This window comes from Rattus norvegicus, chromosome 11 (assembly GCF_021556685.1).
Source record: "Rattus norvegicus strain SHRSP/BbbUtx chromosome 11, alternate assembly SHRSP_T2T, whole genome shotgun sequence".
Lineage (NCBI taxonomy): Eukaryota > Metazoa > Chordata > Mammalia > Rodentia > Muridae > Rattus > Rattus norvegicus.
This window is the reverse complement of record NC_141544.1, coordinates 92517835-92662013: the sequence shown is the minus strand read 5'-3', so window position 1 is coordinate 92662013 and position 144179 is coordinate 92517835. Positions and strand designations below refer to the sequence as shown.

Below are 144179 nucleotides of genomic sequence, written 5' to 3'. Positions count from 1 at the left end.
CCCTCAATTTCAGGGAAGATTTTAGGTGGCCAAGAAAATGCAGCCATTCTTACATAGTAGTATCATTGCCCTGTCTGAACCTAACAAGTATAATCCAGTGTCTGCATTTCTCCTCAGTCTGGTCTTGCCAGCACCTGTCAATCTCTCCTACTGCAGCATTGTAGAGTGTCTCTTTGACCTAAATCTGCATTTTTTTTCATATTCTTCCTCAGACTAGTTCCAACATTGCAAGAGCCACAGAGAGGTTGGTCACAGCAGCAAGCCCACTTTTCTAGCATTTGATTTTCATGTTAGTTTCCTTCCACTGCTGCTAAAATGCCTGACACAAATGCTGTAAGGGAGGAAGGGTTTATTTTAGCTCACAGTTTTAGAGAAGTCAGTCTGTCATGCTGAGAAAAGCATTAGAATGACACGCTTTGTTTATGGCAGTTCAGGAAGCAGAGACAGGGCAGTGTCAGGATTCCCAAGGCCAGTTTTGTTTAGAGATTAATAAATCCTAATTTTAAAATTAAAAAAAAAGTTTGAAACAGTTTCATTTAGCCCAGGGTAGACTCAAGCTCATTATGTAGCCTTGAACTACTTACTGGTCTTCCTGCCTCCACTTCCCTGGGTTCTGGGATTACAGATGTGCTCCACTATTAACAGGTTAATAAATGTTACTTGTGGAACTAGCATGAACCACGTGTAACAGCAGAACTCTGTAAATCTGTAATGGTATCCTCCGCAGGTATTCAAAAGGAAAAGCTGACACAGAGAAGGTGGTGGGACTCCGATTTGAAAAGGACGGTGTAAGTAGGAGCCCTGTAAATGTTAGGTTCGCCTTGTCACCTTTTCACCGGACTGACATTCGATGCCACAGGAAACAAGGAAGTGGCCCCAACTGTCCTAGAACTAGCTCTGTAGACCAGGCTGGCCTCAAACTCATGACCTCTCCCTCCCAAGTACTGAGACTAAAGGTGTGTGCCACCACTACCCAGTCTACTTAGTGTAAGTATTAGAATCAGAGTTTCAGTGTCTCTGTAGGGCATGTTCAGGTTTTTAATGTTATTTTGTTAAACATTTAATATCTGGCAGAAATCCAGTCCATCTCCACCCCCATGGTCTTACTATGCAGCCTTACTATATAGACCAGACTGGCCTCAAACTTGTAGAGATCCACCTGCCTCTGCCTCCTGCTTGATTGATTTAATTAATTTATTAATTGACCTTCTGCTGGGATTATAGGTGTACACTGCCACACCCCATGCAGAAATATATTCCTTAATTAAATGCAACTGAAACTTTTGTTACTTATATTTTTATTTATATAGAATTATAAAAATGGTCGTAAAACATTCCCTTATTTAATTAATGTTCTCTGTTTCCAGCGATTCCAGATGGACTGCTTTATGTTTAATTGTCATTTATCTTCCTTTTAGTCAAAACAGAATGCTCATAATCTTAGCAGTCAGGGAGAACCAAATCTAGACAGTTAAGCCAGTCTAAACAACAAAGTGAGAGCTAGTCTTTTTATAAAACAAGGAAAGAGTGGATGGGAACTACCAGGCAGTCAGAAAGAATGAAGAAAGCTCACTGGTGTCTTGAGACTCCATAGCTCCACTCCAAAGTTCTGTTTTAAGTACATTTCCTAACAAACTCGTAAGGTGTTGACTTCGTGTGTACAGGCAAGCTCCACTGAGCTCCATTCTGTTCCCATCTCCAGTCCTCGTAGAGGCTTTCACTGAGAATGCACGGTTTAATCAGCGGCCATGGGAGATAACCTCCTGTTCAGCACATCGTCTACTACAGTGCTAGCATGAGATAGAGGGTAGATACAGCTCAGAGGGAGTGTCTGCCTAGCATGTTAAAGGCCTCAGATTCCAACCCTACACAGAAAAAGGAATACATAAGTAAAGCAGCTTTAACTAACACAGGATGACTTTAAATAAGAAATAGGTTCTTCGGGACTGGAGAGATGGCTCAGCAGCTAAGAGCACTGGCTGCTCTTCCAGAGATCCTGATTTCAATTCCCAGCAGCTACATGGTAGCTCACAACCATCTGTAATGGGATCCGATGCCCTCTTCTGAAGACAATGACAGTGTATTCACATACATGAAATAAATAAATAAATAAATAAATAAATAAATCTTAAAAAAAACAAGTAGATTCTTGTGAGCGATGTTCTTTAGGCCACACCTTGTACCTTTCTAAACTTCATAAACATGTTTTAATTACATTTTAAAATGGGATAGGAACTGAAAATGTTTTCCTTCCTAGTTACAGAGGAATGGTGTTTCTGTTTGTAACTGATATGCCCTGTGGACCTGTGTTTAACTCTGTCTTGTGTTCACCTTAACCAAGGCAGGCAGGAGGCAGGCAGGCAGGAGGCAGGCAGGCGGGAGGCAGGCAGGCAGGCGGGCGGGAGGCAGGCAGGAGGCAGGCAGCAGGCAGGAGGCAGGTGGGAGGCAGCAGGCAGGCAGGCAGGCAGGAGGCAGGCAGGCAGGCAGGCAGGCGGGAGGCAGGTGGGAGGCAGGCAGGAGGCAGGCAGGCAGGCAGGCAGGCTGAGTTTGTTTCACCCTCAGGACAGCTGCTAAATCTCATATTCATTTGTCTCCAAGTTAATGCCAGACTTTTGCTTTTCCTTTTAAATTTTATAAACCTTATAAAAAATCACACACCAAAACTGACTGGATCCCAAGTCTGCCTGTCAGTGGGCTGTGCATTAGGGAAGCTGCTTGGGAGGGAAGCCATGGGGTGTCACGTGGGGTCTTCCCTTTCACTGCCCAGTATGTCTTTCTGCACATCGTCACTACCCAATGTAGAATTCCATGGTGGAGTTAAAACTAGAAAACCGTTAACTTCTTCCATAACTTGTGCAGTGTTTAGTATTCTATGCACTGTTGTATTATATGTACAAAATTAAGCATTGTCAGTGTTGAAACTTTTTTGGTCAGACAAGAGGACACCAGTTGGAGCCTGATCTGTCAGAAGAAGTGTCTGCCCGGCTTCGCCTGGGAAGTGGAAGCAATGGCCTACTCAGAAGGAAAATATCAGTGCTTGAGGCAAAGGAAAAGAACTTCCCAAGCAAAGAGAAGGACAGAAGAACAGAAGATCTCTTTGAACTTACAGAGGTAGAGTTCTTTGTGTGGGTCAGAGTTAGATGACTTTCAGACGAGCCACAGCTCCTCTAAACTGAAGTGCATGCTTTGTTTTGAGAAATGTCTCCAGATAAGTAATAAATATATGAAGTTTAAAAAACACAAAACAAAACAAAACCTCCAGGTCTGCTTATGTTGTCTGTATTGATCATTCCTGGTCTGTGAGGGTGGCCTGGTGAATCAGGTATAACTGGTTTGGGTGGGTTTTTTGGTTGTTGGTTATTTCGGTTATTGGTTGATTTTGCTTTTTTAGGTTTTTTCTGTTTCTGAAACTAGGTCTACGTGGTTACTTAGTCGAGGTTGTTCCGGCATTCATGGCAGTCCTCTTGCTGTGAGCCTCATAGTAGTTAAAATTCTTACTTTAAAAGGGATTCTTCATACTGAATCAAGAACCCGTTGTCCTGGTGTGTGTGGAGGGGTCTCCCTTAGTGTAGATGTCTCTAACGCGTACAGCGCAGAGCACATGAAGTTCCTGTAGCTTCATCTCTCCTGCCTGCCAGGATAATATGCAGAGTCCTGGGGAAAGAGCTTGCAACTGCAGCTCACATGCGCAGGTGTGAGGTCATCTGTCCAGCTGGGCACGGCACACCCACTCGTGGACGCGTGACCTCTTACTTCCTCATACTCAGGCTCTGCTGGCTCAACTAAGACAAACGCCACAGCTGTACCCATAGGGCAACAGATGCAGATAGGCCCTAGCTGTAATTCTTTTCTCTCGTGATTCTAGATCCTGTCAAGATGAACATAAAAGCTTACCATGTTAGAGGTAGAGAGATCAAACCATACAATAACAAAATTGGGTGAAAATGAGAACAACCATTTTGATTGGGTTCGTAAGCTAAATATACATTTAGCTGCATAAATTATTAAAATAATTCAAGGAGATAGCCATTGTTAAGACTGGTTTGGTTTGGTTTGGTTTTCAATTTTGTTCTCATTTTAGTTTTTTAAGACAGGATTTCTTATATAGCCCTGGCTGTTCTGAAACTCATTCTATAGACCAGGCTGGCCTTGAACTCAAGATCTGCCTGCCGCTGGCTCCCAAGTGCTGGGATTAAAGGCTTGCACTACCACCATCCAACTTCCTAAGACTGTTCTTCAGTTGTAAATTTGAATGTTTTTACACTGCAGTTTCATAGATGTTGAATCGTTATTTTCCTCAAAGATTGTCAGGTGTTGCTGAGATGAAAGGCTTTTTTCAGTCTGAGTCTTTCCATACCTGATAGTGGTTCTGTGCTAATGTAGCATCGTCTAATTCAGGACATGGAAAAGGAAATCAGTAATGCCCTGGGCCATGGTCCTCCAGATGAGATTTTGAGCAGCGCTTTCAAGTTACGAATCACCCGTGGAGATATCCAGACCTTAAAGAACTATCACTGGCTCAATGATGAGGTCAGTCTTCCTCCTTTCCTGTACTGCCTGTCACTCTGCATAGTGTCTGCTGTCTGTAATCAAAGTTACTTCAGCCTCGTTGGAAGGGGTTGGGAAAGCAACATTAATTTCTGTTCTGCTGTGTTTTCTTTTAGTGCTAGGGATTGAACCAAGGCCTCCCACACTCAACAAGCAAGTGCTCTCCTACTCCAAGCTATGTCCTCACTCTTTTTTTTTTTTTTTTTTTTTGAAAGCTTTTTATTTTGAGACAAATTTCCACTAACTTGTCCAGGCTGGCCTATCTTACCTAGCTCAGATGGGCCCTGAACCCTCTTGTGATCCTCCTGAGTAACAGGTCATAGGCTTCCCCACCATCCCAGACGTTGTTTGTTTTGGTGTCCTCCATACTAGAAAGGGAACCAAAGACCTTGTGCAAGCCCTGTCCCGTCGGTGGTGCATCCCTGACTAGTAAGTTTTGAAACAAAAGTATATCATTAAAAATTTATTGTGGTAGGCATGGTGACACATGCTTTAAAAATAGCAAGAGAACTGACGGGGTGGAGGCAGGCAGACCTCTCTTCATAGATACTGAATTCCAGGTCAGCCAGGGCTACAGACTAAGACCCCCCCCCACACCACTGCCAATCCCCAAAAGGCATTACCTGCAGTTGTGATGAGTACAGAGCCCAATATCAGTGCCGTAGCTTCCCTGTCCCCTCACACGGGAAAGGACAGGGACCACTTCCTGCAGCTTCTCCTAGTGCTAGCCTCATGCATGGGGGCGGGGTGCTCCTGAGGGTCATTGCCTGCTGCTGTCACAGTGAGCAGTGGGTCCTTCATAAGGATCCGATGGCAAGGACAAAAGGCAGTGCTGCAGTTAAGAGCACTCGCTCTTCACGATCCTTGCTTGCTTCCCACTGGGGCTCCAGCTCCAGAGGGTCTTACGCCTCCACGCAAACTGTACTCATGAGCATATACCATATATATATGTAATTAGAAATAAATCTGGTGTTGATTGATTGTGTGATTGATGTGTGTTTGAGCTATAGAAAGTGGTAACTATAAACACTCACTCCGTTTGTTACCTGCATCATACATGTTCTGCAAAAGCTGGCTCATTCTACCACTTTCTCATTGGCTCTTTAACCAACTGCTCTGTCCTTGAATTTCCTCCCATTTGCTCTGTCTCCCTATGTCACAAGCTTTGTTACATGGAAATACTGTCATTTGTAAATGTAAATATTATTATAAAGCTTTCAAAAAACACTTTATTTGAAATTTTTTGAAGAAATTATTGCTCAAAAGTTTCATAAATAGTTTGACATTTCTCCTTCTGGGACGTATGTCCAAACTGAGGTATGCTTTGGATGTAGTCCTATAGCGAACAGTCCGTCTTTCTGTATTGCACTTGCATATGCCCTTTCCTTATCGCATAGAAATGTTATTCATGTGCTTCAAACCTTTAGTCACATGACTTGCTGGGTTTTATTTAGGGAGGTGGTCCGGTACCGGGATTGAATCCAGGGCCTTGCATGTACTGGGCACGCACACTGCCGTGGAGCTCAGTTCTTGGCCCTTCGTTCCGCACCTGGCTCATTTGTTCTGAACAGTTGTTCCTGACTTCTTGCATGGACTGCTCCTTCCCTAAGCATCTTGCTTTCTGGCTCATATAGGAATTTAATTTTTTATGTTTTTGTCATGTGCCACATTATAATCTTTGGCTATTTTACAGGTCATTAATTTTTATATGAATCTTTTAGTGGAGAGGAGTAAAAAGCAAGGCTACCCAGCACTTCATGCACTCAGTACATTCTTCTATCCTAAATTAAAGTCTGGAGGTTACCAAGCAGTGAAAAGATGGACCAAAGGGGTGAATCTCTTCGATCAAGAACTTGTTCTGGTTCCTATTCATCGGAAGGTACATTGGAGCCTGGTGGTGAGTTGAGATGATTCATCGTTGGAGTTTGGATGTAGACTCCTCCTCTTCCTTTCTCCTTCCTCCTTCTCTCCCCCCTTTTCCTCTGTCCCCAACTCTTTCCTTTCTCTCTTTCCTTATCTTGGGGGCCAATCCCTGTCCTTTTTTCTACATGCTCAGAAGGGATTCTACTGCTAACTCTACTCTGGTGTAGATGGTTCGCCTCCACAGCCAAGGCCCCTCTCATTGCAGCCAGTGAGAGACAAGCTCTATAGAGTCCTTTCTCGAAGTGTTGCTGTCCTCAGCTTGGAAAGCTACAAGGCATGCTTTGAGGAGGAACTTTCATTTGTATCTGGAAAAATGCAGGGGGGAGGTGGACCCAATACTAGAAGGATTACTGATACTTGGTGAGAAATTTCTAGGCCTTTGTATAGAAATTAGAATGTGTTCTATTAATCTCACTCCATCTGTGATATTTTATCACAGATAAAGTTTCTAAGTATTTCATGTATTGCTACATGTTTTAAACATTTAAAGATGCTTTTATTTTTAGAAATAAAATCTTGGTTGGGGATTTAGCTCAGTGGTAGAGCACTTGCCTAGCAAGCTCAAGGCCCTGGGTTCGGTCCCCAGCTCCGGAAAAAAAAAAAAAAAAAAAAAAAAGAAAAAGAAATAAAATCTTGCTGCTATTACTGTTCACAGTGTATCTGGGATGGGATGGTAGTATACACCTCTGATCCCAGGACTTAGGAGGTAGAGAGGAAGATCTAGAATTCAAGGCCAGGCTGGGTTACATAGTGAGACCTTGTCTCAGTAAAATCAAACAGCAAAAATAGATATCTGTCTAAGGATTTTGCCTTTCCCCATTATAGGTGATGGACCTAAGAAAAAAGTGTCTTAAATATCTGGATTCTATGGGACAAAAAGGCCACAGGATCTGTGAGATTCTTCTGTAAGTAAAGTGTGAAAATCTTACTCTGTCTGCATTCCTCTATTGAGTAATCTCTTGTGTTTATGGAATTGTGTTTATGGATCACGGAAAGCAAGTCTGCAGGGGTTTCAGGATAAGGCACATCCTGTAGAGTCCTGGTTGAATTTAGATTTCCTTAGTATTGGTGTTCTGGGTGTCCTGAAGAATGAATTATTAACCAAGGAGTCTTGGCCTGTAATCCTGGTGCCGACTCGCACCTATGTTTTCTGATAGTGGGGCTCATTTCATAGAACTCAGGGACATTTTGTAAAGTGTGTGGTTTGTGCAGGCAAATATTCCAAATACAGTAGTCCCCACTGTTGCGAAGTGTACATTCTAGGTTAATGTCTACACTACAGGCATTGTAGCACCGACCTGTGTGTACTGTGCTTGATCCCAAAATCTGAAGGCAGTCTGCTTTCTTACATGTTCCCAGACTCCTCCCCTTTGCGTTATTACTTTTGCCTTTGGGGCCATTTTTTTTTTTCTTTTTTCTTTTTTTTCGGGCTGGGGAATCCTTTGGGGCCATTATTAGGAAGATAATTGTTATCTGGACATAGTGTTCTGCCGTCATGGTAGCAGGTCTGATGCTCAGGAGGGCACGAAGTATAGAAGGATGGTGGAGAGCAGGGCTTCTTCCCTTCTTCTCTGGAAAACTTCTGTGTGTCCCTGTGTACCTAGTCACATAAAACAGTGTACAAACATTTTCTAATGACAGGCGGGTCCTGGGGATTGAAGGTAAGCAGTCAGGGTGGGCAGCGGCACCTTCACCAGCTTAGCTTATCTTGCTGACCCCAAAGAGCAGTTTTGTTGTTGTTTTGGTTTTTGGTTTTTGAGACGGTGTTTCTTTGTGTAACAGAGCCCAAGCCTTGGCTGTCCTGGACTTGCTGTGTAGATAGGCTGGCCTCAAACCCACAGAGATCTACCTGCCTCTGCCCTCCTAGTACTGGGATCAAAGATGTGCACCACCACACCCAGCTCTAAACAGCGGTTACTAGAATGGGACATTTTAACAGAATGCAAGTTAGAGACAGAGAATCTAGTGACACATTCTAGACATGGATTCATGTGATACTTTTACGCTAAGGAGTGATGGTAAGAAATAGTAAAAATGTGTTTTCTCTAATTAGACAAATTTGTTTCTATGGAACAGAAAACTGTGTACAGCAAAAACACTGGTTCATAGATAGTCCCCAGTCTGAGGCGAGGTCAGCGCTCGTGGATGGTGGTGGGTGGGAGAACCAAGGCTACCGTGAAGCAGCCACTGCTGCCCAGACACCTCATTCATTCACCTGTCATGACACGTTTGCTTCTGGCTATACAACATTAAAACCTGCTGTTGCCATAGCTCTGTGGCTGTCATATTTAGTCCCATGGCCTCATGTCATGTCACTCACACTTTTTGGAGCTCATGGGCATATATTGGGGATGTTCTAGATAAAGCAGGAAGTATTAGATTTTTCCTCATGCTTCTTAGAAGAGTGTGCAGTGTAAAAAATATGAAATGCTTATTCATAATTACTTTCCATTTCGTATTTTGGACTGAGGTAATTAAAACCACTTACAGTAAACCTTAGAGAAAGGGGACTCAAATTGCTAGAAACCTTCCTTTAAAGCATAGCCATTTCTTCACTGTGCTGATTGGATGTATACTTAAAGCACATGAGTGAGGTCAGTATGCGGGATAGTTTTATGTCAACTTGACACAAGCTAAAGTCATCTGAGAGGAAGGAACTGTAATTAAGGAAATGCCTCCATAAGTTCAGGCTGTAGGCAAGACTATCGGTCATTTTGTTATTGAGCGATCAGTGGGTGAGGGCCAGCTCATTGTGAGTGGTTCCATCCCTGGTGGTGTGGTCCTGTGGTCTGTAAGGAAGCAGGCTAAACAAGCCATGGGAAGGGAGCTGCTAATTAGTACCCTTCATTGCCTCTGCCTCAGCTCCTGCATTGGTTTCCTATCCTGACTTCTTTCAGCGATGGGTGGAGATGGACGTTTAAGCCAGATAACAACCTCCTTAGGTTGTTTTTGGTCGTGGTGTCTCATCACATCAATGATAACCTTAAGACACTCTTTTAAAACTTTAACAGCTGCCACAGGGCGGCTTCTGCTTTTAACTTCAGTAAGGATGGGGAGATGTGCTTCATTCCTCTTCTGGAGAGCCGTTACTGAAAAATCAGTTTTCTTAGAGGTGTAGCTCCCTCTCCCCAGCCGGACCACTTTCCAGAAGGTCACATAGCCAAAAGTTTATTGGCAGCAAAATGGACATGCTGGTTTTGTTTATTTTAACAAAGGAGGATAGAAAGTTGGAGAGTAGGGAGAAGGGGAGGAGTTGGGGACAGACATGATTATGATCAAAATTTAGGTACAAAATTCTCAACTAATAAAATAAGAAGCTAACAGTTCACTTTTCTTTTTCCTCAGTATTTTAGCGTAGTTCTTTTATGGTTATCTCAGACAAAAAGTATAAGCAAAGAAATATTTAATAGTCAGAAGATAAATTCTTTACTAAGAATTTACTTGTTCTTAAAATGGAGAATTAAATTTTTCTCAAAAAAGAAGCAAACACTTTTTTCCCCTAATCCAAGCTTCTTTTAAACCTTAACATGAAGGAGTGTTGTGTTTCGTCAGTGTTTATTCTGTATCTACATCTGTAAAGATTTCTGTCCTTGAGTCTAGCCATGTAATTTAGAACGTTGAAATACACATACTGAACCTTTCCTGCATCTTGGATCAAGTGGCACTGACAACTTATAACTGCGAATGGTCTCTGGTGTGTTCTTGACTTCAATTTGCAAGTGTTTTGTCTTGTGTTTAAATTTATCAGGAAGGTAGTTAATCTTCCCCATCCCCACCCTGTGTCTGTGTCTTTATCTGCTTTTCTTTGGAGTAGCTTAAAAAGCCTGGCTTTAGTGCTGAATTCTTTAATTGTATGTATAGAGATGGTATAGAAAACTAGAAACTTCCACTGCTGTAAGGGTTTTGCCTTTTTTTTCTAAAGTAAGTATATCTTTTAACATGTGTATCTTTCATTAGCAGGAAAGGAAAACCTAAAAAATAAAAGTTATATTTTTATAAAAACAAATCCAGATTTGAGAATGACATCCCTGCTAAATATCACAAAGTCCTTTTTAATCGCAGTGGATGGTCCCTGGGCCTTCACTGATACATTCATTCTTTGTCCTTGTTTCCTGTAGTCAGTATTTACAGGACGAAAGCAAGACCAAAAGAAATACAGATCTCAATCTCTTAGAGTGGACCCACTACAGCATGAAGCCACATGTAAGTTACACGTGTCTGCCTCACACGCTCAGGCCTGCACATCCTCCTGAGGTGTGCTGTGGGCATGTGAGACCCCAGCATATGTGTGTGTGGTGGGCTTGCTCCCTTTCCTTTCCCAGTTGTAGCTGCATTTGGGAGTCAAAGGGAAGCTGTTGTCACCCAGTATGAGACTCAGCGATGGAGTAAGCCTTCCCTCCCGCATTCTTGTTCTGCTATACCCCTTATGTGAACAGCCAAGACTGGGGTGCTGTCCTGAGCACACCACTTACGCCATATGGGTTTCCCTTGTGATGTTCTGAGAGCTGCCTGTTCCCAATTGTGTTTCTGCCTCAGGGACAGAACTCATCTCACTTGAAACTGTAGGGGTCCTTGGCAGCGGGCATTTGTCCTGGTGGTTAAGAGTATGTGACCTCTGCAGTAGTGACGTAGATTCTTGTACTTCATAGCTACCTAATTGACCCTTTCTTAGCCCCCTTTTAAAGTTGATAATACTTTTGAAATGTCCATGGTGTTTTTTAATGAATTAGTTATTTTACATCAGACGGTAGTTTCCCCTCCCTTCTCTCTCCTCCAGTCCTTCCCTCCTACCTCCCCCGATACTCCATCCACCCTTTCTCCCTTCTCTTTAGAAAAAGGGGTGCCTCCCATGGATATCAACGAGCCTTGGCATATCAGGTTGCAGTGAGACTATCTCCTCCTCCTAAGGCTAGACAAGGCAGCCCAGTAGTGGGAATGGGTCCAAAGGCAGGGAACAGAGTCAGAGATAGCCTTGCACCCACTGTTAAAGTCACACACAGTCACTAGTATTCTCTCTCTTTTTTGAAAAGATTTGTTTTATGTAAGTACACTGTACACAGTCATTATTGTCTTCAGACACACCAGCAGAGGGTGTCAGATCCCATTACAGATGGTTGTCAGCCATGTGGTTGCTGGGAATTGAACTCAGGACCTCTGGAAGAGCAGTCAGTGCTCTTAACCGCTGAGCCATCTCTGATAAACAAAATGTGGGTCTTCTTTTCTCAGCCCTCACCATGTGGGGTGGGTTTTGTTTTGCTTTTCAGTACATCTCTCCCTTCTTTCTTCTATGAAGTGTTTCTGTGGGGTCTCATACACTGCACCGTGGCCAGTGTTTTACACCACAAAGAATAAGAGGGGTTATGCTTGTGTGTTCATCCGTGTTTGTGCAACAGCAGACTTATTGACCTTTATTGTGCTGCTTCCCACTGTCTGTTTACAAAGAGACTAAAGAACATCTGAAATGATAGTTTACCTCCTCTTCTTTTCTGTTTATTTGGTTTTAGGAGATTCCTCAACAGTTGAATGGGAGTGATTGTGGAATGTTTACTTGTAAATACGCAGATTATATTTCTAGGGACAAACCTATCACATTCACTCAGGTGAGTCTGGGCTGCTTCTTGTGTTCTGCTTTGGCAGTGCCTGGCACACTTGAGGCTCTTCAAATGAACGGTACAATTGCTAAGAGCCTTGGGTGAGGCCCACTCTTCTCAGAAGCAGCGTCCTGTGTGCTCTGTTGTAGCATGTATTCTCAGGCTTGTCCTGCTCTCTAATGACCAGTGGGATAACTTGCTTGTCCTTGAATTCCATTTTTGATTGGTTCATGTGTGTAACTGTTACTTTAGCTGGAGAGAGGCGTGTGAGAATAGCTGACAGCAGGGGAGCTGGGCCTGTGAGGCTCGCCCCAGAGTCTAAGGTGGAAGCAGGAGTGAGTGGTCTTTCCTTCCTGCAAGGTGGTGTGCTTGGGAGGACACAGGTACATCAGAGACCTTACATTTCTGTGTGATAGTGGACCCAGTCTCCCTTTGTATAGCCAGAGTTAACGCCAATTAAAATTATTTCTCATTCCTAGATCTTTATTTGATAGCTCCTGGCTGCCAAACAAAGTAGTTATTGAATAGTAGAACTAAATGCTTTTGGGGACATGAAGTAAACTGGACTCCCCTGCTGAATCCTATCTTCCCAGTCTCAAAGAAAGCACTCACTACTGGTTAACCTCAGCTGTTTTACTGGGCATGGTGGTGCATGCCTCTAATCCCAGCACTAGGGAGGCAAAAAAGAACTCTGTGATTTTTATTTCAATTAAGACTTTTGCTATACACACCTCCATAGACTCGGCAGTTTATAATGTGGAGCTCGATAGACCCGCCTACTTATAGCAGTGCCTCAGGACCCAGGCAGACGGGAACTGCAGTTTTGATTTTTTTTTTGAGACAAGGTTTCTCTGCATAGCCAAGGCTGTCCTCAGACTAAGAGATCTGCCTGCCTCTGCCTTCCCAGTGCTGGGGTGAAGGGTGCGGACCCCTACCGCCCAGCTGGAACTCAAATTTTCCCAAGCATGGGGTTGGGTGTCTGAGTCACAGGTGGTTTTGGGAGCTTCATGTTTCATTGCTCTGAGAACCTGCCATCGATTCTCCCTGAGAGCACAGAGACTCTCCCCTCCCAACCCTAGTCTCTGGTTTTATTTATTGATACAGGGACACTGTGGAGCAAGACTAGCCTCAGACTCATGATCTTCATATCTTAACTGCTTTCTAAAGTGTTGGGATTATAGGTGTGACTAATATAAGTAGCAAGGCGTTGGTTTTTCTGTATGTGACATGAGATTTCATGGGGATAAGCAGCTTTTGGAACATAATTGATTGTGGTAGAACAGAAATAAAATTGTAGATGTTTGTTTTTCACCTTTTAAATAAAAGTCATTTAAATTGAAAACAGGACCTCATAAATACTTTGGCAAGACCTCTACCACTGAACCATACCTTCCTGCTCTAAGGTTACTTTTTTTAATATAAAAACAAATTGATTTTTTAAATGATGTTCATTTAGAATGTAGAAAAGTTTTCTGTTGTGCCACTGTGTGGACATTTCTAGTTTGGTGCCTGTTTTTACTCTTGTCCTGTGGTATATGATTCTGCATCTGCTTTGGTTTTCTTAGCATGTGAGTGCACATGCACATGTAGGGTAATTAATGCCCTAATGTATGCGCATAGACTAGGTATGTGGCACTCGTCATCCCAGCACTGTGGAGGCTGGGGAACTAGAAGCTTGTGAGCACAGACAGCTTAAGCTGTTAGCAAGACCCTCCCTCCTCAAACAACAAAACAAACAAAAACAAAACCTTTGTCAAACGTGGTGACACATGCCTGTAATCCCAGCCCTGGAGAGGATGGTCAAGAAGTAGGAATTCAGGAAGGCCTCCTTGACTAGAAATCAACCCCACTGTGCTTTAGACACGTGTACGTGATTCAGATGGGGAGGCTCATGGAGAGGACATGTGCATCACTCTGTTTGACACCTAAGGCTGCCATGCTGTACACTGAAGTGTCTAACACCGCTGTGGTTCTTTTCAGCACCAGATGCCTCTCTTCCGGAAGAAGATGGTGTGGGAAATCCTTCACCAGCAGTTGCTGTGACAATGCCCCGCCTGGTCTTCTAGTTGCTGGTGGTTCTTTCATGGATGTTTCCATATACCTCATGCATTGTGGGTTGAAAAGTCCCCATCATTTCTCTTCTCTCACAGGTACTGAGCTCTCCAGAGTGCATGGAGGCCTCTCCACAGTGGCCCTGACGAGAGGTGTGGAGGGGCTGCTTGCAGCCCTGTTTGTAAGGCTGTGCCTGCTCAGAGCCCTGGACTGTTCGCCCCATACAAGGACACATACTAATTAATGTTTTGTTTTAAGGCGTTATTTCCATATGAATGTGGGAAATGCAGGATTTGTTATATGAATTGTTCTCTGTGTGTTCACACATATTCACTCACTCATTTGCAAACACTGGGCAGTGCCCTTTCCCACTGCTCTTTTATAATTAGCTATAAATAATTTGTTTGGACTATTTATTTCTGAAAAGAATGTTAATCAAACTGCCACTCCCTGCTGCAGAGATGTCCGCAGGGGGAGGAGGGAGGTGTTCGCCAGCTTCTCTAGTGCCGGGAACTGAACGCACAGTTAAGGTTCTCGTTTAAGGCTTGGAAATGCCAGAAGAAATGATGATGCTCTGTTGCAGGGGTCTGGCTGCCTTTAGAGAGCCTGATGCTATGACACGGGCACAGTTCATGGAAAGTGGCCAAGGAACGTGGTCCGTGAGTCCTCACAGCAGGGCACACTCATCTTCAAGACTTTCTTCTCTAGAACTGAAGTAGCTTGGCTTCCTCATGAAACTGGATTCAAAGTAACTGTGACCATAAATGTCAAACCCGAGGTTGGTGAGCCTGCGCTCACAGTGGTAAGGGCTGGCCTGAGCTGTATTTCAGGAGATGCTCCTCAATTTAAGCCTATTTTTCCTCAGAGTTTTTTTAAATATATATGAAGCTGAATTAAGTCTGGCTCAGCAGCATGCTCTACTCCAGCCCCACTGAGCCTTCGCAGAGATTCGTGCTCGGCTCTGAGGTTGCCGGGTTTACAGTCATCTATTTTGCATATGAAAGTTTGTATTTAACTCTTTTGTTCATTAAAAATCTTACAGATGTGGTTATGCATTTTTAATTTCAGAAAGTTGGTCAGAGCATATTTTGCAAGATCTAGTGCCTAGTGTTGCTTTTATGATGTAATAAAAGACTGTCTGGCAGAACCTAGCAGTATGTTGATAATTTTTCCTCTTTTCTCTGCTTCAACCTTCCAAACTTGTTCTGGTTAAAAAAATAAAAATTAGAAAAGCTGCTCACATGTTAGATACAAATGGACACATCTGCTCTCTCTCGGAAAGTCCGGGCAGCTGATCAGAGGTGGTAGCTGTTGAAACCTGTTTTAACCTGTTTTCCGTGAGACTTGAAGTGGCCTTGGTCATGGTAGCTGGGCTGTGATATTGACCGAAGTGGCTGAGCCTACCACCCAGACCAGGTTAGCCAGACATTCAGAGGAAACCATGCTGTCTCCTCCAAGCAGACTACACGGGGACCCCTTCCTTTAGCCTAGACCCCCTAGGAACTGTGCCACTGATGCTGCCCAGATCAGGCAGCTGGTCTAGCCAGAGAGCCCAGAAGTTGACCATGTCTACACTACTGAAAACTGGGAGCTAGAATTCTGCCTGAGAATTTCTGACCCAGGCCTATGGAAAGCAGTGTGACCTGAGTGTGACTCCCTAGTACCACACTGGAAGGTGAAAACGACTCCCTACACTGTCCTCAGACTCCGTACTTGCACACACCAACAGATGGACCAAAGAGTAATAAGCAAGTGCACTTTAAAGGAATTTTAAGGGCTTAGATAGGTTTGTTTCTGTTGGCTCAGTCCTGCTTAGATGGCCCAGGTGAGATTCTGTAGCTAATGTGGCGGCTGATGGATATCCTCAAGCTTGCCCTGTGTGTGCTCTTGACAGGTGTTCTTAAGCTTCAGAAAGGAAGATGGAGAGATGGTTCAGTGGTGAGGCCAGAATTGACTTTTAGTCTCAGGCCAGCACATCCATAGCAAACAAGCTGGGCTCCTGCTCACAACGATAGTCCCAGTTCCCAGCGAAGAGAGGCAGGGTGATTAGACCCTTCCTCAGGATCAGGAGGAATGACAGGACAACCTCGCCTCCCTCGGCCTCGCTCATCCGCTTCAGGTGCATACGCCGCGAGACTTTTACAGAACACGGTAAAACACGCACGTAGAGAACGTTAAACTACGACGCACTGCTTTACCTCAGTTTGTGACTCCAAGCTCAGATGCCGGAAGCCATGGCTCTCAAGGCACTGATGTCTCTCTCTGTACAAACAAGTGTGTGGGTAACAGAATTGTTACATTCAGCTTGTGAGAAGAGTAAATAAGTGATAAACAGCCCTTGGTGTAACTAGTGAGTCAGCAAAATTAAAGCAAGTAACGTTTTTTGTGGAATTTCAACTTTGGAACCTGAAAGAAATGTTGCATTGTTCTGTTTAGCCCATAGTCTCTCTAAAAATGAGTAAAAATTTAAGAAACACACTTTCTGCTGCCGAGTGCTTTATACTTCTACTTTACCCTATGTTGGAGCCGATACGGAGAAAGCCATCTGACGGCATCCCTGATTACAGATTCTACCTGAGCCAAATAAGGCTGTTAAGAACCCCTGCTCCTTCTCTGAAGTCCTGGACACAACTTGGGGACTGCTGGGGTTTGCTGAGTGTTCCCTTTCACTTACAGGATGACCACCATGCTGTGACCTTGTGTGAGTGTGGGGAGTCTTCCCAGGAACCCCAAAAACAGACACAATTTAAAGTACCGTAGTCAACCCACATTATTTAAATGACTCGGTGAACTAACTTTGAGAAAAAGTCCATGTCAAATAAGTTTTCAGAACTTATTACGTTGGCTTGCTGTGACACGGACACATGGTGGCTGAGCCTACCACTGAGACCAGGTTAGCCAGACCTGAGGGCGTGTGGCCTAACATTCAGGGGAAGCCATGAATTTACAGTTTTTAATTATTTAATATACACAAATGCTTTGGGGTGTGTTGGAATACTAGTTTTATCTACTTTCCAACAAATTAATCTCAAGTGGTTTTTAGATTTTTTTTTATTGAAACTCATTAATAAATGTTATCCAATGTCCATTACACAACACAGATATATTACTTGCTTTTAACCCCAAGGGATGCAATGCTCTCTGCTCTGGCCTCCTTGGACACCTGCACTCACATGTGCAAAACCACATACATATATAATTAAAAACAAGTTGAGACCAGGCCCTGCCTGTTTTATGATAGGTAAATGAGACTGGTCTTGAATCAATAGAGGTCTGTCCAGCTCTAAATTTTCTGTTTCATTTCTTAGTGTGGAGGTTCTAATCCAGGGACTTTGGTATTCTGGGCAAGTGCCATCACTGAACTATAAACTATAAACTCTAAACCCTTAGCCAATAGTTGAAAACACTGGTTTTCAACTAATGACTTGAAAACAACATGAAAAGGTTTTTGTTTTTAGACAGGGAAGGAGGGAGAAAGAGAGAGGCACAATGAGTTTAAAGATGATCCATCTAACCAAACAGGCCAGAAGTTTCCAGATCCTTGATGGAAATCTGTGGGCTAATTACTCTGGTTTGTACAGCGGCCTTTCCTAAATGTGTTCAGTAGAAGTCCTGTTACTTATCTATATAAGTGACAAGACAGGAAATCTGAGATTGACACGATGGCTCAACAGGAAACTGAGTTCACTCTCCAGAATTTGGGGGGGGAGGGGCGGGGGAGGAGAACACCAACTTCTAGATCCTTTTTTTTTTTTTTTTTTCTTTCGAGCTGGGGACCGAACCCAGGGCCTTGCGCTTGCTAGGCAAGCGCTCTACCACTGAGCTAAATCCCCAACCCCGAACACCAACTTCTAAATGTTCTCTGACCTCTATATGTACACCAACACACACATGCACGCGCACACACACGCACACACACACATGCACACAAAAACAGACACATTCCGATTTAGAAAGCAATCTGGCTCATGACTATGGAGAATCTTTTCTGCCTGGAGATGCGTAGCCAACATGAGAGTTTTATGTTAATTATGTCTTTTGCTTTTATTTTGTATTGAGAAAGGTTTCTATAATCAAGGCTGGCCTGGAACGCACTGCCTCAACATACTGTTCTCAAGCCTGCAACAATCCCCCTGCCCCAGCTTCCTGAGTGCTGGGCTCACAGGCATGTACAACTATGCCTAGCTAAATGCCTTAGCCTAGCATTTTTCAGTGTAGATATCGAGTCTGTATCCCTAGAGACTTCCTGTCTCCAGGAAGCTGCCAGAACAACGTAGAATTTTAGGGAGCATGTGCTTCAAGTGTATCAAGAAAAGCTCTACCATCCCAAGCACACACTATGTATATGTCACATATCAAACACATGGCAGTTATACAGTGTGATTTCCAAGTAACTGATGCCTTTTACAGCATCCTTTAATATCAATATGTACCTACGATAGGAAAATAAGGTGTTGATAGAAGATAAAAAGATAAAAATTCTGGGGACCTCCACGCCCAGACCTCCCACATCTTTCAGGGTCTCACCTGGTGAGTACACCCTAGCACCCCAAATTGTTTTGTTTTTGTTTTGCAACTTGCCAGATCTAGTCAAGGTCCTACCTCTTTACCTCTCCTGAAGTCAACCTCTAGACTTCCACCAAAACCTGCACTACCTACATCCATCCACAAGACCCTTTCTCTGCCTGTACCACCCCACTCTATACCCCAACTTCCCACATCAGCCCAGTCTTACTAGCCAATTTCAATAGCCTACTCTCATCAATAGGTCATCTGAACAAAAAATAAACATACTAGTTAATTGGCATCAAGTGGACTTAACAGATACTAGAGAATATTCTATCTAGGGCTGGAGAGATGGCTCAGCGACCAAGAACACTGACTGCTCTTCCAGAGGTCCTGAGTTCAATTCCCAGCAATCACATGGTGGCTCACAACCATCTGTAATGAGATCTGATGCCCTCTTCTGGTGTGACCGAAGACAGCAACAGTGTGCTCATATAAATGTTTTTAAAAAAGAAAAAAAATTATTCTCTCCAAACACCAAAGAATACTCATTCTACTCAACAGCTTGTGGACACTTCTAAAATAGGCCACATCCTGAGACAAATCAAATAAAAAAATATTGATATAACTCCTTGTATCCTATTTGACCACATGCAATAAAACTTAAAATTGATAGCATTTAAATCTCAAACACACAAACTTGTTGACAAACTCATAAAAAAATTAGGAAGTTGAAACAGTAATAAAAAAGCTTTTGGAAAAAGGAGGAGGAGGAGGAAGAGGAGGAGGAGGAAAAAGAGGAGGAAGAAGAGGGGAAGAAGAGAAGAGAAGAAGAAGGCCAGAACCAGATAGATTCACAGCAGAATTCTAGACATTCAGAGAAGATCCTTTTTAAACCATTCAAAGGGGGTGGGGTTGGGGAGGGGAGTGCCCCACAAAGCCAGTATCACTCTGATTAGTAAACCAGGTAAAGGCAAAACAAACAAACAAACAAACAAACAAAAAAACTATGGGCCAATATAACTCATGAACATGGACTCAAAAACAATGCTTGCAAGCATAATAATAAAAAAGATTATCCACCAAGTTGGAATTATCCCCCAAAAGCAGGGATGGATCAACCTATACAAGTTGATAAATGCAGTAAATCACATAAACAAACTTGAAGACAAAAATCACATGATCATCTCAATAGAAACAGAAAAAATACTTTGATGAAATCCAAGTTTATCATAAAAGGTACTAGAGAATATAAAGCTAGAGAGAACACACCTCGATATAATACAAGCCACATACAAGTAACCCACGGCCAACTTCGTCATACATGGAGAAAACCTTGAAGCAATCCCACCAGAGTCAGAATGAGACGGCATATCCACTATCCCCACTCCTTTTCAACACTGCTGGCAGCGCTAGCGGGAGCAGTAAGTCACGGAAATCGAAGGAATAGAAACAGGGAAAGAGGTCAAACTATCTCTATTTGCAGATGATAGGATACTATTCATTAGAGATTCCAAAAATCCCACCAGAAAACTTCTGGGAAGAAATGCAGCTCTGTGAGGACACAGAGTCAACCTACACAAATCAATAGTTTTTCCTTTGGTATTTTCTATTCCAACGTCAAGCACTGACAATAGCCTGAAAGAAAATGCAGAATCTAGGAATAAACCTAGCCAAGGGTGACTGTTTGAACGGACATGCCCCCTCCCCCCCAGACTCATGCATGCATTTGAATGTTTGGCCTGTAGTAGTGGTACTGTTAGGAAGAATGGCCTTGTTGGAGTAGGTGTGGCCAGTCTTAAGGAAATGTGTCATTGCACATGCTTGGAGGTCTCATATATGCTCCAGCCACTCCAAGTGACACAAATCTCCTTGCTGCCTGCAGCTCAAGGTATAGAACTCTTAGCTGCTCCAGGATCACATCTGCCTACATGTGCTGTGCTCCCCACCGTGAGATAATGGACTGACCCTCTGAATCTGTAAGCCAGCGCCAATTTAATGTCCTTATAGGAGCTGCCCTGGTCATGGTGTGTGTTCATACCAATGGAAACCCTAACCAAGACACCATTGGAAGGGAAAGATCTCTACATAAAAACTCTAAGAAATGCCCCAATGCCATACAGGAGAAGCCCTCTTTTGAGTTGTTGTCCAGGGCTAAGGGACTCCTGACCTGTCACCCAGCCTATCGCTGTTACCCTTGGTTTCTCCCCAGGGCTGGAAGGCACTATGCACTTCAGAATCGGGGCCCAGAGATCCATGGGCTTAAACAGACCTGAAAAGTCCTCTTCCTGAGGACTGACTAGCTTTCATGGTATCAGAAGGTTCTATGTACGCTTCCACCGAGGGAGGTGACCAACAGTCCTTCCCAGCCATAACACCCATGAACCACAGAAGTGACCAGCAGGGCACTGGTGTGTCTGAAGGGAATGACAGTGTACTCACATACATAAAATAAAAAAAAAAAAAATCTTAAAAAAAACCTTCCTTTTTGAGTAGGGGTTGAGTAAAGTTTAAGTTCCCAAAACCTCCCTGGGAACTGATATCCTACTTGGCAAAACCAGACATGAGGGAAGATAACTGACATTCTGGATAAGACATGAATGTTAGACAAGGCAAGTCCCCTGCCTGACACAGTTGAATACCCCAGCCAGTGGGAGCAGGATAAGTGTACAACAAAGACATGTTCCTGAGGAAATCCCCTATCCCTAAATCCTGATTGGTGGAGTAACTTGGCACAGATGTTTGTGGATTTTAGGCTTAAAAGCTCTGTAATCTTAACTCAGTGTCTCAGTCAGCTCTCAAGTCTGACCTACAACCCTGATCAATCTTGGGACATATGCTCAATAAATTATCCCTGATTGAGATCGGAGTTCACATGGTTTGTGGGGCAGCTCCTGGACCCCAACAAAGTTATCTTACTGATCCTTTTCTATATTTTGTGTTGAGATTTTGCCTTTTATTGTCTATTAAAATGCTAAGTATTGGGGAGGGGGCCCTCAAGACCTGGAGTCTGCACATAGATCCTGTGACCCTGCCCTAAATTATTTCTGATTGGTGAATAAAGATGCTAATAGTCAATAGCTGGGCAGAAGAGACATGGGTGGGGTTTAGGGTTCCCTCACTTAGGGACGGAGAAGGTGGTGCAGTAGAGAAGGAAAAACCGCCACGGATTAGGTGAGTCATAAAATTGTAGCCCTGTGGGCTGTCCAACTGGAGTTAAGAGCAGCCCAGATGAAACATAGTAATAATTCAGGGTTATCAATATGAAGGCAGATTCTGATAGCATGGAGGGTAGGCTTTTGCACTGATTAAGGAATACTGTAAATATGAAAGGATGAGTGTGGTTTTGATCCAGGAACTCAATGATCAAGGCAGGGTAGAAGCCTTGGGTCAGGAATTAAAATAATTTCTACAATTTGAGACAAGAGTCTCACCGTGCAGCCCAGCTTGGCTTTGACCGTGGCCCTCCACCCTCGGCCTCCTGAAAGCTGGGACTGCAGGGTGAGCCACTATTCGTGACCTGAGAATACTCTTGGTTGAATCCTTACAAAGGAAAACCTTTCTAAAGCTTTCACACATGAAAAAGTTTGGGTATAAAAGGCTTCAGTGACATCTTACCTCCTTGGGCCTGTGCATGAGTCTTGACCAGCTGACACTATAAAGCATGGACTCCCTCAAATCCAACATGGAGTCCTTGGTTGTCCCCGGCAGGTTGGTTTTGATCCTTCAACTGGGTGAGACCGTTGGTGTCTTTTCTTGCTGAGCTGCCTGCATCACATCTTATAACACTTTGAAAATTAGCCGACAAGGAGAACACTTCCAGCTTCCTTTCCATACTGCAACCAAGATGTGGTGTTTTCCACAGAGGCTTTATCCTCTAGCGCTGGTGAGCAACCAGGATGACTGACAAGAGCCAGTATTGCTTTAGAGCTCTCTGAGCCCTCCCTGACTAGATCCTGTGGTGGTTAAAGCTGTGTTTTAAGTTTGGATTACTGTGTTTAAGAGATGCATAAAACAAAAATGGCTCTAACCTGTAAGCTCCACTTCCCACGAACAGATCTACCCTGAACGCCAGGAAGATTGCGGAGTTCCTAGGCAGCACATCCAGTACCACATCAGCCAGGGCTGCACACCAGGACCTTATCTTATAAAACAAACAGCAAAAACCAAGCAAAGCAAATCCCACTTTCTTCTAATCTGTGTTCCTGCTGGCTATGCCAGTTCCACCACAGTACCCAGCTCCATATTCACATCGCTTCTGATGTGGCTGGGGCAATTGGTGAGCCCCTCCTGGAGATGGCAACTAGTCATCTTCCAACAGTCGTCTTAGCAGGCAAACAGCCGGGCACCAGGAGCTCCTCACTTCTTGCCACTCCTTTGCTCTGTGTACTGACAGCACCTACCACTGAGCTACACGCCCACAGAGCTTGGAACATGAAAAGTTGTTAAGTTTGTATATTTTAAAGCTTTTGTTTCCATTGCTTTAAAGAAGGACAATTAGAAGGGATGTGGCTAACTCAATCTGTGGGTGGTCAAACCCCTTCATGACTCAGAGGTTGCCTAAGGAGACTACAAGACACATTTACACTACAATTCAGTAACAGTAGCAAAACTAGTTACGAGGTAGCCACAAAATAATCTTAGGAGGAACTGTACTAAAGGGTCACAGCATTAGGAAGGTTGACAGCCACAGAGGCTGCGGCCCAGCTTGCAATGCAGTTTGCCCTCTAGTTCTATGATCAGCACCTCAATCACCCAGGGGGCTTAAACACTGCCATTCCAAAGGACCCAGGGGTGAGGGTTCCCCCCCTCAATACCTCAGGGAAGGCTGCAAGGGCTGCCTGCACAGCGGCTTGCTGAACCCTGTAGCCAAGGAGCTGTCCAGCTCTGACTGTCTACCTGCTATTCCCCCAGGCCTTCAGTCGATATTCTGGGAGACCCAACACTCAGAAAATGAGACACCAAGACACCAGCATCTTGTTAGCTTGGATATATTTTTTTTTCCTTTTTTTTTTTTTTTTGTCACAGAACACTGTTTGCAGTAGAGGAAACCGGCATCACAGGCTGGTAGTTGTCATGGTTTCTTCACAATAACCAGGACGTGGTCATCCTTCAGCGCAAAAGCCCTCACGGCACGTACCCTATTGAAATTCAGGACGGCTCCAATATTCTCTGTTTTTCTTTCACCATTTTTTTTAAAAATAAACATTTTTTTAGGTTTGTCCACAAGAAGGCCACGTAGGCTCTTGGCTAGCGGAAGACAGAAGAGCTGCACACCTGGGCTGCCGCCCGCGCTGGGCTGGCAGTTTCGTCTTTTTTTTTTTTCAACTCATTTTTATTAAAAAAATAAAAAATGCTCCAACTATCAGTTTTACAAAATCTCTAAGGGAAACACAAGAGCAAGGTGCTGAGGTAAAAAACACCTGAGGTAGCTTTATTTGTGTGTGTTTTTTTTTTTTCTCATTTAAAAAAAAAAATCTGTAAATTTAACGCCCTGGGCCAACGACCTCGTATAAATTGCTATTCTCCTGCGCTTTAAATTTTTAAAGAAAGAAATAATTTCACTAAACGTTGATGGCTTATAGACCAAGATGTAAAAAAGAGAGTACATTCTTTCTTTGTGGGGTTTTTCTTTGTCTGGTTGGCTGGTTTGTTTGGTGGGTTCCTGCTTTCCTCTTCCAAATGCTAGGACAAGTTACCTCCGGCTCTTGTTAGCTTGCGTAACCAAGTGTAAGCTGAGGCTGGTCTGTGCGGTTTGCATCTGATCCGTGTGTGTGGTGTGGTACTCAGAACACTGCTTTGCCTGGGGTGGGGGCAGGGGTGCACAGATATGGGGGAACAGAGAAAGGATGAAGGAACTCAAAAGAATTTCGGGTAAAGAGGACGGAGGAAGGCAGGGGAGGGAGCTAAAGAGAGAGAGACAGAGAAATATATAGCGGTATGCAAAAAAATAAAAATAAAAAAATAAAATAAAAACCAGTCTAAAACCTGTGAAGCTGAGAAGTGGGTGTAGGGGACAGACAGGTGACGAGGGCCTAGGGCCCCTCCTCAGGGACGGTATCCCTTCTGTTGACAGACACAGGTGACCCACAACTGCCAGTAAGTGTCCTTGACAAGATTTCCCTCCAAGTGACTTTCGTGGGGGTGGCTCAAAGTTCCTTTCTGTACCAATGGACCTCACCCGAGACTTTATTCTTTGAAGTCTAGAAAAGCCTGCTTTCTCTTCAAAAAGAAAACAAAATTAATCACTGAGTAAAAAAATTGGAGTTAGTTGAGTTATTTGATATATTATTTCTAAAATATATTAACGCTGCAGGCGCCCTGTGTAACCCACAGGCCACATTTCCTAACATCCTTCCCCTTCCGATATGTACAGACATGCGCAGAGACAGCTTTCTCACAACAAAGAAACCGCTAGGACTCTCACTTTGCTTTGAGCATGTCACCTATGTTAGTTCAACTGAAAGGGATAGCGTCCTGGGAGCTGAGGAGAAATCTGAGTGGATGGGCAGTGGATGGCTGGTAAGCCTGCAGAAGCCAGGGGAAGCTGGGGACAGGCCGAGCGATGTTTCTGGAGATCCTGGCCTTCCCTGTGCCCTCCTGGATCCCAGGATGTGCAGGGGTCTGCAGGCCCTGGCTTCTCTGCAGACTTCTCACTCCTCGGGATGGTCTTTGGTTTGCTCCCGGTCTGCTGGCTGTTTGGTCTCATCTGTCAGGTGTTGGGAGGGCTACATTCATCTGTTGTTTGCTGGTGCCTGTGGGAGCCTCACTTGCTGCGCTGTGGGGCGACTCCCTGAGGGTATTTCTGCGCCTGCTGCTTCACCTGCTGTACAATTTCCCTGATCTTGCGTTGTGCAGTCTGCAGTAGAGAGAACGGAACAATGCCAGTCCTGAGGCTCCATAGGAAACAGAGGGTCTGGGGCTTGAGAAAGGAAACGTTGGATGCTTGAGCCAACTTCGCCTCCCCCCAGGCCTGGCAGTCAAGGGCAGAATTTCTCTCCACCTCACCCCAAGCCTGCCGGGTACAAGGTAGGGGTCGGGGAGCTCACAGGAGTGGGAGGGGGAGGAACCAGCAGCCTAGAGTTCACAGTAATCGGACTGGCCACGAAGCAGCAGTAGGGGGTCAGTGACTGGGGAAGAGGCCGAGGGCCCTGCCACTCACAGCTGAGTTCTGCTATGACCCACTTGCCTTTCCAAAGCACTAAAAACACCAGGAAAGGAGGGAGAGACTAGAACCCGGGCATAGCCTGAACATCTCGAGCTCGACTGTGAGCCCCAGCTCCCCACAGGATGAACTCTGAGACTGACCCAGGCAGCAACTGCTGGGGTCAGGTCAGAGAGCATCTGGGCAAGTCACCGACAAGTATGAGAAGAGCTCTTGGAGGTTCACGGTTGCTCTCTTCCAAAACCCACTCAGCAAATCGCAAAGCCATCAAGACAGCAAGGCCATGTCACCTGCAGTGCTTTTCTCCAAGCACTGGGGAGGCAGGGAAGAGAGCCACGGAAACTAGGGGCTTCCTGAGTATTCCTGAATCTTCCAGTGAAACCTGCCATCTGGCTGCTGTGGTGGCTTGCCCAACAGACATGCGGCTCCTGAGGAAGCCTGGGAGGGCTAGGGATGCTACACTCCCAACTTAAGCATGCCAAAGGGCCTTGCACCAACAGTTTCCCATCCCTGAGGGCAGGGGGCCTGGGAGGGGTTCCACAGTGTGTGTGGCAGCGGGGAGGAGCTCAAGCAGGTGGCCTGGAGACACAAATACAAAATCTGAACTAGTGGGAACAGCTGGGCAGGAGGCAGGGTTCTCACAGAATAGTTAGTAGTACCTGGCTAGCAAAAAAATGCCCGATAATTCTGACGATCACTTCCTCGTTCTCATCTGGCGTTTGGTCACGAGGCACTATAACTTCTGCACTTGTCAAGTTCTGCAGCTCATTTACCTGGGAAGGCCAAGAAGGCAGTGATCAGTGATCGAGGCGAGTCCCCACCCCCACCCCAAAGCCAACACTCTGGCTGTGGAGGGAGGGGCTAGGGAGAGAGGGGGAGTGGCTAGGGAGGCAGGGGGAGGGGCTTAGCAAACAGGAGTAAAGGAGGCAATGGGGCTCAATCCTCTTTGCTTTTGTTCTGCCTAAGCCAGGTGTGGGCTTGGGCTCCAAATAGCTGATTGACAGAAAAATGAAGGGTAGTCCTGACTCCATGGAGCCACCTCTAAGCCAAACGTTCTAATTCCGCAGATACTCGTGGGGACCCCAGTGACAGCCCACATTTGAAGCCTGCTTCTGAACCTGCTTCTTGGCTGCTAGTCATGATTTATGTGGTCTGTTGTCTGGCACAGCATAAACCACCAACTTCCTTTTCCCTCCCTCCCTCCCCTTTCTTCTGAGACAAGGCTGGCCTTGAACTTGGTACTCAGGGGAGGATGACTATCTACTTCTGATCCTCCGTGCTCCATTTCCAGAGGGCTGGGATTACAAACGCAGAGAGGTCCTGTCTGTCCCTAATCCTTGGCATGATGGGGAGAGCCAAGCACAGTTGGGGACTCAGAGAACTCAGTGACTGGTTCTAACAGGTTCAGGCTTCAACTCCACAGGGCGCTCGGTTGTGTGTAATCTGCAGTCTTTTTGTGTGTATTCTTTTGCACACACATGACTCACCACATCTCTAATCTGAGCTCCCCGGGGCACTGCAGTTCCAACAAAGTCACACCCAGTTCTACAGGGGCTGGTCCAGTCGCCCACTTGGCTAGTGAGGAAGTCAACTTCCAGAACACACTCATACCCAACATACACCCTATTCAGGTCTGGGATTAATATATGTTTCTCTGAGAGTCTGATCATTGAACCCAGGGTCCCATACTTGATAAGTGCACATTCTATCACCGAAAACATAAATTACAAATACATTTTTCTCACCTTTTGCTGAGTCAACTCCCCTAGAGCAGACATCAGACTTGTCAAGGAACCAAAGGACAGGATTTTAGGGAGGGAGGGAGGGAGGGAGGGAGGGAGGGAGGGGTCCTTGAGACGGCCATCTGGAGAAAGCATAGGTCAGGGCTGTAGCCTCTGAACTTGGAAACCAGGTAGAGTGCTGGTGTGTGTGTGTGTGTGTGTGTGTGTGTGTGTGTGTGTGTGTGTAGTGTATGTGTTAGAGTGAGGATGTAGATGAGTGTGTATATGAGAGTGTATGTGATTGTGTGTGAATGTGTGTGGTAGCGTGAGTATGTATGTGAGTGTATATGTACGAGTGTGCATATGATTGTGTGTGTGCTTGTATGTATGTATGTATGTATGTATGTATGTATGTATGTATGTATGTCAGAAGGCCTTCTTGTCTTTGGTGTCTGAAACAAGGCTAGGAGGTACAGAGTGGTTCCTGTTCTGGGCCCTCAGTGTCAGAGCAGTGCTAATGATCTTCATGCCTCACCCACGAGCATGTGTCAGGAGAACCCAAGTCTGTCGGCCCAAGGCCCTTGCATATGCTGCGAGTGAGCAGAAGAGGCAGTGAGGATCTGAGGGAAATCAGGCCTGGCCAGGGCAGGGGAGGCATCTAGGGGAGGGAGTCAGGAGCCAACTTACGGTTTTACCGCCTTTGCCAATCACCCGGCCAGCTGTCGAGGAGGGAACTCGGATGTGGGCCTCCAGCTTCACCTCTTCTTTGGGATTAAAGAAGTTTTCTTCTTTCAGTTTCCCAAAGATCCGTCCCTGAGCCTGAGAACAAGATCCATCCCTGAGAAGAAGCAGGTGACTGGGCCAGCAGCTGGCCACGCTACTCTGCCAGTGCGAGGAGGGAGCTAGGAGCCTCAGGGATGAGTGCGGTTCTCCGTCCAAGCACAGCTGTCTCAGGGCCAGGGGTGCCTGTGCATTGCCTCACTCTGCAATCTGAGCTTCATGGCTTGTGACTGCCTCCTCTAGAAAACATGCGTGTCCATGTTGGGCCAACTGGTCCACCGCAACTCCATTCTTATTTCCACATCCCCAGTGCCTATAAGGGTTTGTTTGGTTGCACTGGTCTAAGCCTTCCATAACTGCCCCTCCACTGCATGCTCAGCTCTCTTGTTACTGAAGGCTGTGAGGGCGGTGGTGACAGGATGTGGCAAGTCTGAACCTGCTGCTACTGCTGCTTTAGTTCCCGTCTGTGGTGCTGGGAACTAAACTCATGGCCCCACATGTGCTAGTAAAGTCATCGTCTCAGCACGCACGTCAGTGGCAGGCCGTGCTGTGGGACCATCGCCAGTATCTGTGATACTCTGGTTCTATCCCTTTACCCATTAGTGGCACCAGCCCATAATCTCAGTTTCTCAGGAGGCTGAAGACAAAAATTACGAGGTCAAAAAATAAATTTGTAAGGTCAAGGCCAACCTGAGCGACCTAGTGAGACCCTGTATTAAACTTGAAAAAAAACAAAATAAAAAAACTTGGAAGGGGGCAAGGAGTATGGCTCAGTGGCCAAGAGCTTGCTACCCGCTATGTATGAGGCCCTGGGACTGGCCCTGCTGCCCCAACCACCACCACCACCAGGGCAGTCAGCAGTTGGTCCCACCCCTTCCTACTCCCATTCTCCAACAACCTCCAGTTCCCCTTCTTTCTCCACAGGTTGCTATGCAACACTTCCTGTCTGGGAAGCCATGCCTACATGCTCTCATGTGCATAGGCTCATCCCTGGGCATACATGGATACTTCATTCTTTCATGACAAAATAATAGTCTTTCACGTGATATATTTTATTTTGTTTGTCCATTACAAATTAATACACATTTCTGACTTCTCGATATTCAAGTTTTTAATTTTCCCAGAGGAAGGGCATCAGAAACAAGGGGATGCTCCTCACAGAAGAAGAACTCTCCCCAGCGTTACCAGAATTCCCTCATGGCTGTCAGAACTCCCACTACATCAGGCTTCTCTTCTGCACCCACACTAATGCCCACAGCTGGAGGCTGAAGGCCAACAGATTGGACACTAACTGACAGCCTATCTTTCTGAGGAGAGAAGGCAGAGCACAGAGGAGAAGTGAGGGATCAGGCTGAAGTCTGACGCCCACAAGCAGCAGGAGAAACGGACACTAGGGTCCCCCCAGAACTTCAGTATCTCTGAGCGGTCTGCCCTGGACCCAGAGCCTGCAGGGCTAACGTGGTCCTTAGCACTGACCTTGAACTGGGCTTCAGGAGGCCCGGTGATGATGACCATCCTCTCACTGACATCTGGACCTTCCGCTGGAGCGATCTGCGGTTCAAGGAAAGAGGAATGGTTGATGCCAGGACCCTCTGCTGACACTGGTTGATGAGAAGTTTCTGCCTTCAGATCCCAGGCACTGTCTGACATGATGCTGCCTCAGCCCCGGGTCTTAGGAAGTCACGACCTTAATTCTCAGTACTAAATCTGGGCCATTGGCTGGTTAGAGCAGGTCAGTAGTTACCACTGCTCCCTGCAGTGAGAACTGTCTAGCTACTTGCCTCTCCCCCAGCCAATTCCTACAAAACACAGGCTCTGCCAACCGCCAGGGCCTAGAGGGAGTCAGCAGCACTGTCCAATCCTATGTAGCTGCAGGAAAGATCAGCCTGGCTCCAACTCACAATACCCATGAGCCAGCTGTAAAGGACAAGGGGGACAGTGCAGCCATGTCCGTCAGTAAATGATGAGGCTGCCTTGGTTCCACTCACAGCTCTGCAAACCCTTTCCTTGTGCACTTCCTCCCTCATTCGGGAAGACCGAGCCGGCAAGCTTTTTAATCCAGGGAGAATACAGAGACCACACCAACAGTTTGACTAGAGGTGTCTGGTGGTTTGAATGAGAATGGCCCCCATAGGTTCATGTACTTGATTGCTTAGGGAGTGGCATTAGTTTGGAAGGATTAGGAGGTGTGGCTTTGTTGGAGGAAAGGGTTTAGGAGCCTAGGTCAGGCCCATTCTCTCTCTCTTCCTACTACCTGTGGTACTAGATGTAAAACTCCAGAACACCGTGTCTGGCCGTGTGACTGTGTTTCTTGTCACGATGGGAATGGACTAAATCTCCGAGCTTGTAAGCCAGTCCCAAATGAATGCTTTATGAGTTGCCAGGCTCATGACATCTCTTCACAGCACTACAACACAGACTAAGACGTGGAGTGAGTGTGGCCGGGACAGGCCTGACAACCCTGTTTGGTGGACTTTGGATGAGGAAAGCAGCTGAATGGTTTAAGCAGGGCTCACGGAGCATGAAGACAATGCCGAGAGCGATTTGAACCGTGGAGGCCCAAGTGACGACATTTCATAGGGAAGAATATTAGTACATGACCTGGAGACCATTCTTGGGATATTTTAGGGGGAAAGTGGTGGCTTTATACACTTATCCAAAAAAAACAAAAAACAAAAAACAAAAAACCTGTCTGAGGCTAAATTAGAGAGTTTTGGATTAATGTCAGCCTAGGACTGACTCTGTCACGTGGTTATCAGTGGCCACTCTCATAAGCCGACCAGGGAAAAATATAAAAAAACGTACAGTCTGAGGAGAAAAGGAGCGCCCGTATGTGTAATAGAACTAAGTCTTGTGCTCGAAGATAAAAAGTTTAAAGAAAAGCGGATGCTAAATGGAGTAAAGAATACTGTGACCTCGGGGCAAGGCTGTATCCAGCTAAGCCTCCAACTTGTGGAAAGGGATTAAACAAAGGCTTAAGCAGTGAAGAAAACCACCAAAACCAGAAAGTGGATGAAAGTGAACTTGATGGGCCGAGTTCCAGTTCCAGTAAGCATGAGAACTTGGCAGCTTCAGCCACGGGGTTCTGGCTTTAGAGTCAAGGACAGGGCTGTATCCCTCTGCAGCTACGGAAAGCCACAAGGGCCAAGCCTGTGTCAGGTTCTTATTACATTTTCCTCCCAGCACATTCTGATTAAAAAAAAAAAATCTTTACAGGAGGAGGAAGAGACGCTGACAACAGACTTGAGCTGGATCTGGTAGTTCCAGGCAGCAGTTCTACCTACCGAGGAGGCCAAGATGGGAGAAGCATTTGAGACTAGGGTTAGAGGTCAGCTCAACAGGACCTTATGGGTGATCCAGGAGTGACACGTGCGCACACAGTGCATCGTGCAAGGACCTACGCAATTCTCAACTCTCAGCTTCTTTAGGGCATTTATTTGCACAGAGGAGCATAGACAGTACCAACCACACTCGGGGTTGGAAGCACAGAATCAAGAGTTCAAGGTCATCACAGGATACACGGTTTACAGTTAGCGTAGGCTTTTTAAAGCCATGTCCCAGGCAGGCAGGCAGGCAGGCAGGCAGGCAGGCAGGCAATCCATTAAAGAGTCACTCAGAAAGGAAGCCCAGGCTCTGGGAGGTGGCACTCCCATCACATTGTGAGTATGCAGTCTCTAGATCACCTCATCTATGCTCTAAGACCAGGTCTACTCTGGGACTTCAGGGTCTAGGGCTGCCCCAGTTTTCTTGTGAACACTCGTCCTCAGCATATGGTCACCTGCACTGGTCTAGGAGGAGGCTAGACCTCTGAGGAATTCTCTGGCCTTGATTACTTATACTCTGTGGTATGAGGATGAATGGGAGCTTCCAGGACCATCTAGGCAAACCTTGGTTGTCACACACTAGTTCTGTGGCCTTGGATAGATCAGTCAGATCTCCTGGGCCCCACTTCTCAAAGCATCAGCAAATGGGGAAGGTGTTGTGGTCACCCGAGCAAACCCTCAGAATCCCAGTGGTCAATGGAATCTCTGAGATTGAGGCTGACCACTTAGGTGTCCCAGTGAGCCCTATTCTCTGTGTGTCTTGCTTTTTTCCTGTAAAGTGAGGTTTGGGTAAAGGAAGCCCTTTGGTCCAAACTGTCTAACAAAGGTCTCCTGGGCGCTCCAGGCTGCGGTCACCCTTGCTTTCTGTATTATCTAGGCCAGGGCATTACCTGTGCCAAGCCATCGGGCATAGAGCACCTCATGCCCTCATCACACCCACAGCCCACTGGGCTAGCTAACCGCCAGTATGAGTGTGAGCCTCTAACTGCAATCACAGAAGGATGTAGCCTTAGAGTGCAGCAAGACGCCATCTTTCCCAGGGGCACCACTGTCCTCATAATGTGCAACTCTGATTATTCTGGTCTTGGTTTTGTCACACTTGCTGTGGGAAAACTCCAGATCTTAGGGAGAGAGAGTAGGCTCGTGCTCTCGCGCTCTCTCTCTCTCTCTCTCTCTCTCTCTCTCTACTCTCTCTCTCTCTCTCTCTCTCTCTCTCTCTCTCTCTCTCTCTAAGTCATGAGGCTTGGCATAATTCTGGGTTGTCTCATGGCAGCAAATTCTCTCCCGTAACAACGGAAAGCGTCTCCGGAAGCATTTCACGGGGCTTTCGGAGCCACAGTCGCGTGCTGGGCCAGAGCAACAGCTGGGCTGGAGGCAGGTCTGTGGCAAACAATCCCTGATGACTGGGGGCCAGGGGTGGGGCAAAACGGGGGCTAATTACAGCCACATCTGCACACACCAGTGTTACACACCAAGGGGACTTCCCTCTTCCAGCCTTCAGCTCAGACCTGGCCTCTGTCTGTCTACGACTTTATCACCACTTCCCAGAAAGTTTTTTAATTTGCTTTCTCATAGTCTGCAAGTCCTTGAAGCCTGGGCTAAAAGAAGCATCAACGTGCTGAGCGCTAGGCACGGATGCTCGTTCTGCTCAAGCGCATCCCTTAGCTTGGGACGAACTTTGACCTTTTTTTCCTTTATCTCCAATCCTTGGGGGACCAGGCTTGGTCATTACTAGTGTCTTTAACTTCACTGTTTGGCCAAACAGGAAAGGGCTAAGATGATGAATGGAGCAGACAGGAGTGGTCGTGGGAATACATCATGCAGATCCCGTCTTTGGGTGCTCTGAGAATTCCCTCACACTGACAAGGACACCGTGGGGACGGGCAGCCAACAATCTTACCTTGATGGAGGCACCGGCAAATCGAGCCAGCTGTTTGATGTGTGCCCCCTTTTTCCCGATGATAGCACCCACAGCCTGCGTTGGGATGAAGAGACTCACCGTCTCTTGCTCTGGGTACTAGGAGAGAACAGGCACACGGCTGTCACTGACCTGTCACCCCACAGCCCAGCCAAGTACCCAAGAGTCCCAACATAGAAGGGAGATGCCAAAATGGCTTGTCAGTGTGTGGCCTGGTGCCCTATCTACAGATGAACCTGAGGAATGAAGTTGAGCCCAAGCGAGGTTGCATGAGCCTGCAAGGACCTCTGGGTACCTGTGTTTGCAGGGCACACACAGCTGTCTGTCCCTGACAGACAGATTTGATCTATATGCTTCCTGGGTCTTCCTCCAAGAACCAAAATGGGTTCACTTGTAATGGCCCAGCGGATTTTTTTTTTTTTTAAATGCTTGTCATGCAAGCTTGACGACACAAGTTCAATCCCGGGGGAGGGAGAAAATTCCTGAAAGTTGCCCTGACCCCCACAGGGTGCTGTGGTGGGTGTGAGGCTGCATACACAATACTACATAAAACTGAAAAAAGTCACTGAACACTCCTGGCTTAAGGACAGAGGGAAAGCTGTGCAGCCCGTCCTAGAACTAGGGACTCACCCTGCTGTGACCAGGCCCCACCACTCCTGGTAACCCCTGGAGAAAGTCAGAAGCTCTTAGGCCAGGCTGCCAGTGGTTGATGCTCTAGGGGTCTGTGGGAACGATGTGTCTTTGGTGGCTAGAATTTGATTAAAGATCACCGGCACAAAAATGTGTGGTGTGTCGGGACACCTGTGTACATGTTCATATGTGTGCATGCATGTTACAGGCCAGAGGCTGATGCTGGTATCTCCCTGAATGACCCTCTCTGCTCTGCCTTAGGGTTGATGTGAAGTGTCCTGTGGAACCTGGAGCTCACTGACCTAGACTCAGGGATCCCCTATGACAGCCTCTCAGAGCACCTGGCATACGTGGCTTTTATGTGGATGCCCAGAATCTGAACCGAGGCCCACACTTGTACGGCAAGCCCTTTACCAACTGAGCCACACACCCTGCCCACTGGCAGCTTTTCCTTAGTTTATTAACATTCTAACTGGTTTGTCCTTTGTGTTTTTAGTATGTCTTAAAAAGTAAGTAAGTAAGTAAGTGTGTGTGTGTGTGTGTGTGTGTGTGTGTGTGTGTGTGTGTACACATGAGTGCAGATAGATGCCGGCAAAAACTGGAGCCCATAGACCTGGAGTTACAAGTGACTGGGCCAGCTGATGTGGGTGCTGGGGACTCCAGTCTTCCTGAACAGTAGCATGCACTCTTAATGACGGAGCCCTAGTCTTTTTGTTCTTTAAGGAAGGATTTTACTCTGTATGCAGCTTGGGCTGGCTTGAAGCTCACTGCATAGCCCAGGCTCAGCTTGAACTGCTAGCACCACCTAAGAGGCCACAGAGGTCAGGGGGCGCCCAGGGTGGCTTGGTGCTTACACTCTGAGCTGGATTACTCCTGGGGCAGCCTGGGGACATGGCAGAGAACATTCATAGGCCCAGTAAGCAGGGATTTGTGTAGCTGTCCATGGAGCAGGAAGAACTGGGCAGGAAGTGGCTGGGGCAGAAATGAGGGGCACTTACCGAGTGGTGATGCGGGAATGGGCCGAAATGGTGATGAGGGTACAGACTGGAGAAGTATCCGGAGTGGGTCTGCATGTTAACAAGACATTCAGTGAGTCTATGAGCCAATACCACCATCACATCTACAAACATACACCTTTGTGGTCCTATTCTCTGCTCAACTCCCTTTACCATGAGACCACTAAACCCGGGGCAAGGTGCCGGCTGGCTGCAAGGCCCAGACCACTGCACTTCTAAGACGCCCTTTTTCCCTAGGAACTCAGCACACGCACACACTCACTGCCCTGACCTGCTTTGCTGGAGACAGGGCCGGTGGCTCCCATATTACAGGGGAATTACGAGTTGAGTTGTGCATTACAAGCAACAGAGAATACTGGAATAAAATCCAAGAGTTACTCAGAACAAGCAAATGTGATCCTAGGAAGACAGACCACTTAGCTGCATCAGAGGTTTCCAGAAGGAACAGAAAGTCAGTGGAAAAACTGAAAGCAACAGTAAGGGAAAGGAAGCAGACAGATAAAGGTATTGTGTGTAGATGTGGGGAGGGGAGGAGGAGGGCAGATGTGGGGAGGGGAGGAGGAGGGCAGATGTGGGGAGGGCAGATGTGGGGAGGGGAGGGGGCAGATGAGGGGAGGAAGAGGGCAGATGTGGGGAGGGGAGGAGGAGGATGGATGTGGAGAGGGGAGGAGGAGGACAGATGTAGGGAAAGGAGGGGGCAGATGTGGGGAGGGAAGGGGGATTGATGTGGGGAAGGGAGGAGGGCAAATGTGGGGAGGGGAGGAGGGCAGATGTTGGGAAGGGAGGGGGCAGATGTGGGGATGGCAGATATGAGGGCAGATGTGGGGAGGGAGAAATGGAGCAGGAAGGCAGATGTAGACTCATGAAGTGGAGCTAGCTATTAAGAAAATCAAAGTTCAAACAGTTGTTATTTTTAACTGAATACCTACAATACAGCAAAGACCGATACAATTATTTATAAATTCTTTACCGTCATAGTGGTCCCAGGAGACATATCTGAGTCCATGTTCTTATGGGCCGGGCCCTTACTGAAGTCACCCAAACTCTGTTAATTACGCTTTACATAAGAGTAAACTCTTCTCTCATTGTCACGGCCAGGAAGGCAGTGACAGGTGCAAGGCACCAAGGTACACAGCCCTGCCGGACACATGTGGCTAAGGCTTGGGAGTCTGAGGAGAGCTGAGGGCTCTGAAGACATTTCAGAGTAACGGGCACGTCTTCCAGCTAGACCCAGTCCAGATCAAGCTACACCCACGACCCCTTAGTAACAAAACTAAGTAACTTAGTAACTGCTCTTCTGAGTTCAGAGAGAAAAGAGAGTTCTGAGCACCTGCGTGCTTCTCAGGTTCCAGGGAGGGGCCCCTCACCTGTGGCATCCCCGCTCATGCTTGGGTTGGACTGAGAGACTGAAGAGATATCTCAGTCCACAGGAGAGTGTTACCCGACCAGTGGCCTCAGGGAAACCTCAGATTTTGAAGGAATGTGAGCCAAAAGGCTCTCTACCTGCCTCAGGCCCAAAGCAACTCAGCTCTCACAGCAAAAGTGGTCACTGAACTGCGAGTCTAACAGCCACGCACGGCCAAGAACAGACCCACCCCACAGATGGTATTCTGGGGTCTCAAGGGACCCAACAGGAACACTGCCAGTCCCACCGTGGGGCAGAGATTTCTAATCTTCAGCTTGTAGAACAAGAATGAGGCCAGACTCCCTTCATCCCTAAGTCAGAGCTGAAGGGTGGCTAGAAGGAGGTCACTTCCGGCCGAGGCCCAGGCTGCAGCTGGGTCTGAATCTCTACAAACAGGACCACTTTCCTGGGTCTGCCCAGACTCAGATGCCTATTTCTGGTTGTGTTTGTTCCATTCACTTAAGAGCTACTGAGTCCACCATGTGGAAGGCATGGGACACATAGGGACTTAAGGTCTACTCGGGAGACAAAGGTTAACTTCGGAGAGGTCTTAAACCAGGGTGACCAAGGTGGAAGAGTGAGCAGCCCAGGGCCTTGTGGACCTGGGACAGTCGTGGCTTGACCTCAAGAACATCCAGGAAACAAAAAAAGTATGGGTTGTTTTCAGGAGAGTAAATTGTAAAGCCCAACCGACTCCCTTTTTGAAGAAACTCCATTTTGTAGGAGACCAGGGGCTAAACTCCAGTTCCAGGAAGAAAACCACGAGTCCACTTGAGCAAACATCCCAGTGGCAGGTCAAGGTACACAGAGACACCTAAGACATCCCGCAGAGAATAGATAACTCGGCCATCCTGTTTGTCGGGTGGGTTTGCCCCTGTGTCCGGTCCCTGCAGATCACATCGGAAATGCAGTTTTTAAAATATTAACTTGCTGACCCAAATAGAAATTCCCCAAGTTTGCTGTACAATAAATACCCTACAGCCCTAGACTTGGGGCTCTCACCCTGACTCACTGCAACGGGGAACGGAGAGAATCCTTGCTCACAAGCTCCCAATAAAAAAAAAAAAAACCAATAAAAGAGTTTGCATCGGAATTGGCTCCTTGGTGGTCTTTGGGGTCCCTATGACTTGGGCATAACATGAATGGGTATTTATTTACAATGATGTAGGGTTCTAACCAGTGTCCTTTCTGTTTCCCATCTCCCCGTGCTAAGACAGAGTTGACAGCATCTAATGGGAAGGGATTTTCAAACTAATGTTTCCTCTGGTGATCAGAAAGCAATCTATCAATGACCTAAGGAAGGCAGGATGCAATCACCTGCCAAAAAGGCCAAGGCCTGACTTATATGTTTGTAAACATGTACACACACGCACGCACACACGCACACACCACGCGCACACACACATATACACACACACACCCCACACACGCATGCACACACGCACACACACGCACACACACACACACCATGCACACACGACGCACACACACATACACACACACACCACACACGCACGCACACACGCACACACCACGCACACACACACACACCATGCACACACACCCCACACACACATACACACACACACCACACACGCACGCACACACGCACACACGCACGCACACACACCACGCGCACACACACACATACACACACACCACACACGCACGCACACACGCACACACCACGCGCACACACACACATATACACACACACCCCACACACGCATGCACACACGCACACACCACGCGCACACACACACATACACACACACACCCCACACACGCATGCACACACGCACACACCACGCGCACACACACACACACAAGCATGCACACACGCACACACCACGCACACACACACACACATACCATGCACACACACCCCACACACACATACACACACACACGCACACACGCACGCACACACACACACCACGCGCACACACATACACACACACACCACACATGCATGCACACACACACACCATGCACACACGCACACACCACGCGCACGCACACACACACACACACACCCCACACACGCATGCACACAGGCACACACACCATACATACCAGTGTATGCGTATGGGGGTAATGGTTTTATGCAGGTGACAGCTAGGTGTGCCCCATGACTGACAAGGGAGAGAGGAGGAGGAGGTCTTTTTCATACACTGGTCATTAAAACCTCCCCTGTCATGCTGATGTGGGCAGATATACGGCAGACACACAGGAGTGAACATTCACCAGCTTCCTTACTTTCCTGGAAGAACTGCAGAGCGCAAAGTAGAGGCAAAAGATGGGCTGACACCTGAGTTAGGAAGAATCTTCAAGCAGGAGAAACCACAGACCAGAGGTATGAACAGTGAGAAAGGAGTATAGGAGGCCTGGGCCCGGCTTCCGCATTATACTCAAATGTCTCAACGTAGTGACAGACTCATCCCTGGCTGAGAAGAGAGTAGGTGTTCCCTCGGGGAACCGGGAAAAGCAAGGACTCGGGCGGTTTTACAAGGTTAGAAAGGTTGACTGGTCTATCCCAGACTGTCAAAATGTCGATGTCCACTTATCCCAGCTTATCCACTCTGGGTTCTCTTAGGACAAGTGGGGAGAGCATGAGAGGGCTGGACACCGAGAAGCAAGAACCACAAGAAGGTGTGAACCTGGATCTATACCTGACCCTGCAGCCTGAGGTCTTAACCCTGCTGGCTTCCTTGATCTGCACACGCCTAGAGTAGTCTCAGTGAGGTGAGGGGGCCTAGGAGAAGGCTATCAGTAAACTCCTCTGGGGACTCGATAACATATCCTCTCCCGTTAAATTTTTTCCAAACAAAAGTTGCCAGGCCAAGGTGTTTTACAAATAGGACTGATCATATCTAAAATCAGTGAAAAAAATATTATAGTTTCTTCAATTTGTCAAATAGCAAAAGCTGCCATTTTTCCAATTCACTCTTTGAGGAAAGCCACATCATCAAAAGCAAGCTTTCTTTTTTTTTTTTTTTTTTTTGGAGCTGGGGACCGAACCCAGGGCCTTGCGCTTCCTAGGCAAGCGAAAAGCAAGCTTTCTTGTTGAAGCTGCCATTAACTATGAATCTGCAGTGACTTCCGTGGAGACACGGTTGACCAGACTAAGGAAGAAGCCCAGACACAGGCTGTGAGACGGGGAACTGGGCACGGTGCTGCACTCATCCTCGGGGAGGCGGAGGCAGGAGCTCAGCAGCTCAGAGCCATCCTCAGCCACAGAGAGAGCGGGAGACCAGCCTGGGCTACAAGAGACCCTGGCTCTAAGAATCGAAGCTAAAACAAAGGGCAGAGTCTGATTTCAAGCTGATTGATAAAACAGCAGATTTCTCAATAACACACTTTGGAAAACTGGCTATATACTTGGAAAAAATAATAAGGTTAGGTCAAGATAATTTCCCCGTTAACTACAGTATAAATACCCCTAGCAAAATCAACAATTGAAAATCAGTATAAGGAAAACATTTTTATAATCTTGGATGAAGAAGGGGCTTTTTCCTTAGCATTACTTTAAAGGCCGAAACCCCCAGAGAAACTATCACATCTTTAGACCTTATTTATCTATTTCATTTTTTGAGACAGGGTCTAACCATGTCACACCCAGGGTGGCACAAAACTTTTGGAATCTTCCCCGTTCAGACTCCCGGTGCTGTGAGCCACCCGTGATATTTAAACTGCACACATCATTTTCAACTGTAATTCCCGTTATGGAGGACTCTAACTTTCAGCCAGGTTCTACAGGGCTCCCTCTGCAGCGTCTGTCCCAGGAAGTAACACATCCTTCCCTGTCTAAGGTGGTTACTACATCTCACAGCGAAGGAAAAGGATGTGACCTCCACACCATGGCTTTTGCCATGACCCCTCCCCCCATCACAGATGCACATACAGACCAGTGGCAGCGCTATCCTTCAGTTTAAGGGTGTTAAGTACAGTATGCTGCACTCTCGAACACCCCACAAGAGCTTCTGGGAGCAAGGCAGGATGGGTTGTGTCTGGGATGTGGTGACAACTCATGTCTGTTTTGAGGGTGAGCACAGGGCGCCCCACAGAGCCACCAGCAATGTCTACAGCAAACAGCACCAATCGGCAAAGAGCTCACTCACTCACTCGCTCACTCCCCTATCTACCCACAAAATAAGTCCTCGTGTTTAGAGAGGAATACATTGGGGGGAAGGTAGCTGTCACGTGGTCAGTGTCTTCAGCCTCCGTTTGGTAATGTATTAATCTTGAATGATGTTTGTGAGTAAGACTGAAAACATACCACCCGCATTCTGCTGAGAAGACTCGAACATCAGGGAGGGTACTGCTCGGACACAGACACTGTGGTGTCCTGTTTCTAAAATCTTCCTTTCAATAAAGTGTATTTGAGTATCTACTCAGGACTAATTTGCATTAAATGACCAAGGCTCATCGGAGTTGCTTGAACTAACAACTCTTGTTTTCATGCAATGTGCCCCAAGTTAAAGAATCAGTGAAGCAGGTCCTTCCTCTGTGGCTGACACCACGTTTGAGAGCCCACGTTCGGAGCTCGGTTCCATGTTTTTCCTGCAGGAAAAGCTCCTATCCAAGTCATAATCGCTCATTAGGACAGGCTGCAAACAAAAGCGTTGCCTTCCTCATCACAGGGGAGTAGCTGTGCTGCCTGAGGGGTGCCAGCACAGTGGCTCTCGGGACACCGGGTTACTTACAGCAAACGGGTGATAGGGGGGACTCGGGGGAGCTCCACGGGGCCCTGCTGGTGGAGGAAGCACAGACAGTCCTGTCGAAAAGATGCCGAGTGCACTGAGGTTCAGCCCTGGGATCAGATTGGCTTGTTGCTGGGAACAGAAGAGAAGAAAAAAAAAGATGGGGGAGAGAAGCCACAGCGAGCCTCCATCTCCTGTCTGCAGTCGGCTCCAGCCAGGTACATGGACTTCCTCGCCCCGTACTGAGAGCGGAAAACGAATCTCAACCTGGCTGCTGCATCTCTTCAAAGTTTCCTTGCCAACAACACTGGGTATAGCTACATCTTACCGTGGCTAACAACGTCGTCACCAGCCCTGGTAAGCCCTGACCCCCACCCCACTAATCCTCCCTGAATACCCTGTGCCCTCTCAACTCCGAACTCTTGTGCCCCGCCGCTGCTCCTCCTTCCCCTATCTCCGCCGGTCCTACACGCCCAACACACACACATTCTAACCCTCCCGTGTCCTCAAAGGTACAAGGTGGGGTCACAAGGCTCAGAGCCTCACCCCCGCCTCACTCCCTTGAGATGGATGGCTGTTTAGAGTTGTATTCAGTGTCTGCTCAATAAATATTTGTTGAATGAAAGAGAACACCAGTCTTTTCTAATTACCCAAGGATGAGTCAGAGTCTGAGCTAGCACTGGCTCACAAGGCAAGCCTCATCGTGACTGGAGGGTGGCTCCTTTGGCATTTAGCTTCAGCTGCAAGAACATGTTACTTCACATCTCAACCTAGGATGCTCACCAGGGCTGGAGGCAGGGAAATGTTCCTATGCTGGCCCGGGCCCAGCCTGCCCCAATCCTTGGCTTCATGAAATGAAGCAATTGTCTAAGATTTTTCTGCCTTGTTTCTCTGTGGGTAAAGTCACCCTGGAAAGTGCCCCTTTATGTAAGCATGCGGAATGGCCAACTTGGATCCTTCCCCTTGTGCTGTATGTTAGGACCTGGCGACTTTGTGATTTCCCTCACGGAGCATGGATTTGGCATGGATATCTAGTGCCACGTTCGGATACGGTGATGTGAAGCACTCACACCTCTTCTGAACATCCAGATTCCACGGAAAGAGATGTTCAGCAAAGTCCACAGGAATGAGACGGCTAGAGGGTATCCGCACAGAAGGACCTCCTCTCTCTCCCTCCTCCCACTTCCTGTCCTACAATTACTGAGCGGTATGGGGTGATCAGGTGGGGCTGTACTAGGTCTCTCCATTAATATTCACTTCTCTGAAGTGTGGGGACGAAGAGTCAAGCAAGGGGCAATGAGTTGGTATTGGCTGACCCTTTCCATTCTCAGAAGGTTATAGTGAAAAAAGAACGATTTTCACTCTTCCAAGCTGAGCTTGGCTGGTGGGTAAATATCTTAGACAATTATAAATAAAGTGAGAATAATGGGAAGAATGTCGTCTTATACCAGTGACGCAGAACATTCAAGTAGGTGACGGCATTTACTAAGGGAGCTAAGAGTGCCAACCAGCGAGCAAGAGATGCCAGTCAGAAGCGAGCGCCTTCTTTTCTCCCACAGGCCAGCCTGAAATGCTTGCTCCACACAGCCCTCAGCTCTACCCCACAAGCAGCCCAGGCTAGACAAGGCCTCTGTGCCCTGGGTGGCATGTTTTTGACTCTATATAGTGAACTCTAGGCCTTATGCAGGCTGCATACATAGTACCTCAGGAGAGTACCTCCAGAGCTCAGTAGATATAAACAAACAAACAGAATAGAAACAGGGTCTCACTATGTTGCCCCGGTCTGGACCTGCTTCTGTCCTTCAAGTTCTGAGATTAAAGCTATGTGCCACTAGGCCTGGCTAAACTACATACTTGAGCTTTTAAAGAGAGAGAAGACACGACAACATTATTCAAGTTTAGAGACTAGGGGAATCCCACTTTCCTGGCCCTGTTATTTTTATTCTCATATCCAGCACCCAGTCCTGTTTGCCTACACGCTTGGCACACATATGTGTAGCCCAGCTCTGACAGCTTCCTTTTCTAATACAGTGGTCATGGGCATCACTCCACGTCATGGTCTGGATGGTAGGATTTCATTGGCTCACACGGGCTTGTGTCTACCACAGTTTTACTGACTGTTTTCTTGTTTTGATGCCTTTATCCTAAGAGGCCAGAAGCTCTTCACTTCTCCCAAGGTGCTTCCCCATCATCGAGGACAGCTCTCCTTCCAGAGCTTGTGACTGTCTCAGCTGCAGGAAAACTAGCAGAGACAGAAGCACCAGGCACTTACATTAACGGCCAGCATGTCGTTTTCAAAGGCCTCGCGTAGCTTCTTCATAATCTCCATCTCAGCACTGGCACAGGCTTCAATGGTACCTTTCACCGTGATGGTTCTCTCGGGGTTATATATGCTCAAATCCTGCAAGCTAGCCGACGGGGAAGAGATGAGAAAACTAAAATTCCAGACCACAGACACATCCTGGTCAAGATAGAGACTGGATTTCTCCTAACAGCACAGGATCTCAGCTATCTAATCGGAAGTCCTACTAGTGACATCGACGGCATACATGTAATATATGGGAGGGAAGGGGGTTCTGTGGCTTGAACCTAGGGACTCACTAGGAAAAGCCTTCTGCCTCTGAGCTGTATCCCCAGCCCCAGGTCTTACTTTGTATTTTGAGAGAAGTCTCACTAAGTCTCTCTTTTAGTTCACTGTGTTAATTAACTTCAGCTTTTGGTTCAGCTGTCTCTTCCCTCGAGAGCCTAGATTACAGAGCTGACTAATTTTCATTTCAAAGATTCCATGGTGCTGGGGATGGAGCCTGGGGCCTCCCTTGTGCTGGTGAGTGCTTTGGTGGCTATGTGGTCACATGTGTCTGCTTCCCATGATGCTCAGGGTGATCATGGCATGGCTGAGTGTATTCCCCTCTGAAGAAAGGCAGGAGATAGGAAACCTAGGACCTCTCTCTCCTGCACACAATCAGTCTGAAGGGAAGCTTACGATGAGATAGTTATCTTGGTCCCTGTCTCGTGTTCAATTTTCTTCAGGTTTCTGCCTTCTTTGCCAATCAGTCTTCCGACGAAGCCGTTGTGGGCCAAGATTTTCAAAGGAACCTCTTCTGCCCTGAAAAAAAAAAAAAAACAGAGAGGACCCAGCACTTAGGACAGCTGCTGTCTGAGCTCCCAACGATCATCACACTCGCTTTTTATGAATGGAAACCTATTTTTTTTGGAGTTCTTTCCCAACCTCAGCTTATGAGTTCTGGCTAAAATGAGCTACATGGTGGTAGTAACTGGGCTTCCATTCTGTAGTCACTAAATGGCAGGGGGGGTCCATGTGTCAAGCCGGCCAGAAGTAAATGAAAAAACAATCCCATATAATCTAGCAATCCCTACTTCTGGGTATATATATCAAAAAATAAAAATCTTGAGATTATATATATTCATATATATATGTGTGTGTGTGTGTATGTGTGTGTATGTATATAATACATATTATATGCACATATATACAATACATATATGTATGATATATTACATATATATTAATATCTTTATCTACCTCTCTATACATCTATATTCATTCTTTCACTTTTGTCCCTCTACAGAATTCTGGGTAACACAAACATGATCCCTCTGCCTTCATGGAGTAACACGCTTAGCTCTTTTAAACCCGTCTCTCAACCTGACAGCGCCCGAGTGGCCTGGGCGTTGTACAGACTTACAGTTTGGTCTCATCAGCCTCTTTCTGCATAATCTCAAGAATCATGCGGCAGGCTTCAGATGTCCCTTCTGGGGTGGCGTGGATTGTGACAGGCTTCTCGGCAGCCCCAGAGTTCTCCTTCCTGTGGATGTCTACCCTATAGGAGAAGAATCGGGAGCCATGACAGCAGTATCGATCGTGCTCCTTCTAACAGGAGCACTGCAGGACTAAGGCACCATGAGCCAGATTGGTCAAGGAGGTATTTTTTGGTAGCCTTTCAAATGCCTGTAGAAAGTGGAGGGGTAAAGAGAGAAGGGGGCCACACAATGGAACAGTGCAGGCCTCTGCACTGATCACAGCCTTTAAAAGCCATATGCGAACCCAAACTCCAGCACCCAATTCAAGCGTGCTTTACAAATCTGAGCAACCCTCTCTCTGTAAGCGTTTGGTTTCCTTCCTATCGTGGTCTGCCGTCTTCCAGGCTAATGGGCTAAAAGTCTGATGACTTCCTCAGGCCTCTCTGGGTCCCGCTTGCTTTGAACTTTCAGACTCACAGGACAGATCGAAGCTCCTTCTACTTTGACCGTTAGAAGGGATCCGCCCTCCAGGCCACGACTCAAACTGGCACGTATTTTGAGAACTAATTTCACTTCACTGAAACTTGTTGGCTTTTTAAAACCACCATACACAACTTCTGGAATCAGAACAGTGATAAATAAAAATGACTTTACAGTGGTGGCAACTTGGGGCAGGAGGAGCTGGGTTTTAGCATGGAGGGAACATCAGGATCACAGCTTACTTCAGCGTTCCTCCGAGGAGTCTGCACACTGGGTCTTACCGACGCCAGCGCCTGCAGCTGGAGGGAACCCTCTCAGGTTACAGGGTGCTCACTCCATGACTGGAGTAAGGCGCACCAGCTCAGCTGGATATCTATTTGCTGGTCCTGACGCCTTGCAGTAGGCGCTCATTCGATCTGCCCAGTGGTTTGCATTCTCACAGTAACCCTGGTAAAACATTGTGGCTTCCTTTTTCCCAGAAGCAACTGATACTCAAAGAGGTGAAATATTTTATGAAAGCCTGAGCATGAGTCGCTGTTCTCAAGACCTGTGTATTTTCCTCACAGTGTGCTATGCCCTTACAAACATATAAAAATCAACAACTGTATAAATCATTTTGCTCACTGACTGCTACCTCCTGTTCAGTCTCCTTAAACAGAACACACACAGAATCAGACACAAAGCCAGATACTCTCTTGCTTGATGGAGCGGTAACCCACAGCTTCTATGAGACAACTCAGATGGCCATACCAAGGCTGACTTGGCAAGAGGAAAAAAACCCAGACTGGAGCGTCCTATGACCCCACAGAGTACATCTCAGCTGCTGTGAAACTGGGTGTGTTTGCAGAATGTTAGCATAAAGGACCATCTTTCCTGGAGGTCCTCTGCTCTCTTCATAAGCTTAGCCCTTCGGGGATGATGGTTATGTCATTAGCATGAACGCCCCTCACAGCCCCCAGCCTGAGGTGAGTCTGTTAGTAGTCCACTGACAGAAGCACAGTTCCGTGGGGCACAGCCTCCCACTACAGCAACAGAGGACTCGAGCATGGCTTAGACGGGATGCAGACGACCCCTCAGAAGGAAGCGGAGGAAGCTCTGGAGGCACGTACCGGGACTGGGTCTGTTTAGTGATGTTCTTTATGGTCAAGCCCTCCTTTCCGATGATGGCACCAACAAACTGGGTGGGGACCAGGATCCTCAGCGGGAAGTCAATCTGTCTGGCCTGAGAAGAGCTCCCGGGGCCATGGCCTTGTTCCCGGGCTCGATGAGGGGGTGAAGGGGAGCTCAATTCTTCGTCGGGGATGTAGGAAATCTTGAAGGAGTAGTCCTCGAACTGATGCCCACTTAACTTCTCAATAGCTCTGAAATACAGCAGGGGAGAAAGGCCTATCAGAGGGTAGAGGGAAGACTCTCTAGAAGGCCGACCCATCTTGCTCACAGACATTCTGTGGTGCCCGTGCCAAGCATTAGGGCTACAGAGGTGAGCGAGACCAACACCACCTCTGCCCCTGGAGTCTCAGGTAACAGAACAACAAGCTCTTGCAGTGTTTAGACCCGGGTGACGTAGATATGGTTCTGCACCTTGCTTTTTCCTTTCCCCCTCACCAAAAACTGTAGATAAGAGTCCAAAATAATTGCTTTTTTTAAGTCGTAGCACATCTTCATGATTATTTTAGCCATATCACGAAATTTAAATACATTCGAGACATTCAGAAACACCTAAGCACGGATTAAGGAACATATTTATTTGATATCTTCCCTATCTTTATTATGTACCATTTAACTAAAATCTATTATTTCAAATCCTTAAAATCCAGCTAACACTATAAACATTTTACATTATCAACCATTTTGATATAATTCACCGCCCACTCCGCTTGACACAACTTTAAAATGAGATCAGCCCTCTCTGGGTTCATGTTAACTTTTACTATCGCGCTTCCCTTTGTAAATTATGCCCGACTGTCAAAAATCACACGTGTTGTCACGGATACATCGGAAGTTATAGCTCCTCCTCTGGGGCAAATACCCAGAGACCAGAAGGCCCAGGGTCCATCCGGCAATGTTTCGGTATCTACCACGCTATAGAAATTAGAGCATATTTATACCTTAACCCTCAAGGTTACAGATTATCTAAAAATAACTATTATAAACAACACTTCATTAAAGTATTTAAAAAGTATACTTCACATGTTTCTGTGGCAATCCTACTAGGGTAATGAGAGGGTTTGCAAATTCATTGTAAAACAGAACCTTTAGAATTCAATGAAGGTGAGGGAGTACTGTGCAGACACCACCCAGGGGGCACTGGGCTATGGCTGCGTTAGCCAGTGACGGCACAGGCTGCCAAGCGTCACAGCAGACGTGCCCACACTTTCAACAAGGCCGTTGGCGTGAGAATGGGTAAACTATGTGTTCACAAGGGCAGTGGGCTTATTACCTCAGGAATGCTGTGGCTATGCCACAAGCCATGAAGAACGCCCATCTGTCAGATTTCTAAGTTACACTACCAATGAGGCACTTCACGGACCTCCTACCAGGAGAGCCTTCTTAGCTAGGCATGGTGTCCATGGCTACAATCTCCCCACCCCCCCAAAAAAAGGCCCCAAAAAGAAACTTTTTTGCTATTGCTTAAAAAACTTAATCCCAATCTATTAATAGTAAACTCAAAATCATTATTGGAGCATCAAACTCATGAATGAGAGTAGGGAGTTCAAGCCAGGCACCTGGGTGGAACACACTCCCAGATAACCAAGCCCACCGTTGTCACGGGGGTGGGCCCTCGTTTTAATATCACACATAGGAAAACTGATGTTTTAATCTCCATCCACTGAGTGTGGAGGGAAAACCGTGCACACTCCTCGTGGAGAACAGAGCACTCTCCAGGTAAAGGGGGCCCCATAATGTTTGTCAAAGGTGCAGCAGCTTCCTGACATGGTTCCTGTCTTTGCTGATGCCAAGGCTCAACCCTGATCAAGACAGTTTCTGCAACAATCACCAACAGCCTGGTATTCTCCCCAGGGTTGTACTGACTGACACACCAAAAGCAGCAAGAACCCCTCGGAATTAATCGTACTTGCAAGTCCGAGAGGACTCGGACTGGCTGGTACCCGTCTGCTCTGCAAAGGTTTCCCGGTGCAGCATTCAAAGGGCACCAAAGAGAAACCCACAAACACCTGCAAGGAGGGAAGACCAAGCACACTTACACCTTTGCCTCTTCCCTTGTCATATAGGTGACGTTGACAACGGCTGTTTCTGTGTCCGTGTTGACTAGGGAAAAAAAGTAAAAACTGTGTCATCATTTAAAAATAGCTCTCGTCCTCGGGGCCAAGGAAAGGCCGGAACTTCAGAGGGAAATGCAAGAAACACCACATCATCCTAACTGGTTATGTGCACCCCTGTGTCTCTTAATGTGCATTTGTAGGATTTGTAAACCAGACGCATGGACTACTACTCTGCAATCAGCCGCAGATGTAAATGCTGCCCTCTACATCACTAAGTACCTCTCTAAGTACTTCTGAGTAAGCATGTGCACACGGATTACCTCTGTGTATTATGTATTTTTTTCACCTAATATTCATAGAACTGCAGAAGTAATCAGGGCACAGGCTGCTTTGTCATTAGCCCCTTGGGAATATGCTGTGCCCATCGTGTCTGTCATCCTAAGTGCTGCCGAGTCACCTCCGGTATAAACACTATCTGATCTTGTATTCTTCTTAGTTTACTGCTTTAGACTAAAACTACAGAGGAAAAACGGGTGAAGAACATGACACCATGAAAGTAAGTGAAGAAAAAAAAGTCACGATTCCTTGTGTTTCGTGTTCAAAGTCTTCTTCTAGACCTATTTATTATTAATTTTAATTGTTAACTCCAAACACACGGACTGTTTCCTATATTCGGCTTCTCTAGAGCTACGGAGAAGGCTATGTGTCTGTGTATTGTAATATATGCACACACATATGTATATGCGTATTATATATGTATATCATATATACATGATAAGGAAAATCACATCTAGTAAAATGTATCTGTGGCATGTGATATGTATCTATATTCTTCCATCTAACCATCATCTATCCACTGAGACAGGATAGCAAGGCTGGGATACACAGCTAGGCCTTCTCTATAAACACCGCTCTCCCCCATTCATTTGAAGGGCTTGATTGACAAAGCCTGCTTTAACCCAAAACACCTAAATGAAAAATATGTTTTCACAAAAAAAAAAACAAAAACAAAAACAAAAACAAAAACAAAACAAGAATGACAATCAGGTCCACCCTTCAAAATATGACATCAGGGGATTTAAAGTTAACAGTATTCAAGATAATTCCACAAAAATCACAATAAAGTTGACTTTCAGAGTAGCAATATTCAGGGCTGGAGAGAGGGGTCAGTGCTTAAGAACACTGGCTGCTTTTCTAGAGGATCTGGGTTCAATTCCCAGCACTCACGTGGCAGTTCACAACTATTTGTAACTCCAGTTCTGGGGGATTCAACATGTTCACACAGACATAGATGCAGGAAAAACACCAAAGCACACAAATTATTCATCCTTAATCTTTAGGAGTGAGTTCCCACTTGCTACCTCAATAAAGGTAAAGAAACGTGACTCGATTCTCAAATCAATTAATTGGGCAACCCCCAAATGTTAAAAACTCTGGGATAAAAACATTTTGTCCAGAAATTTCAAGGCAGCTACAGCCTTGGAGAGAGCTGGGGAGGGACGGACTGGAGGACAGGTAGGACATACAGTCATCACTAGTAACTGAGCAATGATCTACATACCACCACCAGCACCAATCCCAGCCCTGGCCTCTGCCCAGGAGCACTCTGGCTGCCCTCTAAAGATACCTATTCAGGGATGTCCGTGAGGTGCAAAACGGGGCCTTGTGGTACATAACCGTCCTCACTCGGTGTCAAACCAATCTCTGGGGTTGACTATCTGTAGCCTTCTAGACTGAAAGAGAAGGCTGTAGACTCAGACTCCCAGAAAAGGCATCGTCTAGGGATTCCGGATTCTTAATTTTGCCCTCGCTTTTTATTACTATTCTTTGGTCAGAGAAGTTTGTCTTCTGATAACAAGTTGAGCTCCACTTAAGTCATTTACTTAGCTGCTCCTTAAATTCATGTTCCTAAGACTCCACTGGTTGGTTCTGCTGGGACAGAATCATCCACAAAGTGGGAGGCAAAAGAGCAGTTCAATATAGTTCGCTCTGTGGTTTGAAGTGTTAGAAGCTAGGCCGTCTCCAGGGCACAGGCAATGAGGGGTTGTGTGTTGTCCCAGCATTCTTGAACACATCCTCAGGTAGCACCACCCTGAACTGATTTCCAGGTTTTAGCTGCTAATTCATCTCCACCTCTTCAAACTGGGGTTTCAGGCATGCGCCACCACATCCAGACCAGCTACGGATGTTGTTTTTTTAAATTGTTTTCAAGTTTGTACCTGTAAAGCCATCTTGCCCACTCTCTCCACTAGAATGTCTTCCATTCAATAAGTGAAAACTTTTTAGAAAACATGTTTCCTTCCGAGTGCTTTCCTTTCAACTCTGAGCATGTGCAGGCAGCATTAAGAAAGAATAATGTTCTTAACAATCGGAGGGGAGAGAACACCCAAATAATTGGGGCTTCAAAGCAAGTATGTTAACTGCCCAGACAGACTGGACCATTGGTGAGACACTGGATTGTGTATGATCTTTTCCTGAGCACTTTATAATCCCTTACACTTGTCTACAAAATGTTTGCATTGAATGATGCAAACCATTCGATGAAGGGGAGAAATTCCCCTTCAGAAAGGGGAGAAACTCTAGTCATTTTATACAAGTGGAAACTGAGTCAGTGAGCTTTGGTGGGTAAAGCTGAGCTCACAGGATCACGGACTTGAAGAGGTGATCAAGACCAGTGTAAAAATCATCTTTACCATACTTTGCTGTTTTCATCGTTAGGATCTTAAGATCCACCTCTCTAGGATGCCTAGAGAGGTGCACAAGGCAGCAGCTCCAGGAGCTTCCTGGTCCCCCTTAAAACATCAGTGGTTCCAGGCTTTACCAGAAAAGGAAGTATTTCCGGGCATTTGCAACGCTGTTCCTATGAAGGTAGGTCTCAGATCTGCGTGCACACGAAACCACTCAGATTCTTCGTTCACGAGGAACGAGCCACTCCCCCACCCTGAGTTTCCAGAGGTATGTGGCGAACCCTACGAACCTGCATTTTTGTAAGTGCCCCCAGGAATCTCAGTGTGGAAATCGTACCTCACAGTAAACAGATGTTAGGTTGTAGTCTCACCTCCTAGTGAGCTGCAGCTAGTTAAGGGGCAGCAGTGTAAACTCACCCATTCTCAGACACAGTAAGTTTGCCCCAGTCCCACTGTGTCTGTCCAGCACTAAAGTTCTCTGCGGGTTTAATAAGCCTGAATGCTAGGCATGGTGGCCATGGCTTTAAGCCCAGCATTTGGAGTCAAGAGGGAGATGGGTGTCTGAGAGCTGGAGACCAGTCTAGTCTATATAGAGTTCAGGTCAACCGGGGCTACACAGAGAGACCCTGAAATAATATTCCTTGAATAACTACACTATTCAGATTTCAGAGCCGGACAGCTGCCTCTGACAGGCAGGTGGACAAGTACACTAGAGGAAGCCCACTCCAGGGGTGCTGGGACTTAGTACTGCTCCCATGACCCCAACCTGTAAGAAACGGCAGACGAGGTTCAGGAGGCTAATCTCACTCGGGGCTTAACTTCTTCACTTCTTACCTTGCTCCACGTTCTCTACCGTCCCATACTCAGCCAACAGGCCATCCAACACCTGTAAAGAAACAGGAAGAAAAGGTCACTAAAATGACATCATTTCCCCTGCAAGTAAAACACGCTAATACAAGGGCTCAGGAGTAAAGTAATTAATTAAGCAGGCACCTCGGGGCCTCCATGAAAAATGAACTCAATGAATCTGAGGACTTGGGGCACTTTTTTCCCTTTTCTTTCTTTCTTTCTTTCTTTCTTTCTTTCTTTCTTTCTTTCTTTCTTTCCTTTCTTTCTTTCTTTCTTTCTTTCTTTCTTTCTTTCTTTCCTGACTGGTCCCTGACTGTCTATTCACTAAGGTGACAGCCTTGGTAAGTGATCAGTCATAGTCCTATGCCAGCCAGACGAAGGACAGAGCTCCTACTGCCTTAGGGGTTAACAATGGTCCCTTTGGCTTTCCTCTAGGGATGATCTTATGTTTCCAAGTAACAGACTGTGTATGCTTCAGATTTGCCAAAGTAAAAAAAAAAAAATGTTCTTGAGGATGGAGAGATGGGGGCAAGGAGTACACACTGCTCTGGCAGAGGTCACGACCTATAACTGGAGTTCTTTTGGCCTCCTGCACAAATGCAGTGTACGGTGACCCACACTGGGACACATAAAAAGTAATAAATCTTTCAAAAAGGTTTGTTCTTTTTAAGATTTATTTTTGAGACAAGGTTTGGCTGGCTGTCAGTAGCTCTGGCTGCCCTGGAAATCCCTATGTAAACCAGGCTAGCCTTAGACTCAAGAGATCTGCCTGCCTCAGCCTCCTAAGTCTAGAATTAAAGTCATACAGCACTGTGCTTGGCTGTTTTGTATTTTAGAGTGGGTGCGTGTGTGTGTGTGTGTGTGCGTGCGTGTGTGTGTGTGTGTGTGTGTATACCTGTATGTACATGAGGACAGGTGCCTACAAAGGCCAGAAGTATTGGATTTGGAGTTATAGGTAATTTTAAGCCACCTACTATGACTGGAAATTGAACTCCAGTAAGAACTCCAAAAAGATAGCTTAGACTCTTGACCACTGAGCCAGCTCTCCGGCTTGGACCTTCTCCCTCCCTCCCTCCCTCCCTCCCTCCCTCCCTCCCTCCCTCCCTCCCTCCCTCCCTCCCATCCTTCCTTCCCTCCCTTAAGGTTGCCTTGGTTTCCCGTGGGCCAGGTCAGTTTGTTCTTAACAGTGAGGCCACTCCTTAAATTCAACTGTATTTTATATCAAGATTGCAATCTCAGAACTTTTAGTGCTCTGAAAATATAAAATAGCAACTAACTCAAAACAAAACAAAAGACTATATTCCAACAACGAATTTTGTTTCCACAGGCTTCCTGGTGCCAATTAGAAAGGGAAAAGATAAAAATCCGCTCATCAAACCCTGTGGTAACATGTTGTTTCCTGGATGGTGGTTGGTACTTGGTGGCTGGGTACCTGAGGAGCCGACTGTGAGGGGTCAGAGAGGGAAGTCTGAGGCCTTTAATTCCTAAAGCACAAGGAAGCAGGATCGAGGAGGCCTGTGTGCCCGACTTACCTCCCACTGCAGGTGAGGCGGGATGTTTCGAATCTGGATTTTTCTGCTCCTGTAAAGACAAGACCAGTCTAGAACTTTTCCTCCACATACTCAAACTTCAGCAAATAACAAAATCAGATGTAAGTTCCCTGTCCAACTGTATCCACCAAACCATACACAGATATTTCTACGGGAAATCGTAGGTCCCGTGTATCCCCCAAGCCATACAGAGCCCATTCCGACTGTAAATAGCAGGCACCATGCTTTAAGCTTTCCAATTATCTTGGGCGGGAAAAAAAAATCCTGAAATAGTCACAAGTTAAAGTACAACTTAAATACAGCCTCGCGGTTCCAATTTCCTACCAAGGCAGTCTAAAGTTAAACCATCATATATTGTTTCTAAAGTCATTTTCTCAAAATATATAAGCTGGCAACTGGTCCTATCCTTAGGCTCAAGCACACAACTGGTAAAAATCACAAATGCTATGGGTTTAAACAGAACCAGATTTTGTTTTAATTTTCATTTAAAATTTTATTTCTGGAAGGTGATTTTTCATAATTGAATATTAAAACATCATAAAAAAAAATCTTGGACCTCCCAATCCCAGCAGAAATCAACACTTGTTTCAGGGTATCCTCCGGTTCTATGTAAATGAAAGCGTACATCTCTTACAAATGCACCGGCAGGCTGTCCACGCTGCCTGCCCCTCTATGCTGCCTGCCCCTCTACGCTGCCTGCCCCTCCATGCTTCCGTACTCGCCACACACCGACAATCTTCCCATCTCAGACAGGAAGCTTCCTCTGCACTTACCCTGCCCAGCCAGTTTCCTTGGCACAGCCATCTGGGCCTTTCACTACGCTTCATTCTTTAGATGCTCTAACTAGGACGGCCTGCTAGTTTGATGGCTCTAAGTGATTTGGGTATCTTCTGTCTTTTAATGTAATCATTAAAGTTACATAGAGGAAAAAAAAAAAACAAGTCTGGCATGGTGATCCAGGTTTCTTACACTAACACTCATGAGGCAGAAGGGGTTCAAGGCCAGCCTGGGAAGCAAGCAAGCATGGTCCTTCTATTTCTACCTTCTGAGAGGATGCTAAACCCTGAGAAGAAGGTCCGTCGGTGTGCAGAGGTGCACACATTTGGGGGAATGCTGGAGAAGAGATGTGTTCACAGTGGACCCCCATTCCTTTCTTTCTTGTGCCAGATTATCAAATAATACAACCCCCTCCATGGCTTCAACCCAGGCAGGGCCTCAGAAAAAATGCTGTAATTTTAAGCAGTGAGTGGAGGAGAAATACAGAAGAACAGAATAGGAAAACCAGTAAGGTGTAGGTCACACGCAGCTTCTGGAAGTTCTGTTCCCTCAGACAACAGTAGCCTTGAGCCTCTGCACATGGATGAGACTTACTTCTTCCCAGGGCTTAACATGGTCTCAGAAGTTAGGTCATTTGCTGGCTGGGAGCTCATCAAGGCCACTAGGTAAACCAGGTTGGCTAGGGTGAGATCGCATGTGTGAACTGCTAGTTAATGTATGAAGGATGTTCGAGAGACAGTCTCTCTGTGTAGCCCTGGCTGTCCTGAAACACTCTTTGTAGACAAGGCTGGCCCCGAACTCACAGAGGTCCGCTTGGAGTGCTGGGATTGAAGGCCTGCACCACCAGGTCAAACCATTGTGTAATTTTTATAGTGTGAACATGCTTTGTTAACGACTAGGGTGGGCTAGGAAGTAGAACCCCATATGTCTGGCCTCTGCACTGGGAAGGCTGGACTCCCATTCTTCAGCCGTAGTTTTTGATAAAGACGCTATGGTGGCTACATAGGACTTCCCTACATAAGGTATTCATATTGCTGCCTTGTTCATACATAGCCAGAGATTGAAATCAGCCTAGATGTCTGTCTACAGATGAATGGATAGAGAAAATGTGGCAAAATATTACTCGGCTTTTAAACTGAAATCACAATAGTCACAGGTAAATGGATGGAGCTAGAAAAAGAAAAATCATCCTGAAGGAACTCTGACCCCAAAAGACAAATATTGTTAAGTATCTGCTTACATGTCAGCTGTTAAAGTCTTTGATAAGCGGGCTCCAATCAGTATAACCCCTCCTGTCATTTTTACCAACACTCAAGAGTTAATCTTCAGAGTAGAGTGGAACTCTCTGTAAGGAGGGGATGGGCTGCTTCAGCCAACACTCATGTGTCTTGTTCTACAAGCTGCAGGGTATCCGTTTATTTGGTAAAGCCTCTGTCCCCCTGAAGCAGCAGAGAACCTACAAAGGGTAGCCCACCCCTTCCCTATCCAAACTGAATGGATCTAAAAGAATGGTGCCCACCGCAACAGATGCTGCTTTCGCATGAAGGCTGCATTTCAGGTAAGTGGAAACCGGTTGTTCGCTGTCTGTTCACCACAGAGCCCTCCTGACCTACAACAGAGCCGTGCTGTGTGCCTCTCCGGTGAGGTGAGCCGGGTCAGAGCTCTACACGTGTGGCTTAGCGTTTGGCTCAAATGGGACACGCACTTCTCCGTTCCTTTAAACCCATGGATGTGGGCCTTGCTTTAAAAGCTAAACTTAGGACTTAGCGATGTGGTCGATTATAAGAGATGCTCCCCTTTTTGGTGTGATATTGTTGAGACGGGGTCCCACTACATGACCTTGAACTCACGATCGTCTGTCTCTTGAGGACAAGGATTACAGGTGTGCCACCATGCTCTCTATGGTGGTTTGAAAATACTTGGCCCAGGGAGTGGCACTGTTAGGAGGCGTGGCCTTGTTGAAGGAGGTGTGGCCTTTTGGAGGAGGTGTGGTCTTGATGGAAAAATGACACTATGGGCGTGGGCTTTGAGAGACTTTCCTCCTAGCTGCCTGGAAGTCAATCTCTCCTGTTGCCTTTGGAAAAAGATGTAGAACTCTTATCTCCTCCTACACCATGCCTGCCTGGATGTTGCCATGTTCCCACCTTGATGATACTGGACTGAACCTCTGAACCTGTAAGGCAGCCCCAGTTAAATGCTGTCCTTATAAGAGTTGCCTTAGTCACGGTGTCTGTTCGTAGTAAAACCCTAAGACACTCACCAAGAAAATACATCTTTGTCCCTTACAAAAACAAGAGAATGACTTCCCAGATTGGTTGGGTTTCTGCCTATTTTTAAAGCAAACAAATATCTTTGACCACAAGAATGGCAGCCATCACCCTCACTGCCACACGTCTAGAGAGAGGTTTACTGGCTGTCTCTGCCTTGGCTCCAGGAACTTTCTAAAGCAGAGGTATATACCAGGTACCCCATTTTCATTGATTGGGCTCTTGACAACCACTTCTAATCATTCCCTGTGTTTAAATTTTGGTGTGTTTTTTTTTTTTTAATTATGCAGCCCGTGTCATCTCTTTGCCTTCTCTGATAATCTCTCTACCCTTGTTTCTGCAATGTGGGTTGTATCTGGGGCTGAGCCCTCCACTGGCCTCAACAAGTTGTGGTCCCGGGTCTTTTGCATTGACTTCTGTTTGCTGAGAGAAGAGGCTTCTCAGATTACAGCTCAGGGTCTTTGTGGTTAATTTGAATAAAAACAGTCCTCATAGCTCACAGGAAGTAACATTTTAGGAGGTGTGGCCTTATTGGAGGAAGTGTCACTGGGGGTGGACTTTGAGCTTTCAAATACTCAGCAGGTGCCCAGTGTTGCTGTCTCTTCCTGATGCCTGCCAATCCAGATGTAGACATCCTAGCTTCCTGTCCAGCACCATGTCTACCCGTGTGCTTTCATGCTTCCTTCCCTGACAATAATGGACTAAACCTCTGAAACTGTAAGCCAGCTCTAATTAAATGTTTTCCTTATTAAGAGTTGCCATGGTTACAGTGTCCGTTCGCACTAATAATAAAAACCATAACTAAGATAGTCTTCCTTTATTTTTTGAGACTCTGTAGCCCAGGGTGGCTTTGAACCTGCAGCAACCTCCTGCCTCACCTCTCAAGGGCTGGGATTAGAGGTTATGAGTCACCAAATTTTCTTTTCTGAACCTGCGATTTCCTTCTTCCCCATCCCTCTCCCTAATACAATACCACCTGCACACTGTCTTTCCCCACTCTACTGTGAAGAGACACCAAGACCATGGTAACTCTAGTAAAAGAAAGCATTTAATTGGGGCTGGCTTACAGTTTCAGAGGTTTAGTCCACTACTATTATGGCTGAAAACACGGTAGCACACAGGCAGACATGGTGCTGGGCAAGTAGTTTAGAGTTCTAGATCTTGATCCACGGTCAGCAGGGAAAGAGAGACAGACACTGGCTTGGGCTCTTGAAACCTCGAAGCCCTCCCCCAGTGACACGCTTCCTCCAACACGGCCACCCCTCCTAGTCCTAATCCTTTCCAATCGTGCCCCTCCCTGGTGACTAAGCGTCCAGATGTGTGAGCCTACCGGTCCCACCCACTCCTATTCCAATCACCACACACAGCTTTATTATGTTTGTGTGTATATGTTTACAGACATATGTGCATTTCCATGTGTGTGTGTGTAAAGGACACATGTTAAGAGGACAGCCTTGGTGTTCTTACATGGTATCCATCTTGTTTTTGAGACAGGGTTTCTCAATGGTCTAGGGCTCACCAAGCAGGCTAGATCGGCTGGCCAGCAGGCCTGTGGATCCAGCCACTTGTCTTTTTCTCCCCAGAGTGAGGATTGCTAACTCACAGCACCATTCCCAGCTTTTCCAGAGGGGTTCTGGGGATGAAACTCAGGTCCTGACGCTTGCACTATCCTGACTAGTGCTTCCCCCCAATTCCACACCTGTAGTTCAGGTTGCAGGCTGATCATTCCGCCTGCACCTTCACTCTGAGAGCAAGAGCGAAGGCGGCGGTGGGTCCTTCCCCCCTTGTGTTTTAACTGAAAGCAGAGTAGGACCCTCAGTTAGCAAACGGTGCCCTTAATAAAACTACGGTTGCTTTCCCTGTGGCTTTAAAATGCAGGAGGACCAGTTCCACACCAGGACAAGGCAAGTCCAGTCCTGTGATGGCTGATTCTGCATCCTGCTCAATTGTACTCACAGCTCCTCTGTAGATCCCCTCATTGCAAACCACTGGAAAACAAAACACGTGTGACCCCAACTGGCACACGGATGTCTCAGGGTATTCTCTGTGAATGCCACTATTTCTGTACTCTATAGATTCCCAAAGGTGAAGAACGTTGCAGCTGGGTGAATTTCAGATGAAATAGATGTCAATTACAGACACCAAGAACTGAAAAAATATTACTTTCCTCATGACAGAATTTGTTAAAAGCTTTGACCACGCCGGGCTGGCCATTTCAGAAGAGAATGAGTTAACACGATTTGTGGGAGCCCAGCTCATTGCACCCCAGGTTCCATTTTAAATCTAGGCTCAGGGATCCCCAGGGAAACTGTAGACATATGGAGAAGCCAAGGAAGCCAAGAGCATCCTGTGGGATTCAATGAGAAATTCTACCTAATAGATCCCACTTGTTTCTATGGCAACTCTGAGATCCATCAGATGGCATGGGGGGAAATTGGAGCACTTTGGAAAACCTGCTGTCTGCACAACATGGCAGGTGTGTTAACCAACTGTAGGACTCAGGCAAAGCTCGCCTGCTCCAGTCACGTAGGCAGGTGCTGCGGATCTCACAAACTCAGCACAGTTCCTACTCCTTAGCTTCGAAGATTCTCTTTAAAACTTCTGTGATCATCTGACCGATTATAGGAGACAAGAACCCTGACAAGAGCCACGTCTCACTCTGAACCTACATCCATTATGGTTTGCCTTCCAACACGTACATGCCTACTACAGGGTGAGCAGGAGCAATCATACAACAGATGGATCATACGGTGAATGACTAAGATATTGCGGTGATCCCTCGCAGAGCGCTGTCCGTGGAACAACTGCGGTCACGAATGCAGCGAGCCCTCCTTACTCTGTAAACATGTACCCATAAAGCCATATGTCCCCAGTAGCTTACAACTTACATCTCCATATCGGACAGGACTCCTGAAAGCCATGGTATGATCTATGGTAACAAAGCACTGTGGACTGGGTGGCCGGTATACAGTTGTGGGGCCGGCCTTCAGCCAGGGCCCTTTGCTGGGTCACCGTGTAGCAAAGAGTTGCAAGGGCATCACTCTGAACCACCACTCTGAGGACCAGGATTTCAGCATAGGACCTTGATGGAGGTGGGCACAACAAAAACTTTCAGACCAAAGCATTAAGATGACGAGGAGGAAGGGAAGATTGGGAGGTGGGGATGCCGGCACACGAAAATGCCAACACTCTTCCGAAACTTCAGATACAATTTCCTATAGATACCTCGCCCTGTCACTCTCCTCAACTCATACTTCACTATATAAAGAATAGCTCCAGCATTCCCATCTCCTCTGTGGGCTGATACTCTCTCTCTCCACTGCTCCTTCAGGAGTGTAACAGGATGCAGAGGCATGGAGAAAAACAGCCATTCTTCTGCTGTTAGCAGGAAGGTTTCCCCAAACTACAAACTGCCATTTACACATCCCCGAGTTCTCACTACAGCCCAGCTGCTACAGACTCTGACTGAATCTGTGTGGTAAGGAACCTTCAATCTTTATAAACTCAGCTGCCTTTGGTATTCGTCATAGCAATGAAAAGGTAATATAGAACATGTTGGTTTTTTTAAATTCGCTTCTAGAGCTCACATTACACGATTTGAATACAGAGAAATCTACTGAGACTAGGGGCACAGCTCCTAGTCAGTCAGTAGACTGACTACCTGGTGTGATCAAGGCCTTGGGCTCAGTCTCCTAGCGCCAAGACAAGGGTAGGGATTTAAACTTACCTAAAACAAGCAAACAAACAAAAACAAAAATAAAAAAAAAACCACTAAACTTGTTTTCTCCAAATTTCAAATATATCTACTGCATTTAAACTGGGAAAAATTAATTAGGGGTAACTTCCTGAACAAAAGTGTGAGTTATAACGGATGCAGAGGATTTTGTCAAGGATGCTTTTCCCCCAGTGGCACTGAAGGAGGTGCAAGGTCCTCACGTCTTGCACCGATTCGCCAAGGCTGCTGCTCCCAGCAGGCAATGGGAGTAACATCATTTGTTGCTATGCCCTGAATTTCCTCTTTTGGAATAAAGAACTTGGTCTTTCAATTTATAAGAGCTCACAGTTCAAAGACTGGGGACTTTTAAAGTTGGACAGAACACAGTTTACATTACAACACAGTCATGAGCCTACAAGGGCAAGGGGTGGGAGATAATGGCTCAAGAGTATGTGTGTGGGTGTCAAGTTGACCGGGGTGGGTCTTGTGATGGTTAATGCTAATGGCCGACTTCACAGGACCTAGAGTAACCTGAGAAAGAGGATTCTGGTTAAGCCTGAGACATTGCACTGATTACATTAATTGATGTGGGAAAATCAGTCTTAACTGTAGGCAGAAGCATTCTCTGATCAGAGGATTCTGAATCGTATAAAAATGGAAAATGGTGTGGGAGGTGTAGATGTCAGCCTTGTGAAGGAAAAAGTGGGGTGGAGAGCAGGCCCCTGAGACTCCTCGAAGAATCCTAAGACGGCTCCCTGCTCCCGGAACACCCATGAGACAGCGAAAAGAAACTGAGGCCAGGGCGGTAGCTGCTTCCCCCATCTTCACAGATATGCACCCTGATGCTGGTCTCTGGAGTCGGATTCCAAAGATTCCTCACACTTGACTCTGTTACCTCTCACCCCCCTTCCTCCACCCTGTTCCCACAGATTCACTGCTTTTGACTTAGCTGTAGACACAATGTAACTAGCGGCTTCAAACCTGGCTTCCCCATTATCACCGACTCTACTCCTGAACTGTCAGAATAAATCCTTTATCCTTTGAGTTACATTTGTTGGAGTATTTTATCACAGCAAATGGTGGGGATGGGGGTGGGGGTAAGACACCACCCTAAACATGTGGAGCCTAGATGATGTCTACGCGATCTGTGGAGGACCCTATATGTCGACATGCATGACTAGAAGCTGACTAATGATTTTTGGCTGAAATCTTAGAAACAAAAGAGACCATCCTAAGAGAACGCTTGGCCTCCAGATGCCTATATTCAGTGGAACAGAAAGTGAGAGGGAGCAGGGCTGCTCCAAAGAGGCAGATACTCCAAGTCCCAACCAACTTTTGGGAGGATATAATTGAAGAGGCCCTGGTGCAAAAGACTGGAGCGCATAAAAAGGAGAGGAGGCAGGAGGAGGTGAGGACGGGACCAAAGGTTAAAGGAAAGCCTCTTCGATCAAGAGGCTGTTTTGTGAAAGATTCTCTGATATGGACAAGGGGAAGGGCAGATTCTGACTGAGGAACAATAGAATTCCGGAAACGAGGGGTGTTCTATAAGCAGCAAGCAGGAGCACTTGGAGTTGAGCAGGAGGCGACCCATGCCACTGCTAACCCTGCTTCTCCACGGTGGGCAGACACAGCATGAAACTCTCGGGCTGGACTGGGTCTCTGAGCCTCAGACACAGCACAGCAATCAGCTCAACAGAGAGGTGGCTCTGCGTCCCCAGCAAGAGCGGAAGGAAAGAGGTTATGGTTTTACAAACCTGGTAGAAGTTCCAGGAAAGGGAGCATTAACGTTCCTCTGGTTCTGTGTCTGCTTTTTCCTTAAACACTGTTTTCAATAAAGGTTACAGCAAGGATGACAGTCCTTCAGTAGTATCTGGAGGCTTTTTATAAATGAGGAGGTGAGGTTTAAGAAAAAGAAAGCAGGCCTAAGGAAGGCAGGAGGCTTCTGGCTGCCCACTGTATACTTTTTGGTTTAACACTTACAATACTCTCAGGAAATACTGGCAGTCCCACTTCAGACAGCAAATGCAGGCTTAGTGGGTGTGGCTGTGCTGCTGAGGCTGTATGGCTAGACCATGCCTGGACATGTCTGCTTCAGCGACCACGGCCTGGACAGGTCAATCTCTGTTAAAAGCAGCCTCTCAGCAGAAACAAGTTCAACATTATCAAGTGTTAACTAATGGGTTTTGTGGTTCTGCGCCAACAATGGCTATATCCTACAACTGGAGACTGTATGGAGGGACACACAGACAGACATACACAATCAACCATGACAGCAATTCATATACGACAAGGGACAGGACCACCCTACTGTGTGAGAGGCAAAATTCCTGGCATCATCCTTGTCCCAGGAAAGGCTCTCAGCACTCCCATGCTACCAGCACATCTTCCCTGCTCCACGGTATCCATCTCAACCTGCAATCAAGGACTTTCTTTTCTCTGTTCCTTCAAAGTCTGACTCAGGAAGGAAGCGTTGCTAGAGTCAACAGACAGAGCAATCTCTGTCAAGCTGTGAGCTGACATACATCTGAGACACGAGTTTTAATGGAGCTAAGATGGGTCGTACAATCACAGGGACACTGTACGGAAACAACCGTAATGACGGATGTCTTGAGCATTCTAGAGGGCGACTTACGGCAAGCAGATCTTTGGACATTTCTGCAGCCAATCAACCAACCAACTATGGGATCCTACTTGTACTTGCTTGTGAGTTATCTACTGGGCAGATCAACTCGGGAAGTGGCTCTTACTATCACACCCACTTAGTGACAGGCAACATTAACAGCCCCCTAAAGTCACAGCCAATATAGGAAGCAGAAGCAAGATTCTCTCACACTCCAGAGACACCAATTACCCTTCCTCAGTAATCCCTGAAGCTCTGAGTAATCTGAAGGAACCCGGTGTCCCCAAGACCCTTTCGGGAATCCACCATTTTCCTCATCATGAAAAGACGCATCCCACTTGCTGATATCTGCGAAGGTTGTGCAAATTAACAGCAAATCCAACTACAGGTACCGCAACCCGATTGGAGGCACGGGCACTGGGCTGTACGGAGACTCGTCAAGTTCCAAGTCATATGCTGTTGAAGCAGTAGAGATTATTATTAAAGTATGCAAACTCCAGGGTCAAATTCACACACAGGGAAAGGCGATGACGCAACAGGAAGCATGAACACCGGCCGCATGGGGAAGACGACTGGGAGAGAGATGGGAAAGTTGGATTCTGGGAAATCCAAACCCACCAACAGAGACTAGCAATGGCAGATGCTGAGAATTGGGTGTGAGACAGACATTTCCTGAAAATGGACACAGTGAAACACGAGAGTTTGTCTACGGTGCTGGAATTTGGCATCTCAAGTGGAACTCAGAATTTCACATACACGTGTGTACCGGTCACGAGCCTGTGGCTTCCTCAGACCTGGAGGTTTGCGAGTTGTCACGCAGCGAGGCATGGACTTTCATGACACTAACATAGCACACGGACATTTGCAAGCTCCGAGCTGCTCAAGCGTCCATCAGTTTTCAAGTGACCACGGCATCCTGCAGTCATCAACGGTTTTAGAGTAGAAGTATATTAGGAGTCACTCATGGGGCTGAAGATCGCTCACTCAGTGGTTAAGAGCACTGCTCTTCCAGAGGTCCTGAGTTCAAATCCCAGCAACCACATGGTGGCTCACAACCATCTGTAATGGGATCCGATGCCCTCTCTTCTGGTATGTCTGAAGACAGCTACAGTGTACTCATATACATATAATAACAAATAATAAATAAATCTTTATAAAGAGAGAGAGAGACCACTATTCGTCAGCTCGGGGGCAGCATCAAAGATAATCACACGGGCTGGAGAGATGGCTCAGCGGTTAAGAGCACCCGACTACTCTTCCAGAGGTCATGAGTTCAATTCCCAGCAACCACATGGTGGCTCACAACCATCTGTAAAGAGATCTGATGCCCTCTTCTGGTGTGTCTGAAGACAGCTACAGTGTACTTATATATAATAAATGAATAAATCTTAAAAAAAAGATAATCACACGATAAGCTAAAAGCTATTAAAACATTCTTTCTGAGGCGATGTAGGTTGATGTCGTTATGTAGATGAAGGCAGACAAGATAAAAAAAACGTGGCCTGTCATTTGACAATAAGGAAGGGAGGCGGGAACAGGTTTAAGGAGGGAGGGAGAAGCAGGAGAAAAGGAACCAAAGGAGGAAGGAGCTGGGAGAACATGGCGGCAGATGTTAAGATTCTTCTCTGCGCACAGATACAGGTTGTTATGACTACTCTTAAGGGATGGGTGTGTACAGGATTTTGTGCTGTCTAGATGGGCAAATTATATCTTAACAATTGGATCAAAGGATACTGTGTGGTGTGTTCTTTCTCTCATGTGGCACCTTAATTGAGTTCAAGAGAATGTGTGGTGGCAGGGCACACAGGGCCCACCACAGAATTGTGAGGTGTACATCTGGCGTGGGAACAACCCGCCAAGGGAACTGTGAGTAAAAGCAAAGCAGTATGGCAAGGTGCCAGGCTGGAACGGCTCACGAACTGCCTGGGTTAGAGGGAGCCCGGGACAGAGAGCGCGGAGCAGTGTGCACGGAACCAGTCGAGACATGCCCTTCTTTTTTACCGCAAAAGGACGATGAGTAGTCCTGATGGGTACAAGAGCCCGGTCACCTGAGTTTGACCTCTGGAAACCACGTGGTAGAAGCAGAGAGGTGACTTCTCTTGACCTTTACACGCGGGCTCCCCCACGAACACCACAGATATAGAGAATGGAGTCGTGAGAGAGGCTCACACTCCTCAGCCTGCTCCAGCTTCCTTTGCTTGCACTGCCGGGGTCCACCCTGCCCCTCACCATGATGCTCTGTCTCCTTGCTGTTCATCTTGCCTCTTCTCTCCTACTGCACCTGGCTCTGCCGCTCTCTTGCATTCACTGAGGAACTTGGGAAGGCTGCCGTGAAGAGGCATCTCAGGTCTGTGGAAAACTGATCTTGCTTCTTTATCCTCACAGGTAACAGCCTTAGACCTCACCTAGGCTCACCCCTTTATCTTACTGCAGACTCCACAAGCAATGGCAGGGAACAGAAACGTCCTACCTCCCCAACTTCTACGTTTCAGGGAAACTGAGGCCCGATGACAATGGGTTAAGAAGCTAAGTAACAGTTAGAGAAATGTCAGTACACACTTAATCCCACCTGAATGACACACTGTGGACCAAAGTAGAGGCTGTACTGCTGGTCGGTGTTTTGCTCAGACTGGACACATACTAAATCAGAACAAAATAAATGAAATGAACATAAACATCTCACCCCCTAAAAACATTTAGTAATGTGGAGAAATAAAAGGCCTAAGAGACTCTGTAGAGATGGGATGGGAAAAAAAAAAGAAAAATTTACAACAAACTTGGTGGTAAGTAGATAACATGCAGATTGCAATTTAAGAATTCGGTTACTCAGAAAGGATTCGGGTATTCAAGCTTTACAAGGACTCTAGGGCTGTCTGACGCTCTTAACATCTTTGTCACAAGGGGGCGCAACTTCGCTTACAGATTCAGCAGCCAGAGGCAAGCTCTCAGTCGCTGCTGACCTCTGCCGGAGTCTCTCTGGGTCTGGTCATTACTGCAGGAACCAGCCATCTGCTGGTGGGCAGGTTAAATGCCTTCCCTCAATCTCTATTGGTAAATTCTACCAATAGCTTCAAGTTGGACAAAAAGTAACAACTCCTTCCAGCCGGGATCACAAAGTAAACCCTACCTTAAAAATCCAAAGTACCCACTACTTTTAGAAGGAGGAAGAAGGAAAAAGGCTGACCTACCCAAGGCCAGAGAGATCGTGTTCTCTTGGGTTTTATGATATTTCTTTATCTTTGTTGTCACGTGCATGTCTAATGGGAAGCCAAGACCTTGGTCAGGCAAATAAGAGCTTAATTACAGGGCTCCTGTGGGAAGACGCAGCAGGTATGAGGTCAAAAAAGGGGAACCCACAGTCAGTAAACACTTCTAACGTCGATTTGAAGCTGCCAAGTCTCGGAAACCTACTTCATCTTCATCCCCAGTCCTACCTCCGTGATCATCACCACAGACGCCAAACTAGTGACCCTCGTAGAGTGAGTGAACAAGGAAGACACTAGAAGCAAAAACAGTATGGTGGCAGATGAGCCTAAACCGTGTGCACACACTTCCTTAACTCCACTGACCACACTGCTCGCTCCAGTAAGACTCCTCTGAAAACTAGCTGGCTTGCTCCCGCCCAGGGGTTTTTCTCAGTGGACCCTCAGGTTAGCTTTTACAATACTGCTGTTGGAGTGACCCAACCAGACTATAAAGTAGGTTGCCCGACATCTGGTTGAATCTAAACAAGTCCTCACTGGGACTGCATGCCAGCTAAGCTCCTTCAGAGAGTGGCAGTGGGCTCCCGATGGCCCCCTCACATCAGACGCCACATCCCCTGCAGGTTTCTGCTGAGTTGAGGGTACCTCCCTTGCCTGACCGCCACAAAGCAGACTTCCGAGGCTACCTTGCAATTGTCCGGTCAGGAATAAAGGTATATCCTACGAGACACTTCTGCCTCCTGTCCCTGGCTATAAGACATCCGGTTTCCCAGGAGTCTCCTGCTAGGAAATGCAAGGGCTGGGGTCCAGCCACATGCGGGAGCTGATTTCAGTTTGACAGACTGGTGGCCTAACTACAGTGATGGGGTGGGCCACGCTTTTACTAGGATTGATTAGCTACTCAAGCCTCCTGCCTGCCAGCTAACCTCAACTGCACGTCAGGACAGGGAGACAGCCTGAGGGAGAGCACTCGTGCTCGCTCTCGTGCTCGCTCTCACGCTCGCTCTCTCTCTCTCTCTCTCTCTCTCTGGATCTCTGTTTGTTCTTCCTCCTAATGTGGTCGCACTGAATAAACTTCTTTTTCTACCTTTCATAATTATTTGCTTAATTGCCCTGTTGAGGTTGGGTGGCCGAACCTGGCTAAGGTTTGCCAGAGCCGGGGCTCTGATCCTGTACACTCCTGGCAACAAACAGTGAATGCTTCTGGCAGCTGTAGCCTGAGATTTTATGTGAACCTCGCTTCAGCTCGGGTGAATGTCCCCTCCTGGGACAGTATGTACAAGACTGTTGCATACCCACGCAGGGACAATCCAAGGGTAACTGAACTGAGACTGTGTAAGCAACCTGCTGTCTGTCCCATTTTGCCCAATGTGGTTGTTTAATCCCTACACTCCCATCCTGTTTATAATCTGAGATCCCAGCAGGGGGCACCACGAGAGAGGAAGTCGATAGAATTGAAAACCCCCATTGCCCATGACATTCTCTGTGACATCCATCGGGCTGAGTCAGCCTAGCTTTCCCCCAGCTGCAACCAGACTCCGCCTTCTGACCCTGATATGCAAAACTGTGTAATCAGAACTGGGTGGCAAACGCATGCTAGGGAGAGCACGCATGACCTCAGCCTTCAAGATTAGAACTGCAGGAGCCCTCAGCAGCTCAGGGCCTCCTACGCAGGAGCTCTGCCCACTCCCCTTAGTACTTCACATTTCAAGCTAATAAATTCCACCATAAGGATAAAATAATTTTTTACACTGAACATTGTTTTTTTCTTTCAGGGTTTTTTAAAAATTAGTTTTAGGAGCTAATTTTTAGTTGACTCGGTTATTAAGAGCGCCGGCTACCTCTAGAAGAAGAACCTGGGTTCAGTTCCCAGCACCCACATGGCAGCTCACAGTTGTTTGTGACTCTAGTTCCAAGGATCCAAGGTCATTTTCTGGACATACATGATTTTTTTAATTAGTGTTTTAGGTTAGTGCGTGAAGTCACGGGTTTTATTATAGCGTTTTCACACACAGCATTCATCTTCACTTCCTGTTTCGATGATTCTCAAGATGTGACGTTTGTGTCGTTCACATTCATTCCCGAGGGCCATTACACATCTTCCGGCGGGCGCCCTTTGGCCGAGCTGTACTCGTTACTGAGCTCCTTTCCCCTTTCCTACCGGTGTCAGCTTCTCTTTAAATCCCCTCCTATCTGCTGACACCTTTCTGTCACCAATGCATGCCCCCAACCTGAAGAAACACTCTAGGTGGTTCCGTTTCTCAGGAGCTCAGGAGTCAAAGGGCAACTTTGATTTCCGTGATCGACTCCAGGCGTTGACGGAAGTCTATACAACACCACGCATAAACGTGTGCATGTCTTACCAGGGTAATTATACAAAAATACAGAGAAGCAGATACACTAAATTATAACAGCCGTCGAATGGGGGCTTCCACTGTCCCGATGCAGAGGGACTGCTCCAGAGAGACACTACTCTGTAGCCTGTCCCTCCCTGCTTACATCGAAACCAGAGACGGCAAAGACTACCCACCGTAAGACATGAGAGAAGGAAGTGAGGCGGCTGTGCTGTGCAGGCTGCAGGCTCACGTCTTTGTTTTTAAGAGATGGGATCACAGTTTCCATCTTTCATCCAGAAAAAAAAAAAATTTTTTTTTAATCTACTTCTTAATAAAATGAACCCTGGTTTACTGAGCCGCCTGTGCTGAGCAGCCTCACCGTGCATCTAAGAGAGCTAAAGGGAGGACTGTGGAAGACAATCTTCTTGCACTATTTCCCATGAACTCTGACCCAAAAATGGCAGGATTCAGTTCCGGGTTAGGATCAGGCGGGATGGATGAGCCCCCAAGGGCCGAGCAGAACCACCACGGTTCTTTCTAAAGTGTACTGCCAGGACAAGGAAGCCGCCCTGTGGGCCCCAGAGGAAAAACAGACTTCAAAGGTATAAGGTTACAGGGTGCAAGGTTAGGGACAGTCTTTTCTAAGTTATTCTGACTCCCCCCATCCCGCGCCCCCGTGCGTGTGCGTGTCTGTGTGTGTGTATGTGTGTGTGTGTGTGCGCATGCTTGGATGTGTGTGGTCTCATGCGTGTGCGTCTGGAAGCTGGAGGCTGAGGTCAGGTTCTCTTCAGTCTCTCACTGAAGATGGGGGTTGCCAGTCTAAGCTAGCTTGCCCTGAGGTGCTGGGCTGGGCTCACAGGCAGTTGTCATGCCCACCTGCTTTATGTAAATTAAGACTAGATTTTCTTTTTTTTTAAGGAGCTGGAGAGATGGCTCAGCGGTTAAGAGCACTGAGTTGTTCATCCAGATGTCCTAAGTTCAATTCCCAGCAACCACGTGGCTCACAACCAACCGTCTGTAGTGCGTCTGATGCTTGCTTCTGTCATGCAGACGCACAGGCAAGTGGGGAACTTATGGTGAGGGTGTAGAGCGTGGACTCCAGAAAGCTGCCCTCTGACCTCTGCACCCAGGCCACGGTCCCACACACTCAAACCCAAATGATACATCAAAAACTGACAAATAAAAGGTTCTCTAGCAGAGTGTGGTAGCTCCTGACGGCACCCGCACTCGACAGAAACACAACTGCCACAAATCTGAGGCCACTGACTATCCTCACGCGTCCCAGGTTAAACCTACAACATAAGACCCTGTCTCAAAAGAACAGACCTATTTTTCACACCATCGTGCTGTGGTGAATATTTTTTTTTAAAGGCGGAATCTTTTACCCCGTTCTGGCGCCGACACCCGTAGAGCCACGTGGTGCTGCGGGGTACTTTTATCTAGCAGCTCCTTGCTGGCCCCACGTACTCTCTGAGAACCTTTTAACCTGCTCTAGTGCAGGGCCGCATGGTACTCACTGTGGGCTATCTTCATTCCAGTGGCTCCTTACTGCTCCTGAGTTCTCTCAGACTCAGGCGGTCGGCAGGCCGTTTCAGCATGGCGCCTCGCCACGCTTGGTCCCTGGAGTTAGTTCTGGTGCTGGAGGGCCATAGGGAACTAACCATAATCCACCTCTGGTTAGTAACTCTCCAGGCGGTTCTCTGCTAGCTGTGAACTCTCTGGTTCCAGCTACCCAGTAAAATCAAGATTCAAACTGTAACCCATCCATTAGTTTAACAATTTGTATGTTTAATTCTCAATCCACAACACATCCACCCGATAAACTCACAACCAGTGGATAAGGATATAAACTGCCCACCTAGATAAGATAAACTTACCTATAAAAATCCATCCCTTAAGAAATATTCAAGACCTCCTGGACCTGGGTCTTCCTCCTTGGTCTCGACCTCGAGTCTCTTCCTCCTCTCTCCTTCCTAGACTTTTCCCCGCCTACCCTTCCTTCTCATCCAATGATAGGCTTCACCTTATCCTGGACCGGCCTTGCTATGTAATGTCATCATCCCACACCATCATGCTGCCTTCGGCTGTCCCTTGTCCGTAGTAACTCCCTCTCCCTCAACTCTCCTCAGATCCATCTCTTTCCCAATCCATCCAACTCTTTGTCCTTTTTTTATCCCCAGGTTCATGATACAAAGAGCTCAAGGTCACTGATAAACTCGGAAATCTCACAACACCTCAGGTCAGCCACCAAAGCTGTTATACTCTAAGAACTCCTCTCTTCCCCAAAGAGGAATCTCTCTTATCGAGAAAGGTACCACTACTTGGTATATGCCCATGCACACCTGTCCTGTGGTGCAGGCAGGATGGTTAGTTAGGTCAGAGGATGGCCAGGGAACTGAAGTCTATGCTCTCCTCCCAGGTTGCAGCTCAAACTCAAGGCTTAGAGGCAGGCACCCACCCACTGAGCTATCTTGCCAACCCAAGAACAGCACTTTAAACATTTACATATCAAGTCCAGGTTGGTAGAGGATACTGGACTCTTGGTTCATTTATGAGTTGTCTGAACTTAAGAAATATCATGGGGGGAAACCACTAAGAGGTTGAGGTCCTCGATTGACTAGGGAGTTGAAACGCATAAACACCACTGCTTAGACACTAGCGATGATAATGAACTGAACTCCAGAGCCTGCAGTTCAAACAAGCTACTACCCTGGATACAGATGTAAGCCATGAATGGAGATTGGCCTGTCGTCGTCCTAGCCTCTGACTCTATGGTGGCTCCCGGCTGGCTACCTCCTCTCAGGTCCAGCCTTGGGCAAACCTGTTTCTTGTGGGCATCTCTTTGTCTCAGGGAAAGTCTGAGCAGGAGAAAGTTTTTCAAGTCTTTTTCCCTTCCCAGCCAAAGATGAGATGCAGAATAAATCTGGATGTGGGGTTCCATTAAAAGGCAAATTAAAATTTACAACTAAAAGCCACGGTGTGTTCAAAAGGTTTCTGCATATTCTAACATAGGTGGGTAGAGTCTTTAAATTCCTTATTCATTCTCCAAAGCAGTCGTTGCTACTTCCTGCCAGTTTTAATGGAAGGTCTAACTTTGTTAGTAAAATCTGTTTAAAAAGCAAAGTGTATTTTCCACGTGTGGTGGCTTGAATAGGCTTGGTCCAGGGTGTGGCACTACTAGGAGGTGTGGCCTCGTCGGAGGAAGTGAGTCTGTAGTGCTCAAGCCACGGCTAGTGAGGAAGAGTCAGATTCTCCCTGGCTACCTTCAGATGAAGACGTAGAGCTCTCAGCTCCTTCTCCAGCACCAAGTCTGCCTGCACACTGCCATGTTGCCTGCCTTGATGATAATGGACTGAACCCTTTGAATCTGTAAGCCAGGCCCAATTAAATGTTGTCCTTCGTAAGAGTTGCCTTGGTCATGGCGTCTGTTCACAGCAGTAAAACCCTAAGACATCACATATGTCCTACAGGCTGAATACAGTAAGAGCATATCGTAAAGCCTTTCTTTTCAGTAAGGAAGGCAGGATATTAAGATATAGGATATTTACACTGTTTTAATCTCTCGTTCACCTGAGAAAATGTAAGGCTGAGGTTGGTGAGAGGGAATGAACAAGCACCACGCCGTATGTCCTAATTAGAAAATAGCACCAAAATACCAAGACCGTGGGAAGAGGGACACTTTCTGCTTCACTGCGGTGCTCAAAGGTTTCTCATCAAACTGAATACCTCAGTGGAGGGATTACCTAACCAATGTTTGAGCTCCACGGCTAACATTGCTTCCCCTAGTGCTAGCCGTGACTAGTGTCACTCCTGGAGACTGCCAGCTTTCACAGGAATGCTCTCTCCTCTCTCCAAGTCTGACCCCCCCCCCAACTTCTCATCTTCTATTGTCTCCGGGGATCAACATCATTGGGTAAGATAAAGGAAAGATAGTACAAAATTATCTTCGGGAAAAGCCAATTCACATATCCCTTGTAAAAAAAAAAACTAATTATCATCTCCCAAAATAAATTGTTCTTGAGCTGAGCCCACTTGGCCACTATGTCATGAGAACTCAGGCAGCTCTCTGACCCAAATCCAGCATGGCACAGCCACTGTCTCTAGCACCACAATTTAAAACCCTATCTTCTGAAGACGATCTCCCATTAATACCCACATTAGACCTAATCTACACAGCAGCAGTAGCAGAATCCTTCTCCCACCATCCCCAGCTCAGGAGCAGGGGAGCCATCTTGATTGTCCTCCTAACCTTTGTGAAACTCAAGTGTCTACCCACTGATTCAACTCCTGGTCTCTCTTCCCAACCTCCATCTGTCTCCTTGGAGCTTTCGCAGCCAATATCTCAGTACACAACTTTTTACTCAGCTCCTTCCTAGTCATCCTCTGTCTCCCCTACCTACTGTCCATTTCACCCAGGTAGTACACCCACTCCACATCTCTGCCGATCAGAAACAGAAGCATCTACAGAATGAATTCTGCCTGCCTTGTCCTGTACTCAGAATTCTCTATAGTCCCAGCCAGTGACTCGAATACATTCTAAAGACACCTGGCCAGCAAGCGCCACCTTTCCCACAATGAACGTAACCAGTTCACCTTTGGCTCTGAGTACTCTGTGCAACCCTGATCCATGCAAGTACACAGCACACTTCTGAGCGGCAATGCAAGGCATGGCGCCGTCTTTACATGGCTGGACAACAAAGCCAAGAGCTCCACTCATTGTCTTTCACCAGCTTCAGAGACTCACCACCATCTCACGTAACCTTATGAAGTATTCAAAGACCTTTCAATTCATCACTTTTCAAACACCAGAAAGATAGACAACATTCAAGGAAAATCATGGCCTTTGAACTAAGACCTTATGAGTGACCACTATCTAGTTATGTGGAAAGACCTCTGACTTTGCCCCAGTTTGGTTTCCTTCTCTGTCGTAGAATTTGCTTTAAGAATTAAGCAAGGTGATTCTTATGCAATTCATATGGGTCACTGAGGGAGGCCAGGCAGGTACCCAAGGGGGAAGCCAGCTACAGGAACTGAAGCAGAGTTGGGATGCAGCACCTGTTCGGAAGTGCATGAAAGGCTGTGTGGGGTTGGCTCCAGAAGACTCGGGGCCACAGCGGCTGAGGTGCTGAGTGGTGCTGAGCTTTGGGTCATCATGACTGCATAGTCAACCAGACAATTCCTAAGACTTTTGGCTCTAAGCGAAATAGGATAGACACATGCCAAACCGTCCTATGCCTTTGATTTTGTGTTTAAGTGACATGAAACTTCAGATGTTCTGTTTGTGCCAAAGCAAAATTATCTCACACCATTTATTAAGTAAAATAACTTCTTACCAGCAAACTTTTCCAGAAGATAGACAGCTCAGGGACAGATCCTCTGGCTACACTTCAAAGCTCTTGGTTTTCCTAAGGATAAATGCAGCTCGTAACCTTTTAGAAGGCTACTGCTATTCCTAAAACACCACTCTTTTCTTTTCCCCAGAGAAGGCAATACCGGGACTAAAAGCAGTCTAAGAATTCAGCTCGATGCAGGCCACTGTGAAAAGGACACACCTGGCATGTAGCACACGCACAAATGTTTGCTGAAGCGAAGTGTATTCCGAATACGGCTCACCTGGGAACTTAGGACATTATTATTGTGAGTCCTAGTCACCAGAATTGGGGACAGGCATGAGGCAAAGGCAAGCACCCACTCTCGATCTCTCTGGAGAGTAAGCAGAAAGCACTGAGCCACGCTGGTTTTCATTCTAAACACTTGTCACATCACCCTAGCTCATGTCCTCCACAGTGCCAAGGGCTTGTATGTGCACATTTTAGTAGACTGGCCTTCAAGTTCATAGAGGGAGCTGAGGATAAATGCCACTCTTCCAGAATCTTGCTATAAGATGTAGAACCACTCCCAAGGATATATTACATTTAAGCAGGTTGGCATTAAAACTCCATGATCAAAAGTCACTAGAGGTGGACAGGTTTATCTCCTCTCACAACTCCTAAGCTACGTTCAACCAGAGGGAGGTCAGGCAGGTACTCGAGGGGGAAGCTACAGGAACTACGCAGAGGCCATGAGGAGCACTGCTTACTGGTTTTCGCCACCTGCTTTTTTTTACAACCCAGGCCCACCTGCTAAGGAGGGGCACCACGCCCTCCCACGTCAGTTAAGCAAGAAATGACCTACAGAGCTGCCTACGGGCCAGTCTGAGAGGCATTCTTTCCTTAATTACGATTTCTCTTTCTCAATCTTGAGTCTTCACGTGCAAAGGCAGCTGTCTTGCCTTTTACTGTCAGTGGGGACACAGGTCACGGCATTACACATGGTTTCTGGCGCCAGCATCTGTGGTACCCCGCCCCCACCCCCCACCGAAGCAGCAGCCTAGACAGGAAGCCACTGAAGAGAACACAAAAAAGTTGTGAGAGGGATGCTGAAGGGTAGTTCTCCACAGCTGATAGCTTCTGACAGGGGTGCAGGTAGGGAAGGACACAGTTTTCTTTAGGGGTTGGCTACTGGGAGTTTGACCATGGTCCAGTGAATATATGGACAGTACAAACTGGACTTATGGTTTCTTTTCTTCTTTTCTTATTGTTGGGGGGAGGGTGTCATAAAGGCTTGGGTGGGACCTAGGAGGACTAGGAAGTGTGATCATGGTGTGTTTTGTGAAATTCCCAAATAATCAGTAAAAACATTATGCTTTTTTTGGGGGGAAGGGGAGATCTCTTCCAGTCAAGCAGATAAAACTCAACCAGTGCACACCAAGAGCAGAGAGACAAGAAACTGTCATAGGCAAACCCTGAAGGGATAAGGCCGCCCTGCCCTGCCCTCCGGCTTCTGCAGAGAAGTTTCCCTCCCATAATCCCATGCAGTCATCTCCTAGAATGCCACACTTTCACAAGTAACTTGGAGGCCATACCTGGGCTGCCAGTCTCTCAGGAGCCACCAGTAAGTCGGCAATGAGATAAGGGCTGCAATAGCAGTGTTTCTCATGGGCAAGAGATGTGAGAGTCTTTCTGTACTGACAATGTAATCCTAAAATCTTTCTGTAAATGTCCTAACTCATATAAAACAGAGAACAATTAATCACCCTAGGCAATTTTACATCGTATATCTATCCCCTAGCCCACACAGGCATGCCTAACCTGTGGTCCACAAGCCACATACGCCCCAGATAACCATGGATGTGGCCCAACCAAACCATAGATGTAAGGAAAACACTACAAAGCCTTTTTTGTTTTTGTTTGGTAACTTGACTGAATGGTTCTCACATGTGAACTCTGCACAGGGTGGTGTCAAGAAGTAGAACATGCCAGTGGGTAAACCAGATTTTTTTGTAGTATTTTACTTAGAAGTATGTCAGTCTGTCTTATTAAACGGTAAATATTTTTAAAGATGTTTATTTCATTTTAAAATAATGTGTTGTGGGTGTCTGTGCACATGAGTGCACTGCCCTCAGAAGCCAGAAGGGGGCGCCTGGACTTTTGGGTGGTTGTGAGCTTACTAACACTGGTGCTGGGAGTCTGTCTTATTAAACGGAAATATTTTTAAAGATGTTTATTTCATTTTAAAATAATGTGTTGTGGGTGTCTGTGCGCATGAGTGCACTGCCCTCAGAAGCCAGAAGGGGGCGCCTGGACTTTTGGGTGGTTGTGAGCTTACTAACACTGGTGCTGGGAACTGAACTAAGGTCCTGTGGAAGTAGACAGTCTTAACCACAGAGTTACCTCCCAGCCCCCCAAAATATTTCCAGTTACTCATTACTACTAATTAAAGAACTAAAAGAGGCTCCTTTATATGTATCAGTGTTCAAATTTCTCCACTGATTTCAACCTCATAATCTCCTCGCAGCTTGTTAATATCTGACCACAGTGAAAAGGAACTTAGAAATGGCTTGGTTCCCTTTCTGCCATCTCTGAAAGCAAGGTCTGGGTGTTCTTTGTTTGTTCCAATGCTAAACATCCAACCCATTTTCCACTGTAGCAAAAATGCTTCCACTTGGATGTGAACTCTAGTGTATGACACTTCTGTTTCAGTTTAGCAGAGTAACACTTCCTGTATTCAATCCAGAGGTTTAAAACACGCTACTGTATCTGCACCTCCACTCATACAAAGAAAAGTAAGGGGTTTTTGGAGAGAGGTTTTATTGGGTCGCACATAGGGGTGTTAAATTTTGAGATACAATGTAATCCTAGCACTTGGGAGGCAGATGCAGGTGGATCTCTGTGAATGAGGCCAACCTGATGTACAACAGCAAGTTCCAGGCCAGCAAGGGCTCAATAGTGATGAGACCCTGTCTCACAAGAGACTTTTTTTGAGATACAAATATGGGGAATACTATATCTGAAACTGAGCTGAGAGTATCTGAATATAGGTCAACCCTTGAAAGAGGTGTGGCCATCGCCAAGGTCTTCTATGTCAGAGCCGGATGCGATCAGATAAAGTCATACCTGTCTACACTAGCTATTGCTCTAGGAGAATGCAGGACACTGAGGGAAGCGATGGGGTGATGGGGTCGTTTAAGACACACAAAAGCTATTTTCTCAAAACAGTTCATGGCAAGATAGCTCAGCGGGTAAAGGTGCTTGCTGACATGTCCAGCGACCTGATTTTGATCTCCAACATCTATCTGGTGGGAGGAGAGGCAATTCCTGAAACCTGTCCTCGACTCCGCACACAGACATCCATGTCACGCACCTACAATAAATAAATAAATAAATAAAAAGTTAAAATGTGTGTGTGTGTTTACAAGTATGTCTGTGCATCACATTCATGTAGTGCCTGTAGAAACCAGAAGAGGGCATTGGATCCCCAGGAACTGGAGAGATTGACAGTTACTAGCTGCCACATGGGTGCTGGGAACCGAACCTGGATTTTCAGCAAGACCAGCAAGTGCTCTTAACAGCTGAGCTATCCCTCCAGCCCTCTACATTAAAATTCATAAAGTCTGTATTTCATAGAACAAACCCTATCCCCTGGTCTCTCAGCCCATCCTCACACCGAACCAATTTCCTGGTTTCTTAAAGAGTTTTTACTTTACAAAAAAAAAAAAAAAAAAAAAAATGGATCTGGGCAGTAGTGGCAAACACCTTCAATCCCAGCTCTCAGGGCTCTGACTTTGAGGCCAGCCTAGTCTATAGAGTGAGTTCCAGGACAGCCAGGGCTACAGAGAAACCATGGGAGGGAGGGAGGGAGGGAGGAAGGGAGGGAGGGGGGGAGAAAAGGAGACACTGTAGCTGCCTTCAAACACACCAGAAGGCATTAGATTCATTACAATACAGATGGTTGTGAGCCACCATGTGGTTGCTGGGAATTGAACCCAGGACCTCTGAAAGAGCAGTCAGCTCTCTTAACTGCTGCTGAGCCATCTCTCCAGCTGAGAAATACTGTTAATAAGAGGTGGAACGGGGAGTACCATGAGAGACAAGTGAGGCTAGGGAGTGCTGTGGAGCTAACCCTGCTCCCGGCTCATGCTTCGAATGTCTGGTATCCAGCCAGTGGGGCTACTTTAAGAGCTTGTAGAACTTAGAAGGAGAGCTCTGGCTCCAGCAAACTCTTGGTTTCCATCCACCATGATGTGAACAACATCCACCACACTCTCCGGCTGCCTCCAAACTGCCAAGCTATAGTGGACAGACACTCTCTCAAACCGACGGAAATAACCTTTCCTCCCTTAGGCTGTCTCTCACAATTGCAAGAAAGTAACCAATGCAGAGAGATTGGAGGAACACCACAGACAGCGAGGCCAGGCCTGCTATTCCAGCCACAGGAGAAGCTGAGGTAGGAGGATATTCCAGGCTTCGGAGTTCAAGAACAGCCAGGATGGCACTGAGGCTGCTTTTAATTATTAAGATAATAAATAACTTTCTGGGGCTAGGGATGGAGTCAGCTAGAAGAATGCCCGTCTACCACCATGTACTGAAGCCCTTGGTGTGGTCCCCAGCACCATATAAAGAGCCATATAAACAGCATATATGCTGACAATCTCAGCTCTCAGGAGACAGAGGCAAGGTCATCCTTGGCTCGATGCATGGTTTTGAGTTCAAATCTGAGCTTGAGGCTCTGTCTCAAACAAACAAAAACCACAAACACCTTTTGGGAGGACGGAGAAGACCAGCCCGCCTTACAGAGAGCAGGGTTTATGTTTACGTCAGGTTTAGGTTTACGTCTAATGACTAAAATATAGATAATTAGCAAAACAGGCTTTAACAGACGACACAATTGTGTCAGGCCAGAGACACCCATGTATCTTAGCCTCTCCAGGAGGACCACTTAAAATTATCTAGCACAACGAGTAAGTGCCCTAAGCTCTCCCCACCACATGCTTCTAAACCGAGTAAGCGGTCAGGAGGTAGGTGGGTGTGGAATCATCCCCAAGGGGGCAGAGCTCAAGCAACAGCAAGGGGCAGAGGTTATAAGGCTGTATTCACTGAGCAGCTCCAAGTGCCTTGCTATTGATCAAGCAATTGAACCAGACGGAAACAGACAAGTTATTAGCAGGAAAATCCTCACTCACTCTAACATCATCGTTGGTATCTTGGCACACTTCGGACTTCTCTCAATGCAGGGTGCTAAGAGGAAGCCTCTAAGCGGTAAGGACTCTAAGGAGGGCCTTGGCTCCGGTGCCTGACTTACTGGACACCCTGGGTGCAAAGTAGACTTTCAGACAAAGGCACAAGCATGTCAGGTCTCCATTCACATCTGCAGCAACTTCTGCTGTGCTGGCTTCACACCCGGAACCTGGCTGTTTCACTCAGGTTTACAAACACCCGCGCCTCTTGAACAACTCAGACCTCAAGCGCTAGACAGTGTGATCTCAGAGCACCAGCAGTTCGCCAGGAGGGGGTTCTGTCTTGGGAGGAGACTTCCGCCCAGGCCTGGAAGTGGTTTTCTGCAGACTATGTTCACCATGATTCCCAGAAGGGAGATCCCTAAAAATAGGCACTGACCGTCTCTCCGTTGTGTCGTTACGTTACGATGCAGCAGCTGACACTATGACGAGCCATTAGTCACAAGCCATACTGACTCAGATTCCGGCCTGCACGGGGATGACCTGTGACAAGTCACTGAGGGTTCGACTTGACAGCTTTCACTGTGCTCGGCCTTAGCCTTGCTGGGAGACCGTGTGGCTGTAAGAGTAGAAACTATGTATGTCTCCCTCCCACCATGAGGTGTCTACTATTTGGCTTCCAAATCACTTGAGTCCAGTGATTTATTTCTTACCCCTTCCTCCTTCCTCTTGCTAATTTTAAACTCAATTCCAAATTAATATTTTGTGAGAGATAGTGCGATGCCCGGCCCCTCCTACCTTCTCATGACTGAGGAATAAACATCAGCACAAAACATCTGGCAATAGCCTCAGAATAGAAAGCACACTTTAAAGTTTTAGGGTTTTTTTTGGCCCAAAGCCGCCAAAGCATTGATTTGCCCTAACTTCTGTTCTATACACAGGCTTCCTCCCCTCCCCTCCCATCCAGCTATATATTTAGTGATACACACAAACTAAATTAAGACACATGTTCTTTGGATCAGTAAAGCCCAGTTTATACAGCAGCAATGAGGGCTGGAGGGATGGCTCAGAGGTTAAGAGCACTGACTGCTCTTGCAGAGGCCCTGAGTTCAAATCCCAGCAACCACATGGTGGCTCACAGCCATCTGTAATGGAACCCGATCTTCCGGCGTGTCTGAAGACAAGGACAGTGTACCGTGTACTTACATATACGGCAGCCATGAGAGCAGCATCCAGTGGACACCGGTGAGAAGCAGCGAGCAGAGGCCAGCGGAGGTGCGTGAGTGCTGCGAGGCCACAGGCCGCCTCCCCTGCTCAGGCTCTGACCACTCTCTCCCTGTGTGCTCTCTGCCCTCTTTTCAGTGTGCTAGATGCTGATGTGTGAGCGCCTGAAGGATAGGGACCCATGGAGAAGACTCGTCCAAAGGCAGGAAAGCACGGAGAGCACGGAGAGGTGCCGGGAGACTGGGGAAGCAGAGCCATGCTTCCTCAGACACATCCCACGTAGGGGCCTCAACCACAAAGTCACTGCCAGTCCCTGGTTCCATCCTTAGCTTAAGCTCACTGACTATAGAGGTCCTGCGGAACCTGACAACGGAGAAGGCACGCTGGTTCTGGTTTTCTAGACAGACAACGAGACTGTGATGGCAACTGAGTTCTCTAGGGTGAAATTCCTACCCATCAGGAATTTCCATGCTCATACTTACTCATTCCACAGCCTGGAGGTAAGGGGCGACTGCTGTCATGGGTACCAACCACACCACACAAGGCTTCAGTCCTGTGAAAACATTACCTGCTTGCTTCACTTCTTCCCCCAAACCAAAGGCACACCTGACGGCTGCAGCCAGAGGAAAGGAAGAAGCCGTTCTCGTTCTCGAAAGTTCAGATTCTAAGGAGCTAATAGCTAGGTAATGAGTTTATTTATTGTCCACAACTGTTGACCACAACAATGGAGCCCACATTGTCAGCTACTATGAAATGGGAGCTCTTATCAAGTGTAATTTAAATAGCAATAAAGAACAAAATAATGTGTCTATGGGGCTGTTTAGATCTGTCTCTCCCTTTATCTGCTGATGGTTCCTTTTGTCCTACCAAAGAGTCACCTTTTTTGCACACTCGAGTACAGACACAGACACAGACACAGACACACAGACACACACACACACACACACACACAATTTTTCTCCCCTTTCTTATCCCTCACTCTCCCCTCCATCTAGCCCCTTCTCTCTCCTCACACAGCCTCCTTCCATGACCTTTATACAGTTTAAAATGTAGAGCAGACGTAGGAGCGAACACCTGGTCTTCGTCTTTCCGACCAAACACCTGGTCTTTGTCTTTCTGCGCCTCGGGTCTTTCGCTTAACAGATCTCCTGCTCCATCAGTCTCCTGCTAATGGCATTCCACTCTTTACAGCTGAACAGTATTCTGTGCATACGTGCTGGGGATATCCACTGAGCATATTTGCCAAAGCTTTTAATCCATTCACCTGCTGCCCGGTCGTATCTTGGCCGCTGTGAACGATGCGTGCCCTGTGCTGCTATGTCGTTGGCACACTGACTTAGATTCCTCCCAGCCTATGCACAAGAATGGTTCAGCTGAGTCATACGGTTCTATTTTCAGCGATTCTTGAGGAACCTCCACACTGATTTCCACGGTGGCTACACTCGTTTCCAAACGGCAGTGTCTTGAGAGGACCCCTTTCCCCACGGGCAGTGTAAATAGCATCCTAAATTATTTACTACTAAATTAAAATCCGTTCAAACGACTGCACACTTCTCCCTCTGCCATTTGCTGTGCTTTCTTTTGAGTTTGTACTGTGTTTTAGAGAAGAGGCTTACTACATAACACCACCAGACTGAAATTCAGAGATCACAGGCCTATGCTACTGTGTTCAGTCCTTACAATAAAAGTATTTTAAGTAGACATATGTCAGCAGGCAGGGCTGGGAGGCCAAACTCAACCAGCCAGCCACCTGCCTTTGTCTTGGAGTTCTGTTTTAATATTCAACAAGCTAAGAATACCTTTTAATTTTTTGTTAAAGATTTATTTATTTATTATATATGAGTACATTGTAGCTGCCTTCAGACACATCAGAAGAGGGCATCAGATCTCATTACAGATGGTTGTGAGCCACCACGTGGTTGCTGGGAATTGAACCCGGGACCTCTGGAAGAGCAGTCAGTGCTCTTAACCGCTGAGCCACCTCTCCAGCCCACCATTAATTTTTTAAAATTTCATAGGTTGAAGTGTTTATCGGTTGTGTATACACATATAAAGGTCAGACAGCAAACTGCAGGATTCTGTTCCCTGGTCCCAGGAACTGACCATCAGGCTTGGCACTGGGATATCGTCCCACCCCAAGAAATGATTTTAACTTAAAAAAAAAGTTTGAAAGGGCTGGCATCAGGGCTACTTCAGTAGAGACGCTTGCCACCAGGACTGATAGCCCAAGTTCAAGCCCAGGATCCAAGTGGAAGGAGAAAAGCAACTCTGACAAACTATCATACATGTACATACACACATTACACATACATACACACCTACACATACACACATATACACACACCCCAAATAAATGCATGTGATATAAACACAAACACAAATACATCTTTTCATCTTGTCATTCTTCACGGGTGTTTTGCTATGTTCTGATTACTGCTTTCATTTTCTCTTTACTCCATGTCTGAATGAGGAGTCGATGTGAACCACTTACAGCATCTTCTTAGTATTAGAGAAGTTTGATGCTGGATTTGTTCAAGATCACAGCCCTGATAAACAGCAAGACCAGGAATATCCCCATTTCCTTACCTGTGCTCTGAGGTGTTCCCATCACAACTTCCCTCCAGGATGTCTTCCGAGTGTGGCTGCCCTAAGTATCTTAAACATTCTCCGCGTATCTGACAGCTCGCTATAGTGTAAAATTTATCCTTAAATAGGTGGAGAGCAGACTCCCAACACATCTCCTGCAGAGTAGACGGCTCAGTGGTGCCCTGCCTGACGACAAGGTGAGCATCCTTGGCAGACCGCTCCCAACCAGTTCCTAGAAGCTCTGCCTGGGGTCTGTCTCTTCAGGCCCGCCTCGCTTCTCCTTCAGGCTTTGCTACGTAACCTCACTACCACAGACCCTCCGCTCCGTAAATATGACCACCAACTCCGGAAGGAACTTTTATGACACTTGACGGTGTTTTATTCCATGCATTTATTCATATGGAGATGGAAGCTAGTAGAAGCTGGTTCTCGACCACCATGTTAAGGTCAGGCTTGGCAGCTTGCGTCTTTTTCTGCTGACCCATGTCACCAGCCTTAAAAGACTACTTTCTCAAAACTTCCAGGACATCTTCCCACCTTGCAAACCACAGTCCTGCTTCCACCAGCCGTCGCCCTTAAAAAGGACCCTGTGACTAAGCAAAGGCTAAACAGATCTTCTTCTTGCCTCGATCCTTGGGGCCTCACCATGCACATGTGCCTCACACATTCCCAGCAGAGGAATAAAGAACACACATCTGAAATGGTTACCTGACCACCGAGCCATTTCCTGATACTCTTCACCAACTAGGAGTGTACTTTCAAAGTAGAAATAAAAGGATCCACTACTTAGAAAAATGCTTGTAATTATAAAAATACCACGAAGATAAATAAAGCCATTGAAGTGGGGAGTGTAATCCCGGAATATGTGTCGGGTCAAACGTGCTTCCCTACACTCTCTTGGGAAATTAGATTTGGTAGTAATCAGCAAGAACCTTTATGATTAGACTTCAACACATCGATTCGACATCCAGGAATTTATACAGTAAAGATGTGAAATGTGGACAAAACCAGATCCCGAGCCCTTGAAGGACGCCCGTGCCTTCATGGGAAAGGGAGAAAGTATTATCTCTTGAGAGAAACGCATCTCTCTACTCACCTGCCAGGTACAGGAAACAAGTGGGGTTTGTATGCTTGGGGCCATCACAACAGAACAAACATGTATTTAACCCCCACCTTTCCCAAGAGAAGACTGCTGTTACAGATCCCCACAGGGCATAAGAACCCAGTACGAAGATTCCCCAGACATAAATATACGGGAGAGGTGTTCTGAGGCACCAACCTGTGGGCTCGGGGAGATCCAGGAGCCCTGGTATGAAGGCTTCCTTCAGGACTAACTTAGAACCAAACATGATACTGAGAAGAATAGCTGTATGCTAAACCCTTTCAGAAAGCTAACGATTTAGCTATCCCAGGAGGTCATTTAATACCAATACACGTGTTCACATTATAAGTACATGCATATAGTGATCCCCTATGAGGGAATACAGAAGTGAAGAAGCTTCCGGCACAGGAACGGACAGGTTCGGATCATGTGACTAAGGCCACGCTGCCCTCTAGTGGTGGAGGGCCACACTCACCCTGAGGCTCCTTGCAGATCAATAAGCCCTTTTTCATTTAAGGATTTAAATTCACAAAGTTATGAAGAGACAACAGAGTTTCTAAAAACCCATAACTCTCAAATGCTGAATTCAACTGGCCAAACCAGGACATTCGGTTTTAAAGCCACCGCGTCCGTGTTTATTCTCCAGTGTTCTGTGCACATGGACAAAGCCGGGCCTCAAGAGATAAGCAGTAAGCGGGGCTTGGTGGCACATGCTTTTAAACCCAGCACTCCAGAGCTGGAGCAGGCAGATTTGTGCGAGTTCCAAGCCAGCCAGCTCTATGGGGTAAGACCCTGCCACAAAAAGGGAAAACATCGGAAATCATTTATTTCCAGCTAGAAAGACTACACGAACCAAGGAGCTCAAACATCCACCTCACTTAGAGCCCAGTAGACAATGGCCAGACGTGAGTGAGTGAGTGAGTGAGTGAGTGAGTGAGTGAGTGAGTGAGTGAACGAACGAAGACTTTTTCAGTCGTCTTTCCAGCCAAGTGCCATAAGCCTTCAATGGTGGCTGCCACGTTCTTCCCTCTGTAAGTTCAGCCCTAGTGATTTGTGCCAGGTTCTGATGGTCTCCCTCTCAGACTCATTCACCAACAATGCTGTCCCGTCAGAACGGAGATTGTGGGTGTGTAGCTCCCTCAGAAATGAAGCCCCTACTCCTGCCTACCAGGACACCACACAGTTGAGAGGAAGACTGGCTAGGGGAAACCCAACTTCATGGAACTTATCTGGAGATTCACGGGGACCTCGGAAAATAGGCTTAGTCACAAGAGGCAAAATCAAAGGGCAGGCCCACCACAAAAGCAGCCGGGTCTACCTGCAAAGCATTTTAAATGTTACAGTGTTTCCTTTGCTTCTTGAGTTACAAGCCTGCAGGCTCTCACTTCAAGGAAACGGACAGGAGGATAAACGCCTGCCTGTGAAGCCTAAGTGGCTGACTCACGTCAGAGCTACTTATGCCCCTCAGCACCTGTGAGTCACACGGGAGGTGCCACTGGGCCAGCAAACGCACAGGAGAAGTCTCTACAGGTGAGCTCGTACTGCAGCAGGTGACAAGGGCTTTTCACGGAACTTAAAAGCAAAGAGAAGCACCATCAGTCCTAGAGAGGTCAAAGTAGGAGGGTCACCACAAGCTGGAGGCCAGCTTGGACTACACAGTAAGACTTAACACCCACCCCCAAAAGAAAATGATTTAAGTTAAAAATTTACAAGAGACCTAGCAGACTGCAAAACCTGAAAACAGCATAAGGAAACCAGGACCAGAATATTAATTATGATTCAAGTATGTTGTCAGATTCTTCTAAGAAGCAGGGAGCGGCGGGGCTGGAGGGGCAGGGGCTTTCGGGGCAAACCTGGCAACCTTGGTTCCATCTTCAGAACCCAAATAAAAAGAGAAAGGGACACCCCAGCCTCAAAATTACAGAGTAAGTTCCAGAACAGCTAGGGCTACACAGAGAAACCCTGCTTGAAAAACCAGAAAGAAAGGAAAGAAAGGAAAGAAAAAGAAAGAAAGAAAGAAAGAAAGAAAGAAAGAAAGAAAGAAAGAAAGAGGGGAAGGGAAGGAGAGGGCGGAGGGAGGGAGAGAAGGAGGAAAGGAGGGAAAGAAGGAGGGAGGAGGGAGAGAGGAAGGAGAGAGGGAGGGAGGGAGGGAGAGAGAGAGGGAGGGAAGGAGAGAAGGGAGGGAGGGAGAGAGAGAGGAAGGGAAGGAGAGGAGGGAGGGAGGGAGAGAGAGAGAGAGAGAGGAAGGGAAGGAGAGAAGGGAGGGAGGGAGGGAAGGAGAGAAGGAGGGAGGGAGGGAGAGAGAGAGAGGGAGGGAAGGAGAGGAGGGAGGGAGGGAAGGATAGAAGGAGGGAGGGAGGGAGAGAGGGAGGGAGGGAAGGATAGAAGGAGGGAGGGAGGGAGAGAGGGAGGGAGGGAAGGATAGAAGGAGGGAGGGAGGGAGAGAGGGAGGGAGGGAGAGAGAGAGGGAGGGAAGGAGAGGAGGGAGGGAGGGAAGGATAGAAGGAGGGAGGGAGGGAGGGAGAGAGGGAGGGAGGGAGAGAGAGAGAGGAAGGGAAGGAGAGGAGGAAGGGAGGGAGGGAGGGAGGGAGGGAGGGAGGGAAGAGTGCCGGCTCCACAGATGAAGGGTGTGTGGTTTTAAGCACTTAGCTAACACATTGGACAGTAGTGCTTCAGGTATCCTGCAGAACGGTATTTTAAAGCAACTATTCAGTTGTATTTGTGTTGAGAAAACCTAGCCAAGGCAAGTTAGAACGGGCAAAATGGCTCAGCAAATAAATGTTTGGTCTCTGAGCCTGAATCAATCTCTGGGATCCACGCAGTAGAAGATGCGAATCAACTTCTCCAAGTTGTCCTCTGACCTCCACAGGAGCATGTGCACACATGGACACACCTGCATGCAAATGACTGGAAAGAGCTAAGAGTAAGAAACGCCCCTGGCAGGGCTGGAGAGAAGGCTCAGCAGTTAAGAGCGCTGACCGCTCTTCCAGAAGTCCTAGGTTCAATCCCCAGTGCTGACATGGTAGCCCACGACTGTAACTCTGACACCCTCACACAGACATACGTCCAAACAATGCACATAAAGTAAAAATAAGTACTTTTTAAAAATTGGCAAACCGGGCTGGAGAGATGGCTCAGTGGTTAAGAGCACTGACTGCTCTTCCAGAGGTCCTGAGTTCAAATCCCAGCAACCACATGGTGGCTCACAACCATCTGTAATGAGATCTGATGCCCTCTTCTGGTGTGAACAAAGACAGCTACAGTGTACTTATATACATAAAATGAATAAATAATTTAAAAAAAAAATTGGCAAACCGTGGACATTTCAAACTTAAGCATGCTACGGATCTCTATAATGAATCTTTTTATTAATTTTTAATAAAACTTTTAGGGGCTGGAGAGATGGCTCAGTGGTTAAGAGCAAACACTGACTGCTCTTCCAGAGGTCCTGAGTTCAAATCCCAGCAACCACATGGTGGCTCACAACCATCTTTAATGAGGTCTGATGCCCTCTTCTGGTGTGTCTGAGGACAGCTACAGTGTACTTATATATAAAACTAAATAAATAAATCTTTAATAAAACTTTTAGACTTATGACTATGTGTGAGTTTTCAGCTGCATGTAAGTATGTGCACCACATGCACGCCTGGTGCCCTTGGAGATCAGAAAAGGGAGTCAGATCCCCTAGAGCTGAAATCACAAAGAGCTGCAAACCACAGCCTAGGCCAACTGCAAGAACAAGTATTCCTAACCACTGAGCCATCTCCAGCTCTAAATACGTAAAATGCTATAAATGTATGTGGCACACATGTGGAGACCAGCGGACAACCTCCAGTGTGCTCCCCGGGAACAATGCCCACCTCATTTGAGGCAGGATCTCACACAGGTCTGAACTCACCAGTCAGGCTCGCCTGCCAGGCAGCAGCCTGCAGGGATCCTGTCTCCACCTCCCCAGTGCTGGGACTGCAAGGCCATGCTACTGTGCCCAGCAATTTTATACAGGTCCTGGAGGTTAAATTCCGGTCTTTGTCCTTGTAAGACAGGTGCTTTATTGACTGAGCCCTGCTCCCCAAACCCCTTATCTACATTGAAAGGCAGTTTTAGGTAATCCTCAAGTTAGAAATTCTCAGAACTATTTGAACACAGGTAATAAACACGCATTTGAGATCTCAAATATAAAAGTTTGTTCTGAGCCTTTAAGTATTTTCTACGCGCGCGCACGCACACACACATGCACACGAACACACACACACACACACACACACACACACACACACACACACACACACCCCTACCTTGCTGTCAATAGCCCAAGATATCAAATGGAGGGTATACAACCACTCTATCCTCATCATAATGGGAAAAAAAGCAGGCCAAAGTTGATGATCCAACCCCTGGGACCCACAGGGTGAAAGGAGAAAAACAAATTCCCCTAAGTTTTCCTCTGACCTCTAAAGGAGCTGTGGCACACACAGGAACACACGCACACATAGTAAATAAATACAATAAATAGTTCAAGTCCAGCTACTGTTTCCTTGTATAACTTACGAATTGATTACAGAAAACATAAGCAGATACAGGAGTAGACAGTCGCTATGTACCCATCTCATTCAGTCATTCTCTCAGCAAATTAAAAACTCGACAATGTGAGCGGTGTCTGGGGAGTTGGAGGAAGAGAATCTAATTATCCGTCTTTAAAATGCTGAGAAAGGGGTTGGGGATTTAGCTCAGTGGTAGAGCGCTTGCCTAGCAAGCGCAGGGTCCTGGGTTCGGTTCCCAGCTCCGAAAAAAAGAAAAGAGAAAAAAAAAAAAAAGAATCCCATGATGAACAGGGCTGGAGAGATGGCTCAGTGGTTAAGAGCACCGACTGCTCTTCCAGAGGTCCTGAGTTCAAATCCCAGCAACCACCTGGTGGCTTACAACCATCTGTAATGAGATCTGATGCCCTCCCTCTTCTAGTCTTGTCTGAAAACAGCTACAGTGCACTCACCTAAAATAAAAAAGTAAATCTTTTTTTTTTTTAAAAAAGATCATGTTGGGAAGCTCACAGAATGTCTGATAAATGAATTACCTTGTGGTTTTGGTTTTGTTTAGAATTTATCAGAACTTATATAAAAGAATCAGGGAACTAGAAAGATGATTCGGCATTTATGAACACACCTTGTCTTTATAAGAACACAGAATCAGTTCTAGCATCCACATGGCAGCCCAATCACCTGTAATTATGTAGTGCTCCAGGAGATCTGCTGCCCTCTTCGGCTGTCTGCGGGCATCCACTCACATGGTGTACACACACACACACACACACACACACACACACACACACACACACACACACACACAGTTTTAAAATAGCCAAGAGTCATGTGCAACTGGATTCAAATGGAAGGCATGGTTCTCATAGCCATAAATATATGCACTGCCCTGAGATCTTGGTGTGTTTAACCCCTGACCCAGCAGAGTAAAGCAAGCCCTTTTGGGGGGTTGGGGATGGTGGTGGTTGAGGTAGAAGAAGCTGCTAAAAGCACCTTCTGGGTGTCAGGAACAGTGGAATCAGCACTATTTAATACTGTAGTGGACCATCAAATAAAGAAATACACAGTACAAGGACTTCAGTTCCGGATCCCAGCTCATTGTGAGCGCTGGTTATCATGACTCCAGAATGTGCGCTTTTCTTTCTGACACCGAATAGCTCAAAGTGACATGTTTGCTACGGAGGGTCTTCAAGGAAGTCTTTCTGACCGCTATTGCTTGGAACTGGCCTCAGGTCACCATCTGTTCTACCATACCGTGTTTAAAAAGCCTGCATACATTTTATAGGGGAAGCTGCAGTGCCCACCCCTAACTTCACAGGTCTGGAAAAGGTGTTCATCCTACATAGGTGCACATTTACAAGGAGGTCATTAAAAACAGGCAGTGCAGAGGGCGCGGATAGAAGTCATTCGGCAGAATGATTGCTGAACATGCGAGAAGCACCACATGCTAAAAGGTAGGAGCTTAGCACCCTGGAAGTGGAGGTAAATAATCACAAGTTCAAGGTCATCCTCATCTGCTAGTCCTAGTAATTTTATTCCACCCTGAGGAATTAATGGTCACGGCTCCCCTAGTCTAGTCTCTGTGACTGTCGTGGTTTGAATGAAAATGGCCCCCACAGGCTCATAGGGAGTGGACTATTGGGAGGTGTGGCTTTGTTGGAGGAAGCCTGTCGAGGCGGAGAGGGCACTTTGAGGATTCAGAGGCTCAGGCCAGGCCTAGTGACTCACTGTCACTTCCTGCTGCCTGCAGGCTAGATGTAGAACTCTCAGCTACCTTTCCAGCTCCATGTCTGCCTGCTTCTGTCAAGCCATGATAATTAGGGACTAAACCTCTCAAAGTGTGAGCAAACTGCAATTAAATGTTTTTCTTAATAAAACTTGCCATGGTCTTGGTATCTCATCACAGCAAAACAAACCCAAACTAAGACAATGACTGTCCACACAATAGAATATGTCAAACACAAGGCAGGGTGAGGGTCTGCAGAGTGTCCAGGGCTGCCGTGCAAGTCCACTGAAGTCCAGGTTGGGCTGGCAGGTGGACATCCTGGCCTTGGAGCTCAGTCAACAAGCAGCATCTACTTGAGATTCTTACCCAAAAGTCTCACAGCAGTATCTTCTGACATTGTCTCAGGACATGCACACGAAGAAGCCATAGCCATACGGTTGTGGTTAGGCACCTGACTATAGCCCAGTGTCATCAAATTAGAGGCTTTCTCAATTTGTCCTTTTAATGTGTTTAATACCGGGCTAGAGAGATGGCTCAGTGGTTAAGAGCACTGACTGCTCTTCCAGAGGTCCTGAGTTCCAATCCCAGCAACCACGTGGTGACTCATAACCATCTGTAATGGGATCTGATGCCCTCTTGTGGTGTGTCTGAAGACAGCTACAGTGTACTTATATATAATAAATAAATCTTAATGTTTAGTACCTACCTCACCCAGTACATTGTAATACCAGAGACTTTCGTTTTTATGTACAGTCCCCTGGGAGTGGACAAACACAGTGTCTAAGAATCACCCAAGAATCAGTCTCCACTCCCCTGGAGGTAACGTGACCCAGCTGAAGAATCAGGATATGTGGGGGAGAGGTAGACAACCATTCGTGCTTTTCAAATCCTTAAAGAACTTCAGCATTTTAAAAGATTAGGACCAGGGCCAGAGTTAGAGGACATGTGCGCTGTGAAGAAGCAGTGAACAGGTTTCTGAGGTGGTGTGGGGGCCACATCCCATCTCTGAGGCATCTTCTCTACCTTTTGTTTTGTTCCTACTTTGTTTTGCAAATGCAAACACCTGTTTTAGTTCAGGGACCCTACCCAAACATGCTATGACCCAGTTTGGCCCCATGGGCAGGGGGTTACTTAACGATAAGGACCACAGCAGACAGCTTTGGAGATCCTAATACTGTGATGTAAAAAGGAAACACATCTGTTTACAGATGGCTGCCAGCCTTTAGGGAGAGGGAGATGGGAAGTTAGCATTTAATGGGCATAAGGTTTCTTACTAGCAAGTTGAAAAGCTCTCTGTAGATCAACAGTGCTGACAGTCACGGCAGCCAGGCACACTGAATACACTGCTTAACGGTGATTAGAATGGGAAGGTGTATGTATTTATCTTATTCGTGTCTGTGTACGTAACTGTCTGTCTGTGTGTATGAACACATACATGTGGTTGCTTCAGAGGCCAGAAGAAAGCATCAGATCCTTTGGAACCTGAGTTACAGGTGGCTATGAACCATGCGTCATGGGTACTGAAACTTGAACTTCAGTCCTCACTACTGTTCTTGTAGACGACCTAGGTTTAGTTCCTAGCACCCACATGGCAGCTTAGAACCATCGATAACTCAAGCCTAGGGGAGCCCTTGGTGCTCTCTCTTCTGGCCTCTGCAGGCACCATGCACACCGTGCACATATACATGCGGGCAAGACGCTGATACATAATGGAAATAAACCTCAGAGAAATACAGAGTAGTTATCTTCAAAGCTAAAGACTAGGAAGCAAAATAACCCTGATCACCTGCCCTTGTTACAAAACTGTGAAATCAAGGCACGACCCCCTCTCCATCTGTCAGTCCACTGCAGCAGACAGCTCTAAGCACAACGATGCCTAAGATCCCAGCAACCGGAGCTGCAGCCCGAGGACTGCAAGTGTTCTAGCCCTGCCCCGACTGAGTAGTGAGACTCTGCCTCAGACAAAAACAAAACAAAATAAAACAAATCCACATAACAAACAAATGGACCCCCCCTTCCCCCGAGTGTAGACACTGGGTTTGCAGGATTCCCACCACCAGGGACCTCTTTGATTATTTTCTTTTACAGAGATCATATTCTAAAATATTTTATTGTTGGCTTAGTGAGATGGATGAGGGGGTAAGGTACCATCCATGCAAGCTCATGGGGGCTCACAGAGACTGAACCAAAATTCAGGGAGTCTAGCATGGGTCTAACCTAGGCCTCTGCATAGATCTTAGAGTTGCAAGCGGGGCTATTTCTGACACCTCGGCCTGCTTTTGGGACCCTTCTTCTCCGACCGGGCTGTGGAGGTGCCTAGCGTTCCTGCAACTTGATGTTCGGTGTTTGGTTGAGAGTCCTGGGAGGCCCACCCTGTTCTGAAGGGGAAAGGGGGAGGGAATGAGGATGAGTTAAGAGGAAAGGATGGAGGGGAAAATGTGGCTGGGATGTACTATACGAGGGAATGAATTAATTTAAATAGTAACATAAAAAAAGAAATAATATCAGGAAAAAAAAAACAAAAAAAACAAAAAAAACAAAAAAACAACCAAACCCCACAGGCCATTACTAGAAACAAAGAAACCAGTAGCAAGGTTACCAGACATGGAAGGTAGAATAACGTCCCTGACTAAGTATGCCAAAGGTCACCAGCACCCAGCTCACGCCAGGCTTGCTCCTGCCCTTCCTGCCCTCCAGTTCGAATCTAGGGAACTAGGTTAAACCCCTTTGCTGCCAGGTGTTCAGGAGTGCAGCAGACAGGCAAGCTGAACCCTGTGTGCTTAATCAGGTCTTGCACCCATGGCTACCCCCGCACCAAACACAGAAACGTCAACATCTTTCTTTACCTCTAGAACAGAGCCCTTCAGACAAGCATCATAGCCCTAGGCTTCAGGCTACACACGGCACCGAGCTTGGAGTGGCGCTGAAAACACAGCTCCTTTAAATGCAGCTAGTGTAAGTGACATTCATCTAGAGAAAGAAATCTTTTATCACAAATAGAGGAACAAGAAAAAAATTCTATTTTCTTCCCACTGGCCAATTACTCTACCTGGCTAATTTTGTATTATAATTTCCTTTAATATTTTTTCAGTATTGTGGTATTTTATTTTTTCTCCATTAAAGACTCATGTTTAAAATATTTACAATATCAATTAAGTCACCCTAAGAATTCATGTTTTTATATCTCAACATCGGGGATTCAGAAGAGAAGGCAGTCAACATAACACAGGGTGAATCACTCTGTTCAAAACTTGAAAGGTTTGGTCCTAAAGTATTTACACACAGCTTGGGTTTAGCTGTAAAGTCCTTGGGCTTTAAGAAAGAACATTCTGTCTACTTCACTATTAGAATACCTCTTAATGCTGGACAGCACCTTTTTGAGAGGTTGTTGTTCTTAATTTTTAGCTGCTATCTGTGACTGTGTGAACTTAAGTAGAAAGGAACTCACTGAGTAAGAACACCAATTAAGATAGGAAAAAGGGGAAGGTCTCAGTGACCTTGAGACCAATAGGGATGTTCAGGCAAGACTCAGGAGTAGAAGCCCAAATGAGGTACAATGCCAGGATAGGAGCTGACAGAGAAGAAACAGACAGACAGACAGATGCACATGGAGAGAAAGACACTTGTACACAGACACACACAAAACACAGGCACACAGACATACGCACATGTATACCGAATGAAAAAGGGGAAAAGAACAGGTCCTAGGAATAGAGATGGAGGTTTACTGTAGACATGTGGGAGAGCAGCAGAGCCAGAGGCAGGGACATCTGGGAGAGTCCAGAGTGGTCAGTGGCCCTAAGTCATGTGGGGAGATAGGGAGAGGAACCAGATGCAGCAGCAGTCAGGAGACCTAAGGAGAGACGAAAGGCCAGGTAACCAAAACGACTGAATTATTATGGAAAGGGTAGCGCAGCCCCTGGGCTAGGGAGTTTAGAGTAGGGCTGTGGTGTGCCAGGCAGGAAAGCCCTGAAACCGGTGGGGACTGAGGGATGGATACGGGATACGGGATACGGGGAAACCTGGTGGCCAGTGTCCGCTTTGATGTGCTAAACAGGCACTTTAGTCATTTGACCCAGGCTTGAAACCTAACACAGACACACACACACACACACACACACACACACACACACACACACAGAGAGAGAGAGAGAGAGAGAGACAGAAATAAACACAGACACACATGTACACACAAAGACACACACTCTTAAATAAGAAAGAGAACAAATGCCATACACTGCTCTTTCTGGCTTGCTGGTGATGAATTTTCCACCATTCCCGGGCAGCTTTACACACTCCCATCCCTTCTTGACTAGTTCCCGGCCATTCTCACCGTCTCTTCTTTTGCTTTTGTTTTCTTCCACAGGAAACTACAGTGTAACTGTTCAGTGTTACCTATGCTATGAATAGAACTGGTTTGTGACCATGAGTCACCAGCCCCGAGAAACTCAGGAAATAAATAATTAATGGGACACTTGAAAAGTGTTCAGAAGGAGGGAAAAATGGGTGAGTGGGCAGATGGGTGGGTGGGCAGGCCAATCCAGCTTCGCTGAGTGGTGTCTCCGCAGGCTGGTGTACTTGAAACCGGGGCCACACATAAGCTCCAGGCCAGCCTGGGTTACATGATGAGAGCCTGTCAGAAAGAGGGGGAAGGAGAAGAGGAATCACAGACTTCTATGTTAGGACTTTATCTGAAAAGCAGAGACATAATAATTACTTTCTAACTGGAGAGTACGCAGAGGGAAGCCGCTCATTCCAGACGCTCTACCAATTTAATATTATTAAATTATTGTATATTATCATATATTTATATTATTTACATACCTATGTACTTTGTAACACAAGATATATTATTTATTATAATATAAATATATTATATATACATTGTCTAGATATACACTATAATTAATATTAAGGATATATTAAAATTAATATTAAATATGGTTTTAAATAATTATGAAACTCTGTCACTAGTTTTGAGGAAAGAAAAGACATTTTTGCCATTAGAAATGTGAGCTAGGGCTGGAGAGATGGCTCAGTGGTTAAGAGCACTGACTGCTCTTCCAGAGGTTCTGAGTTCAATTCCCAGCAACCACATGGTGGCTCACAACCATCTGTAATGGGATCTGATGCCCTCTTCTGGTGTGTCTGAAGACAGCTACAGTGTACATGTATAAATAAAATAAATAAATCTTAAAAAAGAAAAAAAGAAAAAGAAAGAAATGTGAGCTAGGGGGCTGGAGAGAGCACTGTCTGCTCTTCCAGAGGTCCTGAGTTCAATTCCCAGCAACCACATGCCATCTGTAGTGTGATCTAGACCTGATGCCAACCAATGACAACAAAGCAGCTTGCCTGAGGTGCATATCAGAGGTCTCCTGCCACCCCCCACTGAGGCCCTATCCACTCATCAATACGACTATAAAAATCTGGGGAACGGAAGGCAGACCACGAAATAATTCAGAAAATACGACTTTTAAATGTACTTAAGTATTCTAGAGAATAGAAGCGTGTGGTAGCACATGGCCTTTGACCCCAATAATGATATTTCTACAAAAAAAATATCCAACAGAGAGACATGCTATAGTTCTAGTGACAGCCACACATTTCTAATTCCTCTGGTGAGAATGTCGGTCAGTCAGACACAGAGGAGTGTAGAAGGAACAATCTCCAAGGATGGGAAAAAATCAGAAGAAAAAGTAGACAGTACAATATCGGCAGATATGACGCGGGTAAGAGGGGATGTCACAGAACCTTTGCTTCCATGCAGCATTAAACCCACGCAGGTTTCATACTGAGTCCCATCTTCATGGAAGCTCGTGGAAGCTACTACGGCCATCTGCTTGTGTGCATGATTACAGCAAAGTCGCTTATCAAATTCTAACAAGTCCTGCTAAAAGCAGGCTATTTTCTTAGGGGGTTCAGGTATCACCAAATTAATATCAAAAATGAAAGAAAAAAAGGAAAGGAAAAGTAAAAAGAAATGGTATGGCCAGTATATTTATTTATCATAGACACTATTGAGGCTACAGCCAATGATTTGAGGGTAGGGTGTGGCTCTGTAGTGGAATGTTTACCATGAGCACCACAGGGGATTCAGAAACAGAACCTGTAAGCTCTCTCACAGACCCACCCACCCGTCCCTGGACCACATCCTACATTAGCCTACATTAGCAAAGAGAAGACAGAGGGGTGGTCCATGAAGTCCTCTGCCAGTCTCTTCAAGTAGCCTTCTTGCTCCTTGAGTTGCTCAAGCCTTACTGGAGGGCTGACTGAAACAGGGAGGTAAGAAAAGCTCCCAGCCCTATCAGATGCTAGCAGACACTAAAAATAGAAGGGAGCCGCTGCTCTTTACAAACACACAGGTGCAGACAAAATGAGAAGAGCTTTTGGTCACCACCATCGGCGTTCCTAAAAGACCATAAATAGGCCCACAAGAAACAGTGACATCAGACTCCCGACAGCTCCAAGACAGCGCCGAGTCGAGAACTGCCCTTCCCTCAGAAGGAGTCTAGACTCTTCTCCCTCAGCCTCAACTAAAACCTCGCACTGCCCTCACACATAGCAGTGCCGAGCAGTACTTAATGCTTCAGTAGGTCCGATGACCACAAACTAGCCATAGCTGCAGAACTATTCATCCCCCAGTGTTACAGGAAGCTACAGACAAAGCCCTCCTGGGTCTCTTAAAGCCTTCTTGATTTAGAGGCCAACTATCTGCTCTAAATTACCCAGGCTGCTTGATCGTGGGCCTTCCTATATAAAGAAGCTTGGTAATGAAGTTTTTACAGTCAGACTAACATAGATTGCATCTCGAGGTTTTTCTCTTCTTTCTTAATGGTGGACTTAAGTCTGCTCCTGTGGGGTTCGAAATAAGGCTGCCACCACAGAGCTATTGGTACTAAAGCAATAGTCCTTCTAAAGTGGCCTGCTCTTCCTGCTAGGCTAGCTATACCTCATCCTTCCTGTCATAAATCTATGTGCTGACCACACACAGAGCAGTGGACTCCTGTTCAAAAGAGCTCCGGCTGTCAATCAGCGGGTGCTTCACAGAGGGAGAAGTCAGCGACTTAAGCCCACATGAGATGTATACTACAAGATTAACAAGGCTTGTCTCCAACTAAGCCACCTTCCCAGCTTGGCACACAATATAGAGTAGGCTGCCTCCCGGCTCCACAGAGGCCTAAGTGAAGACACGGACCCCCAGTCTCTCCTCCTGGCCCTGCTTTCTATCAGCTGAATGGAGATTAGAGCCCGGAAACAGTACACTCTTTGCAAGGGGCTGCTAGGAAAGGGCTTTCAAATATATTTTTGTAGAGGTGGCCAAGTTGGCACAGCTTGCGAGTGTGGGCAAACGGTGTGTGGAAAATAGGCCAGAAGACCTGGTCCAACCTGGCTGTGCGCCTTGCTGCTCTCGTGGCCAGCCCAGGCCAGCAGACTCAGCTTCTACTGCTGCTTGTGTGTGAGTACCTACCTGCCCCGCCTGAAGGACTGGAGAAGTTACTATCTTTCATTGCACCAGCTAGGAAGCACTCAATAAAATGATCTTAAGTAGCTGGAATGTTGGTGAGACTAGGAATTCTACCTGCCCTTCTTGCCCCTGCAGCAGATAGATGCCTAAACAGAGGGGGGGAAAAAAGCTTCCAAGGGAGCCAGGGAAAACAGGAAGGTGTTTTTCTCTCTGAAAAACCCTTCTCTGGAGAGAGTAATGTCTCCAGCCTGGAAAAGGTCTGAGGGTAGGTGCCAAGCCCCTGGAGTGTGTTGTTGTTGTGTCTTACCTGGAACCCAATCTGCATTTAACTCAGAACACACTGTCAATAAGGGACCTTGATGATAATGGCATGTTGCTAAGTAACGGAAGTATTGTTTGAATCAAACTATTGTAGCAATCATTTCTTGGCAGATGCCCACTATTGCTACAGAGCCGGGCACACACCGACAGTCTTGGGGCAACTGCTACAAAATTGCCACAATTCAGTGGTCCATTTACACTGTTACACAGTTACACTGTGACTGGGGTATGCACAGTGCTGTAGACATTCTAAGGCAATGATCAATAGATTACCACTGGAGAAAAGCATTCTTGTTTAAATTGGTCTCTGTGGTGTTCTTCTAGCTCAGGAGCTCTACCTCTAAAACTTAGTGTGTGGGGGGAACACACCAAATTCTTTACCTAGAACAGTTCTTTTGGTTTTCTGAGATGTCCCACTCTTTAGCACAAGCTGGTCTCATACAAGCTCAAATTCCCCTGCCTCAGCCTCTTAAAAGTGCTGGCATTCATTAGAGGTAATGGTAAAAACAGGGATTTCCCCTTTACATTTTACTTTCTGTGCAGTTGCACGTACCACAGATCGGTGTAAACGTCAGAGGGACAGTTTGAGCTGGCACTCACCTTCTACCATGCTGGGCCAGGGGCTCGAATTCAGGGTCAGGCCACCAGCACGACTGCAAACGCCTTTACCTGCTGAATGTCTCACTGGTCCAGAGGAATGGATCTAACCTAAACCCTAATCTGGGTTTGTCAGCAGCCAGCTCTGTGAGCAACCCACCTGACATTTGTTTTCTCTCACACCAAGTCTTCCAGTTTGCTGCTAGTCTATGACAAGTTCCCTTGCCTATAATGGTGTGCTTGCACACTCCTGCACATTCACACACACACACACGCATGCCCGCGTGTACACACACACACACACACACACACACAATGTTTAATCTTTAAATACATATAAAAAAGAAAGACTAAAGACATTTCCCATCAACCTCTGGCCTACACACACACACACACACACGCGCGCGCGCATATACCACATACATATGCTTTTCAGAGACCCCTTGTTCTCCCTGTCTCTAGCAGCCACTGCTGGGCCCTTACCCTGAAGCAAACTGTGGGGAAGACATTCTTCAAGACCTCCTGAGACAAACTGAATAGCTCAGACTCTCCAAATCTTTCCTGTCCAAATTCTCCAAGCACAGTATATTAAACACTAGATTCAGAAGCTGTTGCCGAGATGATCCACGTTTTTCCCCTCGCTGCTGAGACATCTGGGGAGGCAGCCCCCAAGTGTATACTATATTCATACATGCTGATGTATCTGTGGGTGGTGCAACATTCACATTTTAAATTACTAAGGATGCCCACAATTACTGTGTCCTTTATTTCATCACGTGTCACAGGCCCACTCTGATTTACTGGATACCGAGAGGCCTTGATAAGGGAGTTAAACATTGAAATGTGACACTATGGGGAAATATTACTGCTCTACAACACCTGTATAATGCGCGCGCGCGCACACACACACACACACACACACACACACACACACACACACACACCTCCACCCCTCTCATGCACATACACATGCCAGAATGCATATGGAAGTCAGAGGACAACCTTAGGTATCAGCAGTAGCCTTCCATCCATCTTGAACCAGGTTCTCTGCTGTTTTCCTACTGTGTACACCACACTAGAATTCAAAGGAGACCCACGGAGTCTCCTGTCTCTGTCTCCCATCTCCCCCACAGGAGCACTGAGATTAGAGCTTCCAGTATGCATCTGGTTTTCTATGTGGATTCTGGGCTTACTCTCAGGTCCCCAAGCCTTTAAGACAAATGTGTTTGCCCACTGAGCCAATTCCCTATACCCTGCTTTGGGGCTGTGCAGATGGCTCACCAGATAAAAGTATTTGCTGCTAAGCATGAAGACCTGAGTTCCAATCCTCCATACCCACATAAAAGCCGGGCCTGGCAAAGTAAGCCTGTGACCTCGGATCCCCAGGGTTTGCTGGCCAGCCATTCTACCCAGCTAAATCACTAAGCACCAGGTTTTCTGAGAGATCCTGTCTCAAAAAAATGAAGAGAGCAGCAATAGAGGAAGACACCCAAGGTTGACCCTTCACCTCTGCAGGCTCCCTACACGGGGGCGCAGGGGGTGGGGGGGTACTCCCACAAACATATCCACATACACTAAACTATTTAAGACGTATGTTTGTGGCAGTGCTTTGCCTACATATGTGTCTGTGTACTATGTTCATGCCTGGTGCCCAGAAGATGGTGTCAAATCTCCTACAGCTGGAGTTTCATAGAGCTGTAAGATTCCTGTCCTGGGAACCAAAGCAGGGTCCTCTGGAAGAACAGCATACTCTTAAACACTGAGCCATCCGTCACCCTAGCTTCCCCCACCCCCAAACTATTTCTATAGGGTGTTTTCTCTTGGGGGATGTTTATAATGCGATATCGTGAAAAGCAGTGCCCGCTTATTCAGCGAAACCCAACGAAACAAGTTTTCTTTACTGAACTTTCAGGAGGAAGATACTTCAGGGACAGCAGGAAGTGTGTTCTGAACATCTCCATCTGGCCACCCCATGTCAGTACTGGCTGTACACTAGCATCATGTGGGGCACCTAGACAAAGCTGTGCCAGAGCCCAGCCCCCAGACCAGGTGGGCTATGCTCACTCCCCACCTACTCAGCATGTCATTCCCGACACAGCTATACACCCTCTCGGGCAGCTCTGGTTCCGCATACACTTGGCGTTTACATCTCCCACCCCAACTCCAACCTCACACCTCTAACAAATCCCCACCTGGTGCAGATGTGCCTGGCCCACAAGCCACATGGAGAACCATCAAGTCAGCCGTCTCTGGTTTAAAAAAACATCATTGTTATCCTAATCTACCCTCCTTAAAATTAACCTACATTTTAGAAAGGAGTGCTAAGTTTTCAGATTGGTTCTCAGGTGTGTTGACAGAGAACAGGGTTTTTGCCTGTGTGGTGATATAAGCCCGTAATCCCAGCAATGGGGAAGTAGAGGCTTGCGTTCAAGGCCCTTGCCTGAAACTACACAGAAAGGTCAAGGCTAGCCCGGGCTACAAGAGACTAAAACAGAAGAAAAGCATTTTCTGCTTACCAGTCAATTCAAAAAGGTAACAGTTTTATTCGAGTGTGCTTTCCCCTAAGAATGGTACCAAAATTAAACCATAATAAACCAGATACAATGTATTTCCATCCTTAGGAATCCCCTCCCACAGTCAGTTTGAGCATAGTGTGAGTGAGCCATTCCTTCCTATAGGGTGTAAGCAGACACACAGGTCCATGACTGAGAGGGTAACTGAGTTCTGGAGAGAGCCACTCAGAAGGACCAGAAGACACTTGATCCAGGACAAGGCCTTTAAATGGGTGTTCAAGGAGACTGTGGAGCTGAAGGGAGCCGCCGATTTACCAGAGTTCACAACAACCTTTACAGCACAGCACCTCTGTGGTTTACTGCCTGCCCCACGAGCTCTGTCTGGACCTTGTCCCCAGCCATTTCAGGAATGATCATGCTAGTGACACATGCTAGTTTGGATTCTAGGCTGACAGGCTCTCTGGTTTCCCTACCTTTGGACTTTCCAGTATTAATCCAGTGAGTGCTTCCCACCCAGAAATCCCTTGCTGAATGCTTGGCAGTAAATGATAGAGGATGCATGTGGAAAACAGGAACTGCATCCCAGGGGTACCCCCAGGTAGAAGGCATACCAGGTTTTGACTACCTTTTGATTTGAACAGCATACCAACCTTAAACGGACCACAGGCATTTAGAAGTGTTCCAGAGGGCTGTGTAGCCTCTGCAAGTTGCACAAGTGACTATCAAATACAATGAAGCACACACAAGAGACAAGAAAACAGGGCTGGGGGGAATGGGGTGGGAATGGGTTTTTGCAACACAATTGTAACATCGCCAATGAGGTTGAGAAGCCCCTTCTTCCCACCAGGGAACTAAAGCACCACCCACAATGTTTAGGTCTCTAAAAGAAATATCCTGGCGGAGACAATGCCTAGAAGGAAACTGTTTCTCAAGGAAAGCACTCATAAATACCTCTGTGGTTGTCCGAATGAGAGAGGCCCCTATAGACTCTGATGTTTGAATACTTGGTCTCCAGTTGGTAAAACTGTTTGGGAAGGATGGAGTGGTATGAGCTTACTGAAGGAGGTGTGTCACTGGGAGTGGGCTTTGAGGTTTCAAAGACTCCTGCCATCCCCAGTGAGCTCCTCCTGTTGTGGTTTGAGATGTGAGCACTCAGCTGTTCCTGCTGTCCCGTCTTTGATCCACCACCACAGACTCCAACGCTCTGAAACCCCAACTAAATACTCTTGCATAAGTTGCCTTGGTCATAATGTTTTTATCACAGCAACAAAAAAGCAATCTTGTTTGAGCTGAAATAAATTTAGACGTTAACTGGTATAAAGCTTGCTCTGGCAAGCTGATGTGGAGGTACAGACAGACTAAGAAGATACAAGCCCTGTGAGCCTCTCTTGCCTACCAACTATAAATGTCTTCCCACAAACACAAACCTTTCGACTCAGTCTCACACTGAGTGGGGGCTCGTAGCTCACCCTTGACATCCCAAGCACTCAGGAGGCTTGATGCAATGAGAAAATCAGTATACCACCATCAGAAAGAGGACACTTTAAACCACACCAGAGGAACAAGCTAAACACGTTTCCAGAGCATTTGTACTGCACTCACACCAGAAACCAGTCATATTTCTACTCAAAGAGAACTCGTGTTAGGGGTTTAACATGGCCACGTCTGACAAATACCTGGGCTGAAGTATGAAAGTGATGTTTAAATGCACCTGGACAGGAACTGTCGCTGCCTTCCTTCTCAACTAGTTTCAACTGTCAAACTGTGTATCAAGGAGTGAACTGTACCCATTCAACTCAGGGAAATTTAACTTGCTTAAATAGCTTTTATTTTCAGGGTGGAGGTTCAGACATTTGTGCTGAAGGACACATGGAAAATGGGACCTACTTCCTGTGGCTCCTAGGGGCTGGGAACACAAAGCAAGAACTAGAGGCTCACGTATTAGCCGGTGTTAACACAAAGGCATTTCTCAAAGTCCATACAGAAGCTACTTCACAGAGGGGTTGCCTTGTACAAGGAAAGCAAAGCAAACTGCTTTTCTGAGGCTCAGGGGCCACCAGTCAGCCCTCTTGGAGTTGCAGGCCAGATGAGACTGTCTTCCAGCCAAGGTTGCCCTCCGACCTTTACTTGCAGGCACACGCATGTGCAGGCATTCAGACAAACATGTGACAGACCCTGTCTCCAAAGGCAAACTGCACAGCTCTTGAGGAATGACATCCAAGGCTGACCTCTGGTTTCCATCACGTACACATAGTCAACATTTTAAACTGTAGAGGAGTTGGTAAGCCACTCAGCTCACAGCCCAGAAGCCAGCCATGACGAACATCAGATGTTGGCACTTAGCAGCAGAGACAGGAGGATCTGTGAGCCTCAAGGACAGGTTGATTGGTTTAGATAGTGAACTCCAGTCTAGTCTCAAACAAGGAGAGAAAGGAGTAAGAAGAATAATTCAGAATATACACCAGTTGAGCAGAACATGTAAACTTGCAGAAAATTTAGCATTGCTAGAATAAAAATTTTAAAAAAAAGCAGACAATACTAAGGGACTAGGATTCTAAGATTCACTCTGTACAGCACGGAGGAAACAACCAGGGCTGGAAGATAGCTCGGCAGTTAAAGGCAATCATATTTCTCTCCTAGGGGACAGGGGCTTGGTTCCTAGAACCCACAGGAGGAAGCTCATGAATACTCATTAACTAACTCCAGGGGATCTCACACTCACACACACACACACACACACACACACACACACTCACATACATACATACATACACACACACACACTCACACACACACTCTCACACATATACATACACACATATACACACACATACATACACACTCATACACATATATACACACACTCACATACACACACACTCTCACACATATATACACACACATATACACACACTCACATACATACATACACTCATACACACTCTCACATATACATATACACACATACATACACACACTCATACACACTCTCACATATACACACACTCTCTCACATACACACACACTCTCTCTCACATACACACACACACTTACATACACATACTCTCACACATATACACACTCACATACACACACACTCACACACACTCACATACACACACTCATACACACACTCACACACACTCTCATACATATACACACACACTCATATACACACACTCACATACACACACTCATACACACACTCATACACTCTCACACATATATACACACACACTCACTCACACACACACACACAGAGGCTTCCACAGATACCTCAGTACCTGATGCACAAAAAACTCACATGTGCACACTTATATACATACGTGTGCTGGCTGGTTTTATGCCAACTTGACATAATCTAAAGTCATCGGAGAGGAGGGAGCCTCAATTGAGAAAATTATCTGTAAGATCAGGTTGTAGACAAATCTGTAAGGCATTTCCCTAATTTAGTGATTGATGGAGTAGGGACCAGACCAGTGTGGATGTTACAAACCCTGGGCTGGTGGTCCTAGGTTCTATAAGAAAGCAGGCTAAGAAGCCATGAGGATCAAGCCAGTAGGCAGCACCCACCATGGCCTCAGCTCCTGCCTCCAGCATTCTGCCCTGCTCGAGTTCCTGTTCTGACTTCCTTCAGTGATGGACTATGATATGGGAGAGTGAGATAAATCCTTTTCTTCCCAAGTTGCTTTTGGTCATGGTGTTTCCTCCCAGCAATGAGAACCATAACTAAGACAAATAAAAATAAGTAAGTTTTATTTTTAAAAGGAAGCAGAAACTCCCCATGCCACATAACTTATGTTACCAGACACCTTTTTCTTAAGTTGCATGTATTCCAGGAATAAGCACATTGCAGATAGTGACAGCTAAAGATAAGTTTGAAATCGGGACTGTCAGTACACACTCTGACTAAATCAAGTAGCCCAGAGCAGCCTAGATGGAAAGCTGTGCAAAGCTGAGAAGCTGGCACGAGTTTGCTAACATACAGAGCAAATCACCTGATGTGCACATGACTCAGAGGCCATATTTGCTTACAATGCTGCAGGCCCTGGCTTCCAGTGACAAACGTGGAGATGCTTGACAACTCTAAACACTCTCGGATCTCTCCAAACATGCTAGGTACCATGAGCAGCGTCTGCAGTGTGTTTCTAGTGTGTGACAAAGGTAGGGACCAAAGATCTGAGGGCCCCACGGCTTTCGGCTTCTAGTAGGGGGAGAGAACTGCACGTGTCTAATACCCAAGTGACCACTGTGCTCTGCTGGAGAAAGATGTTCATGTTTGGATAGTAAACGGCACATTTCTTAGAAAACCCATGATTTTAAAGAGTAAATCTATTTCCCTCTTGTAGGCCATGGCTAACCACAGTATGGCGTAATTCTGGAGAAATCAGACCTCACCCAGTTACAAAAATAGCAGAAAGGACTCTCTGTTGCTGGCAGAACTGTAGCAAACATCTGTATTGATAGTAACGTGTTTTTTTGTGTCTTCAATTAGGTATTTAAAAACATCGGCTCTTTCAGGCGAGGCAGGGAGGGAACAGTTGTTTTTTACAAAAAGGGCTGAGCAAAAATTACTCTTCAGAGAAGAGAAAGAGGTTAAAACAATAACAACAACAAAAATTTAAAACTGAGGTTGAGAGTAAAAATGTATCCTCGCCGGAGGCACTAAAAACTTGAGCCTCATTCTGTAGTCTCTGTCGTGGAGACAGTTGGTGTTTTCTTACCCTACAGGTGTACAGAGGAGTTAACACGATTCGGTAGTCCACAAATGGTATGACTGTCGTTCCAACAGAGTCCACTTTCACTCTGAAAGGTGCTAACTATAAAGGCATCCTTGTCATTCAGTGTATGTCACAAAGAAAGCACACATCTGCTTGTCACTTCCTGATTGACGTCTATCTATGTCACCACAGCTCCCAAAGTTGTCACCTCCTGACAACATTCAATGTCCTGAGAGTGGACTAGATTTAGTGTCTCGTGTCTAATGAAGGGAGGACATGGAAAAACAACATCGAGATCATGGAAGGCGGCTGGTGGCGCCACTCTCCCGTGTCCTGACGTCGGAAGCCTGCTGTCATAATCCCAACAGAACGAAAAAGCAGGTTTTGCTGTCAGGAGCCACAAAACCAAGCCTTTTGTCGATAGCAGCAGCAGCTCAAGCTGCTGTCTCTGTCAATCTGTCTGTCTGTGTGGAATCTTTAAGAGTGCACCTTGCCCCATAAAACTAGGAAGGCTGAGGCAGGTCAATCTCTATGAGTTCAAGGCTAGCCTGGTCTGCATGGTGATGGGGAAAAAGTGTTTATGTTCAGAAGAGCAGCCCAGACCAGGAAGGGGGACATGCATGCACTGAATCCCAACATTTGCCCAGTAGTGATGGCCTATGCTTTTAATCCCAGCACTGAGAGGCGGAGTCAGGCTGATCTCTGAGTTTTAAGTCAGCCTGGTCTATAGAAAAAATCCCAGGGCAGCCAGGGCTACAAAGGTGTCTCAAATAAACAAACAAACAACAACCAAAACCTCCAACATTCCAGAGGCAGATTTCTGTGAGTTCTAGGCCAGCCTGGTTGACACAGGCCAGCCAGGGTAACATAGTAAGATCCTGTCTTTAAGAAAAAGAAATGTGGGGGTTGGGGATTTAGCTCAGTGGTAGAGCGCTTGCCTAGCAAGCACAAGGCCCTGGGTTCGGTCCCCAGCTCCGAAAAAAAGAAAAAGGAAAAAAAAAAAAAAAAGAAAGAAAAAGAAATGTGGGTTGGAGAGATAGCTTTGAGTTTAAGAGCACGGACTGCTCTTCCAGAGGTCCTGAGTTCAATTCCAACAACCACATGGTGGCTCACAACCATTTGTAACGGGGATCTGATGCCCTCTTCTGGTATGTCTGAAGATAGCAACAGAGTACTCACAAAATTAAAAAAAAGTTTAAAAAAAAAAGAGGAAGAAAAATGTGGCCAAAGACCAGTCCTCCCCAGTCCTCCCTCTCTTCATCATCCTGCCTTGCAAAGCGGGACTGGCCGGTCTGTGGAACCACCTGGATCCTGAACTTCCAAACTGGTATCTGACCTCTGCTGGCTGGAGTCTCAGTGACCAGCGTCTTCTGCAAGCTTGTGAGTTAGAGTATAAGACACATTTTTAAAGTGGTAATTCCTGTTTTCAGAGTAGTATCTGTAGTGACACAAACAGGCTAGCCTCTGACTCGACACGCAAAAGATTAACTTCTAACAGCTCCCCCCTGAAATGCTGGGATGACAGGGGACCCACAGCACCCCCTGCTGGGATGACAGGGGACCCACTGCACCAGGTTTATGCAGTACTGGAGACTGAATCCGGGCTTCCTGATGCTAGGCCAGCACTGTATCAACTGAGCTACATCCCCAGCCCTCAGAGCGGTTTTTATTTTTGTTTTTTTGAAAACGTCTCTTAAGTCAACAATCTTTACTTTGGCCTTAATGAGTATTTATTGCACCCAGAGCCAAAGAACAGAATCTAAACAGCCTTCAAGTGTCTCAATTTAAACACACAGAGAGGACAACCCTAAACAGAGCACTTTCAAATGTGTTTAAACGCACCACCTTTCACTAATATATTTCTTTACCGGTATACTTTACTTTCAAAGCCGCCTGCCTTTTCCGGGAGTGGTAGGTGGGGCACACCTGTCATCCTAGCACTTGGGAAAGCGGGGCTGAGATGATTACAAACCTCAGGCCAGCCAGCCTGGTGACCTGCGTTAGACCCCAGAACCTAGAGAGGAGGTAAGAACACATTCCTGTAGGACGCCCTCTGACCTCTACCGCACGCCCACATACACGCTCACAAAGAAATGTAAGACAAAACTTTAAAGTATTTGCCAGACATAGAGAATCGCGGTTCCCTAGCATATGAATTATATATGAATTATATAGCACATGCTGGTGCCTCGGTGTGGATCAGAAAGTGGGACCACATTCCTCCAATTAAATGGAGACAGAGGGCTGTATTTTATCATACGGGCCTGTATTGTGCAATACATACACATCAGACAGTGTTGCCTAGTCAGTATATGTACTTCCTATATTGAAAAAGATTTTAGATGGCCTCACAAAGCAAGTATTCAGGGAGTCCTGCAGCTGGCAGGCCGGGTGGTATGGCAGAACTGGCAAGCTCCAGGTTTAATGAAACACTCTGTCTGCAAACCAGCTGATGTCAACCTCTGGTCCCCAGGGGCACACGCAGAGGGTATGGGGATGAGGACACGAATGCACCCAGCCTCTTATTCCTCACTCGTGGCTACACTAAGAGAGTAGCACTCGGGGGAGCAGAGGCAGGATGACTTCTGTGTGAGCTTCAGGACAGCTGGGGCCACACAGAGACTGTCTCAGAATCCCTTCACTCCTCACTCACTCACTCTCTCACTCACACTCAAACTCACTCACTCACACTCACACTCATTCACACACGCACACACTCATTCAGTCACATACACACATGCCTACTCACACACTCACAGACACATTCACACGATTCACATGAACGCAACATACATTCATACACACTCACACTTTCACACACAGAGACACGCGCGCACACACACACACACACACACAGTGTCTTCATCTCTGTGTGTTCACGTTATAGATATAGATACTCACACGGTAGGGAACAGCAAATGCCAACCCATGAGCTAAATAGACACTCGGCAGTTAAGAGCACTGGCTACACTGCCAGAGGATGCAGGTTCAAGTCCCAGCACCCACACAGTGGCTCACAACAGGGGATCCAGTGCCCTATTTGAACCTCCATGAGCACCAGGCACGTCCGTGGTTAACACACATATATGCAGGCAAAATACATTATAAAATATAAATGGGCATTCTGCATTAAAAACTTTAATCTTTCTCTTGGAAATTGTACTTGGAAACGCTGGGCCTGGACTTCCCAGTGGTCACACTCTCTCGAGTATACTCCAGAAACCTCCCTGCCACCACCTATGGCTGTGCACGACAGAGTGCCGAGAATGGGTCCCTGTAAGCTCTCATCTGTATGTATGAGGTCACCGATCCAGGAAGGTAGGAGGCGGGAGGAACGAAGAGCACAGACACAGAAAGCAGAGCGCCAAGATGGACACCACCCCTGGGGTTCTGCAAAAAGGCAAAGCCCTGCAGACTCCATGACAGTCCTTCCTCAGGGTAAGAGTAATCCCAAAAAGACACAGGTAAAGGTTAAAGAAGGCTCCTGGGTTGGCGTCGGCTGCTCTCTACCGTGTGACTCATGCTTTTTTTTTTTTTTAATTATTTTTTCATTCCAGGTTTTGTCAATAGACAAAGCCAATAGGAGAAGGCAGAATCCACATATTCCTAGGAGACTCAGGGAGGGTTTTCTAATCAGGGCAGCACAGACGGCTGTGGAGCATGAGCTCCCACCTGTGCTTGCCTGCGCATGGTCAAGCCAATGAACATCCCAGGATGGAGATGGGGAGAGGCTCCCAAGCTCACCCACCCTAGCTGAGGAGCTACTGCCAGCCCCGAAGCTGCTGGACAAGGAAGGAAGGAGAAGCAGTTTTCTGTGGTCACCGGGTTCACCACACTCCGATAGAAGGCCTCACACTGATGAGCATATACGGGGGCGCAAACTGGGTTTGGTGGATTTTATTTAGTTATAAGCTTTTAAAGACTGAAGTGAGGACAGGGAGGAGGAGGAGGTGGATCTGAGGCGTTTGGAAGGGGAGTGAGGAGCATGTACAAAATTCTCAGCGTTAAAAATAAGAACTGACATTTAAAAAATTTGTATTTGACATATAATCACTCTCGCAGGTAATTAGTTATTATTGGAACCTATAAAGTGATCAAAAAAATAACTGTGTAAGAGTGGGGAAATTATTTTACATGGTATGGCCGCTGATCATATCTCACTACCACTATGATTTAAAGGCTTCTTTATAGTTTATTCAAAACACTCAGTCATCAATAATGTAACCGTGGGTCAGTAACATGGCTGGGCAGGTGCAGGTGCTTGCCTGGCAACCTGAGTTTAACCCTGCAACCCACAAGGCAGAAGAAACCCCTCTCAGTCTCTGTGGCACACGTGACTCCCCAGTAATAAAAGTTTACATGGTAAGTGTAACCATGACTTCTTTTTCACCCTCTGTTTACCATCTTTAATTAATTTCAAACTTGTTTTTATGTGTGTGTGCATGTGTGCACATGTGCAGTGTTTGTGAGTGTGAGCACAGGTGTACCACAGCATGCTCATGGAGGTCCAAGGACAGCTTGCAGGAGTCGATTCTCAGAGGCTGAGTTCAGATTATCAGGTTTGATTGACGAGTGCTTTTGCCTGCTGAGCCATCTTGCTGGCCCTTTCTTAAAGGAAGGCTTTTATTAACAGACTTTAGTTACACAGAGCACATGGATTTCATTAGGACATGTTCATGTTGTTACATACATGTACGTAATGTACTTTGCTCACGCTCACCCACTGTCCTCCTTACATTCCTGTGAGCCCCCTTCCACTTTCCAATCAGCTACCTCTCTGTTTTTAACCTCTTTTAGGGTAATGCCCTTTTTCTGAAAAAGCCCCATGTGATATGGACAGAGGAGGACAACTCCTGCCCCATCTGACTCGCTGGCTGTCAATCGAACCCGTTTCAATGTTTTCAAGATTATGTTACTCCTGTGCAGAAAGTGTCCCAGCTGTAACTGGTAAGAGACCTGTCCTGTTCTGGAAGGGAGCATGAAAACCTGAAGGGAAAGCTTGTCCCACACAGGTGAGGCTCCCAAGTCACTACTCACTCTTGACTCCAGGGGAGTCAGTAGGCTGGCTAGCCTACAAGTCCCTAAAAGACACTGTTGTCCTACAGGAAAATCCATAGATTTAGGAGCCTGCCACGCAGTTTCCAAAGTGAAAGTGACACTGAGACCAGAAGGCCACCACGAAAGAGGGAAGGTGTCTAAGGGAGAGAAGGAAGGAGAGGGGCTGGGTGCTCTGTAAGCCAATCAGAGCCTGGCTTGTCTTGCAGACCTCACACACTGGTAGGCTTTTTTTTTTTTTTTTTTTTTTTAATACCACACTCCTTTCTAAACCAAATTTGAGAGGCAACCCCGGCATCTACAGCAGCCGTGAGCATAGCTGCAAGAATGGGGCTCTCAAGAACACACAGCTACTCCTGTGGACCCCCCAAACTCAAACATCCTCAGTCACAGGCTCTGCGGAACAGTGCTAAAAACCACTGCCATGGAAAGTCAAACTCAAAGATTGGCCCTGAAATCTGTCAGGTAGGCATAAATAACACTGCTGTCATAATCATCACATGTAAACTAACCCAATAGTAGCCTCTAATCCCAGCACTGAGGAGGCAGAGGCAGGCGGATCTCTGAGTTCAAGGCCAGCCTGGTCTACAGAACGAGTTACAGGACAGCCAAGGCAACATGGAGAAACCTTGTCTAGAAAAATAAAAACAGGGGTTGGGGATTTAGCTCAGTGGTAGAGCGCTTGCCTAGGAAGTGCAAGGCCCTGGGTTCGGTCCCCAGCTCCGAAAAAAAGAACCAAAATAATAATAATAATAATAATAATAATAATAATAATAATAATAATAAAAACAAACACAACAACAACAAAACCCACTAAAGCCACAAACCAATTTTGATAGCATTTCTGAACTAGATACACATATTGAACCATTTATATGAAAATCAGTGAACAAAAGAACTAATTTCTCCGTGGCAAAAGTCTGAAGACGTAACTACCTGTTCCCAGGCCTCTTTAACGCAGAAAACAAGATGCCCTTTTTACTAAATCTCTTATTTCTGTCATCTTGGATATTTTGCGACAGACAAAATGTGTAAAATTTGAAGAATAGAAGCAGCTAAAAATTTAAAACTCTTAAGCCATTTGACTTCCTCCAATTCCCTAAAAGGAAGAAGAGGTTGTGTATTTCTAAAGAAGCTTGATTCCCTCTGACTCAGGTGTCCACAAGGCACCGTGTCAAAGAGCCCAGGCGACAAGGCATCGCTGTCAATCAAAGAGAGAGGGAGGGAAAGGCTGGCTGGAACTGGAAGGCAGATGAGTTATAGGTCCAGATTTCTTTTCTATCCTTCAATAATTAAGAAAGAAATGGGAAAGATGTTTTCTCTTCACAAAGAATGAGGATAACTGCACTTCATGGGGGAAAGCCTTCAGTACAGAGGAACTCTTTCCCAATCTTTCAACCACTTACAAAAAATCTGTAGTTTGTGGCCCCACACCCACAGGAGCTGGTGTGTCGGCTGCACAGTTCAAGGAAGTGTATGCCACAGAGATCATACATTCCAACACACTGAGCAAGCACACACGTGCCTCCTGAGCTGCCCCAAACCTCAGCTGGCGAGGGACACTGGGGCTAGCACACACACTAGGCCGGCAACCCAGATTTCCTCAAAAATGCAAAGGGAAGGCAGGCAGAGAGAGAGGAAGCCTCAGTGCAGGGGCTTAAAGAAAGAAACTTTGTGAGCAGATCAGTCTCACCAGGAGTTTTCAATTGTCAAGGAAAGAAAGGTTACAGAGTTCCTCGGCCCTGGCTGCTCTAGAAACACCAACCACACAACTCTTGTGTTCTGGAATTCCAGAGAACACAGCTGCACCGCAGGCTTTAGCCACCCAGTGCCCTGTTTCTGTGGCATCTCTTCCCCTTTTCTCCCTCCTTTCTTTCTTAATCAATGAAAGGACTAAACGCTTTCTGTGTTAATCTTTCATCATCGACATCTGACAAAGACAAACACAAGCGCTGCACTTCAGAACTCTGCCCATACAATATGAAGAAAAACATCCATTTTTCAAAGTAAGGTTGTTAACATCAGAGACAAAAAACTAAAGAAAAAGGTTCCAAGAGAGACAAAAATCCCACACGGTGGCTGCATTTCCACCATTTCATTCAATGGCGGCTGATAGGAAACTACCTGCACGTACACAGGAAAGTCATTCAGTTTTTTGCTTCATTTCTCAAAGAGAAAAGGCTAAAAGAAGATATGTATTAAAAATGTATTTTCTAAGTCAGGTGTGTGGTGCATGCCTTTAATGCCAGGCAGGCTCTGAGTTCAAGGCTAGCCTGATCTACAAAGTAAGTCCAGGACAACCAGGGCTCACCGAGAAAGCCTGCCTTGAAAAACCACAAACACAACACGAACACACGCGCGCGCGCGCACACACACACACACACACACACACACACACACACACACACACACACACACACCAAGTATCTTCTGATCCGTTCAGGATCTTGACTGAGGAAAGAAGTCATCCTTTACAATGTAACACATTTTGTAATGTTACCTTACAGTTAAAATGTATCACCTTCACTGTTAGGCTTGTGAGACAGCTGTCCAGCCTGTTCTGCTGCAGGATGTACATGACACAGCACAGCAACAGGACAACCCGGAAGAGAGCCGCTGAGGATCCAGTATTGATGGTATCACAGAAGCCAGAGACCTCAAACCAGACCAGTGACTCATTGCAACGAACAAACATCTGGAAGTGAAGACGTGTGGACAGAGAGCTATACCGTGGGACACACTGTGACATACTACAGCATCCATGATGACCTGTTTTCTGTGCTTTTATTTTTTATTTTGGGGGGAGATTACAAGGGTTGGGGAGGATGAGTCAGAGTGGGGTGCATGTTGTAAAATTCACAAAGAATCAATAAAAAGTTAATTTAAAAAGTGTACCACCTCCCTCTATAGAAGAAAATGGGTTTCATCATGTTACTAAAGGAAAACAGCCACAAATGCCCAAGATCCAGCTACCACTCAGTAATTATTAGTTACTCTCTTCCTGCCCTATCTTCTGAGTCACAACTGCACAGAAAATGACACATCGAGCCCTGACCCATACAACTTGAAGACACACATAAGGGGTTGGAAATAACCCTTCACTTACTTCTTTTTCTTGGTAACTCCACCCTCTGTCCCACCACTACTACCATGAGAGTCCACAAAAGTCAAAGGAAACCCAACGGTGAGTTCAGAAAACCACTACAGTTCAGAGACGAAGGGTGCTTCACACGCACTCAGTTGCTGAGTGATTACATCACTAAGAACTTGACTCCATTGATGGCGGACCTCCATTCATACTCCCAGCAGAGGTAAAAGACCTTCATGCAAAAAATGAAGCAGAAGAAGGCAGACTGGCAGCTCCCACCAAGGAAACAAGTCAAAACACAGCACTGCCTCCTACAAGGCCAAGCCTTGAGGAGCCCTCCAGGTGAATTCTTCACTTTACCGAAAGGGATACAATGTCGACCAGAACCAAAGTCAGTGCCTAATTTGTGTGCCTCACATATTGAAAGAACTGTCCTATTTCGGTTTTATGACTTACTGGGACAGACAGGGTCTCTCTATGTAGCCCTGGCTGCCCTTAAATTTCCTATGCAAACCAGGCTGGCCTGGGATCAAAGGTGTGTGTGCGCCACTGTCCCCAGTGAGGAAGGTCCTTCTTAGCACTGTCTCATTTCTTAATACAAAGAATCCAACCACTAAAAAAACAAAACAGCATAAACAGCATCCAAACAAAACCACCAAACACCTCCCTGGATAAATGCCCCACTCACACTGTCCACGGCAAGCAGAGAGAAAGCCGGACCAATGCTGCTTTTAAAATGACTTGCTTGCCTATGCCTTTAATCCCAGCACTCAGAGGCAGAGGTGGGTGGATCTCCATGAGTTTGAGGCCAGCCTGATGTACAAAGTGAGTTCCAGGAAAGCCAGGGCTGGTACACATAGAAACCCTGCCTTGAAAAACAAATAACAAAAACAACAACAACAAAAAATGAATAATAAAATTTTGTGCCTATTTCTAACTATTTTTCCTATAAAAATAGTGTAGTGAAGAAGAACAGATCATTTGGACCAGGGTAAGAATGAGGGAGTTGGAAGTTTGAGCATTTGACAAACAAGTTCTATCCCTCCTGAGGGGATCTGGGCCTTCTGACACAGCTGATTCGGGACCTCTTGCCTGGGTTCTTCCCTGCTACTGAATGTACTTATCTACCTTAGACAAATTACTCCATTTCTCTAAGACTAAGTTTTCTCAGATGAGAAAAGAACTCGTCCCCCCGCCCTTTTCAAATCTTACTTAGAAAAAGTAAATTTTCTGTCAGCGAGGCCATAATAGCTTTATTACTAATATGAACTTAGGATGCAGCCACAGGAGCTATGCCTCACCACAACCATCTCTGATGCTGTGTTCATAGCGGAAAACCTTTAAAAATTGTAAAGCCAATTCACACTTCCACATGTATTAAATACATACACGACAGTGAGAAAAATGGCAACTGTCCCTCAGGTTGCAACAGTTCTCTGCACACGTGTTTCTATTTGCTAGGTAAAGCACTGAACAAAATGCCCACTTTAAGAGACCAGGCAAACTAAGTGTTTGCACTTTAGGAAATAAAAACATGAGAGACATAAACAATTAGAAGATGCGAGAGTAAGCAAACCCCACAACTCAAGGATACAAAATTATTACTTGGGGGGTGGAGGTGGGAATGGGGGATGGGGGGGGGCGTCATTGCTTCAGACAGCGATGTCTAACCATGGACTTAGTTAGGGACAGCTTATGGACATGACGGTCCTTTAACAGAGACACACTCCTTTCTGAGCTACGTATCCAGTGTCAACATGCCACCCAACTCTGCCATAGATTAATGACACATTATTACAATATTTTTTGTCTTCTTCGACAGTAAAAGCAACAGAACCTAAGGTTTTCTGTAATAAAAAAAATAATTTCCCCTATTTTGTGTGAGGCAACCAGACTAAAATCCATAATCAAAACATGAAAAGTAAAAACCTTAAAAATAATTCAGAACACTCTGCAATTTGCTGCCCAAAATAAAACCCATACCATGCACGCCACCAAGCGAAAATTATAAGTCTGTAAGCATCAAGTCAGATTATAAAGCAAAGACTAAAAATGCTTTAATGAAATAAACAGAGGGGGGATTGTCTTTACTGGTAGATATGTGCTGTTGGCTTGCTTTTATGTGTTCATTAACATTGTCTAATATTCCCCCAAACTAATTTGTACTTCCCAGTGACTGTAAAAAAATAAAACCGGACCAATCCTTTACTTAGGCATGCCTTCTTAAACACAACTCTTCTGCTGTCCCTCAAATTAAGAAGTCAGACATAGTTTTTGAGATATTATGCTTTTGACTAGAAGTTTCAAAGCACAACTTCTTTTAAAGTTAGTTTTCAGCCAAGGCTGAACAGTATCTTAAAAAACAAAAACAAAACACACTCAAGATGTTTAAATACATTCTTTAAAATTATATCTTAAAATCTATAATTTTCCAGGCAGCTTCCAATTCTACACCTCTTTTAATAAAAACTGATAAATAATTGGTTGTGGAAAAATAACAAAACATCCTCCCAAGTACAGCATTTCTAAGTGAACACTCGCATTCAGCAACACACACTCTGTAAGCTGGACACAGTATGTGTGCCTACGACCCCAGCATTCAGGAGGCTCAGGCAAAGAGGTTTACAGGTTCAGGAACAGCTGGGGCTGCACAGAGAGACTCTGTATCTTAAAAAGAAGAGTGAGTGAGTGAGTGAGTGTAAGGGACAGCAAAGCCTTCATGGAATTGAATTTGAGAGAAACCTAAGAAGGTAGTTTGCACTGTAGTCTTCTGAGCAATGTGCTCCTTGAAAACGCTGCAGATTTCCTTGCCCTGACTGGCAGGAGTGATGGCCCCTGTAAGAGTTTAGGCATCACTCTGGGAAGATGGCATTATGTGTGCCTTCTTCCTTTGTGAGTTCCAGTCATCTAGTGATTTTCATTAGCTTTGTCTGGACTAAAACTCAGAGTAACGGGTGCTCAATTAAAGATCTCCTCTTTGGGCTGGAGAGATGGCTCAGCGGTTAAGAGCACCCGACTGCTCTTCCAGAGGTTATGAGTTCAATTCCCAGCAACCACATGGTGGCTCACAACCATCTGTAAAGAGATCCGATGCCCTCTTCTGGTGTATCTGAGGACAGCTACAGTGTGTACTTATATATAATAAATAAATAAATCTTTAAAAAAAAAAAAAAAAAAGATCTCCTCTTTGTCTTGCTACTTGATCTGTGCAAAACTAGTGCCCCCCACAGAATGCACAGAGCGCTGAATCAGAGGGATGACAGCTCAGTAACGACTGACCAACTGTTCCTCTACAGCGCTGCATTATGGAAGTGATTCGTTGTAGATGGCAGATATTTAGAAAATACTGAACATTTATAAATAGTTCTAAAAGAAAAAAAATTTTTACTGTTTTTCTGTCTTGTGATAAATTTGCCCTGGTCCCTGTTCTTTTAAACACAACACAGAATCGTTAACATTCCTCTTCAACACACTAAGAAACTTAGAGCAACCTGCACGTGCGCACATACACACACACACACACACACACACACACACACATATTTAAAATAGAAATAATTTTCACATGTAGTTAGTTTTGAATCTTCTAATCTTTTAAATGTATCTTAAAAGGTAAAATCATTCCTTAAAAAAAAAAATACTTCAGACCATGATATATAAAAGGCTTTTTCCAAATATTAATTTCCCCTCATCTATGAAATGACAACCTCACACATATGGTCATTTTATTCTCTATAGTTACAAACAAATATTGTTATTATTATAAAAAACAATGTAGCAAATGGACTATGTATCAATTCTCTTTTAGAATTAAAGTTTAAGTATTTAAATACTACATTGTTATCTAAATATGGAATAATTTTTTCTTTACCATTTCTATTCCAACCCTAACACATTTCTAGAGATCAGGAAAATGTGTGCTCTCTAGAAAATAAAAAGTTCCTTTTTTAAAAATGTGCTACTGCAATTTCAAAACTAAATCTAAGGGACTTTACAGTTTGATATCATGTGACGTTGTATTAATCTATCCAAATATGTAATTAAGTCCTGCCATTACTTTCTAATTCAACAAGGTCTTGAAATAGACAGCTACTAAAGAAGATTTAAAACTAATAAAATCTTTTCTGTTTCTAGAAAATTAAAAATTAATGCAGAAAAAGCCTTTGTTACAGGGAGGGTTGGAAGTAGGGTGGTTTTGGGGGGGTTGGTATTTAATTCAGCTATACACAATGTGGTACATACAAGCAAAATACAATTGGGATACTGTTTTCTTTAGCATTCCTATAGGAGCTCAAATTCATTTGCATTGGAGAGAAGACAATTACTGATTTTTACCTCATGAAAGACAGATTCACAGCTTTCCCTGCACCTCCTCAGAGAATCTAACTGTCCCAGTAGAACCTTTCTACCACTGTTCACTACTTCCTAGAAGTGGGCAGATCCTGCCTGCTTTTTTAAGTTCTCTTTCTCACAGAATCATTCAACTTTAGGGACAAAAGCACATTCAAGTTAGCATGTCTTAGATCAACACGGCTTATGCAGTGTGTGTACCAGTGTACATACATGACGTTTTAAGTGCACTTTCAGTGGTACCCAAAGTAAAATTTCCATCAAGTTCCCATAAGTTTTAACAGCACTTTTAAAGTTATCAATTTTTTCCCTCTTAAAATCTTTGACCTACAGGTACTATATGAATACAGAAAAAAATACTTGTATTCAGCAGACTGAAACCAAGCAGAATGTAAGCGGAACAAATGAAGGACATGCCTTACCGTACTATTGTACTATTTGCACTCACAACGGATGAAACATATGTAGCAAAAAGAATAAGAATTTTCTACTCCAGAGTGACTGAGAAGCAGTGGTGTCTAGAATGTCTACTTTGTAGCCACTGGGTCTAATCTGTCTACTTTGTAGCCACTGGTAGAAAGTGATGCTCTGTGATTTAACTGAAGCCCCAGTGGTAAGCAAACACTACGCCAATAATTCCACAAAGACTAAAGCATCTTACAAACTGTCATTAGCTTTAAAAAAAGTATTTGGGATATAGATATTAAAATAGCTCCCTAAAAAAAAAAAAATCAAAGAACCAAGCACAATAGGAAAAAGTTTAGCACTCAATTGTTGAATCATTTTTTCAAGGAGGCAATCAAGAATGACTTGTTTCCCTCCAGTTCTATAAAACCCAAAAAAACCACATATAGAACTGACCCATAGTTCACAAATTTACTTCCAACTTCTCAATTTGCATCGAAAAACACAACAAAAGAACAACAACACCAACCAAAAAAAAAAAAAAAAAAAAAACCCATCACTGTATAACATGAAAGCTTGGTCTTAAATGTCAAAGTACTTCTGTTTTTTTTTTTTTTTGGGGGGGGGGAGTGTTTGTTTTGTTTTTGTTGTTTTCTTAAGACACAGGCATAGTTGTACCCAGAATTATGGAGAATTTACTGATGTCTCATCCCAGAGGGCTGACTTCAGCTAACCAATTTCAACCAGTTTAACCTTCTCCCCCTTAGCTTGCACTGAAAGTAAGTAACTTGCATATTTAAAAAAAAATTAGAGAGGTGGACGGGGGAGAGAAGAGAGTATGTTGGGGCCACTCTCTCTAGCAGGCTACCCATGCATTTGGTATGTTAACTGTCTTCAGGTGGAGTCAATCACACAGCCTGCTCTCAGATTTCCTCCAAGTTATTTCTTAGTGTCAACATGTTCAAAGAAATCGTTTATTCCTAGGACTATAGAAGCCCTAGACCGTTTATTTAATTTATGCTAAAACTTGTGACATGACTACTCTTGAGCTCACATAAGCAGAATTACATTACACTTCAGCCAAAAAAGCAAACAAGCCCTACATTTAAAAACAAAAACAAAGCCAGAGTGGTATTTTTGTTGATAAGCTTTAGATGATCACGATGACTTTAAATAAACTAGTACTTCACTTATTTTGAAAATTAAATGATAGACACTTCGTCATGGAATAATGGGGACATCAAATAACCTCAGTTAAATGTTAGTGACTTCTGTTAGTTTCAATCTCCAAACAAATTCACGAGAGCAAGACAGCCAAGAAAAATGAAATATTTCTAGATGCATAATGCCTTAAGGATTCTCAGGGGTTCTAAAATTATTCATCAAATCTTCAACTCTTTACAATCGACTGGTTTAAACTTACAGTAAGTAGCATCTCAGAAAACATTCCCTTACACATCCCAACTTAAAATAACAGCATAATATATAAGCATAATAACAGCAAAATATATAAGCATAAAAACTTTACAGAGAGCCAGAACTTTCAACATAAGAATCCATTCAGTATAATAGCCCAGACTACAAATCATAATCCTTAACTTTTCAAAACCAAAACAAGCAGCCGTTTTCTAACAATCATTTCCAAACAGATTCTGTGACATTACGATGTATGTAGAAGTGTGCACATGCACACGATGTTTTTTAAAAACCCTCCAACACATCCACGTATTTATAAAAGTAATTTCTTTTAAAATGTTCTCAAACCTGAGCATCTACCTCAGACTAAGAAGGTGGAAAAAAAAAATCTGACTTAGCCTCCCAGATTCAGATACTTAATGAAGAACGGTAAAGAAATAACGTTAGATAATGGGATTTAAAAAAAAAAAAAACTACGTTAGGACACGTGGTGGGTGGGGGTAGAAAAAATAAAGGCTCCCAATTTAAAGTTCACAATGAGCTTTAAACAAAGATGTTCTCCTTCATTCTTTCTTAGAGAAGCACTGGGGAAACCCAACCCCCACAAAGCCTGTTACTCCTTCATTAACAATAGCTAACTATCGACTTCACCGCGACATTTGTTTATCCCCCAGCGTCTCTCAAAAGCAACAGTAACAACAAAGTGCTCGGAAGCCAAACCCAGCGCTTCAGTTATTAAAGTCTGGCTTCCCCCTGAATCCAATACAAACAGGCTACTTCTTTAGAATACTGTGCAAAAAAACCCTCCTTATTTACTAAATTATGTTATAATTCATCACTAAACTATGCAAAAGAGTAATTAATCGCGTGGTTTAGTTAAGCAATTCAGCTGACACAGTAAATATTTACTCTTAGCATCTCACAGGAAGTTTGCTATTGTGCTGGGGTTAGGGGTGGTAGTGGGGAGTTGAAAGGCAATTTCTGATAAACAACTTAATCGGTCACAGCCAACTGAATCTACCTAGTGTTCTCCATCCCGACCCCTAATTAGGCACCAAACAGTTTGCAAGCACAGAAAACACCTTCTAGAATGAAAGTAAACTAATAAATAATAACAATAATAACTTTCTACGCTATGCATCGCCACTGACGAAACCACCAAAAGCCCCTTTAAAAACCATATAGACAGTTTTTTTTTTTTTAAAGCTGAGCGTATTCTTTTAGTTAGGCGTACGGAAGACCAATCACAGAAGGGGTAAAGAAAAAAAGAAACTAGGCAAAATATATTTACCTTAGCTTTTTAGAGACTGAGTAATCAACTTCCATGATTTTCCCATGCAACTCCACTTTACCTTTAAAACAGAAATTTAAAGCACTCAGAACCTCCCAGAGTCAAATCCGCGGGGGTCAAGGAGGGGCACGCACACTACTCCACGCTCGGGCTCCGCCTTCTGGAGCCTTCAAGGGGTCCTCCACCCGGCCGCAGCTGGGCGAACTTAGCGCCAACTGTGATAAAAAGTGGGCGCCCCGGGTGGCGGGCGAGGAGGGAAGGGCGCAAGCCGGGTTCCGACCCCAGGTATAGCTGTGGGTGGCATTACCGGAAAAACACATTTAATAAAGAGCGGCGCCAATTTGAAAAGATGAGCTCATTTGAAACTCAAGCTGCAGGGTGGCGCGCCTCGGTCTCTCCGGCCCCCAGCACCCCATCCCGCCACCCTGGGACCCCGAGGCTCCTGGGTGCTCTCCCCCTGCCCTCCCTGCCAGCAGTCTCGGGGACACGCGCAGGAGTCCCAGGCTCTGCGGCCGCCTGCTTTGGGATGACCCCCCCCCCCCCCAAGGTCTCGCCAGCTCGCCCCGCCTCAAAGGTTTCTCAAGGAAGGGGGTTCCCTTGCGGGTCGGGGGTCTCAGGCCCCCGGGAGCGTGGCCCGCCGCGTGCGTGTGCGGGATGCGAGCTGGGAGCGCGCGCGCGGGCGAGTGTGTCGCGCTCCGACTCCGGTCTGGGCTCCAGCGCGCTCGCGGGCCCCCCGGTCGCCTCTTTCCCGGTTCTCAGCCCGGGCCCCCACCGAGTTGAGACAGGGTACCTCGTAAAAAGGTGCTTCTGGCCGAGCAGGAGGCGGGGAGACGGGAGGCGGAAAGCCCCCAGCCCCGAGTTCTTCTCAATAAAATCGGACAAAAAATTCAGGGAAAAATAGGAGCGCTTCCGAGACCAGAGAGAGGGAACTGAGCTTCGGGAAAAGGACCGAGGGAGGTGTGCGGTCCGACAAGGGCCGGGTGGGAGAAACCCTAAGACCTCGAAGGGTTCAGTCGATTTAGTCGAGGAGATGCCGAAAGTGGGGGGCCAGAAGACAAGAGGGGGTCTCCAAAGGAGTGCGACTTGGGAGACGACAGAGGGCGAGAGGTCTTTGGCACGAGGCATGGGAAGAAGGAAGGTCTGGCTAGGAGGAGAGGAGATGCTGGATTTGGGGGTTCCCTGGCAAAGGGGGTGCTAGAAGGGTCGAAAGAAGAAAAACGGGGGACTCTGCAAAGGTGGGGGCGGGGGAAGCTCCGGAGAGCAGCTGGGCACTTCGGGGGCGCTCCTAGGGAGCCAGCGAGCCTGGGGACCCTCAGAGGGGCACAGGGTCGCCCCGACTCTGAGGCCCGAGGGTCTCTTAGCCCCCGCAGTGGGGGCAGGGCAGACGGCCATTCCGGAGCCAGCCCGCCGCGAGAGTCGCGGGGCTGGTGCGTGAAAGTGAGCGTGTGGGCTTCGGGAGTCGCGGCGGGCGCGGCCCATGGGGCTCGGCCTCCCTGCTGCCGCTGTCCCGAGCCGGCGAGGCGCGGCGAGGGCAACGCGAGTGCTCACCCGAGAGGGTCTCGATGGCGCGGATGGCCCAGTTCTGGTCGGGGTAGTCCACGAAGGCGTAGCCGGACTTGAGTAGGACCTGTCCCGCCAGGGGCAGCTTCCTGTCCCCGAAGAGCTGCCGGAGGTCGTCCGCAGTGACGGCGGGGCTCAGGTTCCCGATGTACAGCTTGTTCATCATCCGCGTCTTCCCGAGAGCCCGCGGCTCCCCCGGCCCGGCACCCGGCGCTCCCGCCGCCTCCGCTGCCCTCCTCTCTCCTCCTGCGCCCGCCCCCGCCCCCACCCTCGCCCTCAGCCTGGCTCCCCCCACCGCGGCCGGCCCGGCCCGCCCGGGGGCAGAGGCGGAGGCGGGGACTCGGCGCGGCTGCCTCCTCCGGGCAGAGTCCCGGGCGGGCGTGCGGACAAAGCGCTCGCTCTGCCTCCCGGTGCCGGGGCGGCGGCGGCGGGCGGACGCACCCCGCGCGCCTGAGAGTTGGAGCGGCGTGTGCACCGCCGAGAGTGCGCGCCCTGCCCGTCCCGCGCCGCGCGCTCCGAGGGCTCGGCGCTCCCAGGCTGCGCGCCCAGCGGGCGGAAGCGGCGGCGGCCCGAGCGAGGCCGGGAGCGGCGGAGCGAGACGGCGCGCGGAAAGTGAAGGGTGCGGGCGTGGGTGGGGTATGTGCAAGGTGGACGCGACGTGGGTGCGGGGCCAGTGAGGTGCACCTCGAGTAGAGCTCTGCACGCCACGGCTGACAACTTTCCCGGCGCGTTCCGAGCCATTCACGGATCCGGAGACTCGCTGTGAGCCAAGCTCTTGGAGAAGGGGGCGCATGTGGTCAAAGGACTAAGGAACACACGGGTCCCCTCCCCCAGACTGTGTATCCTAGGAAAGTTACCGTGGCGCCAAGCCTCGGTTTCCCCAATCAGGAAAGGAAAGCCAGACCCGAGTCCAGCGGAGGCCAGGTGGTGGCGGAGGAGACGACGCCTGGCTGAGTGGCCGGTTTCAGTCCCAGGCTTGGTAGGCGTTCCCTGAGCTCTGGAAGGGACTAGAGAGCAAAGTTGTCCTTCCTCGCGGAGGACGGAAGAGGCAGGGTCCTAGACCCTCTCCCGGGAAGGAGCCAGACAGATTGCCAAGCGGCAATCTAAGTCACATGGCCCCGTGGGAATCGTGGAAATGAAGGGCTGCAGAAGAGAATGGAGGGATTTCGAGGTGATATGGCTCTGGACTTCTGGGTATAATCCGGGAAGCCTTCCTCGGTTTTTAGAGGGAGGTATGTCTGGGTGGAGAAGGCACCTTAGGCCATAGTAGGCTTGTCTACTCCATACTCAGACCCAGCAGAATGCCACAAATTGTGCCCATATCCCTGAGCCTGACTTTTTTCCCTAAAGGAAATAAAACAACCACCCCTAGCTGAGTAACGTGTAACACACTGCACTTTGCTTCCATGTCTTTGCCCAGGGAACTTAAAAACTAAGGGACTGTGATGATTTGCTTATCCTTGGCCCAGGGAATGGCACTATTAGAAGGTGTGGCCTTGTTGGAGGAAGTGTGTCACTGTGGGGGTGGGCTTGGAGACCCTCCACCTAGCTGCCCGAGGATGCTCAGTCTGTTCCTGGCTTTCTTCTGGTGAAGATGTAGAGCTCAGCTCCTCCTTCACCATGCCTGCCTGGATGCTGCCATGCATAATGGACCGAACCTCTGAACCTGTAAGCCAGCCCCAATTAAATGTTGTCCTTTATAAGACTTGCATTGATCATGGTGTCTGTTCACAGCAATAAAACCCTAACTAAGACAGGGACTTTGAGGACTGTTCTTAATTGCTTGCCTTGATAAGGAAATGATAAATTCTTTCTCATCTAGATATTCACTGACGTTCCAATTCTAGCTTTCATTAAATAGTCACACATTTTCCTCTCTGGATTTTACTGCTCCTCAAACTGGGAATAGGGCTTTGATAGTGTTCCTCAGACTGACAGATAAACCAGGGATAGATGCTTCCTAAGTAAAATGTGGAGAAGAAAAAAACTCGCAAATGAAAACAACTTGTTTGTACACAAATCACTGTGGACTGGAAGCCACCTTCAGATTACTTACAGGGACACTCCTAATAAGGCTGGTCGTCTTGGTGAGGATATGTATTCCTACTCACAGTAAATCATCATTACAGACTACAGAAGACAAGGCATTGCCACAGGTTGGTGGTCTCCCTTGCTGAAAGGGTAGCAAGCCTTTTATGTTGCATTACATTTTCAAACATGTCAAGTGTTTGTGGGCAAACCATGACTGCTCTGCAGAGCGGCATTCACAGTACACCGATTCTTTCACAGCATAGGTGGGTTCTGGGGGGGGGGGGCTCTTTTACACTGTCAGTGGGTTACCCTCAGACTCCTTTCTGGGAAATAGCTGCTTTTTGCTGTCTTTGGTGTATTCTGTCCTGCTGCCATCTTGTAAACTGTGCTTCAAAAGAAAGTGCAGGATTAGTAATCACAAAGGACACTTTTCTCTGTACCTCTTGTGTTTTTCACTTTTCTTGGTGCTGCAACAAAGTGTCAGTCAAAAGAAGTTGAAGGAAAGAAGGGCTTAGTTTGACTCACAGTTTGAGGATACAGTCTTTCCTGGCCACAGGAACAGGAAGCAGCGTGGCTTTCACCACCGGGATGCAAAGCCAGATGCTGGAGTTCAGCCCACTTTCTTTTTATGTAGCCTAGGACCCCTGCCCATGAAACTGTGCCACCTATATCTATAGTGGGTCCTCCCCCCTAAACCCAGCCCCTGAGTCATCCGTTAGTGATTCAAAATCTCATCGAATTAACAAGATTAGGCATCATAACATTCCACCCCAGCCCCCTAAGTTTTGCTTTCTTCTCATAATAAAATTACATATAGCCCAATTCTAAAAGCTCCTTATAGTGTTAAATATTCCTGACACTGCTTGAAAGTGTCAAGTCTCTCTAAAGACTGAGGGTTATCACTTGCCACCATAAGGTTAATAAACAAGGCCGGTTTCCAGTAACGAGGACACTATAAAGACTCCCATTCTGGGCTGGAGAGATGGCTCAGCGGTTAAGAGCGCCCGACTGCTCTTCCAGAGGTCATGAGTTCAATTCCCAGCAACCACATGGTGGCTCACAACCATCTGTAAAGAGATCTGATGCCCTCTTCTGGTGTATCTGAAGACAGCTACAGTGTACTTATATATAATAAATAAATAAATCTTTAAAAAAAAAAAAAGACTCCCATTCTAGGGCTGGAAAGATGGCTCAGTGGTTAAGAGCACTGACTGCTCTTCCAGAGGCCCTGAGTTCAAATCCCAGCAACCACATGGTAGCTCACAACCATGTGTAATGAAATCCAATGCCCTCTTCTGGTGTGTCTGAAGACAGCAACAGTGTACTCATATAGAATTAATAAATCAAAAAAAAAAAAAAAAAGACTCCCATTCCAGAGGAAGGAAAATCATAGGGGGAGGGGGCGTTGACTAAAACAGAGGCAAAATGACACAGGGTAAACAAGGTCCTACAGCTCCTGGCCATCTGGGACTCCTAAGGAACCCTCTGGGCTCTAGAGAGCTTGGGTGGCCCTGCTCTGCCAGCCCTGCCAACCTGCAGCAAGCATGTCCTCTCTGCCGTCTGGACGCAGAGAAGCGCCCCCCCCTTCACGTAACACATGAAGCTCTCCCTCCTGGATTTGCCTTTTCATCATCTCCAGCATTCTGGAGTCTCCCTTGCAGGCTTCATCCCGTTAGCGTTCACAGAGGGGGCTCACAGGGATTCTTTGCAGCAACATCAACTCTGACATAGTTCAGCCTTGGTGACTCTGGAACTGTGATGTTCTGTTCTGTGACACCTTCCCCCTCTATCTGTCTATCTGTTATGCTTACAACTAGTGCCATGCTGATGCCAGGTTCTGCTGCCAGCTCAAGATGGAGCCTGCCCCCACAGCTCCCTCTTGGACCTTGGTTCTGTTGGCCTTGGTGTTCTGATCCTGCAAAAACACATTTTCCTAAGTAGTTTTTGTTGTTGTTTTTGGTTTTGTTTTGGGGTTTTGGTTTTTTTGTTTTGTTTTGAGTCCCTTTAGTAGCATTAGCTCCTTTCAGATGAATTTGTATTTTGGAAATCTTAATCAATGGGATCTTCCCCTGAGAATATCTCTCCTGTAGTCCCAGTGCAGAGACCCAAGTTTCATGACGGTACTTTTTCCTTTAACAGTTTCAGTGGCTTTCAAGTCCGCCTTGTCTGAAACTGTAGCTTGTTTACATTCTTTTCCTCGTCAAACTTTAAGTTTTTCCTCTTTTTGCTTTCTCTGACTCTAAGCCTGAAGAAGAGCAGTAGAGTGCAGTTATGCTACAGTTTGAGTGTTGGCCTGTCTGGAAATTCCCTCCACCAAGCACATTAGTCCCATTACTTTGAATTCAGCATCATTCAGGTTCTCGGGACACAGTCAAGGGGCGGCCCCAGGGTTTGCAGTAGAACATAAACGGCCCCTGACCCAGCTGTTGATAGGGTTCTTGTTCTCCTCAGGAACCTCATGATCTGGGTTTCCACTGCCCACATTTGACATTCTAGTTTTCCAAATTCCCACCAGCCTGGCCTATTAAGTTCTGCCTACAGCATTCTAGGGCTTTTCTAGCCCAAAATTCCAAACTTACAGGTTGCCAGTTCCAAGTTCTTACAGACCATACAGTCAGGATTGTGAAACCTGCGGGCCCTCTACCCAGTACCAGTTTCCTATGCTCGTCATCTCTCACGTTTTGAGAGTACTGTCCTCCTGGGAGGGAAGGCGTGGCAGCTGGGCTGTGAAGACGCTGCCTGCCTTGGGTGTACGGTCAGGAAGCAGGGAGAGTAAGGCTGATGTTCAACATGCTTTCTCTTTGGCAGCTTCGTGGCCCAGCCCATAAAGGACGCTGCCACTAAGGATGGCTCTTCCCACTTCAACCAAGTCCCTCAGAGTCACGCCCAGGTATTCATTTCCCTGAAGATCCCAAGTCCCATCTGACATCAAGATCATCATGCAGTAGCCACAGTTCTTACAGGCAGTAGGTTTTCTGTGATGGGGAAGGGGCCAGGAAATCTCTGGAGATGGCAGGGGCAACCTCCAAGGGAAAGCCAGAAAACTATAGAGGTCCTCCATCCTACCTAACAAAACTCACTGCTGGCTATTTCTCTGGAGCTTCCCTACTCAGCCCTACCTAGGAGCCTGAAAGAGTTGCCAGCTTGAGTTCCTGAGTGCTATGTAAACCTAGTAAAGCAAGATGGAAGTTTAGGATCAGGCTGGAGAGACGGCTCAGTGGTTAAGAGCACCGACTGCTCTTCCTGAGGTCCTGAGTTCAAATCCCAGCAACCACATGGTGGCTCACAACCATCTGTAGTGGGATCTGATGCCCTCTTCTGGTACATCTGAAGACAGTGAAATATATATATATATATATATATATATATATATATATATATATATATGAAGTTTGGGGACATTCTTCAAGTATTTATATTTTTTCTTTTATTTTTTTTACAAGAAAATCTTTTTTCCCCTCAAGATTTATTTTATGAATGAGTACTCTATCTGCGTGTACACCATGAGGTTGCTGGGAATTGAACTCAGGACCTCTGGAAGAGCAGCCAGTGCTCTTAACCACTGAGCCACCTCTCCAGCCCTCACATTTCTTTCTAAAAGCTATGTGTGGTGGTTTGAATATGTTTAACCCATAGGGAATGGTACTGTTAGGATGGGTGGCCTAGTTAGAGGAAGTACGTCAATGTTTGGGTGGGCTTTGGAGGTCTCCTTCTATTCTCAGGACCCACCTATTGCAGAAGATCCTCCCAGCTGCCTGAGATTGCCAGTCTCAACTGGTCGCCTGTGGATCAAGACGCAGAACACCCAGCTCCTTCTCCAGCACCGTGTCTGCCTGCATCCTGCCATGCTTCCTGCCATGATGATACTGGACTAAACCTCTGAATCCGTCAGCCAGCCACAGTTAAACGTTGGCTTTTATAAGAGTTGCTTTGGTCATGGTGTCTGTTCACAGCAGTGGAAACCCTAACTAAGACACTACATTAACCTTTTCCCCAAGAGTTTCGGAAGCAGCAGAGAAGTCTACAGCCTCCCGTTGATTCTCTGTGGCACAGTAGCAAACAGGTGGCCAGGACAACATTTCCTAATCCCACTTTGCAGGTGGGAGTACTGAGGCCCTGGGAATGAGCAAGCAGTTCCTGGTCATACACGGCTTAAGACACACATGGTAAACACAGTTGAGCCTGACGGTCCATAAAGGACCAAGTCTTCATCCTGGATTTTCACTACAGACACACATCTGCCTCTGGCCATGGGTACTTTTGGATGGAATCATGTTAGCGCTAACTCTTTGAAGCTACGTGGCCCCAGGGGAAATGGTTATCCCTATCGAGTCAGTGTTTTTAGATAATGTGAGAAGCTGGAAGAGAAAATGAAACCATACTGGAAGATGGGGCCAAAGCCAGCGTGGTGTAACTTTGTGATGTCACACCAGCATCTGTGTGTACGGTAGGGTTTAGTAGTGTCCCTTGGAAGCCTTCCATTGTGCCAGTACAGGGAAAGTGCTCCATTCAGGTTCCTCACTTGTGAAAGAACTGAGCCATTCCCTCACCATAAACTCCACCTCCCCTGCACTTTCCAAAGCCTGGGCCTTCTCAGAACTCCGTTCCCTTTGCACATACTGTTCCATTTCCCCGGAGTAACCTGCCCTTGAATGTTGCTTTCTCGGAATGACCTACCCTCGAACTCGCTGTTCCCTGTCCTGGAGTGCATTTCTTCCTCTGTAACCCCCTTCCTCCTCCCATCTTGGCACCAGGATGCGTTCAGTACTTCGCACAGATAAGGAAAGATCCTGGCTAGCACTCGTAGTCGCTTGCTGTTATAAATATGCTAAAAAGAACCCACTAAAGGACGGATCCTCGGTGCTCTTGCGCTTGCTTTTTGTAGGCAGATGCTCAACTGCTGACCGATGGGATGTGAATTATATCTTATTTTTTTTTAATTAACAAGGGGCTGGGGAGGAGGCACAGAAGGTTAAGGTGCTTCCTGCCAAGGCGGAGGACATGATTTAATCCCTGGGGTGCACAGAGTGGAAGGAGAGAACCAAGTGGTCCTTTGACCATCACCTGCATGCCACAGCATGGCACATGCACACACACACACACACACACACACACACACACACACACACACCTGTAAATATTAAAACTTCTTGTACTTGAGGCTTCAGGGTGCAAAGCAGTAAGGATACACAAGAAAGCATTTTCTTTTCTTTCTTTGTTTTTTTAGATTTATTTATTTATATGTAAGTACACTGTAGCTGTCTTCAGACACACCAGAAGAGGCATCGGATCCCATTACAGATGGTTGTGAGCCACCATGTGGTTGCTGGGAATTGAACTCAGGGCCTCTGGAAGAGCAGTCAGTGCTCTTAACCCCTCTCCAGCCCAAGAAAGCATTTTCTAGACGTGACAGTTTATTGGCAAACAGACGTCATTCAGGCTTACCAGGGGTCATCATGGGAAAACTGATACAGGTAATGGGGTTTGAAAGATAAGTAGGTGTCCTAGGGTTACGGTTGCTGTGATGAAACACTATGACATAAAGAAGTCGGGAAGGGGGTTGGGGATTTAGCTCAGTGGTAGAGCGCTTACCTAGGAAGCGCAAGGCCCTGGGTTCGGTCCCCAGCTCCGGGAAAAAAAAGAACTAAAAAAAAAAAAAAAAAAAGAAGTCGGGAAGGAAAGGATTTATTCAGCTTCTCTTCCATATCACAGCTCATTGTCAAAGGGCGTCAGGGCAGGAACCTGAGGCAGGAGCTGATTCGGAGGCCATGAAGGGGTGCTGCTCACTGGCTTGCCCCCCGTGGCTTGCTCAGCCTTATAGAACCAAGGACCGCAGGTTCAGGGATGGCACCACCCACAGTGGTCTGGGCCCTCCTCCAACAATCACTAAAAATGCTCTACAATCCGATCTTATGAAGGTATTTTCTCAGTTTCTCAAAGGAGGTTCCCTCCTTTCAGATTACAAGTTGACATAAAAGTGGCCAGCACAGCAGGGGTTTACTAGGCCAGGAAAAGGCATGAAGGAAGTATAAATCTGTAGTGATTTGAAGGAAAATGGACCCCATCGGCTTGTAGGGAGTGGCACTATTAGGAGGTGTGGCCTTGTTGGAATAAATATGGCTCCGTTGGAGAAAGTGTGTCACAAAAGATGGGCTTTAGGTCTCATGCTCAAGCCAGGCCCAGTGTGGCATTTTCTCTTCCTGCTGCCTGTTGTTCCAGATACAGAACTCTGAGCTCCTTATCCAGCAACATGTCTACCTGCACACTGCCGTACTTCCTATTATGACGATAATGGACTCAGTCTCTTCACGCCAATAAAACCCTAACTAATACAATATCCTAGACCAAAAGTAGAGCATGTGAGGGGTTAGAGAGATGGTTCTGTGGTTAAGAGCACTGACTGCTCTTCCCAGCAGCCACATGGACGCTCACAACTGTCTCTAACTCTAGTCTGAGGTGACCTGATGCCTTCTGGATCCAAAGGCACTGCATGCACAGACATGCATGCCACCAAAACACCCACAAACGGATGGATGGATGGATAACAGATGGATAGAGATAGATAGATAGATAGATAGATAGATAGATAGATAGATAGATAGACAGACAGACAACGGATAGAGATAGGTAGGTAGGTAGATAGATAGACAGACAGACAGACAGACAGATGATAGATAGATAGATAAAAACATCTCTACCCCTGTCTTCCATTGCTGTGAAGAGACACCATGACCATGGCAACGCTTATAAAGAAAACATTTCATTGGGATGGCTTACAGTTTCAGAGGTTTGGTCCATTATCATCATAGCAGAATCATGGCACGATCCAGGCAGGCATAGTACTGGAGAAGGAGCCGAGAGTTCTGCATCCTGGTGTTACAGTAGTTGATTAATGTTGCACGAATTGCTCTGGCAGCAACAGCGTGAGTTCCTCACTACCACCCCGATGTTCTGAGTTCCTGAATGAAAGACACACACACACACACACACACACACACACACACAGCCTTCTATTTTAGTATGCCTTCATCAGCTCAATGGCTGGACCACTCCCCAACTTCCACATTGCTTAACACCTCTTTGCCAATACTCCTGAGTTATTAATTACTAAAATCTATACTCCATCTTTGCTGCCCCAGACCCAATCAAGGGGCCCTGGGGCTGCTCCTCCCTGGCTCTAACATGATTGGTGCTCTCTCTTCTGCACCCCTCAGGTCTGGACCTAACTGCTTTCCTGGCTTGGCCCTCCTCTCCCCTCAGTCCCCTTGCCCATTAATCCTGAAGTCCTGGCTCTGTCTCTCTGCCCACCCATTGGCCACACTCAACTTTATTAACCAATCAGAACCAACTGGGGGGGCAGGGACCCTCAGTGTCTTCACTACGGGAATCTCCTGCAATTTTGGGAATTCAAATAACATAATGTAAGCATTGAACCAAATCTACAGCATCTTGATCCAAAGGCAAAGGGGAGAGACCGTTTTCCAGGCAGCTAGGAAGATGGTCTCAAAGCCCACCCCCACAGTGATACACTTCTACAACAAGGTCACACCTACTCCAACAAAGACGCACCTCCTAATAGTGCCAGTCCCTGGGCCAAGCATTCAAAGTCATGAGTCTCTGGGGGCCAAACCTATTCAAACCACTACAACCCCCAAAGTCAAACACCCATAGATTGAGAAATAAAAGCAATAAGATGAGAAGAGAAATAATGAAAGCCAAAGTTGCCAAAATCAAAGACAACTCCTGACTGAAGGGTATGCAGAAGGCACATTGCAAGCAGGACTTGTCCAGAGCAAAAGCACATCACTCTGACACCTAGCACTCGAATGATAAAAGCATATGTTGGCGGAGTAAATAGTGTGCAAAGGATTCGGAAAGAGAATGGCAAGGTATTTTTCTGAAACAAAGGAAATTGGAGGGTAATGGGGCAATGCCTTTACAACAGAGACTAGTTTCATCTGGCATTCTAATGGTAGACCAATGACAAAGTCACACAAAGATACAATTATGCCTTCTGGGAGATGAGTCCCAGCCACACAGAAAGAAGGCAGGGGCATGGGAAGTAGGGTCTCCAATCCGGAATATTCTGCATAGACACCAGAATGCTGTCATGAAGCCATCCAGAAAACACTGAGTACACATCACATCAGAAGAGAGAAGGCATGGCTCGGAATGAGAATGAGAAGGACACCCCATGCCCCAGGAAAAGAGGGACTCATTATATTCCTGATAAAATGACAGACTTATGGAAGACACAATAAATGGGAAAATACAGGACCATCCAAGCCAGGAGCCTTGGCTGTGGGCTCAACTGTGGAAATGTTTGTTGAGTCACAGCACACGCACTGGTATAGTACAGAAGCAGCTACGAGAGAATTGTACAGAACAATCAGGAAAGCGATGCCAGTAGAAAAATAAACGAAGACTATGAACGGACTAACTCACAGAAGACAGAATGCAAATAGGCATTGAGAAATGCCAGTGGTTGAGAAAAGTAAAACCACTCCCCAAGTGGTAAATTGACCAAAGTTTTTAAATTCTGAGTCATTGGAGGTGCAGAGCATCAGAAATGTTCCTCTACCACTGTCCTGGGTGACACTTTGACCTGCAGAGCTAAGATACCTCTTCAGCCCTACACCTGGTAACCCTGATGTCATTACAGAAGGCCTCAGCACATCTGCTCTCTCCCTCTCTCCCTTCACATCATTGTTTATGATCTAGAAGACAGGAAGCAGGCAAGAATCAAGCAGTTCAAAATCTGAAGGGACGACATTGAGCCCCGGTGAGGGAGAATAGAAAATGGGGGCCAGAATTTCACTTTTATGTGTTCGTTTGAATAAGCAGGTGCCATTTCCTGGGTGCACAGGTCTGCTGCCTTCTGGCTTCTGATGGCTGGAGGCCGATGGCAGGAATTAGTTGTCACGATTTTTAAGTCAAATTACTAATCTTATTTTAGAAACAATAATAAAACTGGGTGATAAATATATGGATATTTATCTTTTAAAAATATTGCTAACAAATACTTATTACAAGGCAAAGAAGGTTTCCCAAGTTTGACTTTACATCATAGTCATCAGGATAACTTTTAAAAACTCTGATTTCTGAGCTGGCAAGATGGCTTGACAGTTAAAGGCACTCGTAGGCAACCCTGATGACCTGCATTCCATCCTCAGGACCAACATGGTGTAAGAAAAGAACCAACTTCCACGAGGTGTCCTCTGGCCTCCACATGTGCTTTCTGGCATGTACTGGTGCTCTCCCAAAATAAATGTCATTTTAAAGAATACAGATTTTCAAGATCTATCACTGTGATTTTTTTATTGGAGATAGATTTTTTTTTTTACTTTAAAGATTTATTTATTTCATGTATGTGAGTACACTGTCGCTCTCTTCAGACACACCAGAAGTGTCTGATCCCATTGTAGATGGTTGCGGGTCACCATGTGGCTGCTGGGATTTGGACTCAGGACCTCCAGAAGAACACTCAGTGCTCTTAGCTGCTGAGCCATCTCTCCAGCCCTGGAAATAGATTTTCTTTTTTAAGGTCCCGTCTCCTAAATCTTCCCAGGTCCTCCACATCCACACGCTTCCTTTCTGTCTCATTAGAATACAAACGGGCATCTAAAGATGGCAGTGAGAATAATTAAAGCAAAGAAGACTAGAACAGCAAACAGGGAAAGAGCCCGCGAGTAGTCACAAGAGATACAGACTCTAAGGCACACATACATTAGCACACACAGAAAACCATAACAACGAACTCAGGAACCATAACACATAAGCAAAAGACCTGTAAAGTTTAAAAGAAAAAAGGACGAAGCACCATGAGACTAAACTCCAGAAATACCATTAAGTTCATTTTGTGCTGCCCGTCTCCATGCGGCCGACCCCTAACTGTGGTCTGTGTGTCCAGGAAGACTGCTGGAAAAGACTCAACGTTCTTTTCTGAGTGGTTATCAATTGGAGATGGCGTCTCAGTTAGAGGTGTGCTCTCTGGTCTACTTCCCCTCTCAGCACTGGGACCCCATCCGTTTTAGCCCTGGGTAGGCCCTGTGCATGCTGTCTCTGTGGGTTCGTGTGGGCATTAGTTCTGCTGTGTTTAGAAAACATTGTTTTCCTTGGTGTCTTCTATCTCCCCTGGCTCTTAGAACCTTTCTGCCTCCTTTTCCACAGAGTTCACTGAGCCCTGCAGGAAGGATTTAATGGAGACACCCCATTTAGGTCTGAGTGTTTCAAGGTCTCTTACTCTCTGCACACTGTCCAGAGGTGGGTCTCAGTGTTTGTTCCCATCTACTGCAGAAGGGAGCGTCTCTGATGATGGCTGAGCAAGGCATTGATCTGTGACTAGAAAAGGGTTATTAGGAGTCATTTTTATTGCTCCATTTCTTTAGCAGAACAAAAGCATTTGGATTTCTCCTATATCCTTGGCCCATCTCCTCTCAGGTTCTTGGCCACCAAGGCAGTATTGGGCACGGGCTCCATCTCACGGAGTTGGGCCTTAATTCCAATTAGATATTGGTTGGTTACTCCCACAACTTTTGTACCACTATTGCACCAGGCTATCCCGCAGGCAGGCTACCATCGTAGAGCTCAGAGTTTATAGCTAGGCTGTGGTTACCTTTCTCATTTGGAGAGTGTGAACACTAGATGGTGGGGCTGAAGCCTCTAGGTAGGCAGCAGCTCCACTTCTCTGTGCTCAGTGAGTTTTGTGGGTGTTATGCTTAGCATAGGGCCTTACCATCAGTTTGTGGAGAGCCACTGATAGCCTTGGCAATACCTAGAGTTTGGGGGTTTCCATGAGGCCCTTTGACCAACAATTCAGATACAACACATTCCTGTCACTGGAGTACTTGGGGCTTTGTCTCTCTCACACACAGAGGAGCTCAGTGGTTAAGAACCCTTCCTGCTCTTGCAGTAAACCCAGGTTCAGTTTGCAGTGCCTCATAGTAGCTCCCAACCATCCCTTACTCCAGTTCCAGGGCTCAATATGTTCTTCTGACCTCTGTGTACACTGCACACATGTACACATACATACATTCAGGCAAAACACTCATAAACATATTTTTAATTATAAAAAAAGAAGTTGGGGGCTGGAGAGATGGCTCAGCGGTTAAGAGCACTGACTGCTCTTCCAGAGGTCCTGAGTTCAAATCCCAGCAACCACATGGTGGCTCACAACCATCTGTAATGAGATCTGATGCCCTCTTCTGGTGTGTCTGAAGACAGCTACAGTGTACTCATATATAATAAATAAATCCTCAAAAAAAAAAAAAAAGAAGTTGGGATAGGTTGATTGTAAGGTTAGATTTGGGAGGAGGTAGGCAGAAGGATGGGGAATGGGTTATGATAATACATCGCATGCGTATAAAATTCTCAAAAAATTAATACATATATTCAAAAGCACATAAAAACAAGATAAACATTAATAATGAAATCTGGCTTTTTCAGATTTTACTGGTTGTGTCAATGACATTTGCTGTAGCAAAAATTGAAATCAGTTTTTACATTTGTGTGTGTTTGTTCCCCTTTAGGCTACATAATTTATTGGTCAATAGTTCTTCCCCTGTGAAAAATATCTGTGTATAGAGTGCTCTCCAAGTAGGTTTGTCTGATGTGTTCTCATGAGTGGATTTAGGAGACTTAGGTTACTCACAGGAATACCACAGAGGTGACACTCTGTGTAAGGCTTTAGGTAAGAGTGTGCATTGTGGGCTGGAGAGATGGCTCAGCGGTTAAGAGCACCCGACTGCTCTTCCAGAGGTCATGAGTTCAATTCCCAGCAACCACATGGTGGCTCACAACCATCTGTAAAGAGATCTGATGCCCTCTTCTGGTGTATCTGAAGACAGCTACAGTGTACTTATATATAATAAATAAATAAATCTTTAAAAAAAAAAAAAAAAAAAAAAAGAGTGTGCATTGTATCCGGGAGGCATGTTGCTGATGTGTCTAGTACTGGAGGTTAGTCAGTATAAATCAGGTTTCTGTGTTACAAAGTTACTAAAGACTTTGAAACCGGGTAGCTACTTTCTTACCCTTAAAAATTCAACCCCAAGAGTTTTAGCCTTTGTTGTCCTATTTTTGATTCTTTTCTGTGTCTTTTTCCCTTCCTGTGCTAGGACCTCGCTTCACACAGACAAGCTGAGCCACAGTCCTATCCCTACCGCAGATCCTTCTTTGGATTAACCATTATGGTTACAGTGATTCCGTGTCAGAATGTGTAGAATCACTCATCTATCTATCTTTGACAAAGAAGTCTGCTGTTGGGGCTTGAGAGGTGGCTCAGTGGTTAACAGCACACACTGCTCTTGCAAAGGACTCAAGTTCAACTCCCAGCACCCAGTTCAGGTGGCAAATGATCACCAGTAACTCCAGCTCTGAGCAGTCCAATTCTGCTGGTCCTCATTCACACAGACATGCCACACATCATTAAATATGATGTGGGGGTACATATTTTTAATCCCAGCACTTAGAAGGCAGAGGTAAATGGATCTTTTAAGTTCAAGATCTACGAAGCAAGTTTCAGGCCAGCCAGAGTACATACAGAGACCCTGTCTCACAACAGCAATAAATCTTTTTGAATGGCACTAGACAGATGGTGCAGAGGTTAAGAGCACTGGCTGCTTTTTCAGAGGACCCAGGTTTAATTCCCAGCACCCACGTGGTGGCTCCCAACTGTCTGTAACTCCAGCTCCAGGGGATCTGACACCCTCTCTGGCTTCCTCGGATACTGCACAGATGTGATGCACAGATATACATGCAGACGAAATACCCATGCACATAAAATAGAAATGAATAGGGGTTGGGGATTTAGCTCAGTGGTAGAGCGCTTGCCTAGGAAGCGCAAGGTCCTGGGTTCGGTCCCCAGCTCCAAAAAAAAAAAAAAATAGAAATGAATAATTTTTGAATAAGTGTTTTTCCAGCCTTCTATCACCTACCATTTGATTTTGGTCTAAGAATGTTTAAGTGTTTGACACTTGCTAGGGCTTTATTCCCTTCTGCCATGATGCTTTTCTTCCCCTGAAATTTGATTTCTTTTTCTTCCTTCCTCCTTTCTTGTGTTAGTTTTACTGTGTTAATTTTTTTCTTTTCTTTGCCATTTAATAAATAAAGTATTAAAACGGTTGTAAATTGTAGCTGCTTGCATTCTCATGTTTTGGATCCTCCAAACTGCTCAGGGACCCTGTCCCCTGTTGGTTCTGATTGGTAAATAAATATGCCGACAGCCATTGGCTGGGCAAGGCAGACAGAGTTAGGACTTTTAGGATTCCCCAGCTAGGGACAGAGAGGAAGGAAAGAGAAGGAGGAGATCTGCCATTTTGGAAAAGGGAGAAGAGCACTGCCATGCCTGAGGAGAGTGGAGGACAGGGAGGCATTGCCAGCATGTAAGGAAGCCAGGAGAGCGCGGCCCAGCTGAGCATCACTCTGGGTCCAGGGCAGCCAAGATACAATGTAGGATTTAGTCAGCAATAATTCAGGATGATTGGCAGGAGGTAGGTTAACCACATGGAGGTTAGGAAGTGGCTCGACCATTGAGCTGATTAAGACATATGAAAATATAAAGACTGAGTGTGTGTCTTTCGTTCGGAAACCCAGAACATTGAGACAGGTAGAGAGGAACATGCCACCTCGGGGATTCATTTAATTATTTACTACTACAGTAAATATTTACTAAGGCAGTCCATCCCCTCTTCTTCTGTCTGACCCATCTCTACTCATGCACAAGAGTGGCTGTCCTTACTAATTCCTGGCTTATCTTTCATATGCTTTTCTTTTTGTACAATTAAACTCATGAGTGTTTTCTTCTTATTCTTCTTTCCCACAGAAAAGGTAGCCTGTTAATAACAATCTTTTGTTCTTTTCCATAGGCCACACCCAAGGCCTCTGTGTACTTTTCTCAATTGACATAACAATACATCCTGAAAAAACATTACTCTCTCGGTTCATCAATAGCTGCACAGCCCTCACAGTGTGTTATAAATCAATGATTTCCAATATCCTATATTTTTCCCCCAAAGGCTCAGTTAAAGAGATGACTCCCTGAGTACAGGCTTGAAGACAGTTCGAATCCCTGAAGCCCACTTGGATGGTGGGCAGGCGTGGTGTCTATCTACAATCCAGCACACAGAAGCCGCCTGGGCTTACTAGCTAGCTTAACGGCAAGCTCAGGGGTCAGCAAGAGACCTTGACGTATAAGGTGGAGAGCTGTCTTGGAAGATCCTGGATCTCAACCTTAGGCCTCCATGTAGGCATGCACACACATGTGTGTGCAAACACAAGAATATGCACAGGCACCCTGCACACATAACACATTAAGAAAGAACACAGGAAGTGCCGTTAACAACCTTGAATGCACACTTTTGCAGTCTTTGAAGCTTTATCTTTAGCATGCATTCTTAGAGTGAGGTTGCTATTTTAAAAAAGCCTGTGCATGCCTGTTTTAAATATACACCGTGAGAGTATTCTCCATAAACATTATAACGGGCTGGGGAGGAGAAGTCACTGGGAATGCTTGCCCTATATGCCTAAGGACCATGTTGGATCTCCAGCACTAGCGTTGGAAAGGCCAGGCACGGTAGCACAAACTTGCAATGCACACTTCTGGGAGGTGGAGACAGAGTTCTAGGGCCTAGGGCAGGCATATGGCATTGGCCAGGCAGCCTAGTCTAATGGGTGAGCCCCCATGTACCAGTGAAAAGCCTTGTGTCAAAAAAACAAGTCGCCAGCTGGACATGGTGGCCTCTTACCTTTCATCTCCGTATTGAGCAGGCAGATCTTTGAGTCTGAAGTCAGCCTGGTCTACATAGTAAATGCTGTGCCAACGAAGCCTACATAGTGAGCTTCCATTTCAAAGCAACCAACCCAAGGCAGTGGCTTCTGTGGAACCACAGCTAAGGCTGACTCTTGGCCTCCACATGTTATACCTGTTTGCATCCTACCCGTTGTAAAAGGATACCTAGTTCCCAACTAGTGCCAACAAAGTGTGTGGTGATCTTTAACTTTTGCCAGTCTTCTAGATGAGAAATGCTCTTAGTATTGTTTTAGTTTGTAATTCTCTTACTTAGGTGGGGAGAATCCCTTCTGTATAGAAAAGTGTAGCATCTCCAGGGTCCCTTCTGTGTAGAAGAGTATAGCATCTATCCGTTTTCTGTTCCTGTCCACTGACAATTCTACTGAATTTCTTTCCCCTTTTGTGATTTTTTTTAAACAACATTAGATCTATGAGCCCTTTGTCTACATACACGTGGCAATTATTTTCTACCAGATTTTGTCTTTATCACGTTCTTTCCTATGCAATTGTTTTTATTTTTATGTATTCAAGCTTGTCTCCCTTAGTTCTGTTTGGCATTACGCATTTTCTTCTGTGCCCACATCAGAAAGGAGTCCAATCATTTTCTAAATATGTAATGACTTCTTCTTCAGACATGTCTTACTGTCTCACCAGGATTGCCTAGAACTTGCCATGTACCCAACCTGACCTCGAACTCCTGACCCTCTTGCCAAGGACTCTCAAATGTTGTGATTCCAGATGTGTGGACTAGTCGTGGAATCTGGTCTGATCTCTGGCAGGAAAACCTCCCTGGTCAAAGTGATGACCAGAACCTTACTCTACTCTCCTGCTTCGCTAGCCTTAGTTCATTCCCCAGCTTGTTTTATGATATGCTGAAGACGAAGGGACTGAGTCTATGCTCTGTTGAGCACAGTGCTGAGGAATTGACAAAGCAGGGACTCACTTTAATTGTTCTTAGCTTACAAATCTTGAGGAGGGATGAGATTTGAAGAAAAGTCACCCCAAGACAAAAAACTAGGTCTAAACCGTGACCTGGGATAGACTTTGAAGCTCACTTTTCTTTTTAAGATTTATTTATTTATGTACATGAGTGCACTGTAGCTGTCTTCAGACACACAGAAGAGGGCATTGGATCCCATTACAGATGGTTGTGAGCCACCATGTGGTTGCTGGGATTTGAACTCAGGACCCCTGGTGCTCCTAACCTCTGAGCCCAAGCCTGCTTTCTTACACACTCAGGACAACCCACAGTGGCCTGGGCCCTTCCGTATCGCTCGTTGCTCCAGAAGATGGTCCCACTGAGTGGCCTAAAGGTCCATATGAGGAGTCAGTTCCTCAGTGAAGTACACTGTTCCTGGATGACTCGAGCTTGTGTCAAGCTGATAAGAAAGCAAATGAGGACTCCCCAGCACGGTAAATGTCTGTTGCTGGTACGGTGGCCTGTTAAATAAAAGCATTCACTCTCTGCCCATAGACCTGAGAGTTTAATCTTTACTTACGGCTGCTCACTAGGCTTCCCTGACATTGATACTGTGCCTTGTCTCCTCCTGTTGAGTTGTATTGTTCCTTTAGTACAAGAAAACAAAGAAAAGTGCTATGTCGATGTCAGAGGCCTAAAGTTGAGTTCCTTTAATGTCCACTGTTAGCTGTGTAACCTTCCATCTTGAAGATGAAGAATTGTTGCTGTCCAATACCTGGAAGCAGGAGGCCTGGCCATCCTTGTCAGGCGCCTGGTTCAGGCCTGCTCCTCCTTGCCAGGTACCTAGTACAGCAGATGTTTTCCTCCTGAGGAGGCCCCTGGCTTGGAACATTGCAGCATCACCATAACAAAATGCTGCAAACTCAGGAGCTACTAGGAAAAATAATAGTTTCTAGACAGAGGTCTTTGGTATTTTAGCAGTCACTTGGCCCAGTGAGACCCCTAAGCGATAGTCACCAGATGGGCCAAATGGTACCCATGCTGCAGCTTGAAGCTCCCCATGGTAGAAGGTGGTTAATTAGAGGAAAACTTCACATGAAGTTGAACCACAATCAGTTTATCTCTAATTTTAGATCTTCATGACCCTTGCAAGTTAAAAGAAATTTGTAAGACCTTCAAGTCCATCACCTAGTCTTGTGATGTAGGATGTGGAGTGAAGGGGAGAGAGTGTGGTGTCCTCCCTTCTATAGAGCTGTGGCAGAAGAGCAGTGTTTCTGGTCTTTCGGTGTCACCATCAGCCCAGGTCTTGGAGTGTTGCCTGACCCATCTTATGAGCCAGGCCCTCGCCTCTGCCCTCTCCAGTTCCTCATCATTGCACATCAACATTTGTGTCTCACAGAACTGACAATAAGTTTCTCACTGTGCCCTAACCCACTGTGAAATAAGACTGCATGTGAGTCAGATTAGAGTCATTAGACCTGGAAATGCCAACAACTTGAGCCACACACACTCAGCAGAGCTTGGATAAAGTGCAGTAGACATGATGCTTTAGTGTTGTTGAATGGACTTAGGATACTTTTGAAACTCTTGTGCCAGGCCCAGAGGAAGTGCTTGGTGAGACTTGCCAAAATACTGCTGAATGGGGTTTTTGACCTTTTAACCCGTAGCATAAGAGGGTGATGTTTAGCGAGGGGAAATTTTCAAAAACAAAAATCTACCTCCTGGGCCTAGTATGGTAGGCTGCTATCCTCAAAGAGCAGGAGGATGGAGAGGTCTAGGCTATCCCCAGCTGCATATTAAGTGTGACGCCAGCCTGGACTACATGAACCGGTCTCAACACAAGCCCATGAACCAGCTTTTACCAAGTGCACTGGTGCGCACTCCCAAGTACTAGGGAGGCTGAGGCAGGAGGATCGCGAGCCTGGCCTGCATTAAGAGTGCAGTGGTAGAATGCTTGCCTAACATGCATGGTACACATGAGGCCCAATGTCTTCTTCAGCAAGGTGGGGAGGGGTTCTTATAACTTTACACCTAGAAGTTTAGCATGATTGGGATTTTCTGGAAATGGTGAGAGAAGGCCCCTTCCTGCACAGCCATTCAGAGGAGTGTCAGCCGTTCTTCCTGTGGTTTCCCAGCCAGAGGAAGCCTGGCTGAAAGGATTGCTGTGCTCTCCCACTGACTCACTCATCAGAGAGGCCGCTGTTTCATGAAATTGCTGTAGTTACCAACACTTAATTTGATGATATTGTCTTAGTAATTTAATATCAATGACATATCTAGATTTGTGTTTTTGAGGTTTTTCTATTTTTATTTTTTGATCTAGCATAACCAGGTAGCCCAGGTTAGCCTGAAATTTTCACTGTACAGCTATGGGCGACCTTGAACTTCTTATCCTTCTGCTTCCACCTCCCAGTTTCTGGAATTATAACATACTGTACTGGAGAGTAAAGTCCTTAGAAATCCCCTTCCCTAGGAATCTCTCACCAAGCCTGACTGCCTATGTTCAGTTCCTGGGAGCCTCCTGATAGAGCAAGGGAACCTAGGACACATTGCCCTCTGACCTCCACTCACATCCCCATAGATACCTATATAGTTACTGTCTTACTCAGGGTTTTCTATTCCCGCACAAGCCTCATGGCCAAGAAGCAAGTTGGGAAGGAAAGGGTTTACTCAGCTTACACTTCCACATTGCTGTTCATCACCAAAAGAAGTCAGGACTGGAACTCAAGCAGGTCAGGAAGCAGGAGCTGACGCAGAGGCCATGGAAGGATGTTAGTTACTGGTTTGCTTCCCCTGGCTTGCTCAGTGTGCTTTCTTGTAGAACCCAAGACCACCAGCCCAGGGATGGCACCACCCACAAGGGGCTGGGTCCTCCCTCCTTGATCACTGATTGAGAAAATGCCTTACAGATGGGTCTCATGGAGGCATTTCCACAACTGAGGCTCCTTTCTCTGTGATAACTCCAGCTTGTGTCAAGTTGACGCACAAACCCAGCATAATTTAAAATGTTTTAAATCACCTTCCTTTAATGTGAAAGAAGTGTTTCTAGAACCCACACCAGAAGTGGTTTGAGAAGGTGCTGGTTTGATCAGCTTGTCCAGACAAAGAGCTAGGAAGTGCTACAGCAAAATTAGAAGTGGCCTTGGTTTGCCACTATTCAGATAGGCCTGTAAGGTGGATCCACAGTAGGGGCTGGAGAGACAGCTCAGCAGTTAAGAGCACTGGCTGCTCTTTCGAGGA

The 144179-nt window shown here is 46.3% G+C and overlaps 2 protein-coding genes and 1 long non-coding RNA gene across 5 annotated transcripts in view; 1 reads left to right on the top strand and 2 right to left on the bottom strand.

Moving 5' to 3' along the window:
* Nucleotides 1–15261, top strand: part of Senp2 (SUMO specific peptidase 2) — a 35308-nt gene extending 20047 nt beyond the window's left edge. The window contains exons 10-17 of one of the 2 annotated variants that reach the window (XM_087576956.1): nucleotides 728–788; nucleotides 2935–3111; nucleotides 4384–4530; nucleotides 6242–6445; nucleotides 7297–7376; nucleotides 10590–10674; nucleotides 11976–12071; nucleotides 14043–15261. In XM_087576956.1, coding sequence (XP_087433082.1) covers nucleotides 728–788; nucleotides 2935–3111; nucleotides 4384–4530; nucleotides 6242–6445; nucleotides 7297–7376; nucleotides 10590–10674; nucleotides 11976–12071; nucleotides 14043–14105 — 913 coding nt within the window. In that variant the 3' untranslated portion in view covers nucleotides 14106–15261. The remainder of the gene's footprint in view (nucleotides 1–727; nucleotides 789–2934; nucleotides 3112–4383; nucleotides 4531–6241; nucleotides 6446–7296; nucleotides 7377–10589; nucleotides 10675–11975; nucleotides 12072–14042) is intronic. The other variant, NM_023989.1, reaches the window with a different exon arrangement.
* An 8367-nt stretch (nucleotides 15262–23628) lies between these two features.
* Nucleotides 23629–123446, bottom strand: Igf2bp2 (insulin-like growth factor 2 mRNA binding protein 2; the record flags this gene model as incomplete). 2 transcript variants are annotated; one of them, NM_001270598.1, is given in 16 exon segments in its annotated part: nucleotides 23629–25479; nucleotides 26445–26558; nucleotides 28194–28325; nucleotides 29763–29837; nucleotides 33510–33626; nucleotides 35156–35224; nucleotides 41285–41413; nucleotides 43554–43689; nucleotides 44265–44387; nucleotides 44989–45123; nucleotides 46633–46884; nucleotides 48730–48793; nucleotides 52269–52320; nucleotides 53816–53864; nucleotides 121642–121702; nucleotides 123190–123446. In NM_001270598.1, coding segments are annotated over 16 exon segments (1779 nt in total). In that variant the 5' UTR covers nucleotides 123368–123446.
* Nucleotides 77284–79338, bottom strand: LOC134481028 (uncharacterized). The gene is made up of 2 exons (XR_015633664.1): nucleotides 79253–79338; nucleotides 77284–77433 (listed from the first exon to the last, which is right to left on the bottom strand). It is a non-coding gene; the product is annotated as an uncharacterized LOC134481028 (long non-coding RNA).
* Nucleotides 123447–144179: the final 20733 nt, after the last annotated feature.